We start from the raw sequence: 144,179 nt of genomic DNA, 5'->3' as shown, positions 1-144,179 counted from the left end.
TGCTAAAAAATAAAATAAAAATCCACTGGACAGGCTGTGGAGCAGCACAGGTAACGCACGACAACAGTGCTAAAAAATAAAATAAAAATCCACTAGACAGGCTGTGGAGCAGCACAGGTAACGCACGACAACAGTGCTAAAAAATAAAATAAAAATCCACTGGACAGGCTGTGGAGCAGCACAGGTAACACACGACAACAGTGCTAAAAAATAAAATAAAAATCCACTGAACAGGCTGTGGAGCAGCACAGGTAACACACGACAACAGTGCTAAAAAATAAAATAAAAATCCACTGGACAGGCTGTGGAACAGCACAGGTAACGCACGACAACAGTGGTAAAAAATAAAATAAAAATCCACTGGACAGGCTGTGGAACAGCACAGGTAACGCACGACAACAGTGCTAAAAAATAAAATAAAAATCCACTGGACAGGCTGTGGAGCAGCACAGGTAACGCACGACAACAGTGGTAAAAAATAAAATAAAAATCCACTGGACAGGCTGTGGAACAGCACAGGTAACACATGACAACAGTGCTAAAAAATAAAATAAAAATCCACTAGGCAGGCTGTGGAGCAGCACAGGTAACACACGACAACAGTGCTAAAAAATAAAATAGAAATCCACTAGGCAGGCTGTGGAGCAGCACAGGTAACACACGACAACAGTGGTAAAAAATAAAATAAAAATCCACTGGACAGGCTGTGGAACAGCACAGGTAACACACGACAACAGTGCTAAAAAATAAAATAAAAATCCACTAGGCAGGCTGTGGAGCAGCACAGGTAACACACGACAACAGTGCTAAAAAATAAAATAAAAATCCACTGGACAGGCTGTGGAGCAGCACAGGTAACGCACGACAACAGTGCTAAAATAAAATAAAAATCCACTAGGCAGGCTGTGGAGCAGCACAGGTAACACACGACAACAGTGGTAAAAAATAAAATAAAAATCCACTGGACAGGCTGTGGAACAGCACAGGTAACGCACGACAACAGTGCTAAAAAATAAAATAAAAATCCACTAGGCAGGCTGTGGAGCAGCACAGGTAACACACGACAACAGTGCTAAAAAATAAAATAAAAATCCACTGGACAGGCTGTGGAGCAGCACAGGTAACGCACGACAACAGTGCTAAAATAAAATAAAAATCCACTGGACAGGCTGTGGAGCAGCACAGGTAACACACGACAACAGTGCTAAAATAAAATAAAAATCCACTAGGCAGGCTGTGGAGCAGCACGACAACAGTGCTAAAAAATAAAATAAAAATAAAAACGAAAGCGTTAGCAAGCTAGTTAGCTTGCCAACGCTGATGAAGGTTAGCTGATAAAAGTGCTCCGTCGCGATGCTTCGACCGTTAGAGGTCTTCTTTAGGCGTTGGAGCACGGTGAAAAAGTAAAAAAAAAGTAAAAAAGTCTTGAAAAAGACTGTTAATTCAAAGAACTCAAACAGCTCAGTTCAAACAGCTAACAGATACAGCAGAACACCGCTGTGCTCCGGAACAGGAAGTCAAGACCTGATCAGATGTGTCAGATTAGTGACAATCAATGTCCAATGTCACTGGCTGTGTCTGGTGTGTGATTAGTGGAAGAAGGGTGCCATCTAGTGCCCGCACCGACAATGGTGACGGTAAGGCCACTAGAGGGAGCCCAACCTCCTTTGCCCATCTGCTATCCAGCAGATTCCCCTCCAACCCCGTGTCCACCAGTGCTGGGGTGTGAAGGGTTAGATCCCCACTCAGGATCGTGACTGGGATGCGTGCAGATTTTCGGGGTCTCCCCGCGTGGGTATTGTGACCCACCCTTAGCCCAGTCTCTAAGGACGAGTGCTGCTGTATTGACCGTTTGGGGCATTTTTTCTGTTTGTGCTCGGTTGAGCTGCAGAGAAAACACTCCCCACGGACCAGCCTCCTTTGTCTCTGATCTGATCGCCGTTTGGCCCTGCTCGTCTCTCTAACAACGTCAGCAGGGGGAGCTGTTGTCACGTGGAGTGCCCTGGCTGTGGAGCGTGGGGAAGACGGCTCCCTTTCGGACCCAGGAGGAAGAGGGACGGCTTGTGCCTGACCACGCCCTTCGTCTCGCTCCCGTCGGTGTTCTGTTAATCGGTTGTCTAACCGTATAACCAGGTCGATAAGCCCGTCTAAATCCCGCGGCTCGTCCTTCGCCACCAGGTGCTCCTTAAGGACCAGAGACAGTCCGTTTACGAAGGCGGCACGGAGCGCAACAGTATTCCAGCCGGCTCGCGCTGCCGTGATGCGGAAGTCGACTGCATACTTCGCTGTGCTCTGACACCCCTGTCTTATCGACAGCAGCATGCTTGAAGCGGTCTCGCCTCTATGAGGGTGGTCGAACACCTGTCAAAACTCCCTCACAAACCCAGCATATGTCGTTAGGAGCCGTGAATTCTGCTCCCAGAGCGCCGTAGCCCAGGCGCGTGCCTCTCCTCGAAGCAAATTTATAACGTAAGCCACCCGGCTAGCATCTGACGCGTACATGACGGGACGCTGTGAAAAGACGAGCGAGCACTGCATCAAGAAGTCCACGCACGTCTCGACACAGCCTCCGTACGGCTCCGGAGGGCTTATGTATGCTTCAGGGGAAGGTGGGGGGGTTCGTTGAACGACCAGTGGAATGTCTGTTTCTGGCATTTGGTCAGCAGGAGGAGGTGCTGCAGCAGCGCCCTGAGCATGCGTTTCCACCTGGACGGTGAGAGCCTCCATCCTTCGATTGAGAATAATGCTCTGCTCGGTAACTAAGTCCAACCGAGCAGTAAAAGCGGTTAAGATGTGCTGCAGCTCACCTAACACGCCTCCTGCTGGCGCCTGTGCACCTCGCTCTTCCATTGGCTGTTCAAACGATTGTTGACGCCCATCGGGATCCATGACGCTGGCAGGGAAATCCTGTTGTGAAAGTGTAGGAACATGGACCCACAACAGGGGGCGTAAATGAACGGGCAATGGATAAGCCAAAACAGTAACAATTTAATGTTATGACATGCACAACGGAATACAGACAAAACAGGTCAATTATATGTTGAGTGATGTGTGGGCAGGCTCAAGGATAGGAGACGTCCGTCCAGAAACAAGCCAGATCCCACACGGCTTCCACCACCAACGGATCTGAAGAACACCGGAGCCGCCAAGTCCTGGGTCCCCAGGTGGCCACCGTCACCAGCTGTCAGACCTGGTACTGCTGGCAGAGAGAACAGAAACAATGCAGGTGAGTGTGAGTTCGCACACTCAGTAATTCTTCAGTCTGTGTCCTTTAAGGAGGGAGAACCTCCACCTCCAATAACACACTCGTACAGCTCCTGGAAAACCACTTATCTGGTTGGGGTGTGAGGCGAAGCCGTCGCAGTCCACACCAAACGCCAATGCAGCAGATAAGGACATGTCGCAGGAAAACGGCTGTAAATGAGATCAGACTCGTTTGTTAAGGATGCATCAGAGAAGTTACCTTTAGGGTAGCTGATTTCACGGCGGGGAGGTGGAGTTGCAGTCCGGCCTTTATGGTGATGGTGTTGAGTAGTGGATGAGTGACAGCTGGTACAGATGATGAGTGACAGCTGTCACTCCCGGTCGCTTGAAGCCCGCACTCCAAGCAGGGCGCCATCTTGTGGTGGTGGGCCAGCAGTACCTCCTCTTCAGCGGCCCACACAACAAATTTCCCCTCACTTCCTTCAGAAATAGCATTAACCTGAAGTTCATCTCATTGGTAACATTTTGAAAAATCTGTGTATGCACAAATACATTCATGTAGTAACTGAACTGAGAAATCTCTGAAAACTACTTGATTAATTACAGTGCAGAGTGGTGAACTCTGAAGTTACATTTTATTTTGACTGTTTAAATCAAATCAAATCAAATTTATTTATATAGCGCCAAATCACAACAAACAGTTGCCCCAAGGCGCTTTATATTGTAAGGCAAAGCCATACAATAATTACGGAAAAACCCCAACGGTCAAAACGACCCCCTGTGAGCAAGCACTTGGCGACAGTGGGAAGGAAAAACTGCCTTTTAACAGGAAGAAACCTCCAGCAGAACCAGGCTCAGGGAGGGGCAGTCTTCTGCTGGGACTGGTTGGGGCTGAGGGAGAGAACCAGGAAAAAGACATGCTGTGGAGGGGAGCAGAGATCGATCACTAATGATTAAATGCAGAGTGGTGCATACAGAGCAAAAAGAGAAAGAAACACTCAGTGCATCATGGGAGCCCCCCAGCAGTCTAAGTCTATAGCAGCATAACTAAGGGATGGTTCAGGGTCACCTGATCCAGCCCTAACTATAAACTTTAGCAAAAAGGAAAGTTTTAAGCCTAATCTTAAAAGTAGAGAGGGTGTCTGTCTCCCTGATCTGAATTGGGAGCTGGTTCCACACGAGAGGAGCCTGAAAGCTGAAGGCTCTGCCTCCCATTCTACTCTTACAAACCCTAGGAACTACAAGTAAGCCTGCAGTCTGAGAGCGAAGCACTCTATTGGGGTGATATGGTACTATGAGGTCCCTAAGATAAGATGGGACCTGATTATTCAAAACCTTATAAGTAAGAAGAAGAATTTTAAATTCTATTCTAGAATTAACAGGAAGCCAATGAAGAGAGGCCAATATGGGTGAGATATGCTCTCTCCTTCTAGTCCCTGTCAGTACTCTAGCTGCAGCATTTTGAATTAACTGAAGGCTTTTCAGGGAACTTTTAGGACAACCTGATAATAATGAATTACAATAGTCCAGCCTAGAGGAAATAAATGCATGAATTAGTTTTTCAGCATCACTCTGAGACAAGACCTTTCTAATTTTAGAGCTATTGCGCAAATGCAAAAAGCAGTCCTACATATTTGTTTAATATGCGCATTGAATGACATATCCTGATCAAAAATGACTCCAAGATTTCTCACAGTATTACTAGAGGTCAGGGTAATGCCATCCAGAGTAAGGATCTGGTTAGACACCATGTTTCTAAGATTTGTGGGGCCAAGTACAATAACTTCAGTTTTATCTGAGTTTAAAAGCAGGAAATTAGAGGTCATCCATGTCTTTATGTCTGTAAGACAATCCTGCAGTTTAGCTAATTGGTGTGTGTCCTCTGGCTTCATGGATAGATAAAGCTGGGTATCATCTGCATAACAATGGAAATTTAAGCAATGCCGTCTAATAATACTGCCTAAGGGAAACGTATAAAGTGAATAAAATTGGTCCTAGCACAGAACCTTGTGGAACTCCATAATTAACCTTAGTCTGTGAAGAAGATTCCCCATTTACATGAACAAATTGTAATCTATTAGATAAATATGATTAAAACCACCGCAGTGCAGTGCCTTTAATACCTATGGCATGCTCTAATCTCTGTAATAAAATTTTATGGTCAACAGTATCAAAAGCAGCACTGAGGTCTAACAGAACAAGCACAGAGATGAGTCCACTGTCTGAGGCCGTAAGAAGATCATTTGTAACCTTCACTAATGCTGTTTCGGTACTATGATGAATTCTAAAACCTGACTGAAACTCTTCAAATAGACCATTCCTCTGCAGATGATCAGTTAGCTGTTTTACAACTACCCTTTCAAGAATTTTTGAGAGAAAAGGAAGGTTGGAGATTGGCCTATAATTAGCTAAGATAGCTGGGTCAAGTGATGGCTTTTTAAGTAATGGTTTAATTACTGCCACCTTAAAAGCCTGTGGTACATAGTAAACTAATAAAGATAGATTGATCATATTTAAGATCGAAGCATTAATTAATGGTAGGGCTTCCTTGAGCAGCCTGGTAGGAATGGGGTCTAATAGACATGTTGATGGTTTGGAGGAAGCAACTAATGAAAATAACTCAGAACAATCAGAGAGAAAGAGTCTAACCAAATACCGGCATCACTGAAAGCAGCCAAAGATAACGATACGTCTTTGGGATGGTTATGAGTCATTTTTTCTCTAATAGTTAAAATTTTATTAGCAAAGAAACTCATGAAGTCATTACTAGTTAAAGTTAAAGGAATACTCGGCTCAATAGAGCTCTGACTCTTTGTCAGCCTGGCTACAGTGCTGAAAAGAAACCTGGGGTTGTTCTTATTTTCTTCAATTAGTGATGAGTAGTAAGATGTCCTAGCTTTACGGAGGGCTTTTTTATAGAGCAACAGACTCTTTTTCCAGGCTAAGTGAAGATCTTCTAAATTAGAGAGACGCCATTTCCTCTCCAACTTACGGGTTATCTGCTTTAAGCTGCGAGTTTGTGAGTTATACCACGGAGTCAGGCACTTCTGATTTAAAGCTCTCTTTTTCAGAGGAGCTACAGCATCCAAAGTTGTCTTCAATGAGGATGTAAAACTATTGACGAGATACTCTATCTCACTTACAGAGTTTAGGTAGCTACTCTGCACTGTGTTGGTATATGGCATTAGAGAACATAAAGAAGAAATCATATCCTTAAACCTAGTTACAGCGCTTTCTGAAAGACTTCTAGTGTAATGAAACTTATTCCCCACTGCTGGGTAGTCCATCAGAGTAAATGTAAATGTTATTAAGAAATGATCAGACAGAAGGGAGTTTTCAGGGAATACTGTTAAGTCTTCAATTTCCATACCATAAGTCAGAACAAGATCTAAGATATGATTAAAGTGGTGGGTGGACTCATTTACATTTTGAGCAAAGCCAATAGAGTCTAATAATAGATTAAATGCAGTGTTGAGGCTGTCATTCTCAGCATCTGTGTGGATGTTAAAATCGCCCACTATAATTATCTTATCTGAGCTAAGCACTAAGTCAGACAAAAGGTCTGAAAATTCACAGAGAAACTCACAGTCACGACCAGGTGGACGATAGATAATAACAAATAAAACTGTTTTTTGGGACTTCCAATTTGGATGGACAAGACTAAGAGTCAAGCTTTCAAATGAATTAAAGCTCTGTCTGGGTTTTTGATTAATTAATAAGCTGGAATGGAAGATTGCTGCTAATCCTCCACCTCGGCCCGTGCTACGAGCATTCTGGCAGTTAGTGTGACTCGGGGGTGTTGACTCATTTAGAGTAATTGCATGGGTGACTACATTCTCGTTTAGAATGTAGTCACCCATGTAATCTAGGTTATTTAGCACTGACTGGTATCAATGAATCGTATTATAATTTTAGAAATCTATGTATGTAGATCATCCACTTTCACAGCCTAAAAGTAACTGGACAAATCAATTTTAAGTATTATAGCATAACCCCAAATCAGAAAAAGTTGGGAATATATGGAAAATGCATATTAACAAAAGAAATGCAAAAGACAGCAGTGATCCTTACATTTATTTTGACTTCTATTTCATTGCAGACAGTATGAGCCCAAGATATTTCATGTTTTTTTCTGGACAGTTTCATTTCATTTGTTAATATACATCCATTCCTGCAACAGACACACACACAAACGTTGGGACGGGGTGCTGATGGGATCATAATTTTTACACAGTTTTCTTTAGACAAGTCAGGGGGATCTGTAACAGGTAGGCAGTTCACATAAACTGAGTGACCATCCTGGAAGGAGACTAGTGAGGGAAGCCACCAAGATGCCCATGACAACTGTAAAATAATTATAGGCTTCTGTGGATGTGAATGGGGAAACTGGAAAAACTGCATTTGCCTGTTGCATCCCCAGTTACAGATTCATGTTGGAAAGGAGTAGAGAAGGATGGTAAAACAGGAAAACTGATCAAATCGATGTGTCTTCAACTGCAGCTGAAATTTAATGTTAGTAGTTAGTTGCCCACAGGAGGAGATAGATGCCACTGATGTCAAGACATGAAAACTCCTCACAATGCCTGAAGGTTTCCACCCAAACACCAGCACCCTGAGGATCTATGAGCAACAGAAAGAGGGAGTGTGAGGATTAGTGAGTTTCAGAACCACGATGCAGGATGAGATCAGAAGCATCCATGAATACTTCAGAAAGATGCTCCCTAGCTGGGACAGCGTACACCGAGAGACACAACTAAGTGCCGGAAATTGGGTACAGGAACATCTGCGCCACATTCGGATTAGAAGTCCCAATGGGAGATGGCATGAAAGGTGTTTGAGAAGGACACAGCTAAGGTTCGGTGGGACTTAAAAATCCATAGTGGTGGTTGACAAGAGGATGAAGACTGCAGTTGTAATTGATGTGGAAATCACAGCCAACAGCGACTTCATAAAGAAGGAGCACGAGAAAATCAAGAAGTACCAAAGGGCTAAAGGAACAACTGGAGCAGATGTGGAAGGTAGAGTCCAAAGTGGTCATAGTGGTAATGTGAGCATTAGCAGCTGTAATCCTCAAACTGGAAGAGCGCCTCCAGCAGATTCCAGACACAACATCAGAGGTCCCTGCCCAGAAGAGTGCAGTCGTAGGAACAACTAAGATACTGCACAGAACCCTCAAGGACCTGAGCTTGAGGATCAAATTGATCACCGTGGACAGCAACAAAACATTATCAGAGGGAATTCCTGTTTGTGCTGATGCCCCCAAATTCACCTAAGTGTCTCCCTGTCCAAGCCCCCCCACAGCAAGATGTCTTACATCATTTTCAGTGTTGGGAACTAGGCATACACATGTTCCTTAAACTTAAGTTTATAAAACTCTTTTGTCAAACTCTGTCTAATGAGCCATAATCAACTTTCAAGAATGACAACTTGTAAATTTTCTCCTCTTCAAACCTCACATCAAGTGTTCCTCCGGGACGTGAATCCATTAATAGTAATGTGTTGCACAAGGAGCACTCCAAAACACAAGTGAAAACAGTGGTATGGAGTCTTAAAATATTACCTCCAGGACGTACTGAATGTAAGCACCAGGGAGACAATAAATTATTTGGCTGTTTGTGCACAAAACATTTAAATTGTAGCCATTGGCTAAGTCTATCTGATTAGTACATTTTGGCTTCATTAAAATGTGATTAACCTAAAGTGTGCCTTTGGAGATGCTCAACACAACGTGATTCATACAAAAATGTTTTGCCCTTCATTTACAATTAACTGGTGTTAATTTGAAATGGAAACGTGCTTGTATTCAGTAAAAATAAATAAATAAAGAACATACACTTTGTGCAGGAGTTAATGGCTGTTTGTTTTGGGATTTTTCCTCCCAACACAAAGCATATGAATATTACTAGCGCATTTCCCATAGGGGTCCACTGGTTCTAGATTGGGTAGTGTTTATAAAATAGGTAGCTGATATTTTTCAAGGGTATTAATAAATTATGCAAAGTTTCTATAATGATTTTAACTAATACTGATGTACATGTGGTTTATTAGTTTTTTGTTTTTTGTTTAACCTCCGCCAAGGAGGTTATGTTTTCGGTTGAGTTTGTTTGTTTGTTTGTTTGTTTGTTTGTCTGTTTGTCAGCAGGATAACTCAAAAAGTTTTGAACGGATTTTGATGAAATTTTGTGGAGTGGTTGGAAATGACAAGAGGAACAAGTGATTAAATTTTAGTGGTGATCCGGATCACGATCCGGATCCAGGAATTTTTTTAAGCATTCTTCACCATTGCGGGATAGGTGGAATTAAGACATTCCAGTTTCTAACTCCACAAAAACAAGGCAGAAAGACTTGAAAAAAATGAGGGTATAACATAGTCAAATGTTCTATCAAACAACAAAGTTTGTTGATGATCGGATCCGGATTCCGGATCTGGTGATCCAGAATATGCAAAAATATAGGGAAAATAGAAAATGTGTCAGTGTGAGGTGACAAATGAAGCTAGAGATGCACAACTAACACTAAATTGTAGCTGAATCTGTACTGATTCAGTAAGGTGTCATCAGATTTGATGTAGCTTCAAATGTTATGAAGCCAGAAGAAACCGCCATTACCGAAAAATCATTTTTATACAATAACGTTTGAACTAAAAGTGAAAAAGACATAAAAGTGATTCCAAGTTCTAGTGGTATGTTTTCATGGTCAAGGATGTCAAATATAAAGGAGAGAAAAGTGTATGTATCATAGTTTTGGTTGTAACACTGAATTGTTGAATAGATCACTGTGCCAAGGAGGGAATCTCTTTAGGGTCAGTGACCCTATGGTCTTGTGTAGCACATGCAACACTTAAAAAATAGTTCTATTTCAGAATTTACTGTTATTTATTTAGAGAAGTGTTTCATAAATGTAAAAAAAATTCATGTATTTGCAGTTTAGTTGAATAATAAATTGAATTTTGTCTCTTATTTGTTTTTGTCTATAAGCACATGCAATAACAATATCAGTGCTCAGATGACAGTAGCTTCTGGGAAAGGTGCAAGTTGCAATAAACTGTGATGCCAAGCGCTAAGGATACATGCTATCCAGTCACAGCAGATTAAACTTTTTTTACTAGCAAACATCATTGTTAGACTTTTTTAGGTTCAATGATTCCACGGCGTGTAGATGTTATGGTGTCAGTGACCCCATGGCCTTGGCGGAGGTTTGCACTCTCTGAGTGCTTCTAGTTTTTAAATAAATTTGCAAAAATCTCAAGAAAAACTTTTTTCACATTGCCATTATGGGGTATTGTGTGTAGAATGTTGAGGGGAAAAAATGAAATTCATCCATACTGGAATAAAGCTGTACCATAAGAAAATGTGGGAAAAGTGAAGCGCTGTGAATACTTTCTTGATGCACTGTAATTAAAGAACTAAACTGGGGAGTTATTGAGTATGTTACAAATGCTTGAGAGCAAAATATAAGTTGTCTTCTCAGTTGCATATGTTTTATATTATTTTATATGGAGAATCGTAGTGTCATTTAAAAATGTCAGCTCTATATATAAAAATGCATTGTGTTTCAGAAGTGTGTGGGTCATGATGGAAAAGCTTCAAAATATATCCTGAAGCTTAAATTGTTCAAATACCAAGCAGGATCAATCCCAGCCTTTTAAAATAATTTGAATATCTGTGTTCTTATAGATTTTTATGAAACAAAAGGCTTAGCTGTAGCTTATGACTTCCTGTGCTGGAAGGACACCTTTTATGTGATGGTGGAGGATTCAGAGAACAAAGTTAGAGAGACGCTTTGAACATCCTTTTGAATATTTCAGACGGCAATGATGAGATTAAGAATGAGAACCAGTCTAGGTCCCATAGATCCCAGGTTGTAACCTCACACCAAATCAAAGTAACATGAGACTGACTTTCAACTTCACACAGAGCCAAATGGATGACCTCAGGGTCACATTTGAATCACTCCATTGTTATTGAACATGCGACAGAGATAGCACAGATGATGACTATTTGTAGACTAATCAATAACGAGCCTTCACTGATTTCTCCTTTATTTGCCATAGGACACAATGTTTGCTCACTGCAGATTAAAACGGTATGAAGGATGTGCAAGGATGTCTGGGATAAACTCAGGAGGGATTTGAAGATACACGTAAAAGGAAACGTGGTGCACTGTGAGGATAGGTGGATGTTTGTTTTGCAAAGCCAATAAGCAAACAGAAACCGGTCTGAAATGGTGTATTTTAGATTTATAGACGTCAAATGGTATATTCATTCATGACTTTTATGAGTGCAAGTTTCAGGCAGCTCTTCTGTGTTTTGTACCACTCAAGATGTCTTGAAATATGTCAGTGGTTAGAAAGTGGTTAAATCAGGACAACATTTGTAATACAGTAAAACTCATATCTAATGGATTTAGGTGGACCAGCAAATTTTGCTACTTATAATCGAAATCTGCTATATGTATAAAATGGACAAAATCCGCTATATGTATGTAACGGATTAGTTACAGACAGGAGGACGTTTGAGTCAGACGTGCTGCTGTGGTGCTCTGAACGCTTCCCCCCTCTTTTATTATGAAATAATGCTGAATTTATGTGGAAATGATTGTTGTACAAAAGCTTCAGATATCTGGGTTGAGATATCTTTGAGGGTCATTTTAGGGCATTGTGCGAGATGGTTGCTATGGGCAACTATTTTGCCGCAGATGGAACAATGATAAGGTTTTTCTCCTGTGTGTATCCTCGGGTGGGTAATAAGACGCGAATGCTGGTGAAGCGACATCCCGCAGAAGTGACACCTGTGCTGCCTTTCACCCATGTGGTTCCTACGACCAAACACTTTGCCACATTTTAACCTTTATTTAACCAGGTTAGTCCCATTGAGATTGAGACCTCTTTCGCAAGGGAGACCTGGACAATTATAAAGTTTCCAATTCTCCTACCCTGCATGTCTTTAAATGTGGCAGGAAACCGGAGCACCCGGAGGAGAACATGCAAACTCCACACAGAAAGGCCGCAGGTGGGAATTGAACCCATGACCTTCTTGCTGTGAGGTAACAGTGCTAACCACTAAGCCACCGTGCTGCCCAAAGTTTAGGACATTTAAAGGCCTTCTCCCCATTGTGACAGTCATTCATGTGTCGGATCAGGTCTGTGTCCCTGTCGAACTGCACGTAGCAGAAACTGCATTTTTTTTTTTTTCCTGAAGGTCCTCGCCATCTGTGTTCTGACTAGAACAGGAGGAGCTTGCGTCATCTCTTGCATCACATTCTTCTTCAAGATCTCCATTCAGGGTCACAGTTAAAGAGCTGAATGCTGGAAAGTGCTGCTGGTGAGTCTGACCAGTTGAGTCTGACTGTATCAGACCAGGTGTTACATCCTCAGCAGAGTCAGCTTCAGGGTCTGGGATGAAACACGCGCTGACTCCCACTTGTTCTTCTTTGATCTTTAAAGGCTCATAAGTCCCATTTTCTTGCTGTGTGTTCAAAACAGGAATCTGGACTTTCTGTTGTGAAGGAAACACATGGTGAGAGACTGTCCCGGCGCCTGTAAGACAAAGAACAGAAACATGAAAGACCTCTTTAATTAGAGCACAACTCATCAAGTACGCATGTCAGTGACAAACAACCCACTACATCTGGATCTATGAACTGCAGTCTGACCGATAAGGATTTTTTTTTTTTTTTTTGGACGATACTGACGCTCATATTACAAAGTAAAAAATTTATGATACAGATTTAAATATACGAGGTCTATTGGAAAAGTATCCGACCTTTTTATTTTTTTAAAAAACCATATGGATTTGAATCACGTGTGATTGCGTCAGACAAGCTTGAACCCTCGTGCACATGCGTGAGTTTTTTCATGCCTGTCGGTTGCGTCATTCGCCTGTGAGCAGGCTTTGAGTGAGGTGTGGTCCACCCCTCTCATCTATTTTTTATTGCGAATAAATGTCTGAACGATTTGGAACTTTGCTGCATCAATTTTTTTCCAGAAACTGTAAGAGACCTCCAGGTGGACACCGTTTGAAAAATTAATATGGCTTCTCAGGGATGATTTTATGGGGATTAAACAGATTACAGTGTTACTGCCGCTTTAAGTACTGCCCACAACTGCTGAGAGCACGGCGCGCTCCCAGTCCCCATCAACAGGCTGACACCCCACTGGAACAACCAGATCATTTCCAACGTGAAAGCTTTGTTGATCCGGGACCTCGTCTGACTTTCACAAAAAGGCAGAAGATGTGGACATCAGCACTTTTTCGGCACATTCCACCATTACAGGAGTTTTTTCTTGGAAAAAGAAGCAGAGGGACGCGCCACAGAGCCGTTCATTATGCGGCACAAAACCACCTCCGTGTTGGTCTCACAGGACGGCTTTCAGGTGGATTTCAGACGGATTCCGGTTGCTTTCCAGTCGTGTGAATATCTGATTGTGATTGTGCATGAGCTGGACATACCCAAACATGTCCTGGAAGGCTTCATCATGTCAAAAAAGTCTCTTCATCAAAAGTGCTGATGTCCACAACTTCTGCCTTTTTGTGAAAGTCAGACAAGGTCCCGGATCAACAAAGCTTTCATGTTGGAAATGATCTGATTGTTCCAGCGGGGTGTCAGCCTGTCGATGGGGGCTGGGAGCACGCCGCGCTCTCAGGAGTTGTGGGCAGTCCTTAAAGCGGCAGTAACACTCCGTAATCTGTTTAATCCCCATAAAATCGTTCCTGAAAGCCATATTAATTTTTCGAAAGGTGTCCACCTGGAGGTCTCTCACAGTTTCTGGAAAAAAATTGATGCAGCAAAGCCCCAAATCATTCAGACATTTATTCGCAATAAAAAATAGATGAGAGGGGTGGACCACACCTCACTCAAAACCTGCTCACAGGCGAATGACGCAACCGACAGGCATGAAAAAACTCACGCATGCGCACGAGGGTTCAAGCTTGTCTGACGCAATCACACGTGATTCAAATCCATATGGTTTTTTTTTTTTTAAATAATAAGGTCGGATACTTTTCTAATAGACCTCATAACAATGGCTTTCCTGACATTTCCTTACCAAACCCTGATGACATAGAAATGTAATTGAGGGTTGATATTTTCCCGTTTAAGAAAGAACTTTATTATAAATAAAACCAGCAACCAGTGGATGTCAGGCTGCATTCACTTGGATATGCAGTCGCTGTGTTGCATCAGTTCGTATTTGTATAAAATTGATTTCTCATCTGTTTTGGCCACATCTAGCTGGTGGTATAGCAACCACTTGCCTCTTGTTGCTTTATAACGCCCACTCTCATTGCAACTGTATGGCAGCTGGTCACTTTGCCTCTGTCTCTTGTAGCTATTTGACCAAGGGGTGATGGGAGTCCCAACTTGACAGCATTGTAAATAATGCCAGAGTGCTCTGCTGGACAAACTATGTAATGACATCATTTTCAACAGCCAAAATGCTTTATTTGATAAAGTAAAAGTTTTCATATTGGCAATCGTAACGCAGATACAGTATGTTAATCAGCTTGGGACTCCGGTCGCATCTCCTCCACTCTCCCTTATCTCTGTTCTCTGCTTTAACCTTCGAGTCCCTACTTCACCAGACTGTGAATTCCTCAAATTATATTGGATTCTGGATCTATTGGACTACTATTGGATTAACCATGGAATTGATCAGCTGGCCTCTGAACGCTACTGACACCATTTTTTCTACAAGAAGGTCAGGACCGGGGGATCCTACCTGCCCAGATGGAACATATCCTGCGGGCTATGTTCTTGACTCCTGGAGTTCCTAGCGTGTGGCATGCTTGGCACCTTTCTCCGTTGAGGACATCGAGGATTTATTCATTTTTGGTCTTATGGCAGCAGGGCTGGTACATTTTGGCTTATGTGCTGCCCTGATCTACTGGAAAATTGGCAAGACGGCGGCATCGAGAACCACGGCGACTCGCTTGTCCGTCATGATTAACGAGGTTGGCAAGGCAGTGCATTCTCAGACTGCGATGACTCTTGAACTCAAACGCAAATTGGATGACATCTTGGAGCAGATGCGTGCCTTGCAGTTAAAGTTGAATATAAACAATGTCAAATATGTATGTGCTGTCTTTAATTCTGATGTGTGCCAATATTACGGTAAACAAGTAATAATTGTGGACTAATTGCTGTCTGAGGTAACTGGAGTGTAAACATAATTTCTCCACTGTGAGATCAATAAAGTATATCTCTCTCTTCACAAAAGGCTTGCAACGGCCAGTATTATTGGCCAACCAATATGTTGGCTGAGCTTGAGCATAAACACATCAGATTCATTCCTGGATAGTCATGTGATATGCATGTTGATGAATAGAATAATAGTTTGCAAACCTGAGTGATGTGGGATTTTTTTTTTTTTAACTCCAACACCCAAATTTGACAGCCATTTCTGGAAGCTCTTCCATTGTTCAAACTAGAAGCACTCAGAGAGTGCAAACCTCCGCCAAGGTCATGGGCTCACTGACGCCATAACATCTACACACCGTGGAATCATTGAATGTAAAAAAGTCTAACAATGATGTTTGCTAGTAAAAAAAAAAAAAGTTTCATCTGCTGTGACTGGATAGCATGTATCCTTAGCGCTTGGCATCACAGTTTATTGCAACTTGCACCTTTCCCAGAAGCTACTGTCATCTGAGCACTGATATTGATATTGCATGTGCTTATAGACAAAAACAAATAAGAGACAAAATTCATTTTATTATTCAACTAAACTGCAAATATATGATTTTTTTAACATTTATGAAACACTTCTCTATATAAATAACAGTAAATTCTGAAATAGAACTATTTTTTAAGTGTTGCATGTGCTACACAAGGCCATAGGGTCACTGACCCTAAAGAGATTCCCTCCTTGGCACAGTGATCTATTCAACAATTCAGTGTTACAACCAAAACTATGATACATACACTTTTCTTTCCTTTATATTTGACATCCTTGACCATGAAAACATACCACTAGAACTTGGAATCACTTTTATGTCTTTATTAGTTCAAAAGTTATTGTATAAAAACAATTTTTCGGTAATGGCGGTTTTCTTCTGGATCTAGCTCCATAACATTTTAAGCTACATCAAATCTGATGACACCTTACTGAATCAGTACAGATTCAGCTACAATTTGGTGTTAGTTGTGCATCTCTAGCTTCATTTGTCACCTCACACTGACACATTTTCTATTTTCCCTATATTTTTGCATATTCTGGATCACCAGATCCAGAATCCGGATCCAATCATCACCAAACTTTGTTGTTTGATAGAACATTTGACTATGTTACACCCTCATTTTTTTCAAGCGTTTCTGCCTTGTTTTTGTGGAATTATAAACTAGAATGTCAAAATTCCCCCTATCCCACAATGATGAAGAATCCTTAAAAAAATTCCTGGATCCGGATCATGATCCGGATCACCACTAAAATTTAATCACTTGTTCCTTTTGTCATTTCCAACCACTCCACAAAATTTCATCAAAATCCATTCAAAACGTTTTGAGTTATCCTGCTGACAAACAGACAGACAGACAAACAAACAAACAAACTTGACCGAAAACATAACCTCCTTGGTGGAGGTAAAAAAAACATAAGTAAGGCAGGACTAAGGAAAGTTAATCTGTTTAATCTTGGATTTCTTGTTAAACAAGGCAAAATGCAGACAGACACTGATGTAGAGTCTCACTGCCCCTCTCTCTGTCATTTTTTTTAATCCACTGGTGAGATAAGATTTTCAGTCCTAATGTGGAATCACATAACGGCCAGGAGAAGCACACAGCAATCGTAAAGCCCCAGAGTTCTTCAACTTACTCCAGCAAAACACATGGAGACAAAAAATAATATCTTGGCGCCTATAAGATATTAAATTTGGCGATGCTGATTAACCAAACATTTATTACTTCCCTTAGTAACATACACAATTGGTCATTTCGCTGACGCCAAGGGGCAGACGAGTCAGTGCCCAAGACGAGAAATGATACATTCTGTGCTTCTGTCGGTGGAAATACAGTGTTGAATGAGAGTCAGTTGGTGGAAATGTTGTTTTAACAATTCAAATTACATGTAGGCACATACTATTAAGTAAAACTGAAAATGGTAATACTTTTTAAAAATATATATTTATAATTTTTCCCCTCCACACCTGGGAGGGCTACGCCACAGCACCCCCTATGGGTCAGGTGCCACTGGTCTGGGCACTGTAATGGTTAGGTTAACACATGAGATTCATTTTTTATTTTGGGTGAGAGTATTTTAACCACAGGCTGTAGTCCCGGCTCCACGTTCACACTGTGAATCACTCCTGGACTGCTGTTGGAGGTGAGATTCATGTTTATTAATTATGTCACAGCCTGGCACAACAGTTCCATGTCATATCTCCTACAGAGTTAGAAGGTGATCATTTATTACAGCGTGAGATGCGTTCAGCTCGGATCCTGACAAGTGTAATGACGCGTTACTGCGCACCATGGAGAGGTGCAGCTGCCGTGTTATATACAGTTATGATCACATTATTTACATTGCCCATGAGACGGAATGGACAAATATCTGTACTGTAAGGTCTAATGTGGATATATATAACAGCCTGTTTAGATCACAGTAGCGCACGGTGCTTTCAGTTTGATAGCCGCTGTTCATATTCACTGTACATGATAATTCATAATTATCTATCAAAATTATATAATTATAATTATCTATTATAATTAATTCATAATTAACTTCACTGAATTTTCCTTGTGTCCAGCTGCCTCATGGAATAGTGTAGTGTACTCTGTTTGCACACAGTAGATTATCCGGGTAGTGTTCAATTGTTACTAAATACCTACTGTGTATTCAGAGACCCTACGGATTATAACGTACTAGTATGCCAGTATGAGTATTCAGGTGTAGTGTATGTTAAAAATATACTACTTGCATTTTTGTCAAACTCTTCTTATTTCAAACTTGCAAGGTCTGTCTCCTGTGGCTGCATTTACACAGGAGACTAAAGCTCCAGAAGCAGAACGGGACCCTCAGGCCTGTGATGTAAAACTCTATGGTTCATATTAAATCTCAGACTTGATCTTTCTTTCCACATTAGGACTGAAAATCTTATCTCACCAGTGGATTAAAAAAATGACTGAGAGAGGGGTAGTGAGATTCTACATCGTCTGTCTGCATTTTGCCTTGTTTAACAAGAAATCCAAGGTTAAACAGATTAACTTTCCTTAGTCCTGTCTTATGTTTTTTTTATTATTAACATTATTATTATTTTAGACTACCATGCTTGTTTTGTGACCAATTAGGATTTGATTTCCTCAGGCCTGATTTGCTGCAGAGGAGATGTAGTGAGATCAGGCCACATGTGGTTTGCAAAGACGAGCTCATCAGATGTGCAGCATAAGACATCATTACTCTTGATCTAAGTTTTTTAAGGAAACGGAAAACAGCAGCTCATTGAAGATGCTTCAGATATTTATTACTTTTTTTTCCGAGAACAGTGAATTACATTAAAAAAAAAAGCTCTTCATTAAGAGGAAGTAATTATCTCATCACTGCTTGATTGCAGTGCATCATGTTTTTTTCTGTTGCTGTCTGAGGCTTCATTAACAACTCGTTATCTGGCTTTGGGTATGCCCCCACATGTAAAAAGCATTAAATATAATTTGATATGTCGTCTGCCATAAATGATGATTACTTGCAAGTCATAGTAAACCCATCCTCTAAAGTTTTATACCAAGTCCCTCCATTTTCAAAGACCACAAGTAATTGGCCAAACTAAATTTAACAATTATTGTGAACTAGTACGTTGCCTGTGGGGACCCACAGGCTCTAGACTGACCCAAAATACATAAGCATACCAAACGGCAAATGTCAGCTGTCCCCAGTTTCTCCATGATCGAAGTTACACACATGCACAGATGTACATAGATGCCACTTGGGTTTCAATATACTTGTATAGATGATTTACCACCTCCTGCTGAAATGGTGTGTGAGTCTAGAATTTAATTGTCAACGTCCATTGTTCACTGTTGCTACCTAATATCTCTAATTTCTCCAAAAATATTACTCCTATCAACTTTCCATTTATGCGGTGTTCATCCTTGACCCAAAATACATAACCATACCAAACAGCAAATGTCAGCTCTCCCCAGTTTCTTTGTGATTGAAGCCATACACATACATGCACGCATACACACACACATACATGTACACAGATGCCTCTAGTCTTTTAATGTATAGACATAATGTAACCCCACGGGCCAGTCACTGTGTCTATAAATTGTTGTGCTGCAATGCATCCTTTGAGTTCAGGGTTTCGGGGTTTTAAATGCAGTTATTGTGGTTCATGTTAGTTTTGTACCTTTGCTAGTATTATTGATTTATTGTGTTTTTGTAGTTCAGTTGGTTTAGTCAGTTTAGTTAAGCGTCATGTTGCCATTACCATGAGTGGCATGCATTGTGCATTTGATGTCCTCCACCATTGTTTCTGTGTTGGTTGGTATCAAAATAAAAGCACTTGCTGGAGGCAGAGTGCAGAAAAGACAAAAAGCTCTGACACGGTTGTCATTCTTCCATGCAGATCACCACAATCAATTAGCACTCTTACAGCCAGTTTTCTATGGACAAGTCAAGGGAGGGACACATGAATATTTTCAAGTAACTGAACATGTGTTGAATTTCATTTACATAAATTATTATCTCTGCCACAGAGGTGATGTTTTATATGATCCTTATTTAACTGTTAGTAGGACTATGCAAAAAAATCTGAAAGTAATTTTCTTGAAACATGATGAAATGGTGAGGTATGGGCCAAGGAAGAAGCCATTAACTTTTGGAGTAGATCTGATTTAGGATGAGGACAGAGGAATTTTTTTTTCATCTTTAAGATTGTAAGATAGGGCATATTTCAACATTTTCATGAATTTCTCAAGAAGTACTTTATCTTCCTGGAGTTAGCAGTTCTACCATGAAGACAGGCAACAAGAATGAGTTAAAGATTTTAATCCACAGTAATAACATAAAGAATGTACAAACAGTCTTTGGCAGAGGTCCCATCATGACCAAGTGTAGCGGTATATAGATCTTGGATCTTACCGCTGAAGAAGGGAGGACCAGAGTCTTGCCACCACCTGTCCTGGGTGTCAGATAGGTGGTATTGGGGAGGAGGTAATGTCCATGTCAGCGATTGCAAACAACAGAGAGGTGAGTTAGAAGTGACTTTTTATATAATGTACATGTTTGCTATTGGTCATGAATTGATGACAGAAAGAGGAACCATAAGTTTCCTACCAGACATTACAGCTGTTATTGATTAGGTGAATCTGAATGCAAGTTTTGAAATCTGTCTCTTCTTGGTAAAACTTGTGCTATGCTACATATCTCAAAACTGAGTGAGTGTACAAGAAAGAGAGAAGTGAGGAAAGCCACCAAGACACACTATGGCTGTGATTGCAGAAATTGTGCAAATTGCAACATTTGTCTTTTGCATCATCACTTATACCACGATCCGTAACCAGATAAGCAACAGAAAATGAATGAATGGATCACCAGGCTTCAAGGTGGAGTGGAACAGAGAGAGGTGTACTTGAAAATAAAACATGAAATTTCAGCTACATTTTGCCAGATGGCACATAGGAGGCTCAAGCCTAGATTTGATCTGAATTCACAGATTCTGTTCTACTCCACCAAGAAGCTGTGACGTGATGATGTGCACAGATCGTTATGTGCTCATTTACTTATGAATGTAAAATCTCTTTGATATTTGCTGTTCAAGGAAGACCTCTATGCTCCTTATGACTTTCCACACCTACAAAACACTACTGCATGGTTTAATGTCCTGGAATATTTATTTAGCTCAACAGAGTCCCAGCTAATTATATATTCATTACGGGATTCATCTGTGATTAGAAGATTCTCACTGACTGTTAGGTGTGGATTTTATTGGAAACACCATTTGCCTGGAATGATGCTCTTTTTAGTCTTTTGAAAACACGTTAGCAACAATTATTACTCATCTGTCGGGCATATTGATTGCCCCTTTAATTAGAAATTCAATACACTCTTGAAGACACTACTACCTGTTATACATTTACAGATATGGTATACAGTACACAGTAAATTAAAGCCACTCAGAGCGATTTTTATGAATGCAGTTACAGTTGTCAGTGGCAGCAAGACAAATCAGAATATACTATGACAGCCATCAGAGGAAAAATAAAACCCTTGCATCAGCCCAGGACTGTTTTGCCTGATTTCTTTCTTGCCTGTCTTCTTTCTTGTCTTCTTTTGCTGTATTCTTTTTAGAATTATAAACTGGAGAAACATTCAGTAATACTGCCTGAAGGCATGAAGACAGTAATCACGCAACAATCTTACATTTGACAGCAATGACCGTGACATTCATCCAAATGATGGATCTCTGGATGACCCTGTCAGAGCAATTCTGAAATCCACCTGAGTATGTGCCACATTTGGTCCAAATCGGGTTGAACCTCAACCTTTGGCCAAATTAAATCTTTACGGACAGTTTTAAGTTGGACCTTCATTGAAATACCACATTTAGCAGAAATCAGCAAAAGGACCATAGAGGAGTTGGCCAACAAACAGGCAACCATGGCCTTGGCCTCACTGATTGACGTTTGGAAGATTTTATTTTGTTGGGCAATTCTGGAGCCCACCTCAATTTATCTGCCATGGTTGATTGACATGTCACCAATTCACTCCTTGTCACCAAACCCATTTGTAAATGGTAAATGGACTGCATTTATATAGCCCTTTTGAATCTGCATCAGACGCTCAAAGTGCTTTACAATTATGCCTCACATTCACCCCGATGTCAGGGTGCTGCCATACAAGGCGCTCACTACACACCGGGAGCAATAGGGGATTAAAGGCCTTGCCCAAGGGCCCTTAGTGATTTCCAGTCAGGCGGGGATTTGAACCCATGATCTTCTGGACTCAAGCCCAACACCTTAACCACTAGACCATCACCTCCCCTGATGTTCATGGTTGGGATTTCAAGGTGCAGTCAGGGACAGGCAGATGTCCAGTTTGGTGTCCTCAGAGTTGCATCTCCGCTTTTTGCAGATGATGCCATTCTGTTGGCTTCATTGAGCCGTGACCTCCAAGATGCACTGAGCAGGTTTGAGGTAGAGTGTGAAGTGGCTGGGATGAGAATCAACACCTCCAAATCTGAGACCTCAGTCCTCTGTTGGAAAATGGTGGATTGTCCCTTCTGGATCAGGGGAGAGTTACTGCCCCAAGTGGAGGAGTTTAAGTATCTCAGGGCCTTGCTCACCAGTGGTGGTAAGTTGGAGTGTGAGATCAAAAGACAGACTGGGGCGACGTCTGAAATCTTACAGACGCTGTATCAGACCATTGCAGTGAAAAAGGAGATGAGCTGCAAGGTAATGCTCTCAATTTACCAGTCAATTTATGTTCCTGTCCTCACCAGTGGTCATGAGCTTTTGGCAGAGACTGAAAGAATAAGATTGTGGGTGCAAGTGGCAGAAATGAGATTCCTCAGGTATCTGGGCTTACACTCCTGGGCAGGGTGAGATGCTTGACTTTCAGGGAGGGACTCTGAGTAGAACCGCTGCTTCTTCACACCGAAAGCAGTTGAGGTGGTTCGGGCATGTAGTGAGGATGCCCCCTAGTTGTCTCGCTAGGGAGGACTTCCAGGCACATTAGCCTGGAGGAGAACCTGTGGAAGACCTAAGGCACACTGGAGAGATTATATATCCCAGCTGGCCTGGGAATGTCTTGGCATCCCCCCAGGAAGACATAAAGGGCTTGGCCAAAGATAAGGAAGTGTGGGATGTGCTACTTGCTCTGCTGCCACCGTGACCCAGACCTAAATAAGCAGCTGTAAATGAATGAAGGAACTGAACTGAATTGAAGCAAAGTGCAGTTCTGGGGTTGATTGTCATCCACCTAACATGTTTGGTGGAAATCTGAGGAGTAGGGAAGCAGACAAATGTTGCTTCTAGTATGATTTCTTTACCAACGTTTTAAAGCAGGTGGCTGTTGTTTCTCACACAAGCTTTCATAAAAGCATGGCTCCCTGCAGCCATCAGCCTTTGTGTGCAACAACTACACCAGGGACTGTTGCTTCAGAATTGATTTATACTTCCAGAGCTGATGGTACCATACACAAACGTGAGATGGAGCTCAACCTACCAGTTGCAAATCCACTGTGTTTTGATCAGAAGGAGCCAATGAATGATGATGACATAAGCAGATACTTCAGCCTCATTTGAAAATAAAAATAAAAATGTTCCATATTCACAGCGATCCACGTTCCCTTTTCCTCTTTGTTTTCTTTGTGATGGTCTCTCCTTCTCTGTGTAGTAGGACATAAGGACGCACGCTGGAAATGGACATGGTAAGCATGTCAAATGGGTTATTTTTATCCCAAAAGAAGCAAGAGGGAGGGAGCAAAGTCCATTTAACAAAACCTCGCCTGAAGTGAGGCTTTCAAGGGACAGATAATGTGCCTCTGCTCCCTGCAGGCGAGATTTAAGCTTTTAGCTTTGTTGTGTCAAAACTGAACTTGGACTGAAGGTTGGCTGTTAAGTCATCACAGTCAAGTTTGATCATCATCATCATCAATTTTATTTATATAGCGCCAAATCACAACAAACAGTTGCCCCAAGGCGCTTTATATTGTAAGGCAAGGCCATACAATAATTACGTAAAAACCCCAACGGTCAAAACGACCCCCTGTGAGCAAGCACTTGGCGACAGTGGGAAGGAAAAACTCCCTTTTAACAGGAAGAAACCTCCAGCAGAACCAGGCTCAGGGAGGGGCAGTCTTCTGCTGGGACTGGTTGGGGCTGAGGGAGAGAACCAAGAAAAAGACATGCTGTGGAGGGGAGCAGAGATCAATCACTAATGATTAAATGCAGAGTGGTGCATACAGAGCAAAAAGAGAAAGAAACACTCAGTGCATCATGGGAACCCCCCAGCAGTCTAAGTCTATAGCAGCATAACTAAGGGATGGTTCAGGGTCACCTGATCCAGCCCTAACTATAAGCTTTAGCAAAAAGGAAAGTTTTAAGCCTAATGTTAAAAGTAGAGAGGGTGTCTGTCTCCCTGATCTGAATTGGGAGCTGGTTCCACAGGAGAGGAGCCTGAAAGCTGAAGGCTCTGCCTCCCATTCTACTCTTACAAACCCTAAGAACTACAAGTAAGCCTGCAGTCAAAGAGCAAAGCGCTCTATTGGGGTGATATGGTACTATGAGGTCCCTAAGATAAGATGGGACCTGATTATTCAAAACCTTATAAGTAAGAAGAAGAATTTTAAATTCTATTCTAGAATTAACAGGAAGCCAATGAAGAGAGGCCAATATGCTCTCTCCTTCTAGTCCCTGTCAGTACTCTAGCTGCAGCATTTTGAATTAACTGAAGGCTTTTCAGGGAACTTTTAGGACAACCTGATAATAATGAATTACAATAGTCCTAGTCTAGAGGAAATAAATGCATGAATTAGTTTTTCAGCATCACTCTGAGACAAGACCTTTCTAATTTTAGAGATATTGCGTAAATGCAAAAAAGCAGTCCTACATATTTTTTTAATATGCGCTTTGAATGACATATCCTGATTATTTTTTCAGGAACTGTTACAGACAGAAACCATTTGAAAAATTTATCTGGCTTTCGGTGAAAATTTTACAGGCTTCACAGAGAATAAGGAGTGTTACTACAGCTTTAAGGACGGCCCATAATGGCGCACGGCGTGCCGCGCTCTGAGCCGCCTATCTCAGCTTTCAGTGCTTACCAGTCGAGTGAGTATAAGAGAAATTGTGGAGAGCTGGGCATGTCCCAACTTGTCTTTTAACACTCCGAAACGGAGGTGTTCCTTTGTCTCGCTTCATCAGCGAATCGGTCGTGATGTGCGAAGCCTCCGCGCGGCTTTCCATGACAAAATCTGTTGTTAAAAGTGAAATCTGCCGGAAAATGGCTGATGTCCAGCTCTTGTGATAACCAGAGAAATTGCACACGGCGGTCCCGGCTCCACACAGCGATCCGTTTAGAAATTATGTGGTGGTTTCTGCCTCTCGATGGCGGCTCGGAGCGTGGCGCGCCGTGCGCCATTATGGGCCATCCTTAAAGTTGTAGTAACACTCCTTATTCTCTGTGAAGCCTGTAAAATTTTCACCGAAAGCCAGTTAAATTTTTCGAATGGTTTCCAGCTGCCTGTCTGTAACAGTTTCTGAAAAAATTCTGATGGAAAAAAAGCCCAAATCATTCCGCCATTTCCTCGCAATGAAACAACGACGAGAGGGGTGGACCAGTGCTCACTCAAAGTCTGCCCACAGGCGAATGATGCAACTGACAGCCGTGTAAAAACTCACGCATGCGCACGAAGGTTCAAGCTTGGCTGACATAAAAAACATATGAATTAGATACTTTTCTCACAGACCTCGTACATGGTCAAGTCAGTGATTAACCAATATTTATTCTGTCAAACTGGACTGGTGGCACTGTGCTCGTAAAGCACCTTCCACCACATCAAACAAGTCCACCTGATTTGGAATCCCTTTGATTTGGCCCATTGTGTTGCATTTTTCTTTCTGTTCCAAAGCTGGCCTTTATTGATCACTGCATTTCCATACCTGACCACAATTTGAAGCCTCGGTCACACGGCACTAACGAAGGACAATGAAGCCCAAACAAAACAAGAAATCTGGACTTACGTTGTCTTTCCGTGGCATTGTTTAACTGTTGTCCACCTTCGTTCCTGCAGCTGGCGCTTCATCAGGATTTTCAAAATGTTGAAAAACGTGAGTGAATCCCAATGACAACATCAGTTCATCAGTTCCTTATCATTTGCATAGTTTCCGTAAAGTCAGCGTTCCTTTTGACTGTCGTCCAGCTTTGTGCAACCTCCCAAGTCTGACGTAATGCATAAATGTTGACGATATCTGAACGGATCAGTAACAAAAGCGTCGAGGAGCTGCAAGTGACATCCTTGTATTGCTGATGACACGTGTGGGATGAAAAGCAACGTTGTCATACAGAAACAATAGCGGTAAGAACATTTTATCAACTACTTTAACATTTTGCGCGTGTTCCAGCCATTTGTGACTGGCCTGTGTGTGCACACGTTGTTGTGAAGACAAACAACATCTGACCTGTTGTCTTGACAACCAAGTCCCGCATCTGCAAGTACTGTGGACATGACGACAAGGCTGGCTGCACTCGGTCTAATGCCCGCTGTCGGTCACGTCATCGTGAAGGTTTCATTTTGATTTCGGTTAAAGTGTTTTTCTGTCGGTAGATTTGGTTTTGTTTCATTTCTTTTCACGCTCTTGATTCACAGGCTTTTCGGTGATGTGAAAGGTGCAGGATCATCCGTACATCTTTCTTCGACAATTTGTAACATTTTGACTTTTTTTTTCTTCATTCAGCTATTACCATGTGACCAGGCCCTTACATGTAGAAATTGTGGGATGCTGTGGAGTTTCTGTGATGGTCAATACTGCCATCTAGTGGGCTTAGAAGAAACATAAAATTCTTCTTGAGCCATGTTTTGCCATCACTATGTGTCATTGAAAAAGGTTAGGCAAGGTCTCTGATGTGTACGTTAAGTGTTGTAAACATACTATGCAATACTGATTTGTTACTGTGTTGCCATTTTTGCCAACTTTTCAAGATTAAGTGAAATTTTCGTCTTTCATTAAAACGTGGACAATACAGCTATTTTCAGCTTAGTTTTCCAAAGCACAAGGTGCCAGGAAGGTGTCTTTCATTTGAAATATGTTGTGCAAAAATAAGTAATTTACTATTGGAATTTAGTTTTAGATTTTAATTTTGTACAAAATATAATGAACTTTAATGTAACATTAAAATGTATATTTAGCCTATAGCCCTACATACAGATCATTTTAGCCATTCATAGGAAAAAAATTGCACACCCCTGGTATACAAAAAGGCAACCTTTCCATATGTTTATCAGGCTGACTGATGCACAAACACACACTGAGTTTGCCAGTAATGCAAAAATAAATATTTAAAAATATGTATCTATAATTCAGCAGTTTTTTGTAGCTCTTGTGACCGAACTTCACCTCCCCAAAGATCACTGACAACCACAACTCAGAAGAATTTAAATTTCCAGGCCTCAACCTCAAGTTTAAATTAGCTTACTTGTCAGAAAGCTGTAAACTTTTCAAAGTATTTTAATGTGTTCATTAAAGATTAAGTTCTGTGACTCCTCTCACCTGTTGAAGTTAAACTCTTGGTTTGAAGAATCACAAGATTTATGATTTAACTTTAAAGTTAGGGTAAAACTCACACAGACACACATTCATCTTTCAGCTGCTCCTGTTAGGGGTCGCCACAGCAGATCAGTCGTTTCCATCTCACTCTGTCTGTATCTTCCTCTGTCCCACCAACCACCTGCAGGTCCTCCCTCACCACATCCATAAACTTCCTCTTTGGCCTCCCTCTTCTCCTTCTGCTTGGTGGCTCCATCCTCAGCATCCTTCTCCCTATATACCCTGGGTCCCTCCTCTGCACATGTCCAAACCTTCTCAATCTCACCTCTCTGACTTTGTCTCCAAACCGTCCCACCTGAGCTGTTCCTCTGATATGTTCATTCCTAATCCTGTCCATCATCATCGCTCCCAAAGAGAATCACATCTTCAGCTCCACCGCCTGTCTTTTTGTTTGTGCCACCGTCTCTAAGCCGTACAACATAGCCGTCTCGCTACTGTCTTGTAAACTTTCCCCTTCACTCTTGCTGATATTCTTCAGTCACAAATCACTCCTGCCACCTTTCTTCACCCACTCCACCCTGCCTACTCTCTCCTTCACCTCTCAACCACACTCTCCATTACTTTGGACAGTTGACCCCAAATATTTAAACTCATCTACTTTCACCATCTTGACTCCTTGTAACTGCACTTTTCCGCTGGGCTCCCTCTCATTCACACAAATGTCCTCAGTTTTGCTTCTACTGACTTTCATTCCTCTTCTCTCCAGAGCATACCACCACATTTCCAGACTTGACTCAACCTGCTATTTACTCTCACTACAGATCACAATGGCATCTGCAAACATCATAGTCCATGGGGACTCCTGTCTGATCTCATCTGTCAACCTGTGTTGGGAAAGTGTAGGTACACGGACCCACAACAGGGGGCGCAAATGAACGGTCAATGGAGTAGGTCAAATAACAACATTTTACTGTTGTGAATGTGCACAACCAATACAACAGATTACAACAATGGTCAAAAGTCAATTCACAAAGATGTCATGTGGGCAGGCTCGAAGATAGGGGACGTCTGTTCAAGGCAGAACCGGAACCACACGATTTCCTCCGCCACCAGACCCCGGGAATACTGGAGCCGCCAAGTCCCGAACTCCCAGGTGGCCACTGCCTCCGCGTGTTGGACCTGGTACTGCTGGCGAGGAACAACAAACAATTAAATGTGGGCGCATTTGCACCCAGCAATCCACACGGCAGGAAAACTACCTCCACCTCTCGTTGGATAAGGAGTCCACACTAACAATGCACTAGTCACAAGAAATACTGTCAAAACAGTCAGCTGAGGTACGTTACCTTCCAGGTAGAACGATATCTCGGCAAAGAGGTGGAGACGTCGTCCTGCTGATATACTCCTGCCGATCAGATGATTGGTAACAGCTGTTGCAGGTGATGCGTGACAGCTGTCACCCTGGCTGCTCCTGTGAGGCAGCTGCGCCCTCTGGTGCCTGGAGCCCGCACTCCAGACAGGGCGCCCTCTGGTGGTGGGCCAGCAGTACCTCCTCTTCTGGCAGCCCACACAACAACCTGTCCATCACCACTGCAAACAAGAAAGGACTCAAAGCTGATCCTTGGTGTAATCCCAATGACATCTACTGCTGTCTACTGGCAGTAGATGCCAGTGTTCTTGGCAGTGTGAGCAGCCACACATTCGCTAAAAGTGATGAAGGACTTAACAGAATTTTCAGTTTTCAAATTGACTTTTTTTTACAAATGAAAAAAAAATGACATCTTTACAAATATATATTTATTTGTAAAACCCACCACACGTTTCAGAAACTGTGTGCTATACCGACCAGCCAACCACTGACGTCAGGAAACGAATGTACCCATAATGCAATGCGACATGTGTGTCTAAATTCTAAAACCTTCAAAATTACAGGGTGGGCCAATAAAATGTGGCCACTTTTTGATCATACACAAATTTTTTGAAATGAGAATTTATTCAAAAATTTTATTTACAGACTTGTAACAGAAGCATCAATGTTATGTGTCGGACGCAGTCGGAGAACCGACCAACGTTTGACAGTAGGACCCAGCATAAAGGAAACAGAGCACGGTTCAAAGGATAACAGAATTTAATGACATAACAGTGAGTGCTTAACAAATAAGTGCGTGGTCTGGCGAGGTGGAAAAACGGTGCACTCCCAGCAGCACAAACGGTCTGGAGCCAGAACAGTTCGGACCCAAGGACCCCGCCGACACCCCCCAGGTGGCCGCGACCAACCGAGTCTGTGAAAGAAGAAACCATCATGTGAGTCCACCACTCCACACACAGAGAGACCACTCAAAGGTGTACATAATCAGCAAACACTTCCTGGCTTAATCACTAATCAGCTTCCCACCCTGCAGGCATGGAACACCCAGTTCAATTCTCCACTGCAGTGGACGCTGATTAAACGACTAACATAACAGCTCAATATAATAAGGTGTGAGGGACACCACATCTACTGACTGTACTCATGTTAGTCACAAAACCTAAAGTACCTCAGGAAGTGTGCTGACGAGCGTGAGACCTCACCCCCTCCTCTTTCACAGACCATGGCATCAAACCTGGTACGGTCTCTGCGTCCATGATGATGAGATGGTTCTCTAAACGTCGATCTCACCCGTCTGGTCACAAGGTCGAGTCTCTGGCAAATACACACTGTGTACTCCAGACTTAAATGCAACCATGCCCCAATCCATATAGATGCACCACAGCTGTGAGTCCTGACGAGCTGCACATGACCAGCCTCAGGTGATCAGGGTGAGGTCCTAATAACTCAGCCACACAGCCACTCAGTCCTGAACGCATGCCACCTGGAAGGAAAAACAGAAGACAGAAAACAGAAGACAGAAACAAAAGCCAGCCAGGCACCCCAGCCACACAACAATCAAATTAAATTTGATACCAAAGGTTTCCCACTTTGTCTCTTGTTTTCCACAGAGTTCAATAATTGATGACATGTTCAATCCACACTCCTCCTCTTTGGATTACAGCTGCAACACGCACATTGAAGTTTGTGATGACATTGCCACACATCTCAAGAGGGATGAAAAAGAAATTCGGAGACTCCCTCTTGAGATATGCATTTGTTTAAGCTATTATAAGCCATAAAGTTATGCATATTTTGTTCCGTGGTTGATTTGAGTGACAGCAGCTATACAGCCACTAACAGATTGGTTACCAGTGTTGCCAACTTGGCAACTTTCTTGCTAAACCTGGGGCTTTCCAAACCCTCTTGATGACTTATCTTCTCAAAAGGGACTAGCAACAAATCTAGCTACTTTTCGTGGCATCAGTGGAGATTTTTCTGGTGTTTGGTGACTCAAAAGTGAAAGCGCATATTGATCTAGTAGTCTCTGTTGTCATCGAGTGTCAGCGGGTCTCCCCACCTCCGTTGCTACTGCAAAGCCACAGAGCCCTATTGCAAAGCACTGAGCGGAGGGATATCTACAATTCTCCGCATTCAAACACGTATGCGCTTTGCGTCCGCAGCTGTTCCCGCATAGAATGGCAAACCTGACTTGGACTCAGCCTTTACCTTGTTTGCTGTGCTATGACTAATTAGTCTCCACACTTTGAGAAGCCCTGACCTTGAGATTTATTTAAGAAGTGACAGCCAATTCTAATGGCAAAATAAATAAACAAACCAAGAATCAGTTTATTTGTAGTTCTAAATATTATTAAGGAGTTTATACTCACTTTTTTGTCTCTCCCACCATGTTTTTTTTTTCAAAACTTTACTTCAACAAATATATTAACAATAAAGGAACAAAGGACAAGGCCACAATAACATTAACAGTATTATCATTATCGATAGAAAGAGATATTAGAAAAAATAAAATAAATTGTACAATAACTAAAGTAAAGGGATTCTTTAATATTAATTCTCTTTTTAAAAATTCCTTATAGAGTGTGACAGTTTTATGACATTTGGGAGAGTCTATAAGATTAATACTACTTATATATTGTTCAGATTCAGCCAGAAGTCTGTGTAAATTCCTTTTCAATACTCTGCATTTATGAATGTGGAATTTACCAAACCATATTAAATGGCTGATAATGTATTCAGTGGTCTTCCCCACAACGTTTTTTTTTTTTTTTTTTTGTCCCTACATGTTGGGAAAGTGTAGGTACACGGACTCACAACAGGGGGCGTAAATGAACGGACAATGGAATAAGCCAAAATATAACAATTTAATGTTGTGAATGTGCACAACAGAACAACAGACAATACAATTTAGATTAACAGTCAATAATTCACGGTGACGTGTGGGCAGGCTCGAGGATAGAAGACGCCCGTCCAGAGAAGAGCCGGATCCCACACGTCTTCCACTGCCACCGGATCTGAAGCACCCCGGAGCCACCAAGCACTGAGTCCCCAGGTGGCCACTGCCTCCGGCTGTCAGATCGGGTACTGCTGGCAGAAAAAACAGACAGGTGATGGTGGGTGTGTGCACACCCAGCAAACAGTCAGAAATGGGTGGGAAACACCTCCACCTCTTAATCACAGTTTACGTGCAGATCCTGTCGGTAAAGTTCGTCGCCTCCAACCGAGGAGCGGAGTACGCCAACTCCCCACACACGACTATTCCATACAAACAGGTACATCTGCAACAATACTATTACACACAGAAGCAAAAGACGTTACTAATGTGTTGATTCAGCCTGAGTTGTTTACCTGTTAGGTAGAACGATTTCTCGACAGTGAGGTGAAGATGCTGCCCGGCTTTTATGGAGATGTGGTTGTGGTGATGATGAGTGACAGCTGGTGCTGGTGATGAATGCCAGCTGCCACTCCCGGTTGCTCCGGCGCCCTCTCGTGCCTGAAGCCCGCACTTCAGGCAGGGCGCCCTCTGGTGGTGGGCCAGCAGTACCTCCTCTTCTGGCGGCCCACACAACACTACATCTGTTATGACATCATACAATGCAAATAATATGCAAATTAGATGATTACATCATCTTGCAAATTGTAGTGACTTTTAGGACAGCTAATAACTACTTTTCTTGCTGAGGAGATGGCAACACTGCTGCTAACTCTTTTCTAAGAATTTTAATACAAATATGGAATAATATGGTTTGCTGAGTAGTTAATTGTAATATGAGACCATATAAGAAATCTGTGTTCCAGTATTTCCAGTGAATTAAATGTTCACGTTCTTTAATTTGTATGTTAGCACTGCTAGCACTAGTTAGCATTTAATGATAGCTGGACAATATTAACTGCAGTCGTCGCGCCATGATTATTGAGGATAGTTGTTTGTCATAGTTTTTAATTCCCACACCAAAGCCACTCATTATAAAAGCCACTGTCCAGTCCACAAAAAAATATGCATTAAATAATCACCTAACTTAGTTTAAAGCTTGTTAGCTGGAACTAGCTTGAAAACATCAAGATAGGTGGTCATGCTCAGGCTTCATTCTTCCTGTCCCGGTCATGCTGGTCTTGCCTTCGTTCCACCCCTTATCTGTTTATGGGTTAACATCCAAAATCAACCCACTTGATCAAAAAAACTGCTCTTCAGAGAACCTGTGAGTGATATCACAGGGGGTTTGTCCGTTCAAATAGTCCAATCAAGCAGTCCACCATCCAATGCACCCCAAGGTATAATGGGATTATGAGTACGAGGGAACACACCGACTAATTCATTACATTTACCAATGTGCCACAAGTGAGTGTAAGTGGAGAAACAAAATCTTTTCACAGCTGCCTCAAGTTTTGTAGAAAGGTGAGGTTTATTTCTGTGGATGGAATCTATGTAGAGCAGTGAGCATTTTTACAGTATTTGAGCAGTAGACTTGTGACCAGAAGGTCATAAATTCAATTCCCTGACCTTTTGGATGATTGTGGGTGGGAACAGCACCCCATAGGTGAGTATGAGGCATCAATGTAAACTGCTCTCAGATGGAAACTCTATTTCAGGGAGTGGGTGGGGAGAAATATGCAATAAGCAGGACAATGTCTTAACTTGCAATTTATGCAAAGTTCTTACTTTTTCCCTTCAGGGCTCGGCTTTGAGGGGATTCTATTCATCCAACACATGTGCCTCATAATACATCCCAACTGATCTTCCTCTAAAAGATTGCTGGATTATTGTTAATGTGGATCGTTACAGAGACGTGTTTGTTTTTCTTCCTGTGAATAAAATGAAGTCCGTTGGATTCCCACTGTTTTGCGATTGATTATTGTTTAAGTGCTTTGTTTCCAATGACAGCTTGTGACTGCAGTGCTGCATGATAATGAGGCCACTTTGATAGATTCAGATCATTAAAAGCCCTTATTAGGAATAATTTAAGCACTTCTGTAATTAGGATGAGGGCCCCTTCAGTTCCAGCTAAGTGACCAGGCTGTAATTATGAGTTTTAATATCATAATTATGACTTTTTATCTCGTAATTATGACTTTTCTATTTCATAATTACGACTTTTTTTATGTCGTAATTATGTCTTTTTATCTTGTAATTATGACTTTTTATCTCGAAATTACGACTTTTTGTCTCATAATTATGACTTTTTAATCTCTTAATTATGACTAGCTCATAATTATGACTTTTTATCTCGTAATTGTGACATTTTATCTCGTAATTATGACTTTTTATCTCATAATTACGACTTTTTATCTCATAATTATGACTTTTTATCTCGTAATTATGGTTTAGTAATCTGGATTTTTTTTTTTTTGTGGAGGAAATGGGCTTCCATATATATATATATATATATGCATACATACAATGAAATTTGGCCTCTGCATTTAACCCATCCTAATTATAGTTAGACACAATCCAACCACGAGGAGCAGTGGACAGGCACAGTCCAGCACCCGGGGACCAACTCCAGATGTAGACACTGCTTTGGTCAGGGGCAGAGAAAGGAGCAGGCCCTAAGTACGCATGTTTTTGTACAAGTTTTGGCTTCTGTCTTTACTGCCAAAATGTGTGCTATTGTGCCAAGTATTCCTTATTTCATTCATATGTCTTGCTGGGTGCATTTTCTTTGATTTGAGTGTGATTACCCTGTATGTGTTGAGTTCCTACAGGCACGTGGTGCCAGTCTAATAGCTCCCTTGCTGCTACTGGAAGGATAATTTCAAGTAGCATGGATTTTAATTGACTAAGTGAAATTTTTACAGTCACATGGTTTTATTAGCTTGTGATTAAAATTTCAACAGCTTTTCTTAAACCGTATTGACAGTGATTTTTAATCAGCTAGTATTATAGAAAAAATGTTTACTTACAATATTAATATGACATATATTATACTGTATTTTTCTGAATATAAAATGACCCTTATAAGATGAATATTCACACCCCACCCCCCCCACCCCACCCCCCATCCCAAACATATTTTTGGCCTGACTTTTATTTAAATAAAGAAAATGCTATAAAAAGTGCAGTTCTCATTTCTTTTTTCAACCACATACTGACACATTGCCACAGACCACAATAAGCTTTTCTGATTGTCAGCAGTTTCAAGACTGTCATACTGGGCCTGCCATTTTGTAACATTGCACTTGCACACCATATTTCTTGACTACTTGAGAGTTGTTTGATGACTGTGCTACATTTGTCACCATGAACTTAAAGTTTACCTCATACCTAGACAGCAAATGGATCCGGGCCGGATGTAGTCCAAGATGTGGTACCAATCCTGAAAAGTGATCCGGACCAGACAATTTTTGCACCCCGGCCCAGATCCGATACGGCTTCTCTTTACAGTTCTGAAACAGATCTGGACCGGATCTGAACCGGATCCGCAAAAGACAAACCGTTTACACCCCATATCTGGCACGGATCTGGGACAGATGTGGTCCACATCACAGCACCGTGGCAGTAACACGTTTTACAGGGGTACGTTCTGTGGATCCAAGGAAACTGATTTGCATCTGTAACATACAGATCAGTGTCCGTGGACTTATAAACTTGCTTGTCACAAAGAAACAAACCGTTTTGCGATAAGCATTTAAAAAACATCAGTAATGATCACGATTACAGAGTACACACTAACACCCCCCCTCCTCCCCATGACTCGCGGAGTTTTCGCAGCCCTGAGTTTATAACCGCTAATGGATAGCTTCTGTCAAGTGCAGATAAAATTGCTTATCGTTATGCTAGCCCCATGTTCCTGCCACGGTGCCATGATGCAGACCACATCTGTCCCAGATCCATGCCAGATACAGGCTATAAATTGTTGATCTTTTGCAGATCCAGTTCAGATCTGGTCTGGATCTGTTCCAGAACTGTAAAGTGGAACTGTGCCAGATCTGGGCCAGGGTACAAAAATTGTCTGGATCGGATATAAGATGAGTCTACTTTATCTGTTGTAATTCAAATAAAAATCACACTATCTAATATTTGGAACATAACAGTAATATGTTTTTTTCTGCAAAATTGCTCATCTTTTCAAAAAGAAAGCAACAAACCATGCATTGCACAATTTTGTGAATTTTATTTATCTACAACGTAGTTGCCACGCTGCAGAGATCTTAGTGTTGTGGTTCTAGAAAAGTTGTGGTTCTATAAAAGTTTCCAGAGGACATTGCATCTCGATCTGAAGTTACTTCAGAACACAACCCAAAGGTGCTCAGAGAGCACTCAGTGGCACACCCACAAAGAAAAAAAAATGTCACATGGGCTTTTAAACAGTTAAGTTCACTTGAACTTTGTTCTAATTATAATGTGATTGTGTCACTGCCTGAATACTTGCAAGCCTGACCGGATGTGAAGTCATATTGTTCACATTTCTTCAGACCTTTGGTGACCTTGAAATGTCAAACTCAGGACATAACTGTTGAACTCAAACAGTTTGAAGCCAGTGTCGCGGAAGAGTTTTGTCTTCATCAAGGATGAAGCGATTCCATTTTGGACAGAATGAATTAAATGTCAAGAAATGTTAGGGTCACACATAATTATATATGTGGTATGTTTAATAAATTTGCATTAGTCCTTGTCAAAAATGTAAGGCGTAAATGATGTGCTCTCTGAGTGCTGCTTCTAGTTTGGAATTTGAAAACAAAATATAGAAGCATTATACATACTACACTACAGAGTGCTAATCTATGTATTATTTTTAGCTTCAAACTTTAATATTTGTCTTTAACATACTTGGTGATGTAAAGGTTTATAATATGAAGCAACTATATCATTGGACAGAAGTCATTTATTCCTGAAGATGAATTACAGTGTTTTAGAAACAAAATGAAAGTTAACTGTCTGGCATGAAAAGTCCAATTTGATATTAAGATGAGACACAAACCCTTGGCGAGTGACCGACCTTTCTTTTGACCTGGATTAAATATTTATGTCTTCTGATAATAGAAGACAGAGTGCAAATTTCTATATCACAGTGGAGTTGGGGGAGGGGGGGGTGTCAACCCTTTGAAAATGAAGATGAAGACAGGAATTTATTTGTCGTTTTTCTTCAACCTGGCCTTGAGACGGGTCATAAAATGTCCATTTATGATGGGGATTTTATGACTTGTTACCATTTATTTAATTAATCATTGCCTGCTTACATGATATTCAATGTAATCAAAAGTAGTCTGAGTTAAGTTAATCGATTTAGATTCTGGCAAATTTTTTTCCATCTGTCTCTTCCATCATTAGCAAGGTTAGAGGGCTATTCATGTACAGCAGCACTAAACGTTAACCTTCAGATCTAATTAAAAGTCCAGCACGGAGATGAGAGGAAGGAAGGTTTCCCTGTGGCAAAAACGTGGGAGCAGTTATTCAAATTTCCACACAAATTAGTCCAACGTAGCAAACACAGGCAGATTTGTTCTGCTGCAATCCTGCTTGTCGAGCCCTGGGTTCTCTGGACCTGAATGCGATACCAGAGCTTGATATGAATGTTAGAGGTGGGCAGATCGATCCTAATATCGATAATATAGATACCAATGCTGGTATTGATATTGAATGATCTTTGTGTAAAAAGATCGATACTCAAGCTTTTTTTCTCTCCCGCACGCACTGACTGCTGCGCACGCAGATTCATCAAAGTCTACTCTCTGTCTGTAAGAGCAGCACTGTGCTGTGTCACACAACACGGAGCAGTGCACCCTCCCCCCTCTGGTCTTTTGTTGTTTCACCATCATGTGGCTCAGCGGCGACAGCCAACAGCCATGCAGGTAGGCTCAGCCTGGCCCGCCCGCTCAGCGCTCTCCTCGAGTCAGCCCTCTACCTCAGGAGATTTTGTTTTAAGTTGTGTTGAGTGATATTTTTTAAACAAAAATGTTGATTGTGATAAATAAAGTATTTTGTTGTCATGTACAATGTTTGGCGAAATTCTATCCTAGGTCTCTTGGATCCTTTGGATCTATGAAGCTTAAATATGAAAAGGTATCGGTATCTATATCAGCAATACTGGGCCTTTATTTACTTGGTATCGGATCAATACCAAAATTCCCAGTGTCGCCCACCTCTAATGAACGTACATGTATGCAGTATACCGTAATGGCTATTAAACACATGAGCCAGTGGTCATCACACTCAGTGACAAGGCTGAAGCTGTTTCTTACAAAGGAAATGTAAAATTAAATTTGTAAATGATTCAAAGATGGGGATGATTTTTTAACTGATTTAAATACAACCCCTGGCAAAAATTATGGAATCACCGGCCTCGGAGGATGTTCATTCAGTTGTTTAATTTTGTAGAAAAAAAGCAGATCACAGACATGACACAAAACTAAAGTCATTTCAAATGGCAACTTTCTGGCTTTAAGAAACACTATAAGAAATCAAGAAAAAAAGATTGTGGCAGTCAGTAACGGTTACTTTTTTAGACCAAGCAGAGGAAAAAAATATGGAATCACTCAATTCTGAGGAAAAAATTATGGAATCACCCTGTAAATTTTCATCCCCCAAACTAACACCTGCATCAAATCAGATCTGCTCGTTGACATTGACCCTATGTCATGACATTGACCCTATGTGTCTTTTTGCAAGGAATGTTTTCGCAGTTTTTGCTCTATGGCAAGATGCATTATCATCTTGAAAAATTATTTCATCATCCCCAAACATCCTTTCAATTGTCCAAAATATCAACGTAAACTTGTGCATTTATTGATGATGTAATGACAGCCATCTCCCCAGTGCCTTTACCTGACATGCAGCCCCATATCATCAATGACTGTGGAAATTTACATGTTCTCTTCAGGCAGTCATCTTTATAAATCTCATTGGAACGGCACCAAACAAAAGTTCCAGCATCATCACCTTGCCCAATGCAGATTCGAGATTCATCACTGAATATGACTTTCATCCAGTCATCCACAGTCCACGACTGCTTTTCCTTAGCCCATTGTAACCTTGTTTTTTTTCTGTTTAGGTGTTAATGATGGCTTTTGTTTAGCTTTTCTGTATGTAAATCCCATTTCCTTTAGGCGGTTTCTTACAGTTCGGTCACAGACGTTGACTCCAGTTTCCTCCAGTTTCCTCCCATTCGTTCCTCATTTGTTTTGTTGTGCATTTTTCGATTTTTGAGACATATTGCTTTAAGTTTTCTGTCTTGACGCTTTGATGTCTTCCTTGGTCTACCAGTATGTTTGCCTTTAACAACCTTCCCATGTTGTTTGTATTTGGTCGAGTTTAGACACAGCTGACTGTGAATAACCAACATCTTTTGCAACATTGCATGATGATTTACTGTTTTAAGAGTTTGATAATCCTCTCCTTTGTTTCAATTGACATCTCTCGTGTTGGAGCTATGATTCATGTCAGTCCACTTGGTGCAACAGCTCTCCAAGGTGTGATCACTCCTTTTAGATGCAGACTAACGAGCAGATCTGATATGATGCAGGTGTTAGTTTTGGGGATGAAAATTTACAGGGTGATTCCATAATTTTTTCCTCAGAATTGAGTGATTCCATATTTTTTTCCTCTGCTTGGTCTAAAGAAGTAACCATTACTGACTGCCACAATCTTTTTTTCTTGATTTCTTATAGTGTTTCTTAAAGCCAGAAAGTTGCCATTTGAAATGACTTTAGTTTTGTGTCATGTCTGTGATCTGCTTTTTTTCTACAAAATTAAACAACTGAATGAACATCCTCCGAGGCTGGTGATTCCATAATTTTTGCCAGGGGTTGTAAGGTCCTTTTAACCTAGTTTTCAGCATATGTCATTTTGTTACTCATGGTGCATCATCATATTTTGAACTCTGCTTTTGCTCCTCCTCCACTGCAGATTAGTCTTACGTTTGTGTGGTGATGCCTGAGGTGAAGCATTTTTTTCACTGGTGTATGTGGGTATGTGTTTTTGTATAGTTGTGTGTGTGTATGTTTGGCCAATATAACTCAATAATGGCCAAAGAGATGTCCTTCAAACTTGGTGGGACTACTATTACTTTGATAGCTATTTAGAGGTGATTTGATTTTAGAGCAGTTTGTTCAAAGGTCAGGAAAAGTCAGGTCAAGGAAAACATGGTCCCTTGAACAGCTCTTTTTTGTATATATCTCAACAACCAAGAAGTCTAGATGGATGATCTGAAGCATATATTAATGAGTAAAATATTTGCCATATGATGAAGTCATAGATAGTCAAAAACACCATTGCAAACACATGTGGGAGGTGATGGTCTAGTGGTTAAGGTGTTGGACTTGAGACCAGAAGATCCTGGGTTCAAATCCCCACCTGACTGGAAAATCACTTTGGGCAAGGTCTTTAATCCCCTAGTATACATATATATATATATATATATATATATATATATACCCTCCACATCTGGGAGGACAGCACCCGAGCGCCTCCTATGGGCCAGCTGCCACTGAAGTCCAAGTAGATATACATGTGGTCTGCATTTATATAGCGCTTTTCCATCTGCATCAGACGCTCAAATTCACCCCGATGTTGTGCTGCCATACAAGGCGCTCACTACACTAGGGGATTAAAGACCTTGCCCAAAGTGATTTTCCAGTCAGGTGGGGATTTGAACCCAGGATCTTCTGGTCTCAAGTCCAACACCTTAACCACGAGGGTATATATATATACGGCCCGGTCCATGCTCACAGCCTGTGGTTGTTGGGACGCACCCTCCCCGATCTGAACCTGGGTGGTGTTCAGTTGTTGGACTTCTGTGCTAGTCACAGTTTGTCCATCATGAACACCATGTTCGAGCACAAGGGTGTCCATAAGTGCACGTGGCACCAGGACACCCTGAGCCGGAGGTCGATGATCAACTTTGTAGTCGTATTATCTGACCTTCGGCTACGTGTCTCGGACACTCGGGTGAAGAGAGGGGCAGAGCTGTCGACCGATCACCACCTGGTGGTGAGTTGGATCCGCTGGGAGGGGAGGAAGCCGGTCAGACCTGGCAGGCCCAAACGTATCGTGAGGGTCTGCTGGGAACGACTGGTGGAATCCTCTGTCAGCGAGGTCTTCAACTCCCACCTCCGGGAGAGCTTCTCCCAGATTCCGGGGAAGGTTGGAGACATGGACTCCGAGTGGACCATGTTCTCCACCTGTCGATGCGGCTGCTCGTAGCTGTGGTCGCAAGGTCTCAATCCCCAAACCCGGTGGTGGACACCGGAAGTAAGGGATGCCGTCAAGCTGAAGAAGGAGTCCTACTTATCTTTGTTGGTAGGTGGGACCCCGGAGGCAGCTGACAGGTACCGGCAGGCCAAGCATGCCACAGCCCGTGCGGTCGCAGAGGCAAAAACTCGGGTCTGGGAGGAGTTTGGGGAGGCCATGGAGGACTATCGGTTGGCCTCAAAGAGATTCTGGCAAACTGTCCAACGCCTCAGGAGACTGAAGCAGCTCTCCACCAGCACTGTTTATGGTGCGGGTGGGGAGCTGTTGACCCTGACAGGGGATGTTGTCCGCCGGTGGAAGGAATACTTCGAGGATCTCCTCAATCCCATCGTCATGTCTTCCGAAGAGGAAGCAGAGTCTGGGGACTCAGAGGCGGACTCATCCATTACCCAGACCGAAGTCACTGAGGTGGTTAGAAAGCTCCTTGGTGGCAAGGCTCCTGGGGTGAATGAAATCCATCCTGAGTACCTTAAGTCTCTGGATGTTGTGGGACTGTCCTGGCTGACACGCCTCTGCAACATCGCGTGGCGATCGGGGACAGTGCCTCTGGATTGGCAGACCGGGGTGGTGGTCCCTCTGTTTAAGAAGGGGGACAGGAGGGTGTGTTCCAACTATAGGGGGATCACACTCCTCAGCCTGCCCGGTAAGGTCTATTCCAGAGTACTGGAGAGGAGAATTCAACCGATGGTCAAACCTTGGATTCAGGAGGAGCAGTGTGGTTTTCGTCCTGGTCGCGGCACACTGGACCAGCTCTACACGCTCCATCGGGTGCTCGAGGGTTCATGGGAGTTTGCCCAACCAGTCCACATGTGTTTTGTGGATCTGGAGAAGGCTTTCGACCGTGTCCCTCGGGGCACCCTGTGGGGGGTGCTCCGGGAGTACGGAATCCGGGGTCCTTTGCTAAGGGCTATCCGGTCCCTGTACGACCACAGCAGGAGCGTGGTGCAGTAGTAAGTCAAACCTGTTTCCAGTGCACGTTGGCCTCCGCCAGGGCTGCCCTTTGTCACCGGTTCTGTTCATTATTTTTATGGACAGAATTTCTAGGTGCAGCCAGGGTGTAGAGGGGGTCTGGTTTGGGAACCACAGAATCTCGTCTCTGCTGTTTGCAGACGATGTGGTTCTGTTGGCTTCGTCAAATCAGGACCTTCAGCGTGCACTGGGGCGGTTTGCAGCTGAGTGTGAAGCATCCGGGATGAAAATCAGCACCTCCAAATCTGAGGCCATGGTTCTCGACCAGAAAATGGTGCTTTGACCTCTTCAGGTCGGTGGAGTATCCTTGCCTCAAGTGGAGGAGTTTAAGCATCTCGGGGTCTTGTTCACGAGTGAAGGACGGATGGAGCGTGAGATTGATAGACGGATCGTTGCAGCATCTGCAGTGACGAGGTCGCTGTATCGGACCGTCGTGGTGAAGATAGAGCTGAGTGGGGGCAAAGCTCTCGATTTACCGATCGATCTACATTTCGATCCTCACCTATGGTTATGAGATTTGGCTCATGACCGAAAGAACGAGATTGCGAGTACAAAGGGCCGAGATGAGTTTCCTCCGCAGGGTGGCTGGGCGCTCCCTTAGAGATACGGTGAGGAGCTCGGTCACTCAGCAGGAGCTCGGAGTCGAGCCGCTGCTCCTCCACGTCGAAAGGAGTCAGTTGAGGTGGCTCAGGCATCTTTTCCGGATACCCCCTGGACGCCTTGCTGGAGAGGTGTTCCGGGCACGCCCCATTGGGAGGAGGCCTCTGGGAAGACCCAGGACACGCTAGAGGGACTACATCTCTCGGCTGGCTTGGGAACGCCTTGGGGTTCCCCCGGAGGAGCTGGGGGAGGTGTGTGTGGATCGGGAGGTCTGGGCGGCTTTGCTTGAGCTGCTGCCCCCGCGACCTGACTCCGGATAAAGCGGAAGAAAATGGATGGATATATATATATATATATATATATATATATATATATATATATATATATATATATATATATATATATATATATATATATATATATATATATGTATATATATATATACGGGCAGCACGGTGGCTTAGTGGTTAGCACTGTTGCCTCACAGCGAGAAGGTTGTGGGTTCAATTCCCGTGGCCTTTCTGTGTGGAGTTTGCATGTTCTCCCTGTGTTTGCGTGGGTTTCCTTCTGGTGTTCCGGTTTCCTTCCACATCCAAAGACATGCAGGTTAGGTGGATTGGAATCTTTAAAATTGTCCGTAGGTGTGTGTGTGTTGGTGTGTCTGTGTTTATTTGTCTATTTGTGGCCCTGCGACAGACTAGCGTCCTGTCCTGGGTGTACCCCGCCTCGCGCTCTATGACTGCTGGGATAGGCTCCAGCCCCCCGCGACCCTTAATTGGACTAAGCGGTAGAAGATGGATGGATGGATATATATACTTATTATTATTATTATTATTATCAATGTCAGTTAGTTTTATTTAATAGTATGTGCCTACAAGTAATTTGAATTATTAAAACAATAGAATTTTTCACCCTTCCCTTACCAAAAAGTAGTATATGCAAGTATGTTTCAAGTATACTTCGAGTTTACTTTTTATATACTTATCAGTACTATTTTTTGGTAAGGGTTGGACCAATTGTGTATGGTTGCTAAGGAAAAATAATAAATATTTGGCCAATCAGCATCGCCAAATTTAATGGCTTGGGTCGCCCCTGAAAGTGCTGCTGTTTTTGGCAGAAACAAAAACCCCCACTGACGTTTGGGTTATTTATTTTTTTGTCTCCGTGTGTTTTGCTGGAGTAAGTTGAAGAACTTTGGGGCACAGTTTTTCAAACTGCCGCACACAGGCTGTGCTCACGTAGGTGGCTCCGGCTCGGGGTTTGGCAGCACAACGCCAACTAAAACCAGCTCCCAGCCTCGCTTCTTACAAATGGAGCCAAGTCTGTTTGAGTTTTGAGTTTGTTTGTTTTTTTTATGGAGGCGTGCGGTCGCACATTGTGCTCAGTTCTGCTAGAAAAAAAATGCGCAAACTGCTTTGCTGAATAGTTCAGAGCAGGATGACTGTTGTAACACTATATTTTTTACTGTTATGCCATTAATAGCGTAAATAGCTGCAGTGCTTCTTTGCAGTCTATAATGTGTGTTGATTTTCACAGTGTTTGATTCGATTGATCTATGGGAGATCCTGAGAATTTGTGGGCTCCTCAGTAAGTTGCTGGACAGCATAGCTGGCTTACACACAGGTACTATGAGTGCTACATGAAGTGGAGGCAGAATGCCAGTGAATTCTGGTATTCACACAGGGATTTGTTCTGGCTACCACTCTGTTCAATGTGTACATGGACTAGGTGTTGGGTCAGGTTGTGGAACCCCCGACATGGTTACATTTGGATTAAAGGGTCACTTACCTTGACTTTGTGGACAGTTTTGTGAGCTTTGTGGTATTAAAAGATACCAAGATAGTGGAATTTGAAAAGCTGAGTGAGGAGTTGGACTATCAGGATTTGCAATTGTGTTGGGTCAAGAGTGACTTCCTGGACCTGACCAACAGATGTTTATCTGCATGCAGTGAAAGAATTACTGAAAGATTCACTTATCTCAGCAGTGACCTTCATGTTATGGGGCCATCATTTTAGCAAAGGTATTTGCAAATGTGTATTTTGATCTGTGTGTGTGTAACCAGATCCACAAATGTGGAATCATATCCACAAAGGTGTATAAAAAAAAATCAGTACGTGTGTCACTGTGTGTCTGTGAAAATCGGGCCACTCGATTGGATGTGTTCTTACACGTGACTTTTGCTACACTTTGCCACAGAAGATCCACAAATGCGTGCAGCGATCTGTGTGGAGACTAACCACCAGGGGTGCAAGCATCAGTGATATCAGTCACTGCTACCATTTTAAGCCTGGCTGGGCCCTCAAAGATGTTCCCCCCAACCCCCATGTTCCGGACGCCAAGAATATGAATGGATCTTCTTGCGTCTTTTAAATTGAAGTAAACTGTCATGATCCGGCCCTTTAGGGCCAGTTGTTTTGGTTCTGGACTCTGGTTCACATCTGGGTTCTGAACGTTCTGTGTCTTCTCTCAAGTCATGTCAGGTTTTCTTGGTCCATTAAGTTGCTTTAGCCTTAGTTTTGTTCTGTTTATCACATTTATTGTATTATGCTTTAGTCACAGGTTTTGGTTATTATTTATTTTCTAGTGTTGATTAAATTGCGTTTGATATTGATTGCATTTTCTGTTTTTCATTTGATTGGTTTTATTGATTGAATTATTCTATTACCTCTGTTTTTTTGTCATCATTTATTTTCTAGTTAGTCATTAGCCTGTTTGCCACTTTATCATTAGTGTATGACTTATCTGTTTTGTTTTGATCATATGATATATCATCTGATGTTCTAGTTTAGTCTTTGCTTTATATTTTCTCATTGTGTGTGCACTCTGTCTGTTGTTGTATTTCCCTTTATACTTTAGCCACATGGTGAGTTCTGTTCTTAGTTAAGTCTCTGCCTTTGATTTTCTGAATCCTGTCACATGAGCACTTCAGTTTGTGGTTTTCGGTTCTTTTTATCTCTGCTGGTTGTGGACGGTGTCACTGGCACTTAGTTGTATTGTCTGTCACGCCCACCTGTCTTGTCTGGCCACACCCCCTCCAGAACCTTCCCCACATCTGCTTCACATCACACCCTGATTACTCGCCCTGTATTTAAGCCCTCACAGTCCCTCACTTCCCTGTCAGTTTGTCAAACTTGTTTCACATCCTCATATCTTTGTTCTCAGTAGTTTTCCTCGTGTTTTTTGACCTTGCCTGTTTTCTCTGATCTCCACCACGCTGTGAACCTGACCCATGCTTGTTTGTTCAACTATAAGCCTGCCTCTCAACTATCTGTACCGCCGCCCTGCTGACTGCTCTCTGTGTACCGCACCAAGCCTTTTTTTACCTGCTTAGCTCTACCTGCAAGTCTACATAGTGTGTCCTACTACAACCTGTGTCATGTCACACACAGCCATGACATAAACACAAGAATAAAATTGGTAATAATAAGAATACGTTAACACAAATCATATTACGTCCTACGGAAGAGCACTGTGTTCACTAATTATGAGAGCTAGAAGTCTGGAGCGGGGCGAGAAGTGGGCTAAGGTTAGCCAGTGATAGCACACTGTGATCGGACACAGTGTGGATTTTCCCCTAAGGTGTTCCTGGATGAGTGAAATTCCTCTAGGGAGGGGCACAGAGCCCCCAGACTGAAAAGCACCCGGCTGGGAGTTCTTCCGGAATCAATAACTTCAAAGCGAATCACCGTTTTAAATCAAATGACACCTCTTTCTAAACGTTATAATACAGACAACAAACTACAACCCCTGGCAATAATTATGGAATCACCGGCCCCGGAGGATGTTCATTCAGTTGTTTAATTTTGTAGAAAAAAAGCAGATCACAGACATGACACAAATGACATGACTCAAATGGCAACTTTCTGGCTTTAAGAAACACTATAAGAAATCAAGAAAAAAAAATTGTGGCAGTCAGTAACGGTTACTTTTTTAGACCAAGCAGAGGGAAAAAATATGGACTCACTCAATTCTGAAGAATAAATTATGGAATCACCCTGTAAATTTTCATCCCCAAAACTAACACCTGCATCAAAATCAGATCTGCTTGTTAGTCTGCATCTAAAAAGGAGTGATCACACCTTGGAGAGATGTTGCACCAAGTGGACTGACATGAATCATGGCTCCAACACGAGAGATGTCAATTGAAACAAAGGAGAGGATTATCAAACTCTTAAAATAGGGTAAATCATCACGCAATGTTGCAAAAGATGTTGGTTGTTCACAGTCAGCTGTGTCTAAACTCTGGACCAAATACAAACAACATGGGAAGGTTGTTAAAGGCAAACATACTGGTAGACCAAGGAAGACATCACAGCTTCAAGACAGAAAACCTAAGCAATATGTCTCAAAAATCGAAAATGCACAACAAAACAAATGAGGAACAAATGGGAGGAAACCGGAGTCAACGTCTGTGACCGAACTGTAAGAAACCACCTAAAGGAAATGGAATTTACATACAGAAAAGCTAAACAAAAGCCATCATTAACACCTAAACAGAAAAAACAAGGTTACAATGGGCTAAGGAAAAGCAATCGTGGACTGTGGATGACTGGATGAAAGTCATATTCAGTGATGAATATCGAATCTGCACTGGGCAAGGTGATGATACTGGAACTTTTGTTTGGTGCCGTTCCAATGAGATTTATAAAGATGACTGCCTGAAGAGAACATGTAAATTTCCACAGTCATTGATGATATGGGGCTGCATGTCAGTTAAAGGCAGTGTTGTGAAAAGTAACTTTGACAAGTTACTTTTTTAGTTACTTTTTTAGTTGCTTTATACAGTTGCTTTATGCAGTTACTTCATTAGCAGCATTATGCAATTACTTTATTAGAAGCTGCCGAAAACTTGCAACTAATAAGTAATGTAACTAATAAGGTAACGAGTAATGTATGTTATGTGACGGACGCAGGACGGAGAACCGACCAGCGTTTGAAGGACCCAGTATAAAATAAGCAGAGCACGGTACAAAGGATAACTGAATTTAATTACATAACAGTGATGTGATAAAAGATATAACAAATAAGTGCGCGGTCTGGCGTGGTGGAAAAGCGGTGCGCTCCCAGCAGCACTAACAGTCCAGAGCCAGAACCAGTTCGGACCCAAGGACCCCGCCGACACCCCCCAGGTGGCCGCGACAAACCGAGTCTGTGAAAGAAGAAATCATCATGTGAGTCCACACTCCACACACAGATACACCGCTCAAAGGTGTACAAACAGCAAACACTTCCTGGCTTAATTACTAATCAGCTTCCCACCCTGCAGGCATGGAACACCCTGTTCACATAACTCAACTGCAGTGGAAGCTGATTAAACGACTAACATAACAGCTCAATATAATAAGGTGTGAGGGACACCACATTTACTGACTGTATAAATGTTAGTCACAAAATCTAACGTACCTCAGGAAGTGTGCTGACGAGCGTGAGACCTCACCCCCTCCTCTTTCACAGACCATGCATCAAACCTGGACATTCTCTTCATCCACTGATGATGAGATGGCTCTCGAGACGACGATCTCACCCGTCTGGTCACAAGGTCGAGTCTCTGGCAAATACACACTGTGTACTCCAGACTTAAATGCCACCATGCTCCAATCCGTGTAGATGCACCACAGCTGCGAGTCCTGACGAGCTGCACATGATCAGCCTCAGGTGATCAGGGTGAGGTCCTGGTAACTCAGCCACACAGCCACTCAGTCCCAAATGCGCACCACCTGGAAGGAAAACCAAAAGACAGAAACAGAAGACAAACAAAAGCCAGCCAGGCACGCCAGCCACAACAGCACCCCACCCTCACGGGAAGCCTCCCGGCGACCACACAAACCTGGCCCAGGAGAAACACCCCCCTCCAGGGACCATGGCTGGAAACCGTATCTGCATTCACCTTCCAACAGAATCTTCATCTACCAGAACGGTTGATGTCTTCTCCTCTGGCTGCATCTTTGCCTTTGTTTCTGTCAGTCAATTAGCACAGGTGTGGCCAGGAGTTCTTGAACCTGTGCGGTCAGCCTTTGTCCAACCATGTTCACAGTCTGATTAGTCATAAAACAAAAAAGACAAACACAAACAACCAAACCATCCCCCCCCCTCCCCAGAGGACCGTCCCATCAAACCCCGGGAAGAGGAGAAAAGAAAAACAACCCAAACTTAAGCTTACAAATAAAAATGCTAACACCCCCCCCCCCCCAACGACATGTAGGGACCAACACCCCCCAGAGGACATCCCACCAGCTCCAGGAGTAATAACCACAGCCGAGGTCCCTCTGGGATCCAAAGTCACCCACGGGGACTCCCAGCGCCTCCCAGAGGACCGTTCCATCAACCCCAGGAGACACCTCCCCTCATGACCAACGGACCCAGCCCCGGCCGTCTATGGCTAGATGGACCCACAGCCCTTTCCCCCCCCAGAGGACACCACAGTCAGACCCTGAGGGCGGAAACCGGGGGGAAAAACAAAAGGAAAGAAAAAGAAAAAACATACAAACAAAACAACCCCAACCCCACCCCCTCGGAGCAGTGGAAACTGGAAGCACGTCCAGCGTCACCAACCATGACTATACCCCAGAAGTCAACCGGGAGGAGTGGAACAGCGGTTATGGCAGACGGCACAAAACGGCGCCACCCCTCTGACTTCCAAACCAGACACCAGCTGCGGGTATATCCCACTGCCCCAAACCTCAGCCACGCCGATGGCAGACGGCTCAAAGGCGCGCTGAAGCCGGAGGTGGAACAGGGAATCAATAAACAAAAAAAAAACACCCCGAACCCCCCCAGGTGCAGAGGTTACCTGGGAAACGCCCAGCATAACCAAACTGCACCACTCCAGCAACGCCGACACGTACGGCTCACACGGCTGGAGCCAGAGGAGAAGAGGGGGCAAAACAAAAACAAAAAAAAGAAAAAAGAAAAAACAACCCAATTATCCCCCCATCACCCCCCAGAGGACCGTCCCATCAAACCCTGGGAGGTGAAACCAAAAGAAACAAAAAGAAAGACTAACAGACTAACATAAAGTCATTTGGGTCCTTTTTATGCTCCAGACAGACTGCAGAGTCACGACCCCAGAACACTAAATAGTGTAAAAAAAAAAAAATCCCACACAAAAACCAACTCAAAAAACACCCACACAAAATGAACTAACACAAAACTAATAAGTGACTCATACCGTTAAGCTCAAACAAATGGAACACACCTGTTCCAACTTAAGAGCTTAACGGTAATGTGACTCAGTCACCAACAGAGGGAGCCAAAGTGCTGAAAATAAAAACCCCCTTTGGTAACAGAGAAAACAAACTCAAGCTGCTTTTCTGTGCGCAGCTGTGTGTAACACACAACCAAAAAGTGCTTCAACTAAATTACGCCGGAGCTGAACAACAGACGCAGTAGCTATCTTTACCCGGGGAAACGGGGCTACAACTGTAACACAGGAAGCACAGCGACCTGTGCCACAGAGCTCCGCCGTGCGCGTTCACCCATTACAGACACACTCTTGCAGCTCCCGTTTAAACCTCTTATCCGGTCGGAGCGTGACGCGAAGCCGTCGCCAGTCACACTCCACCAAGACCCACGGATAAGGCACAACACAGGAACACGGCTGCAAGAGAGCTCAAATCAGTATTCAGTAATGGGTTCTCAAACACGCACCATCCGGGCGGAGAGCACCCGCAACTGATCCGGATAACTTCTGAACGTCTGCTGCCGCTCTCCCGGCGCGGTACCGTCTCTGCTACCGCTGGGTCCATGATGTTTGGCCAGAGACTACTGTTATGTGACGGACACAGGACGGAGAACCGACCAGCGTTTGAAGGACCCAGTATAAAATAAGCAGAGCACGGTACAAAGGATAACTGAATTTAATTACATAACAGTGATGTGATAAAAGATATAACAAATAAGTGCGCGGTCTGGCGTGGTGGAAAAGCGGTGCGCTCCCAGCAGCACTAACGGTCCAGAGCCAGAACCAGTTCGGACCCAAGGACCCCGCCGACACCCCCCAGGTGGCCGCGACAAACCGAGTCTGTGAAAGAAGAAATCATCATGTGAGTCCACACTCCACACACAGAGAGACCGCTCAAAGGTGTACAAACAGCAAACACTTCCTGGCTTAATTACTAATCAACTTCCCACCCTGCAGGCATGGAACACCCTGTTCACATAACTCAACTGCAGTGGAAGCTGATTAAACGACTAACATAACAGCTCAATATAATAAGGTGTGAGGGACACCACATTTACTGACTGTATAAATGTTAGTCACAAAATCTAACGTACCTCAGGAAGTGTGCTGACGAGCGTGAGACCTCACCCCCTCCTCTTTCACAGACCATGCATCAAACCTGGACATTCTCTGCATCCACTGATGATGAGATGGCTCTCGAGACGACGATCTCACCCGTCTGGTCACAAGGTCGAGTCTCTGGCAAATACACACTGTGTACTCCAGACTTAAATGCCACCATGCTCCAATCCGTGTAGATGCACCACAGCTGCGAGTCCTGACGAGCTGCACATGATCAGCCTCAGGTGATCAGGGTGAGGTCCTGGTAACTCAGCCACACAGCCACTCAGTCCCAAATGCGCACCACCTGGAAGGAAAACCAAAGACAGAAACAGAAGACAAACAAAAGCCAGCCAGGCACGCCAGCCACAACAATGTAACTTGGTTACTTGTAAGATTGAGATCAGCAAAGTAACTCATCAGCAAAGTAACTAATAGATACTTTTCTGAGTACTAAATCTTAAAAATAACCAAATTAGATTATGAGTAACTTTATTAATTATATTCAGCAGCTGCCGACAAGGTGTCCGCAGCTGCTAATGAACTAACTGTATGAAGTAACTGTAAAATATAACTGTATAAATTAACTAATGAAGTAACTTTCCAAAGTTACTTTCCCCAACACTGGTTAAAGGCACTGGGGAGATGGCTGTCATTACATCATCAATAAATGCACAAGTTTACGTTGATATTTTGGACACTTTTCTTATCCCATCAATTGAAAGGATGTTTGGGGATGATGAAATCATTTTTCAAGATGATAATGCATCTTGCCATAGAGCAAAAACTCTGAAAACATTCCTTGCAAAAAGACACATAAAGTCAATGTCATGGCCTGCAAATAGTCTGGATCTTAATCCAATTGAAAATCTTTGGTGGAAGTTGAAGAAAATGGTCCATGACAAGGCTCCAACCTGCAAAGCTAATCTGGCAACAGCAATCAGAGAAAGTTGGAGCCAGATTGATGAAGAGTACTGTTTGTCACTCATTAAGTCCATGCCTCAGAGACTGCAAGCTGTTATAAAAGCCAGAGGTGGTGCAACAAAATATTAGTGATGTGTTGGAGTGTTCTTTTGTTTTTCATGATTCCATAATTTTTTCCTCAGAATTGAGTGATTCCATATTTTTTTTCCCTCTGCTTGGTCTAAAAAAGTAACCGTTACTGACTGCCACAATTTTTTTTCCTGATTTCTTATAGTGTTTCTTAAAGCCAGAAAGTTGCCATTTGAAATTACTTTAGTTTTGTGTCATGTCTGTGATCTGCTTTGTTTCTACAAAATTAAACAACTGAATGAACATCCTCCGAGGACGGTGATTCCATAATTTTTGCCAGGGGTTGTACAACACATCAAAACCGTTTTTCCCCGAAATGAGATGTCCTCCGTTCTTTGTGAATTACACTGATCTTGACGTGCAGCTGGCTGCAAAGGACAGTCAACATTTTCTTATTATTACCATGGAGAGATGGGGAGACACTGGTGAAGAGCTTATGGATCCATCATACAGCTGGACAGATTTTTGGTGATGCCAATACCTTTGCAGAAGAATGAAGGTCCATATCTGTTGTGGTCAAGGGTGCAATTTATAACTAGAAATTGGGAGGGACAAAGTGCGAGGCCCCCAGGGCCGAAGCCCATAGGCTGGGGGTCTGGGGGCCGCCTTAGGCCCCCAGAAGCCAACGGTTTCTAGATAAGCTCAGATGCATTCTGAGCATCCAGAACAGTAATTTTAATGTTTTGAGAAGACCATAAAGTGGACACCATTTGACTTATGCAATTTGAAACTGTGGATATAAGTACTTTATTCTGAGAATAGCCAGCATTGATGTTATTAACATCCAGGGTAAATAAGGTATCACCACATGTGTAGAACTCAAAAAGAATGATAGGTTGAGTTTTCATTAAAAAAAACAACTGCAATGTGGTAAAATGTATTCATAAATATGAAAGAACAGGCTCTTAATAATTATTAACTATCGCATACTGTATTTTTTTTTCTGAAGATTTGTTTTTGCATAAGTTTGAAAAAACAGCAGATCATAAGTGTAGGATAAATTACTTACGTATCATGAATTTAATTTTCGAAGTGGCACTAATGACAACACTCATACTGAGTAATAATAATAAGTAATAATAATTTTGCTTGCATAGACTGATTTTGGAGATCAAGCAATAATTGCAGATGGGCTTTCTGAGGTCCCAGATAGCTTTTCTGATTTCCTTTTCTAACTTTCAGAATTTAGTAAATTAGCATATGGACCATTGATACTTATGTGTATCAACTAGTCCCTAGAGGCAACTATTTTTGGTTTCAAATCTGGGCAAATGCAGTCCCAGAAAATTTCAAATGTGACAAACAAGAAACAGGTGTTGTAAACAAGTCAGTGCTGCTAAAAATACAAACTTGCAGAAACAAAGATACTTGTTGTGTGTTGGGGGGTGTGGCTGGATGTTTTGGTGTTCTTTTCTTTTCGACACATAACAATACTATTCTGACATGGTTTGCACATAAGACTGGCATATGGCATAGCATGTTTCAAGTACACACAAATATGACAGAAGGTGGGGGGGGGACATATCACATTCTGTTCCCCCATGGTTGAAAAGGTGGGGGGGACATGTCCCACCTATCCCCCACCAAATTGCGCCCATGGTTGTGGTCCTGTCTGACTGTATACCCTCTTATAATCATGTATGGTTGTGAGACCTGAATGCTAACCATTGGCCTAATGTGATGGCTGGATAGCTTTGGTAATAGGTCTCTTCAGAAGATCCTAAGGAACCACTGTAATGACTTGGTGTCAAACAAACATTGACTTAGGGAGACTCTGATGGGGCAAACTATTTACATAATGAGGAAACATAATCCAAGAAGTTCTGACTATGTGGCATGGTTTACTGAGCATGATCCAGGGTACAGTCAATGCTGAGGACCCCAGCAACGGGACAAGACCAAGGAAAAAAAAACATGTTGTCACCTGGCTGTATTAGGAGGACAGGAGGTGGGTTTGGACCAGTTGTCTACTTGGGTTGTTGCAAACCAGGACCAAGAGCAATAGTGTGGTCAAAGCTGTATACTCTCAGACTTGACTTGACCTGATCACTGACAAGCGAAAACACAAATGCTGGGGTGCCAAATTAATCAAAGTTGATTAATTTGGACTTGATTAAAACTGGACTTGTTGTAGATGATCTGACCTGACTCAGCCTACTTGGATATGATTGAGAATCTTCACAGACTTCCAAAAAAGAAGCATCACCACATTTTGCCAGGGTGTTACTTTGAAACACCACATCTTCAAAACCACTCTCATGATGTGCCTGAAAGCACGATGGAAGAAGAGCACTCAGAAAGTGAAGTTTGAACATTTACTGTCACCAACTAGTGGTACATTTCTGCTAAAAAAATAAAAATAAATAATTTCAGACAGGTTTGGAGATAAAGAAAGGTGGTAGGCGGAGTTGTGCATCGATTAACAGAATTTCTAGTTTTACAAGATCATTAAAAAAGGTTTGTAATTCAAGTGGAACTTTGTTGGCTCCGATCTTTGGAACAACTGCAGAAGACAACTTCAAATATTCTTCTCTCCTGTAGCTTCTCCTGAGAGGCCCTTTAGCATTAACCAAACTGCATAAAGAAGCTGCTCAGTAGGCAGGAGACAGTTTTCACTCAGTAATGATGCAGTAAAGCTGATAGAAGCCCACAAGCTTAGTGTATCTCCAGGGATATAGAGCTGCTAAAATGTAGGGTTACACTGACATCTGGTGTAGGATTTTTGTACTTTCTGAACAAACAAGAAATTTATCCCTTCTTACAGCTGAGGCGTCATCAGTTGACAGGAGGTTATAATTAGCCCACCTGTCTCTGTCTGTCTGTGTGTCTACATGGGAACTCAGAATCTACTGGACAGATTTACAGAAAGAAAGAGTTTAGTAAATTTTCATTAGAATTTGGTTTTGTGTCAACTATTTACTGTTTTCCTTTCTTTTTGTCTTTTCCACCCATTTCACAAACTGACCTTATGGCAACATCACCAAAAAAAAGGTGGGCCAATAAATCAACTGAAGCTTTTGTCTGTTGGCAGAAGTAATAAGGTTTGGCTGTTATTACTCCAGTGGCGGTATGTTCTCTTTAAAATACCTTCCAGTTGTTCTTACTTTGTAAATAGACCACACAGGTTGAAACAGCAACTCTGCCCAAAGCTGATCATGATCGAGATAATATGGTGTGACTGAATTATGCCTGGGAGGTACTTAGAGAGTCATGAGGTCTCCTAAGGTGATGACTAGATGTCTTTGGTACTAGATCTCATCGGAGGATCCTTGGGTACCGCTGGAATGATGTGTCAGAAGAATGGTTACTTTGGGGGACTCGTGGAGTATCACTTGCATTGTGAAGGAATATTGGCTACAATATTTTGGTCATGTAGTGAGTTTCTCTGGGCATGCTCTGGCACAAAGGTGCTTCAGTATTACAGATACCAGCAGCTGGAAAAGACCAAGGGAATGTCCATGTTTCACCTGGCTGCAGCAGATAGAAAACTGCTTTCAAGAGGTGGGGATGGACTGGGTGTTTGTCTGGCTGGTTACCATCCAGGATCCAGGCCCTTTCTGTAGTGTGGCGGATGCAGTGATGAGCAGCTCCAGTGCATACCCCCAAACCTGACCTGACATGGTTGTGAATCATTTTTCAGTTCACACCCAGTATGCCATCAAATTCAAAATTTCACGTAGACTTCGACACTGTTTTGAACAAATGTGATGCAGAGATGACTTTAAAACCAAGTTGAATGAAAGTAGCTGAGTATGACTTGGGTTTTGCAGAATGAAGAACTAAATTCTATAGTGGCTGAGGCACCACTGCTTTTGCACGGATTCGATAGTGTGAAGCAGATAAGAACTCTCCCTGGACTTGCCTAACCAAGACTGATACCCATTGATCGCTATATGGACAGGAACAATGCAGAGGAAGTGTCTTATAAGAGCCAGAGACAGGTAAATGGACTGCATTTACATAGTGCATGTATATAATGCTTTGATGGTCAAAACACTTTGGAGCAATGCTTTGCATTCACAGCCCAGTCTCACGTTTTTTTTGTTTTTTTTACGTGCTTCCGTCACGAAAAGATTCAAATTTTCGTGACTTTTTTTAACTCACTATTACTAACCCTACTCCTACCCCCAACCCTAACCATAACCACCCCTGAACCCCCCCAGCTTCACTTTTAATTTCGTGCAGCTGTCACGGAATGTATTAGAATGAATTTGTGCTCCCGTTCCGAAAATGTGGCACTTTCATGACAATATCACAAACCAATAGATTAATGCATATTTCGTGCTGCTGAATCACGATATGCCGTGAGATATGGTAGCGCATTCACACACACACACTCCATTGTCAGGGAGTCTGTGCACTCAAATGCACAACAGAAGCAACTTAAGGATAAAGGACTTTACTATAGACTGTATATATGTAGCGGCTGCACTCTGTATTGTGTTGTTATGACTCTGCCCATGTTACGACGCAAACTCATGATCCTCGGCATGGGAGTCGGACTCTCTAACCAGAAGGCTAAAACCCAGGGCTCTGGCCTTGTGACCAGAGAATCCTTTTGATCTGTTGGGAGTGAGGTTTACTAATTACATATACACAACGACACTTGCTGGTCTCCTTTACATATATACTGGACAAAGGCTGCGTGATATTACCCGTAGGTTTTCTATAACACTCCAGAAAAAGCCTATATGAGTCCATAGATGGGCATCATCGTGTTAAAATCATCGGCATTGTTGAGTTTGGCTACGTCGTGATGAACAGGTGGCACGTGAGTGTCTCCATTGTGCGATGTAAGAAGCCCAAGCACTCGTCTTTGAGTCTGAACCAGGTAAGCTAACAGGCTATTCTCAGCTTGAGTGTTTATTGGATCATATTTTTGGGGACTGCGCGGTGTTCCTCATAAAGATTTGCTTTGATATGGGCATAAATGGACCTAACATTTCAGGCTGCCGGTAGCTGTTCAATGTGCTAACATCATTAGCACACATGATTAAATAAGGTAAGAGTTATTGCAGCAGGGACATCTGAGATGATCCATTAGGACATTTCACCACACAACAAACCATATTATTCCAGGTGTTTGTAATAGTAAGTAAGTCCCTTCAGCTGGTCCCTTGTTTGCACTCGGTGTCGCCACAGTAAATCCAAGGTGGATCTGCATGTTGAATTGGCACAAGTTTTACGGCGGATGCCCTTCCTGATGCAAGTCCACATTACAGGGGTGGGATTTGAACCCAGAACCTTCTGAACTGAAACCAAGCGCATTAACCACTTGGCCACCACCCCTCTTGTAATAAAATGCTCAAAATATAACAGCTAGCGGCCACCGCTATTCACCCTATTGAGATATCCCATAATCCCTTGCACGCCAGAGAGTCGCTGCAGTCTAAACAACACAGAGAAACCATAACAGCAATTGCAAATGAACATTATACTACCAAAATGTCAATTTTTATGCCTTTCATAACATTTATAAGAGACTGCATGCATGACACCCTGAAAACTTGCTAAAACAAATATTCCAAATATTCCGTGTCTGCTACATTTAACCTGCGTGGAACTTCATAAACGCAAACCGAATTTTGGAAATTTTATATATATTACTCTGGAACAAAGAGTGTTGTAAAGGACAATAAGCAGAGCGTTAAAGAGCAAACTTCACTTTTCACCAGAACAGGAAGCAATGGTGGCTCACAGCAATTGGGCAGCACAGTCTCGTTTTAGGGCAGGCGGTAAAGGGGTAAAATATGACACATATGATGCAATTTCTCAACTTCTGGGGATAGAAACACATCACTTTTTCTGAGTTTTTGGGCGAATTACACGCAAACAAAGTGAACATACAAAGAAAAAGTGACGATGTGGTGGAAAAGTGGACACGTGTTGCGGCTTATTTATGACCTGGACCTCAAACGTTTCGAGGCGGTTTGCAGGTGAGAGAACGTAGCTACTCTGGTTAGCTGTGTAGGCTAACAATTACTCACATTTGCCTCGTCTTCCCTTCTCCACTGGGAACTGAAAAAAATGCCCTTTTCATGACTGCTTTGGTGATTTCCAGAAGTGTAAAACTCCGGCTTCAGAAAGTAAAAGTCCAGCCACATATTTGTTCCATCTTCCTAATAAACCAGCTGTGAAGTTATGCTGTGTATATATTGCACAACGGGAGCAGTTGTCCCCATAAGTGGTCAAATCCCGCAATATCACGCAGTGTTCAAACCAGACTGCACTGCCCTATTCCCATTGAAAATAACAGAGAAACAACCTGAGCTTCTCGCATGTTTACATAAAGCAAACACAATAACGTGTAAAAGCCTAGATAATATATTCACAAGAGTTTTAAGTACAATATACAAAGAGTTTTACCTTGCGATGTTAATGCTGTTGTCCGTGTGCAGCCGTTAAATTATGTCGTTATCAGACCGTCTCAATGCAGTTCTCAATGTTATTGACATCTCGCAGAGCGGGGAACTCTGACGTTTTGCGAGATTTTACGGGATTTGAAACCTCAATAGGGCAAATTGGACAATGAGTCAAGAGGCGAAGATGCTCGACTCAGCTGCTGTTACTCAAGGCAGACCCTAACTATACATAACTTTATGGCATAACACATCTTAAAGACCAAAACCCTTTTTTTGGATCAGGCTGTAAACATGTTTATTTCTGCTCTAGATTTCGACATTTTAACATGAACTCTCTTTTGGAGGCAGCCTCAAGTAGCCAGTCAAGGAACTACAACTTTTTCAGCATCCGGGTGGACTTCTTCTTAACCAATTGAAGCTTACTGTTTGGACTTTACCCACCGATGATCCTTTGGTCACAAGCCCCCCACTTTAACCACTTGCCCATCTCCTCCCCAGGTAGAGTGACCAAAAATTGAACCCAAGTCTACATAATGGCAGCCCAGTTCTTGATGAACCCCCTTGATGAACTTGCTCTCCACCGTGCAAGGAACACATGATGATAAGGTTTGGCCTCTTCAAAACCAACCAAATCATACAGCTGCACAAAACAGCCTGCTGGAAATAGACATAAATATCTCTTTATTTTAAAAACAACATATTGGTTTTCTTTATGAATGTGTGGCAATACATATAAACTGACATAAAAGAGCAAAATTACGTGTACAGTTTGTAGTGATATGCCACAATAGACCTTTTGGACCGAGATCTTTGATGGACAGGTGCAAACACCCTCTGGGACCACAGTGAAGACAGACTGTATTAGAGTCATCTGAGAACTGACAGTAAATGATACAACCCCTGGCAAAAATTATGGAATCACCGGCCTCAGAGGATGTTCATTCAGTTGTTTAATTTTGTAGAAAAAAAGCAGATCACAGACATGACACAAAACTAAAGTCATTTCAAATGGCAACTTTCTGGCTTTAAGAAACACTATAAAAAATCAAGAAAAAAAGATTGTGGCAGTCAGTAACGGTTACTTTTTTAGACCAAGCAGAGGAAAAAAATATGGAATCACTCAATTCTGAGGAAAAAATTATGGAATCACCCTGTAAATTTTCATCCCCCAAATTAACACCTGCATCAAATCAGATCTGCTCATTGACATTGACCCTATGTGTCTTTTTGCAAGGAATGTTTTTGCAGTTTTTGCTCTATGGCAAGATGCATTATCATCTTGAAAAATGATTTCATCATCCCCAAACATCCTTTCAATTGTCCAAAATATCAATATAAACTTGTGCATTTATTGATGATGTAATGACAGCCATCTCCCCAGTGCCTTTACCTGACATGAAATTTACATGTTCTCTTCAGGCAGTCATCTTTATAAATCTCATTGGAAAGGCACCAAACAAAAGTTCCAGCATCATCACCTTGCCCAATGCAGATTCGAGATTCATCACTGAATATGACTTTCATCCAGTCATCCACAGTCCACAATTGCTTTTCCTTAGCCCATTGTAACCTTGTTTTTTCTGTTTAGGTGTTAATGATGCCTTTCGTTTGGCTTTTCTGTATGTAAATCCCATTTCCTTTAGGCGGTTTCTTACAGTTCGGTCACAGACGTTGACTCCAGTTTCCTCCCATTCGTTCCTCATTTGTTTCATTGTACATTTTTCGATTTTTAAGACATATTGCTTTAAGTTTTCTGTCTTGACGCTTTGATGTCTTCCTTGGTCTACCAGTATGTTTGCCTTTAACAACCTTCCCATGTTGTTTGTATGTGGTCATCAGTTTAGACACAGCTGACTGTGAACAACCAACATCTTTTGCAACATTGCGTGATGATTTACTCTCTTTTAAGAGTTTGATAATCCTCTCCTTTGTTTCAATTGACATCTCTCATGTTGGAGCCATGATTCATGTCAGTCCACTTGGTGCAACAGCTCTCCAAGGTGTGATCACTCCTTTTTAGATGCAGACTAACGAGCAGATCTGATATGATGCAGGTGTTAGTTTTGGGGATGAAAATTTACAGGGTGATTCCATAATTGTTTCCTCAGAATTGAGTGATTCCATATTTTTTTCCTCTGCTTGGTCTAAAAAGTAACCGTTACTGACTGCCAGAATCTTTTTTTCTTGATTTCTTATTGTGTTTCTTAAAGCCAGAAAGTTGCCATTTGAAGTAACTTTAGTTTTGTGTCATGTCTGTGATCTGCTGTTTTTCTACAAAATTAAACAACTGAATGAACATCCTCCGAGGCCGGTGATTCCATAATTTTTGCCAGGGGTTGTAATAGCCAAAGTCTGATTATCCTAGAGGTTGGAAGAATTTCTTATCCGCCTGACATAGCAGCGTGCCACAGCAGGGTGTGAATCAAAATTGAAATGAACTCATGCCATTTGTGCTCATCACTGTCACAGCTCTGCTGCTGCCTCTTCTTTATTCACATGGCATGACATCTTATTTGGTTCACACTCGAGATCACACTGTTGCAAAAACTTTCAATAACTAACTGCTTCTTACCTCTGCAGCTGACTTTCCTGAGCCTTGATTATGTGTGTGACACCGTGCTGAAGGTTACACGGCACTGATGAGATGGGAAAGTGGTGGGATTGTAATTGGGGGTGTTGTGCTGAGCAGGATTGATTAAAGGTGTGAACAGATGGGATGTGAAATTTTCTAGCTCAAAGAAAAAAATATACCCAGGTAATGAGCTGGCTTTAATTATATTGTTTTATGTTGTGCACTGTAATGTGTTTTTTGCACAAGTGCCATTTGTCCTTTAAAAAAAAAAAGGACATTTGCACATACATGTGCAAATGAAGAGTTCAGATGCAAAACCCAGTAAGTCCTTTTTTTCAAATGGAGAAAAATGCAGTTGAAAATGGAGATTTAAAGGAAACCCTATGCAAAAATGCACAGACTTTTATCAGTAACATGAAAACAGTTTGTTCAAATTCTTTCATATTTTGCACACTGATGATCTCCTTGACAAGCCAAGTACATGTTGGCCTCAACTAAAAATTTATGGTTTTAGAGATACTGGGTTTTGCATCTGACCTCTTCAAATGTCCTTAAATATACCCTTAAAGGAAATGATATGTGCAAATGTCCTTTCAATACCCTGACCTGGAGTAAAAGGGTATTGAAAATAGGTGGAAGTACATGCATTTGCACATAAATGTATAATGTAACAAATTTGAAAACATTTGTCATTGCATCAGTTACATCAGGAGCGGCACATCACAATGTCATTTGCAAAATGCATGTACTTCCACCTATTTTCAATACTCCCTTACTCCAGTTAACAGTTACAGGTTGGCTGGAGCCTATCAAAGCACTCATAGGGTGTGAGGCAGGGTACACCCTTGACAGGGCACCAGTCTATTGCAGGGCCACATATAGACAGACAAACACATTCACATTCGCACACACACATACAGTCAATTTAAAGTTATCTAACATGTTTTTACATGTAGTGCAGCAGATAACAGAATATTTAGTTATTTTTTAAATTGTGAAACAAGTACCAAATTTAGTACAAATACTCCTTATACATCACTCTTTTGAAAAGAAAAAAAAAAACAAACAACTGGCCACTTGATTTTTCAATAGGCAGCCAGGTAGGGGTCAATTAAAGAATTAAACAGGCTTCAAAATAAAAGATGCACGCTATACCACATTATTCATCTAATCATAAAGATTCCAAAAAGGTATGGTTTGGACTATTTGGAACTGAATTTTATGGAGTTATGGGGTAAAAACAGCAAGAATAGAGACAAAGGTAAATTTCAGTTTGTACAGGGGTCAAAGGTTAAGACTATGTTGTATGCTTGGTCTCCAAAATAAAGGCCAAATAATGTCAGCATCCATTGGATTCTATGACATGTGACATACCCGTAATATGATAACTAAGCATGACACATGGACCAAACTATTCCTTTTTAAAACCCTATTAACTAATTTGCATCACAAATGTGTGTGTGTGTGTGTGTGTGTGTGTGTGTGTGTGTGTGTGTGTGTGTGTGTGTGTGTGTGTGTGTGTGTGTGTGTGTGTGTGTGTGTGTGTGTGTGTGTGTGTGTGTGGACAAGATAACTCAAAAATGGCTGGACGGATTTTCTTCAAACTTGGTGGGACTATTACTTTGATAGCTATCTAGAGATGATTTGATTTTAGAGTAGGGAAAGATTTTATACTGACGGAAAGATGAATGCAGCAATGTACAAAGACATCCTGGATGAAAACCTGCAACAGAGCACTCTTGACCTCAGACTGGGGTGATGATTCATCGTCCAGCAGGACAATGTACCTAAGCACACAGCCAAAAATATCAAATGACTGGCTTCTTGACAACTCTGTGAATGTCCTTGAGTGCCCCAGCCATCTCTGGAGAGATCTGAAATGGCTGCACTGACATGTCCCATTCAACCTGATGGAGCTTGAGAAAGGAATGGGCAAAACTGCCCAAAGATGGATGCACCAAGCTTGTGACATTATATTCAAGAAGACCTGAGGCTGTAACTGCTGCCAAAGGTGCATCAACAAAATATTGAGGAAAGGGTGTAAATACTAATGTACGAGGTCTATTAGAAAAGTATCCGACCTTATTATTTTTTTCAAAAACCATATGGATTTGAATCACGTGTGATTACATCAGACATGCTTGAACCCTCGTGGGCATGCGAGAGTTTTTTCACGCCTGTCGGTTACGTCATTCGCCTGTGGGCAGTCTTTGAGTGAGGAGTCGTCCACCCGCTCGTCGATTTTTTTCATTGTTTAGGAATGGCTCAGAGACTGTTGCTTTGTTTGATAAAAATTTTTTCAAAACCGTAAGGCACAACTGAGTGGACACCATTCAATAAATTCAGCTGGTTTTCGGTAAAAATTTTAACGGCTGATGAGAGATTTTGGTCTGGTAGTGTCGCTTTAAGGACGGTCCACGGCGCCTGACGGCGATCTGCGCTTCGAGGCGGCAGCGTCTCGCCGTTTCAAGTTGAAAACTTCCACATTTCAGGCTCTGTTGACGCAGTAAGTCGTCAGAGAACAGAGAACTTTCAGAAGAAGTCGGCATGAGGAGTTTATTCGGACATTCCATTGTTAACGGTCATTTTGTAATGAAAGAACGTGCGGGCAGAGTCGCATGTCGGGCTGGACCTGACCACGGGGGGTCGCGGCAGGAAAAACACCTCCGTTGGAAATCTTAACGGGCAAGTTGGAACATGCCCAAGCTGTTAAACAATTTCTCAGTTACTCACTTGTTGAAAGCCATTAAAAGCCGCCTGAATTCTACAAATGGTTTTCAACACGGAGGTGTTTTTCCTGTCGCGGCGCACACAGATTTGCCGAGTCGTCACGGAAACGACTCGGCGAATTTGCGCGTACGTCTTTCATTAAAAAAATGTCCTTAAACAGTGGAATGTCCGCATAAATTCCTCATGCCGGCCTCTTCTGAATCTTCTCTGTTCTCTCACGATGTCCTGGGTGAATTAAGCCTTAAATTAGGATGTTTTCAGCTCGAAACAGGCCGACGACAGCGCCTGGAAGCGCTGCAGGACGTCCCGCTCCGTGGGAAGTCCGTACACCGACAGAAACACCCCATAATCTCTCATCAGCCGTTAAACTTTTCACAGAAAACCAGCTTAATTTCTCGAATAGTGTCCACTCGGATATTCCTCACAGGTCCAGAAAAAATTTTGATAAAGCAACGCGCGCCGTCTCGAGCAGCGTGTGAAACAAAGGAATTCAGCCGAGAGGGCGGGACCACATCTCACTCAAGGCCTGCCCACAGGGAAATGACGTCACCGACACGCGTGAAAAAACTCACGCATGCGCACGAGGGTTCAAGCATGATTGGTGTAATCGCATGTCATTCAAATCCATATAGTTAAAAAAAAAATAAAAGGGTTGGTTTATTATCTAAGAGACCTCGTACATGTGATTTCTTAGTTTTTTATTTTTAATAAATATGCAAAAATTACCAAAAAAAATCATGTTATCATTATGGGGTGTTGTGGGTAGAATTTTGAGGGGAAAATGAATATACTCAATTTTGGAATCAGGCTGTAACATAACAACATGTGGAAAAAGTGAAGCACTGAAGTTCAGTGATTAATAACTTAAAAATTAACACAACCCTAATAACAATTGTTTGGACTATTTATTAATATCTGAGCCATGTAGAACTCATTAAGACAATTAAACAAAAATAAATTACAAGCACTCGGAGAGTGCAAACCTCCGCCAAGGCCATGGGGTCACTAACATCTACACGCCGTGGAATCATTGAACCTAAAAAAGTCTAACAATGATGTTTGCTAGTAAAAAAAAGTTTCATCTGCTGTGACTGGATAGCATGTATCCTTAGCGCTTGGCATCACAGTTTATTGCAACTTGCACCTTTCCCAGAAGCTACTGTCATCTGAGCACTGATATTGTTATTGCATGTGCTTATAGACAAAAACAAATAAGAGACAAAATTCAATTTATTATTCAACTAAACTGCAAATATATTAATTTTTTAACATTTATGAAACACTTCTCTAAATAAATAACAGTAAATTCTGAAATAGAACTATTTTAAAGTGTTGCATGTGCTACACAAGGCCATAGGGTCACTGACCCTAAAGAGATTCCCTCCTTGGCACAGTGATCTATTCAACAATTCAGTGTTACAACCAAAACTATGATACATACACTTTTCTTTCCTTTATATTTGACATCCTTGACCATGAAAACATACCAATAGAACTTGGAATCACTTTTATGTCTTTATTAGTTCAAAAGTTATTGTATAAAAACGATTTTTCGGTAATGGCGGTTTTCTTCTGGATCTAGCTCCATAACATTTGAAACTACATCAAATCTGATGACACCTTACTGAATCAGTACAGATTGAGCTACAATTTGGTGTTAGTTGTGCATCTCTAGCTTCATTTGTCACCTCACACTGACACATTTTCTATTTTCCCTATATTTTTGCATATTCTGGATCACCAGATCCGGAATCCAGATCCGATCATCACCAAACTTTGTTGTTTGATAGAACATTTAACTATGTTACACTAAAACTATTTCTCATAAAATTTTGTTAGAACAATTGGAAATTCTATCTGGTGCATTGCAGATATACATATAAATAATGTATTTGTTCTAAATTTGAATTTGGTATTTCTTATTTTTTATTTTATTTTGTTTTGTTTTATTTTATTTATATTGATATTTTATTTGCACAGAAGGCAGCACTTTTGTGTCCTTAAAAGGACATATCCAGGAACGTCAACGCTGGCACGCGGGCATCTTCAGGATCTTCCTTTTATTTTTGACGGGGGTGTGAGGCTGCAATATAAATTTCATAATCACAACAAAACAAAATTTCGGACAGTTCTTTTCCAATAGTATTTATAACTATCAATTATACTTTATTCAACATTTAGAAATCTGGTGACACTGATCATGCAGAATTTTACAGCGTGTCCATTTATTATTTGCGACCCCGCGTGTCTCTGAGTTGGTTTGTTCTGAAAGGATACGGACGATCAGGAAGTGGAGGGCGGTGGTTGGGTGAAAAAGTACCGTCGGTTGAGCAGCTGTGAAGTTTGGTTTCAGGTACGTTTTTACTTAGTGTTTTTTTTTCCCCCCTCCCTGTTACAAATTGTTACACATTTCCACTGCGGTAGGGATTGTTGCTCCAATTAAAAAGTCTGTGTCCATTTGGTACACTAGCGCCAGCGCGTCATATCCAAGTGAAAACAGCTATCTCTTAGCTGTGCTGCTAACGTCGTTAGCTGTTGATGTTGATTGGCGGCTAAAATGTCGTTATTTTTCTTACGTAACATAATTCTCTCTCTTAGGATGTTTTCATCTGCCGTGTAGCGTTTTAATCTGACATAGAAGTTTTTAACACAGTCTTTGTTGATATTGCAAATGCTGGGCCGAAACTTTGAGGCAGTCCGTTTGAGCTGCTGTTACTGTTGTAAAACAAGATCAAACCTAAAAAATTGACATTCAATTTTTGTGGCACTTGTTAGCTTTGTTTGTACAGGCAGTCATAACTATGCATTTCCCCCGTCTTTCTCAGAACATTTTAAACTGTCGCTAATAATCACTTGTCTGGACAAAGACAACCCCTATGATGATTTACATCATAGATAGATATGATGATCTGTGATGTTGGGTAGTTTTTAATTGGCTGTTTTGATTATGGTATCATAACAATGGCCAATGTTGTTTTTGGGTTTGTTGAGTGTGTGGGGGGGTGTTTTTTTTAAATGTGGAATTATTGTAAGTCTTAAGGTTTTTAAATGTATTTATTTAAACAGGATTTTTCTGCCATTTGGGAAACAAATTCCAACAAGGAAATTCCAATAAGTCCTCTGGCCTGTTGTCTCTCCAGTTCCCATTTGTAGGTGCAATGGTCAACTGTTGCAAGGTTGTACAGTGGATGCTTACCAACCAAAGAAACGGGTGTTCCATTCACAATCCTGTGTTGATCAAAAACTTAAGTTTGCTACCTTGCTGGTGTGTTTTTGACTGTAGGTCACTTTAGATAAGAGTCTGCCAAAATGTGTAAGTGTTATGATGGCAAAATAGCCATTATGTTTGACTACATGTGCTACCTGAGATAACTGAACATATGTAATGCATCCATATCAAGATCTGTTACATCATTTTCTTTTAAGCATGCATAATGGACACACTTGTATTCTAAATAATGCTCAGATTGTCACACCCTGACACTTGAAGGTGTGCAATAATTTTAAAGTCACCACTTGCCCAGTCCTCTTCTTTTGCCCTTTTTTTTTTTGTCTGCTTTAATGTGTTAATTTGAAATTGTCATAGTGAGGAAAACCGGAGCAAATCTCACGAGAAGGCCACACAGTCACACTTTAACATTCATGCTTAATAAATCACTTTACAAATAATATCCCTGATTAATCAGCTTAATTTTGCAACTACACACAGCTCAAAATGCTGTTTTCTGGTATTCCATAATGTGAGTAAAGTTTTTGTTAAACAAGATTTATAGCTAACCTTAGCATGTAAATGATGGCTCCTGAAGTATGTAGATGGTGAGCAGGTCAGACCAGAAAGCTGCGTATTGTCTCATTATGTAGCTCTATGAGGGGGCACCACACCTTTTGAGTGATGGAGTCTTTTGATTTGCAGCATGGTCCACTTTATATTTGGTTGTCATGTGCCCCATTCTCCTCTTACATTTGGCATAAAACCTGTGGCAAATTAATATTCGGCTCCACTGTAGAGGCTATGGGCCAAAAGGGAGAAGCTCAAGGAAATGGCTCAAAATCCAACCATATAATGTTGCGAAGAAAATTAAATTCACAACCTGCACTGTTTTCTATTGAAAATTGTGTGTATAGAATGTCGATTGTTGTAAACACTGTTTGCACTTACCAAAGCTCTCAATGCAGCATGTGTCTAAGTTTTTCTTCATTTGCTCAGGTATAATATCTGCAAAATGGCAAGCAAAAAAACCAAGGTAAAAACTGCAAGGAAGCGCCCACAGCGCGCCACCTCCAATGTCTTCGCCATGTTTGACCAGTCACAGATCCAGGAGTTCAAGGAGGCCTTCAATATGATTGACCAGAACCGTGATGGCTTTGTTGACAAAGATGACCTTCATGACATGCTCGCCTCACTAGGTAAGGGCGGGCTTCTCTAGCTGGACTCTGTTTTTGTGAGGTGTTGAGGGTAGTTTGACATTGATTTATTGCAGTGTCTCTTTATTGAGGGCTGAAATATTCATCAGTGTGTACATGAAACAGCCCCCCCTCCCCCCAGCCTCATTGTGACACTAGTTCTTGTGCAGCTGCTGCTTATCATTAGTGCTACAATTAAAATATTAAAGGAAAGTTTTTAGCCTGAATCACCTCCATAAATGAGCAGTTCACACTAGGACATTATTCACTGACATGACAACAGTAGCTTTGTTTTGACAGTGGATATTTACTGGATTATAAATTGCACAAGAGTACAATTTGTAATGTCCAGAAAAATGCATATTTAAGGGGGCGAGTCGCATTTATTTTTGAAACATACTTCATAATAATTCAAGAAAACGTAGCAGTGGGGGAGGACTGTTCACACATTGAAAGAACAAGCTAAATAAATTAGCTGTTTACAGTTTCCACTGTGCTGGAAACTTAACTTTTTGTCATTACACCAACTCTTTTACATAAGTTGCAGGACCTCCCAAACAAGTAAAAAAAAAAAAGTGTTGGGGGAAAACAGTACTTCATCCCCTTAGAAATGGTTACTCTCCTATGTCTAATTGGGCACCGCAGTCTGGTTTGAGGGCAGGTGCTAAAGGGGTAAAATATGACAGATATGATGTATTTTCTCTACTTCTGGGGGACCAGCCACTACACTTTCAATGGGTTTTTGGGCAAATTACATGCAAACAAAGTGAAAAAGTGACGATACAGTGGGGAAAGTGGACATGTGTTGCGGTTTATGATCTGGAGCACAAAGGTGTTGAGGTGCTTTTCCCGGGCGATTAAACAGAGCTAGTCTGGTTAGCTGTGTAGGCTAACACTTACGACACAATGTCTCCCATCTAGCTCGCCTTTTTTCTCCACTGGGAACCGAAAAAAATATATATTACCGCGGCTGTGTCGGTGACTGCAGCTGAAAACAAAACGGTACTCCATTTATCCACGTGAAGTTATGCTGTGTGTGTATATTGTGCAGTGGAGCCAAGGTCCCCCTAAGTGGTCAAATCCAATGATATCACAGAGTTCAAACAAGACTGCAGTGCCCTATTGGCAGAACAAAAGTGTGACAATCTCTCTGTAGCCCAGTGTCATTATACACATAGGGTACCCCCTTTATCTATTTTAAAATAAACTACATTGATGTGCATTGTTTGTACAGGAAAAAATCCTACTGACAGTTACCTGGAGACCATGATGAATGAAGCTCCTGGGCCCATTAACTTCACTATGTTCCTCACAATGTTTGGAGAGAAGCTGAATGGCACAGATCCAGAAGATGTGATCAGAAATGCTTTTGCTTGCTTTGATGAAGAGGGCACAGGTATGATGCTGTGATCCCAAATTGGCACTGTAAAATGTCAGCTTACTTTTTCTTAACGGCTGTGAAGATGCCTTTCTGCTTCTTATTGGAATGTTTTCATACCTCAAAGACGGGAAAGGTAGCGATAAAAGCTTCTGCTAAAGGAATGACACCTTAAAGTATTTTTACACTGTAAAAGTGTAAAATGGCACTAAAGTGTTCTGAGTGAGTTGGAGGGAAAAATTTTAGTTTTTGATGTCTGACTTGTTCGATTTTTTAACTTTTGCTTCTGCCTTCAGGTTTCATCCATGAAGATGTGCTCAGAGAGCTGCTCACAACAATGGGTGACCGGTTCACAGATGAGCAAGTGGACGAGCTTTTCAGGGAGGCCCCCATTGACAAGAAGAGCAACTTCAACTACATGGAGTTCACGCGCATCCTAAAACACGGTGCAAGGGATAAGGATGATTAATTGGCTGTACCAGCCGGTACTGTTCCTCTTCTCTCTCATCAGTGCTGTGCATCTCAACCCTGAGTTAACCAAAGCAATAACTACCCACCATACTTGTTGTGAACTTCCAGAATTGCCAAACTTGCAGTAAAGTAAAAAAAAAAAATAAATAAAAATTTTAAGAAGTTGTCAAAATGTTTTTGTTCCTGAAACAGTGTTGGGTAGTGGTACTGTAAAAGTTCCACAGGGTTACTCTTTCTCATCTGGTTTGCTGGAGTTTATACATTTTTATAACTTTTGTTTTTAAAACTCTATCAAGTTGTACTTTGCTAACTACCCTTGCATAAAGGGCAATTGAAATAAGTATTGGGTTGCTCTCTTTATTTTCCTGAAGTCTTAACATATCCACAGTTTACTTCACCCCTCCTCTGCCACCCAACAGGTCGTAACAAGTCCTCGTGCTCTTTGAAGATTCCTTCAGCGTGTGTGAGCGAGCACTTGGCTCAACTTGCTTCTCTGTTACAACACTGAAAGTGCAGATTTACAAGTTAAGAAGGCAGATGCTAAATTCCAGAATGTTGGGAACTTTTCCTGTCCTAAAATTGTCATACATCAGATTGTGGGAAGTCTATGGAGACTTTATTCCATATCCTTGATGTCGGTTTCCTCCACGAGTTCAATCTGACAGGACGAGTTGTAAAGTTAACACTAACCTGGCATGTTCTCTCTAAACAAGTCACTCCACTTAGTACATCTTATGAAACTACTTCCAGTAGAAACTTCAGTACCAAGACCAGCAACTGCATAAGTTTCCGAGTTCGAACAAACCTTAACGCTTGTGGCCCACAAAGTATTAATGCTTGAAGGTCTACCAGATAAATAGCTTCTAAAGCACAAGACAGTGACTTGCAATGCTGTTCTACATTGAGTGAAGGTAAAACTGTCAAGTTTTGATATTATTTGACAAGTCTAGTCCAAAAATTCATACAGGCCTTTAACTTTAATTAAAACTCTGGAAGACTTTCTGTGATACTGATATGCTTGAAAAGGCCACGAGGGCTAATTGGGTTTCTCTTGGAGCTAGTTAGACAAAAGTGTTGTGGCTAGCTGAAAAGGGACAAATCCAGAGTTCACTTGATACAACTAAATGTTCAACACAAGCGAGTCCTGAACAAGACTGAGCTCTTGAAGCCCACAACAAAGACTGGTACCGCTTTAGAACTGGGTGTACTGAGACGGACTCAAACCCAGATCTACAGAATGTTATCTTGTCTTTATGCCATTGAGCTGCTAATATGAATGTGGGAAAAAAAAGTTTTCTGTACTGTTAAAAGCAATGAAATTCAAAAGTACATATATAGTATATCAGCAAAGTTCAGTGCTTCACTTTCTACATTTTGTTACAGCCTTATTTCAAAATTGGGTAAATTATTTTATCTTCCTCAGTTCTAATCACAACACCCCATAATTTTAATTTGTGCAAATTTATTGCACCGTTAGCAATTACAGCCTCAAGTCTTCTTGAATATGATGCCACAAGCTTGGTGCACCCATCTTTGGGCAGTTTTGCTTATTCCTCTTTGCAGCACCTCTCAGGCTCCATCACAGATGAGTGTCAGTGCACAGTCATTTTCAGATCTCTCCAGACATGTTCAATCAGATTCAGGTCTGGGCTCTGGCTGGGCCACTCAAGGACAGAGTTGTCCTGAAGCCACTCCTTTGATATCTTGGCTGTGTATTTAGGGTCATTGTCCTGCTGAAGGATGAACTTTCACCCCAGTCTGAGCTCAAGAGCGCTCTGGAGCAGGTTTTCATCCAGGATGTTTCTGTACTGACGAGTCTCCCAGTTCTTGCTGCTGAAAAACATCCCTACAACATAATGCTGCCACCACCATGCTTCACTGTAGGGATGGTGCCTGGTTTCCTCCAAACATGACACCTGGCATTCATGCAAGAGTTCAATCTTTGTCTCGTCAGACTAAAGAATTTTGTTTCTCAGGGTCTGAGAGTCCTTCAGGTGCCTTTTACTAAGGACTGGCTTCCGTCTGGTCACTCTACAACCCCTGGCAAAAATTATGGAATCACCGGCCTCTGAGGATGTTCATTCAGTTGTTTAATTTTGTAGAAAAAAAGCAGATCACAGAGATCACAGACATGACACAAAACTAAAGTCATTTCAAATGGTAACTTTCTGGCTTTAAGAAACACTATAAGAAATCAAGAAAAAAAGATTGGCAGTCAGTAACGGTTACTTTTTTAGACCAAGCAGAGGAAAAAAATATGGAATCACTCAATTCTGAGGAAAGAATTATGGAATCACCCTGTAAATTTTCATCCACCAAATTAACACCTGCATCAAATCAGATCTGCTCATTGACATTGACCCTTTCTGTCTTTGCAAGGAATGCTTTTCACAGTTTTTGCTGTATGGCAAGATGCATTATCATCTTGAAAAATGATTTCATCATCCCCAAACATCCTTTCAATTGTCCAAAATATCAACATAAACTTGTGCATTTATTGATGATGTAATGACAACCATCTCCCCAGCGCCTTTACCTGACATGCAGCCCCATATCATCAGTGACTGGAAATTTACATGTTCTCTTCAGGCAGTCATCTTTATAAATCTCATTGGAAAGGCACCAAACAAAAGTTCCAGCATCATCACCTTGCCCAATGCAGATTCGAGATTCATCACTGAATATGACTTTCATCCAGTCATCCACAGTCCACAATTGCTTTTCCTTAGCCCATTGTAACCTTGTTTTTTTCTGTTTAGGTGTTAATGATGCCTTTCGTTTAGCTTTTCTGTATGTAAATCCCATTTCCTTTAGGCGGTTTCTTACAGTTCGGTCACAGACGTTGACTCCAGTTTCCTCCCATTCCTCATTTGTTTTGTTGTGCATTTTCGATTTTTGAGACATATTGCTGTAAGTTTTCTGTCTTGACGCTTTGATGTCTTCCTTGGTCTACCAGTATGTTTGCCTTTAACAACCTTCCCATGGTGTTTGTATTTGGTCCAGAGTTTAGACACAGCTGACTGTGAACAACCAACGTCTTTTGCAACATTGCGTGATGATTTACCCTCTTTTAAGAGTTTGATAATCCTCTCCTTTGTTTCAATTGACATCTCTCGTGTTGGAGCCATGATTCATGTCAGTCCACTTGGTGCAACATCTCTCCAAGGTGTAATCACTCCTTTTTAGATGCAGACTAACGAGCAGATCTGATTTGATGCAGGTGTTAGTTTTGGGGATGAAAATTTACAGGGTGATTCCATAATTTTTTCCTCAGAATTGAGTGAGTCCATATTTTTTTCCCTCTGCTTTGTCTAAAAAAGTAACCGTTACTTTTTCCTCTTACAGTGTTTCTTAAAGCCAGAAAGTTGCCATTTGAAATGACTTTAGTTTTGTGTCATGTCTGTGATCTGCTTTTTTTTCTACAAAATTAAACAACTAAATGAACATCCTCCGAGGCCGGTGATTCCATAATTTTTGCCAGGGGTTGTACTAGCACCATGGCCACACCTAGTCATTCCATTCAATCAAATCCCAGTCCAGTGTTGACTGTTTCAAGAGTGAAGACCGTGACCGGCTCACATGCACCCCAGCTCTTTGGAGCAATCGCTCTCGCTCAATCCGTTCCTCACATTCTGTATTCTCTTTCCGCAAACATCTTAAAACCTATCTGTTTGGGCTCACCTTCCCTCCATAGTGTAACTGTCACTCGGCTGTGTTGACAATGGGAATTCATTAATTCATTATTGGTTTATTTGACAGGGACAGTGCATATTAATGAACGTACAATTGTTTATAGGCAGTATATACACACACACACATATATATATATATATATATATATATATATATATGTGTGTGTAAATATGCCAGTTTTAGCATAATACTAATTTCCATCCATAGTCTCCAGACATAAAATATAAAACACAGAGCATTTAACAAGCATAAAAACATTGATAATTTTACAATATAATACACTGTCATATTTTGATATAACCCAGAGCCATATAAAGGAGGAGTTATCTGTTCCGGTCAAGATGGAGGTTAAAATGCTGTTGTCTCAATATAAAAATGCAGGAAAGTACTGAGGTAGAATTCAGTTGTAGGTGTGTACAGGTACAGTCAGTTTTATTATAAGATGCTGAATTAAAGTGCTTTGTCGCGATAGTAAAGTGCGCGATACAGCTGCCGTATCTCTTTAAAGTGCTGGTGTGCATAAGCTTACCTATGTGTTGTTGTGTGCGTGTATATGAAAGTATATTGCTTTCGCATGTCTTTAACTCATAATGATTACAGGTTTGGTTATCTTTCAGTCATGTTTTAAGCTGTCTTGAATAAAGCAAATGTGGGGCTGAACCTGATTGTCGTTGGCCGAGTAATCCATGTGCTACTGCCCCTAATAGAGAGTACATTTTGAGCAAAGACAGTTTTTCAAAATTTGATCTCGCAATCACACCTAGCGGAGGATCTGGTGTTAATTTCATTGTTACTTTTCCTGTTAATATAGTTCCTCAGAGGGGGTGGGGCCAAATTGTGTAGAGACCTGTACACAGCACAACACATTTTAAATAGCATGAAATTCTCAAAACTTAAAAGCTTATATTTTTCTAAGATTGGACGGTGATGAGAAATCTGTTTTTTTTTTTTTGGTCCAATATTTTTATGGCTTTTTTGTACAATTGTTCTACTGGTTTCAGTACAGTTGTTCCTGCAAAGGACCATGTTGTAATGCAATACTCTATATGTGACATGAAGTGTAAGTAAGATTTGGCCGCATCTATTGTAATAAACTGTCTTATCTGTTTAAAATTAGATCGATTGAACTTTACAGTGTGATTTACCTTTTTGATATGTTTTTTGAATGTAAGATTTGGGTCTAATATCACTCAGAGATATTTGAATTGGTTCACAAGCACAGTTCTTCCCCTTCCAAGAAAACATGGGATCTGGCTAGCTTAATTGGTCTTTTGGTGAACATCATACATACAGTTTTTTGGTGTTCAGCAGAAGACAATTTTTATGTAGTCATTTGTGTATTTTACATAGTGCATTTGTGAGGTCTACAGATATTTTGTCACACTTTCCCTGGGTAAAGATCACTGCGTCATCTGCATACATTTGCATATTTAGTTCAGAGCACACATTGGGGAGATCATTTCTATACAGAAAGAATAATAGAGGGGCTAATATTGAGCCTTGTGGAAGACCAACATAACTAGGGAGATACGAGGATGTGGCACCATCCACAACAACACGCTGCTTTCTGTTCGAAAGATAGGATTGAAACCATTGAATAGTACCCTCTGAAAAATTAAAATATGAATTGTAAAAATTGAGATATTGAATTAAGGATTTTGCATATTAATACATGGACTGGTTGAGCACCCTTGAACTTCAATCAATCACTCAATTTTATTTATATAGCGCCAAATCACAACAAACAGTTGCCCCAAGGCGCTTTATATTGTAAGGCAAGGCCATACAATAATTACGTAAAAACCCCAACGGTCAAAACGACCCCCTGTGAGCAAGCACTTGGCAACAGTGGGAAGGAAAAACGCCATTTTAACAGGAAGAAACCTCCAGCAGAACCAGGCTCAGGGAGGGGCAGTCTTCTGCTGGGACTGGTTGGGGCTGAGGGAGAGAACCAGGAAAAAGACATGCTGTGGAGGGGAGCAGAGATCAATCACTAATGATTAAATGCAGAGTGGTGCATACAGAGCAAAAAGAGAAAGAAACACTCAGTGCATCATGGGAACCCCCCAGCAGTCTAAGTCTATAGCAGCATAACTAAGGGATGGTTCAGGGTCACCTGATCCAGCCCTAACTATAAGCTTTAGCAAAAAGGAAAGTTTTAAGCCTAATCTTAAAAGTAGAGAGGGTGTCTGTCTCCCTGATCTGAATTGGGAGCTGGTTCCACAGGAGAGGGCCTGAAAGGAAGCCAGTGAAGAGAGGCCAATATGGGTGAGATATGCTCTCTCCTTCTAGTCCCCGTTAGTACTCTAGCTGCAGCATTTTGAATTAACTGAAGGCTTTTCAGGGAACTTTTTGGACAACCTGATAATAATGAATTACAATAGTCCAGCCTAGAGGAAATAAATGCATGAATTAGTTTTTCAGCATCACTCTGAGACAAGACCTTTCTAATTTTAGAGATATTGCGTAAATGCAAAAAAGCAGTCCTACATATTTGTTTAATATGCGCTTTGAATGACATATCTTGATCAAAAATGACTCCAAGATTTCTCACAGTATTACTAGAGGTCAGGGTAATGCCATCCAGAGTAAGGATCTGGTTAGACACCATGTTTCTAAGATTTGTGGGGCCAAGTACAATAACTTCAGTTTTATCTGAGTTTAAAAGGAGGAAATTAGAGGTCATCCATGTCTTTATGTCTGTAAGACAATCCTGCAGTTTAGCTAATTGGTGTGTGTCCTCTGGCTTCATGGATAGATAAAGCTGGGTATCATCTGCGTAACAATGAAATTTAAACAATGCCGTCTAATAATACTGCCTAAGGGAAGCATGTATAAAGTGAATAAAATTGGTCTTAGCACAGAACCTTGTGGAACTCCATAATTAACCTTAGTCTGTGAAGAAGATTCCCCATTTACATGAACAAATTGTAATCTATTAGATAAATATGATTCAAACCACTGCAGTGCAGTGCCTTTAATACCTATGGCATGCTCTAATCTCTGTAATAAAATTTTATGGTCAACAGTATCAAAAGCAGCACTGAGGTCTAACAGAACAAGCACAGAGATGAGTCCACTCTCTGAGGCCATAAGAAGATCATTTGTAACCTTCACTAATGCTGTTTCTGTACTATGATGAATTCTAAAACCTGACTGAAACTCTTCAAATAGACCATTCCTCTGCAGATGATCAGTTAGCTGTTTTACAACTACCCTTTCAAGAATTTTTGAGAGAAAAGGAAGGTTGAAGATTGGCCTATAATTAGCTAAGATAGCTGGGTCAAGTGATGGCTTTTTAAGTAATGGTTTAATTACTGCCAACTTAAAAGCCTGTGGTACATAGCCAACAAACAAAGATAGATTGATCATATTTAAGATTGAAGCATTAAATAATGGTAGGGCTTCCTTGAGCAGCCTGGTAGGAATGGGGTCTAATAGACATGTTGATGGTTTGGATGAAGTAACTAATGAAAATAACTCAGACAGAACAATCTGAGAGAAAGAGTCTAACCAAATACCGGCATCACTGAAAGCAGCCAAAGATAACGATACGTCTTTGGGATGGTTATGAATAATTTTTTTCTCTAATAGTTAAAATTTTATTAGCAAAGAAAGTCATGAAGTCATTACTAGTTAAAGTTAAAGGAATACTCGGCTCAATAGAGCTCTGACTCTTTGTCAGCCTGGCTACAGTGCTGAAAAGAAACCTGGGGTTGTTCTTATTTTCTTCAATTAGTGATGAGTAGTAAGATGTCCTAGCTTTACGGAGGGCTTTTTTTTATAGAGCAACAGACTCTTTTTCCAGGCTAAGTGAAGATCTTCTAAATTAGTGAGATGCCATTTCCTCTCCAACTTACGGGTTATCTGCTTTAAGCTGCGAGTTTGTGAGTTATACCACGGAGTCAGGCACTTCTGATTTAAAGCTCTCTTTTTCAGAGGAGCTACAGCATCCAAAGTTGTCTTCAATGAGGATGTAAAACTATTGACGAGATACTCTATCTCACTTACAGAGTTTAGGTAGCTACTCTGCACTGTGTTGGTATATGGCATTAGAGAACATAAAGAAGGAATCATATCCTTAAACCTAGTTACAGCGCTTTCTGAAAGACTTCTAGTGTAATGAAACTTGCTCCCCACTGCTGGGTAGTCCATCAGAGTAAATGTAAATGTTATTAAGAAATGATCAGACAGAAGGGAGTTTTCAGGGAATACTGTTAAGTCTTCAATTTCCATACCATAAGTCAGAACAAGATCTAAGATATGATTAAAGTGGTGGGTGGACTCATTTACATTTTGAGCAAAGCCAATTGAGTCTAATAATAGATTAAATGCAGTGTTGAGGCTGTCATTCTCAGCATCTGTGTGGATGTTAAAATCGCCCACTATAATTATCTTATCTGAGCTAAGCACTAAGTCAGACAAAAGGTCTGAAAATTCACAGAGAAACTCACAGTAACGACCAGGTGGACGATAGATAATACAAATAAAACTGTTTTTTGGGACTTCCAATTTGGATGGACAAGACTAAGAGTCAAGCTTTCAAATGAATTAAAGCTCTGTCTGGGTTTTTGATTAATTAATAAGCTGGAATGGAAGATTGCTGCTAATCCTCCGCCTCGGCCCGTGCTACGAGCATTCTGGCAGTTAGTGTGACTCAGGGGTGTTGACTCATTTAAACTAACATATTCATCCTGCTGTAACCAGGTTTCTGTAAGGCAGAATAAATCAATATGTTGATCAATTATTATATCATTTACTAACAGGGACTTAGAAGAGAGAGACCTAATGTTTAATAGACCACATTTAACTGTTTTAGTCTGTGGTGCAGTTGAAGGTGCTATATTATTTTTTCTTTTTTTTACTGTGCTGAGGGGACTGGCACTATAGAAGTTATTGTATAGTATTTTTATGAATGGTTTTCTTTGTTTTTTAGGCAAAGAAGGAGGATGAAAGAATTGGTACTGGTGTTAATGCTGACTCAGATGCTGGGGTGGATGAAGCCATGGGCGACGATGTGGATGCCGATGCCATGGGCGACGATGTGGATGCTGATGCCATGGGCGACGATGTGGATGCTGATGCCATGGACCATTGTGTAGTGAATGATGACGCCATGGACGGCAGTGCCATGAGTGATGATGCCACAATTAGTCATGGGTCAGATGAGAAGTGATTCATTTTATACTGAGAACTTATGTCTCCCCCTCTGTAAGGTGCGGGGGAGACATGAAATAAGTGCCCAATTTTCCTTGCACAACAACTTTTCTCCTGGATGCCATGATCATCAACTCGACTGGACTGACGCTATGTTTGTTTTGATCCACGTTTGTGATCCACCCACCATTGTGGGAACAAATCAAAAGCTGTGTTCACCACGGGGACACGTTCGGCACTATTCAGGATTATTTGAGTTTTGTTTTTTTTTTACCGATGACGAACAATGCGTAAAAAAAAATCTGACCAATGCAACTACATCGGTCCAAACCGGTCTGGATCCGGGATTGATGTTGCTGCTTTAAAGGGTGGGCGGTGGAGACATCTTCAGTTTTTGTTTAACGTTGACCCTTCTAGTTCATTTTATACTGAGAACTTATCCATGGCTTAATGCTATTGTAACTGTAATAATACTGGATGATGTCACCTGGCTTAGTACCTGAGAGATTGGAGGGTATTTTACCTGTTTCTATGACTGTATTATTTTGTGTTTATTTATTTATGTAAGGTAAATTATTCTATTGAAGTTTTATTGCAGTGAAGTCACTGATTGAGAAAAGAAATTTCGTTTTCTAGTGTATACAATTGCACAGTGAAAATAACAACAAAATCTTTGAACCTTAGTCATGGGTCACACATCACAGATGAGAACTGATCCCTGGCTTAATGCTATTGTAATTGTAATAATACTGGAGGGCAGATGATTTATAGCAGGGGCGGTGGCCAAGTGGTTAATGCACTTGGTTTCAGTTCGGAAGGTTCTGGGTTCAAATCCCACCCCTGCCACATTTCTCCATGTAATGTGGAGTTGCGTCAGGAAGGGCATCCGGCGTAAAACCTGTGCCAAATCAACATGCAGATCCACCTTGGATTTGCTGTGGCGACCCCGAGTGCGAACAAGGGAGCAGCTGAAGGGATTTACTTTTTACTGGAGGGCAGATGAGAACTAATCAAGTTACTGAGAACTTGTCCATGGCTTAATGCATTGCTATTGTAATAATACTTCTAAAGTAATAAACTTGCAATTTACAGACTCATGCAGTGTTCAGTGTTCCTTCGTGTTGGGGGACATTGCAACAACGTTGCAGCAATGTTGTGTCACAACCTCCTGAGAACGTTCTAGGTTGGTTGGTTGGCAACGTTCTTGGCAACATCCCAGGAACATTCTGGAGAGTCTACAAATGAACGTTCCTACAACGTTGTGATGCAACGTTACTGCCACTTTGATGTAACATTCAGGCAACGTTCCATTGTTAGCTGGGCAACCAACCAAACAGACGTGACCAAAAACATAACCTCCTTGGCGGAGGTAATAAAGCATAATCCAGAGACAGGGCACTTTAAAACTGTCACGCACGTCATTGCAAAACATGGAGTTACAGAGCTGCAGCTGCATAATCAGGCTTTAAATTAATTAAATACATCATCATAAATTGTAACTTTATGTCAATTTGATATCTTTTATATTTCTTTTGATAGCACCTGTACCTGGATGTCTTGATGTATTTGGTTAAATTATTTAAAAAATGTTGAAAACATTCAAATGTCCATTCAGTAGTTCAGCGCAGTTGGAACCAAAATGGCGCCATATTACCCCTAGAGTGCCTTGATTGGAGACTGGCGTCAACTGAGAACATATGGCGCCGTTTTGGGTGCGTATTTGTGCATCCAAATGCACAGCAACTCGGCATTTCCCAAAGAATAAATAAATAAAATAGCTTAATTTACATGCAGACAGATTAACAGCCAACGTTATTTTTGCGCCAAGATGGCACCGTGAGTCACGTGATCGATTATTTCGTTAGCGCCCCACACACACACACGAATCTAGATTCGCTCTCGTTGGTTGTCTATTTATCGGCTAAATCGTGCTGAAAAAATGCAGTCAACTGACCGTTTTAAAAACCAGGAAAGCGTGCCCCTTTATACAATGCTTATACTACAAATTTTCAAAAAGATTTAAATTTCTTTGTTCCGTTCCATTAAGGTCTGTAAAACTAGGTTTTCCGAGGTGACTTCAACGCTTCACGACTGCGAGCGGAAGTACGTCATCATGGCCTCAGACTGCTTGTCACCGTTGTATCTTCACCTCATGTGTCGCCTGGTAAGATTATCTGCCTGTCTCTCGTCACTTGTTTTGTTTTTCTGAACCGACGTCCTCACTTTAAGACACTGTAACGATTAGAACAGCAGTGCGCATTGAAGAGGCAGAAACGAAACGTTTTTCAGCTTTTAACTTATTGAAGCAATAGCTTCAGGAAGCTTCAGAATTCACTGTTTTGAAACTCTCGAACCACCCGACAACAGTGGTGATCGCTAGGTGTCACACCTGGCGATCATCAAAATATAAGTAAGTGCTAACATGAAGTGCAAATTAAAAAAAAAATAGAAAGACCCTATAATATTCTCGCACAGACACCATGACTGTAAGAAGCTGTTCAGCTCTAACTCGTTGAATATGAACCTCTGGTGTTAAAACCAAATCGCAAAGTGAACTAAATCTTAATTTTTTTGAAGTCACTCCACTTCCTTGGTGTTGGGAATGTTGTAATTTCGGCACACTGTTCAGCATTGTCGTTTTCCTCTCCAGTTCCTGTGATTACGTACCTGTTTGTTGTATAGACCCACTGAAGTAGAGTTCAGTGTATATAATAGGTATAATACACGTAGACTATATCGGAGTTCCGAGTGCGCGTGTCTGTAATCCACTTCCGGTCGCCGCTATCGTTACAAACAAACCCACGTATGCGCACGTCAGGCACTGCTTTCTGTTGCATCAGGCTTTGTTTTCATCAGCAATTCATGCTTATTTCTTTCTCAACACTTGGACTTTGGTGATCCACAGCTCCCAGACCAGCAGCAGATGTTCAACTGGTAGTAGAGGCAAGATGGGCAGGATATGTGCAGTGAAAGTGTAAACTGTGGGAATAGCACATAATCTATTGAGAGATGGAAGGAGAGAGTGTGGTACACAACTGCAGGTTTGCATCTGGGGATTGTGATTGCCCAAGGCCATTTCAGCTGTTCCCAACTGAGCCAGCCAGGAGAGCAGAATGGACAAAGTTAGTGAACAGATAGCAGCTGGGCTCTGGCTATGTAAAGAACTGAACACCCAAAAAGAATTCTCGTGTCTGCAGTGTACACTTCACTGATGGGATGCCCAAAGAACTGCACCCAAACACAACACTTCAACTTGGCAATGAGCTAAAGCAGGTGTGTGATAATAAAGCTTATTTCTTCATGATTTTTCTACCTGTTTTAGTGCTTGTTGATCCCTCCTCTACTACAGTGACATTAAGCTTTTTCATGCACCTGAAGAAGTTTTTCACTTGCACACTTTTTCATTTCCTACCAGAAAAGCTTCTGAATATCGTTTTGTTGTCAAATTGGTGTAATATGTGATGCAGATTTGAATGAGAAGAGTGGGGAAGTTTCTAGGTATGACAGTCTAACTCGGGTGAATATCTGTCATTTTGGGCAACTGGGCGTGAACGTCAGGCCTCTGAAAATGCATGCCATCCTCCAAAAGCATGTTATTGTATTATTATTTGCCTGATCATAAAGATTCCAAAAAGGTATAGTTTGGACTATCTGTGACTGAATTCTATGGAGTTACGGGATAAAAACAGCAAGAATGGTGACAAAGGTCAGTTTCATTTTGTACAGGGGTCAAAAGTTAAAGTTGCTCCAATTTTTAGTAAAAAAGTGATGCAAATTATTGGTTGAGCTAATAGGATTAATAAATGTAATAGTGTTGACAGTGTTGAATGCTTGGTCTCCAAAGTAAAGGTCAAACAAGGTCTACGTCTATTGGATTCTATGACATGTGACATGTGTTACCCCGTAACGTGATAAGTAAGGATGATACATGGTCCATACTATTCCTTTTTAAAACTGTGTTAACTCAACTAGTAATTTGCATCACTTTTTACCAAAATTGGAGCAGCTTTAACTTTTCACCCCTGTACAAACCGACACTGACCTTTGTCACCATTCTTGCTGTTTTTATCCCGTAACTCCATAGAATTCAGTTGTAGACCGTACAAACTAAACCTTTTTGGAATCTTTATGATCAGGCAAGTAATGTGGCATAGGTTTCAATATGATTGGAGCATCTTTTCATTTTGGCTCCTGTGTAATTCTTCAGCTGACCCCTACTTGAACGCCAACTGAAAATTCAAGTGGCCAATTGATTTTTTTCAAAAGAGGATTGTCTGAGGAGTATTTCTGCCAAATTTGATGCTTTTATCACCATTTGCAGGATTCCATTCTAAATATTCTCTTATCTGCTGCACTATATCAGAATGATAGGGATTTCTGGAATTTTAAAAAATCAAAGAAAGTGGATATTCGCAGCCATATTAATGACATTTGTACTTAGTGCTGCCTGGTTAGGCTTATGGTCAGAATTAGTGGTTGTAGTTAACGTAGTTTAGGAATCTACATATCAATAGCAAATGCATGTACAAGTACGGAGCTTCAGGATCACATGACCTATAATTGATCCCTGAGAGAGACGCGACATATCAATAGAAATTCATTGTCGGAATACAGCTACGTACAGATAGCCAGTGACAAAATAAAAAGGTTGGCTATATCTGCCTTGAGAAATGGGAGGTTGGTGAGAGGACATCCCAGTCAATCATAGATCTCCTATCAAAATTGGAGCATTGTTAACGTTTGACCTTTGTACAAACTGAAATTGACCTTTGTCACCATTCTTGTTGTTTTTACCCTATAACTTCATAACATTCAGTCAAAGATAGTCCAAACTATACCTTTTTGGAATCTTTATGGTCAGACAAATAATGTGGTGTAGTTTTCAATTTGATTGGGGCATATTTAGATTTTGACCCCTGTGTAATTCTTCAGTTAATCCCTGCCTGGTTGCCTTTTTGAAAATGCAAGTAGCCAGTCATTTTATTCAAAAGAGTAATGTCTAAGGTGTATTTGTTCCGAATTTGATCCTTGTATCACCATTTGAAGGATTGTTTCAGTTATCTGCTGCACTACAATATGAATAAGTGTTTACAGATTCTTAACCTGTTTTAGTTCTGTTTGTGCTCATGTCAGGGATGGTCCCATTAATCGATTTTTTTGTCATTGTTTTCCCCCTCTAAAACCAGTGAACCAGCTAAGATGTCATGTGTCCCTGATCAAGAGTCATGTCTTTGAAGTTTATCCAGAGACTTCTACTGCCCAGACAGTTCGGGATACGTCATGCTTCCATTGTATCCACCTCCTCCGTCAGGCTTCTGGGTGATGGCAGCAAAGATTGGCGCTCATGTTTGGCTTGCCTGTGTACCTCAGCTGGCTGCTGCATCAGAAGACTGAGCTGTCGGAAACTCCAGAACCAGTTTGGGAGAATGGGCCTGACCACTCTTGTCAGAGAGCCATTCTCTGTTACTGCCAGTTCTGTAGGTCTCCACAGAGATTCCATCCCAAGGTTTCGTCTGACCCACATGTATCAACCTATAGATGTCGAGGAGCAGACTTTCCAGCAGCGTCTAGGAAGCTGCTACTCCTCCCAGCAAGTCATCAAAGTACTGTCTTCACTGGAGGTCATGTCTGACTCCATGGCAGCAGCAGTACTTCACCGCGTGGCCGACCTGGAGCAGGAGGCCGCCTCTCTAAAGGACCCTACAGTTCTGGAGCATGACACCCTCAGGGCGCTGTGCTTCCAGCTGGAGCAGGACTCTGGGCAACTGACGGATGCAGCACTTGTGTCAATTCTGCTGGCCTGTACACGCCTCTGTACGGATTCTGGCACCAAATTGATGATGCGGCTGAGGTCAGAGAGTCAGGAGAGGCTGGACGGGGGTCAGATGACTGTAGGGCATCTGTGTGTGTTGGGTCAGGCCTTGCTGGCCGTTAAGGGTCCTGGTTGTGTGATGTTCGGGCAGGTGATGGAGCAAATTCAGAAGCAGGAACCCGCCCAGTGGACCATAGCAGACCTCACTGCTCTTTATAGACTTGTGCAAAGTGGTGTGGGTGAAGAGAGACGATACTGGGACCTTCTGAATGCCATGCACGCCCATGCCATGTCTGTTACCAACCAAATGGATGCTCCTGCTGTCAGCGGGTTGCTTGATGCTCTTGTGACCTTGAATCAGAATCAAGCAATACCTCTGATCATCAGTTTGTGTAAGCAGGCCGTACGACACGTGCCTTACTTCACTCATGAGGAGTTCACAAATGTACTGGGGGCATTAATGCACTTTGGTCACAGTGATCAGTACTTTGTCAAGGCATTAGAGATGTACTTCCCCAAAGTGGTCTTCACCTCTCACCCAGAGACCATTACCAAGGTGATGCAGTTCTTTGGCTGGAGGAATGTCCTGTCCCGTCCAGTGTTTGACACGGTTGCCGAGTGCTTCGTATATCGGGCAGATGACTACAGCTTGAGCCAGGTTGCTGGGCAGATCATAGCTTTTGGGAAGTTGGGCTACCTTCCACCGAACTCCAAGGCGGTCTTCAGGAAACTTGAAACCATCCTACAAACCCACTTTTCACACTTAAAACCTCGAACCCTGATCAGCCTGCTACACTCCTGCATCCTTGTGGAGAGGTTTCCTGTTAATTTTGTCCCCAGTGTTTTCAGCAGTTACTTCCTGCAGCAGCTTGAAGGTAAACCACCTCAACCTGCTCCTGCAGTGTGGACAGGGTGCACAAAGGCTTTCTGTCCACTACTGCAGTGAGTACTAGTACTCAGTGAGACCAAAAGTCTCAGTCTCCCTATGAAATTTAACATTTGTTTCAAAAATTTTCCCAAGTGATTTTTTTAACAGACCAAGTAATTTTCAACACAGTATTTCGAAACATCCTAGTTTTATTTTGGATGCTTACGTTATTTTATTTTGTACACAAACAAAATTCTTTCACAGAAACTATTTTGAAGAAAATTAATGGCGGTGCACTAATAAATTTTTCCTCGTCTGTATCTTGGATGGAAATTTGGATTTCGTCAGATCCTGGTGTCATTTAACTGATCTCCTCAATCTGATCTACCACGATCTCAGTGATTTTTGACCAATAGATTGATGACATCATTATGTGATAAATCCAAATTATCATCCAAATTAACTCTTTCCTTCCTGCCCTTAAACGGCTGTGAAAAAAAATGGCATTTTGGTGGTTGAACCCACTCACTCATCTTCAACTGCTTACTCCAATTAAGGGTCACGGGGTGGGGTGGGGCGTGAGGAGGGGTACACCCTGGACAGGATGCTAGTCTGTCACAGGGCCACATATAGACAAACTAACACATTCACACTCACATGCACACCTACGGACAATTATAAAGTTTCCAATCCACCTAACCTGCATGTCTTTGGATGTGGGAGGAAGCCCACACAAACACGGGGAGAACATGCAAACGCCACACAGAAAGGCCACAGGTGGGAATCGATCCTGTGACCTTCCTGCTGTAAGGCAACAGTGCTAACCAGTAAACCACCCTGCTGACCTGGTCAAACCCAGTTTAAGCTATAATTTCCCCATATTGTAAATAATTCATGATACTTATTTCTGCATTAAAATGGTGTCATCACAGGATACTTTCCAAACCATATTCGTTTTATTTCAACAGAGGCAACAAAAAAACCTATTCTTTGAACATCTGTAATTTGAAAACTATGTAACCCAGGAAAGTTTAGAAATTAGGTACAGGTGGGGGGAAACAATGTATAGCAGCTTATAACCGTTTAGTATTTTCTGTTACCTTTCCACATATGACCCGTCAAAGAAAATAGGGGCTCATAATCTGCAAAATATGTGAAAATAAAGCAAATCTGAGGCCACGAACTGGGAGCCATTTGCTGATTTTATATGCAATGAAGCTAGAATAAAAATGATGTTGATGCATTAAAGACAGGTTTAATTAGATTCAAAATTAAGCAGACATCAGCATTTAATCTTTATTTCCAACAGTGACAGCCTCCTGTCACAAAGATAATAGAAAACTATAGATTTATGGATCATATTATGATATTTCTCATAATATGGTGTGGGCAAATGTGTTATTGACAAAAAAGAGGGAAAATCCGCACACTGGTATAAAGATCCCAAAATCTTTTGACTAAAAAAAAGCAATGTTTCAAAACGTTTCTGTGCAAATATTTGCTTTGACTGCTGTTAATCCTTTAACTGTGATGACGCAAAACCACTGAAACGTGCCGCCTTACATGTAACATTTTTGGCCTCTGATACCCTGAATAACAGAGCTAAAGAGCTGAAATTGTAATATATTAAAGCATAAAGATGGAGGTTCCCAAAGAAGGTTTAGCATGCTAAGATCAGATGGTGACCAAGGTGTACATAAATAATATACAAATAATGAATGTTTATGAGTGCAATAGTAAGAATATTTCATGAGGTGAAAGATGAAGTGTTCCATTCAATGAGGCTGTAACATTTCATTGCACGAATGAAAAACATTGTCTTATATAACACCTAAAGGTGTTAACATGTATAGGTGTTATAAAATAGGAGTTTTCGTGTACAACTAATTTTCAGCCCAGAACGTTATGTAAACCTGCCGTATATACACAAACTGTCACAGTATCATGTGCATATTGTTAAGTATTACATTGTGTGTGTGTGTGATCCAGAAGAAGAAACAGCGATTGATTCAGTCATTTTGGCTCAACTGACCCAACTCTACCTGACGATGAAGTTAGAATGTCCTTTCTATAAGGTATAGTAACGGTCTGGTAAACAGGACAACACCCCAATGGTACTTCCTGAGACGATGTTCTGTTCCTAGTCATGTTTTTTTTCTGTCTTATCTGTTCAGGGTCGCAGGCTTCTTCCCAGATATCAGGTGAAGTCCTTCCTCACCTCTGGAGTCTCTCTTGAGACACCAGTGGACATGCACCTTTACCACTCTGTGACAAATGGATTGGTGAATTTGCTTGGGACTCGTTCATACTTTGCATCAAACGTGTTGACGCATTACTGCTACACACTAGGTACTACACGTCTGCTCCACGCCCGCTTCTTCCCCGTGGTTCACCGGTTTAAGGATTGATGTGTTTTGTTTGTAGATGTGGAGATAAAACTTGATGAAGGTCTATATGTGCTGCCTGCCCATGAAAATGATGAGGTCCACAAGAGGTAAGTCTTCTCAACTTATCTAGTAATATGTTGTCATATGGTAACTACATTGAAGAAGTTTTAGATCAGGTTAGATCCTTTTGGTGAGATGGGCTGTGTCACTGATATGTTGGCAGGATAGCTCTTTGTATTGATGGGCAGAAGAGGTTCACTACAGGTACGAGGCAGCTACTCGGGGCAGAGGCCACAAAACAGCGACACCTGAGGCTTCTGGGATATGAAGTTGTTCAGGTGAGAGCAACCCTGCATCTGCAGTCCTCCCACACAATCATTACTGTAGTACGAACTACAAGCAAGCAAGCAGGGACACAATTCTGATGCCTGTATGATAAAGCGGAAGAAAATGGATGGATGGATTTTTTAAAACAATTCCTTATGTATTTTCTTCCAAGGCCGTGACCTCTTTGTTGGACAACGCTACCAGTTTTAGAAATGTCCCCTGTGTTCTTGGGAATTTCCCAGGAAATTCTTCGGTTCCCAGGCTCCAGCTTCCTCACGGGATTGTACAGTGTAGTCTGTTTGCACACTGCGGCGGTTGTAGATCATCCAGCTACCTTTACATTACTGCTAAATGCCTACTGAGTATCCACATATGGTCCGTACTGCGAGTTTTTTTTTTTTTTTTGCATACTATATACCGAGCTAGCATGAGTAGTCACAGAGTTCCTCCCTCTCACTTTGACCAGAGGATTTGGAATCACTTTATCAACTGTGAGGAAACACCTGTGTTGGAGTTAAACACGTCAACATTATTTGCCAATTGGTTGAGAGCTACTACATCATAAGTACCTCGTTTTTCACAAGCATGGAAGACTTGAATGAATTTATTCGGCACACACAGATCCAAAAACAAACTTACAAAGAATGAAAAGAAAATAATCCAACAACGCACCATGCGCCCAAAAGGGTGTAGGCAGAAGCAAAAGGCAAAAAATAAAAATTATACATATGTATATGTAAAATTATACATCTACCCATGATAACTAATACAAAGTATAAAGGAATAGTCCCTCTCACTGTGACCACAGACATGTTTATTCATTCAGTATCACCTTTGAGGGAAAAATATTTAAGGTGTTGATAATTCCTGAGTATTTCGTACAGTTTGGTCCACCATTTTGCTGCCAATGGCATTGATAAGCATAAAGCAACAGGGCAGACCAATGCACACGCTGGTGGTCGCCGTCAAAAAGCATGTTCACCACTAGTCTGCTGTGACCAGCTCCTGTGGTGGAGGTCTCACAGACTGGGTGAGTCCACATTCAATATACCTTTGTGTTTTGTTTTGGCCCTTGGTGGTTCTATAATGGCCTCCTAGTTGCCAATTGTGTTGACCATATTTCTGTAAAATCACTAAGTGGCCAAGAGCTTAATCTGTATTAGAAATTTGTGTGGCTCAGGTGGTTGACAATGTTGCCTATGAAACAAAAGGTTGGTGGTTCAATCCCAGGGTGCTGTCTGTTCAAGTTGTTTCCTCCAGTCAGGTGGAGGAAACATATAAATGCATCACAGAAATGGGAGAGGATGACATTTGGGATTATTTAAGACCTGTTGATTTATTTCTTGACCCATCCGCTCTTTCTTTCTTCCTAACTTTGCCTTCATCTTTCCTTTTAGATTCCCTACTATGAGTTTGAAACATTGCAGAACGATAAGAGTGTCATGGATTATCTACACAAGAAAATCTTCCCTCACTCCTTCAGACTGAGCTGGTGATGATAAAAATCTAAGACGTCTTAACCACAACGATTATTTGTTGTATTTTGGAGAGAATACACTTCATATGTTTTAACAATAAAGTAGCTTTTCTATGAAATCTCAATCACAGTAATTCCTTTGAAAAAATATTTTATTCTGATCTTGGAAAAGAATGCTGTAGAAACTATACAAATTAAGAGAATCCCAATTCCAACATTCACCCTCGATAAATATGCAGACTAATCTGTTATAAAGACTACAGGTTCAGACAGAAGCTGCTTTGGTTTTCAAAGCTGCTGTTTTAAGGCTTGGAGCGGCAGGGAGATAAATAGAAAAGCGGCTATTGTTGCACATAAAAGTGACATATTCCGGCTGCTCGTTTATGTAGCAGGAATCTGTGGAAGCCCAAACTCATCCACCAGAACGCCATCCTGAAACACAACAAGACAGCCATGTAAACAGACAGCCCCTTTCAAAACAGGAAGAAAAACGTTTTAAAATAATGTGGGTACCCTGCTGGTCGTCTTGCCACCAGGCAGGTCCTGTGGGATGGAAGGAGCTGTGGAGGCCTCATCCAGGTAGGAGGCATCGTCATCCATCAGGAGGTCGTCTCCCAAAGCATCCAGCTCTGTGAAGGCACAGACAGTTAAAGCTGCGCCTCCTAGTGGTCATCTGTGACAAACTGGTTATTACCACTGCCGATGAAGTTGCAGGAGGTTATCGCCTGTTTGTTTGAGAACAGCCTGGAGCCAATAATGTTTCATATATCACTGAACTTTTTACTTAAGAGTCATATCCTGATAGGCAAGAAGTAATTAAAATTTCAAGGTCAAACGGCAAAGTCAGGAAAAAACATGGAAAACGGGGGGAAAAAAATTGTCATCTTTAACATTGAGCGAATTTTCAAAGATTCATAACTCACAGTGGTCAAGTTAAGCCCTGGAAACAAATTACACAATGTATGCGTTCATGATCAGTAAACACTAGATGTGTGCAAATTTTTCATTATAGCTAATTAATAAAATATTAAATAATTTCTAAATGCTAAGCAGTCTGCACATTTTCAAACAGCAGCTTTTCACTCTTGAAGATGAAGCGTGAAGGAGACGTCTTCATAACTTTGTACTTCAGCCCACAGACCAAAACACAGATTTAGGTGCTTTTGTTGTTATGCAAAAAAAAAAAAAAAAAAACCTGTTTCACACATTTAACCAGTAAATTTAAACCAGTTCTCTGCTGTTGAAAAAAAAAAATTTTACAACCCCTGGCAAAAATTATGGAATCACCGGCCTTGGAGGATGTTCATTCAGTTTAATTTTGTAGAAAAAAAGCAGATCAGACATGACTCAAAACTAAAGTAATTTCAAATGGCAACTTTCTGGCTTTAAGAAACACTATAAGAAATCAGGAAAACAAAATTGTGGCAGTCAGTAATGGTTACTTTTTTAGACCAAGCAGAGGGAAAAAAATATGGACTCACTCAATTTTGAGGAATAAATTATGGAATCACCCTGTAAATTTTCATCCCTAAAACTAACACCTGCATCAAATCAGATCTGCTCGTTAGTCTGCATCTAAAAAGGAGTGATCACACCTTGGAGAGCTGTTGCACCAAGTGGACTGACATAAATCATGGCTCCAACACAAGAGATGTCAACTGAAACAAAGGAGGATTATCAAACTCTTAAGAGGGTAAATCATCACTCAATGTTGCAAAAGAAAACAACAAAACAAATGAGGAACAAATGGGAGGAAACAAGTCAGCGTCTGTGATCGAACTGTAAGAAACCGCCTAAAGGAAATGGGATTTACATACAGAAAAGCTAAACAAAAGCCATCATTAACACCTATACAGAAAAAAAACAAGGTTACAATGGGCTAAGGAAAAGCAATCGTGGACTGTGGATGACTGGATGAATGTCATATTCAGAGATGAATCTCGAATCTGCATTGGGCAAGGTGATGATGCTGGAACTTTTGTTTGGTGCCGTTCCAATGAGATTTATAAAGATGACTGCCTGAAGCGAACATGTAAATTTCTACAGTCATAGATGATATGGGGCTGCATGTCAGGTAAAGGCACTGGGGAGATGGCTGTCATTACATAATCAATAAATGCACAAGTTTACATTTATTTTGGACACTTTTCTTATCCCATCAATTGAAAGGATGTTTGGGATGTTTTCAAGATGATAATGCATCTTGCCGTAGAGCAAAAACTGTGAAAACGTTCCTTGCAAAAAGACACATAGGGTCAATGTCATGGCCTGCAAATAGTCCAGATCTTAATCCAATTGAAAATCTTTGGTGGAAGTTGAAGAAAATGGTCCATGACAAGGCTCCAACCTGCAAAGCTGATCTGGCAACAGCAATCAGAGAAAGTTGGAGCCAGATTGATGAAGAGTACTGTTTGTCACTCATTAAGTCCATGCCTCAGAGACTGCAAGCTGTTATAAAAGCCAGAGGTGGTGTAACAAAATACTAGTGATGTGCTGGAGTGTTCTTTTGTTTTTCATGATTCCATATTTTTTTCCTCAGAATTGAGTGATTCCATATTTTTTTTTCCCTCTGTTTGGTCTAAAAAAGTAACCATTACTGACTCCCACAATTTTTTTTCCCTGATTTCTTATAGTGATTCTTAAAGCCAGAAAGTTGACCATATGAAATGACTTTAGTGTCATGTCGGTAATCTGCTTTTTTTCTACAAAATTAAACAACTGAATGAACATCCTCTGAGGCTGGTGATTCCATAATTTTTGCCAGGGGTTGTACAAGCTGTTCAACAGCATAATTATCTAACAAAAGGAGAATTTTAATCAGCAAAATTAAGTTTTTTTTTTTAATTTAGTAAATTACCTTAAAGCAGAACTTGATTACTACTAGTCATTTACTTAATTGTTTCAGATTTAATGCTGAATTCACATGAACTCAAAGCCCACAAAACTTCATGTTGTGTGTTAGTGACCCACATCTGATCTGACTATTAAATCTTTTCTGGAATGGTCACACCTGAGTGAAAGAATGGAGAAGCAGAAGGGACTGACTGACTTTACACTCCTCAAAAGATTAGCTTGTTGTGGCTTTTCTCACGGTAGCCACAAAAACTATACAAATAAAAGGCATACAAATAACATGAAAGGCTGCATTCACATGATCAGCTAAAGTGACCCAAATCAAGCCACCTCCACAGCCGGTCTACATTTATTTTTGTGAGTGGCCTTCACCAGATTTGACAGTTGTGTTCAAAATAGTGTGTTTAGAAAGTAAATAAAGCTCAAAATCCTTTTAACAGCTTTTATTTCCATCCACAGAAATGCATTGGGAACACTGCACATTCTATTCCAAATCAAAACATCAAGAAAAATGTTAAGGGTCCAAGCACCAGCGTTTGCAATATTGTGAGATTGGCCCAAACAAACTCATCTCTGGATTTTTGATGTACAAAAGCCAGATTGGTGTCAAAATGTAACTGGACCGGAAACCTGAAAATTTCTGTTTGTAATTTTCATGTCTGAGTTTGACCATGATGCTCTTATGCGTTTTCTTCTGAATGGGATCACCAAACAGCATGAGTCGGCCAGGTATCTGCATGGCCTGCGTGAATTGCAGTGCCAAATTTGATGGACCTGTGTCAGCAGATGGTGCTGTAAATCATGTTTTAATTTGAAAGCTACAAATTGTTAAAATTTCATGTAGATTTTCCAGAAAATCCTACAAGGTGCTATTTATGCCAAAGAGGAAATGCCCTTGAAATGGGTGTTTTAACAAGACAATAACCCCAACCACACCAGCAAGTGAGCAGCATCTTGGTTCCAGACCAACAAGACTAATGTTATGGAGTGGTCAGACCAATCCCAGGACCTTAATCCAACAGAAAACTTGTGGGGTGACATTAAAAATGCTGTTTCAGAGGCAAAACCAAGATGCAGAGGAATTGTGGCATGTAGTCCAATCATCCTGTGCTGGAATACCTGTTGACAGGTGCCAGACGTTTGTCGACTCCATGCAACACAGATGTGAAGCAGTTCTCAGAAATAGTGGTTATACAACTAAATATTAGTTCAGTAATTCACAGGAAAGAAATCTTCAAGCATTTTTCACTTTATACAGTAAAAGTTTGGAGTCTGTAAATAAAATACTATTTTTTGAACAGCCTAATATTACTTTTCTTCACTTTCTGCAAAGTAATAATAAATTTGATATTTCTTCATGTTTTGCTTTGGAACAGAATGTGCAGTGTTCCCAAAACATTTGTGTGTATGGAAATAAAAGCTATCATAAGACTTTCACACTGCTATTATTTTGAACACAACTGTATCAGCAAAGGTAAGATTCAAATCAGAAAAAAACTCAGCTCTACAATCAAATATAAAAATTGGAACAATGCTGATATTTAAGGGGGGGGGGGGGGGGGGGGCAAACAAAAAAGGGCATGTTTCCACTGAAATATGATACATCACATGCAGACCAAAACAGGTCACTTCAACTGCTAATGTTAATGTAGCCTAATTACATCACGTTATCTGATACCGTAGTTCACACAATGAAGCTGTAGTGACGGCCTAAAGTTTTATGATTGCAGCCTATAAAGGCCTCGTCGGGTACTGTTACGTCAGATGTGTTACTTATTAAAAGCTACACACACACACACACACTCACGATGTATAACGCTGTAGAAATATCCTGGCACACAAGTATTTCACTGACCTGCTTCCAAATCATCCTCATCAATCTCGGGTGTGCCGTAACTTCTGCTCATCACCTCCTGGATTTCATTGGCGTCTTCCATCATGTCTTCCAGCTGATCCTGAAGGTCCTGAATGTTTAGAAAATAAGTACAAATGAGTTGGAAAGGTGCAAAGACTAACAAGTAACAGTAAGATGTGACTTTTCTGATGCAACGTGCCCCTTGACATGAAAACGAGCACAGATGTTATTGATGTGCAAATGAGTATCATATATGGAAGAGATTTGTGACGCCTTGTCATCTGCTGATATCAGGAAAAAATGCACAACATTCAGGTATTTTGTCATGCTGTACAATGATTAGCTGGTGCAGAAAAGGAGAAAACAAATACCTCAATCTTGTTTATTTTCACATCCTTATAAGCTTTCTTCATGTCTTTCAGGCCGGTCTTCATGGCATCAACCTGAGATAAAACACAAAGAATAAAAGGCATTTCTTGACTTACTTTATGGACCCACTTAGATCATTTCATGCCTCTTACTGTGGTTTTGGTGTCTTTGAGATTCTGGATTGTGTAGTTAGTTTGCTCCATGTTAAATGACTGCTGCATGAGGTTATCTCTCTGGGCCTCATACCTGGAGGACACACGGATTAAAAAGGATTATCTGAAGTCATTTAAAAAAAAAAACACTATGTGGCCAAGCACATGAAATGGACTTACATCCTCTTCTGCTTCAGGACTCTCATAGCCTTCTGCTTGACCATGTTCTATGAATTTTCAAGAGAAGATTAAGATCAACCCAACACAAACTGCACACATGTAAACAGGAGGTTTATTGTAGCTCTCATCATTCAAACCCATTTCACAGCACTAAATATCAAAGCTCACTTTCGAGGGCCCTTCTCTCATCTTCTTCATCTGATCCTTGTACTTAGAGAGCTCAGCATCCAACCTGGCAATCTTCTTATCAATCGACTCAGCCCGAGAATCAACCTGAAAGTGGGTAAGAGGAAGGAGAACAGGACATCAAGTTTATGGGGTTGTCATTTGGTGAAACACAAAATTCATTTTGTGATACACAACGAAAGAAAACTTGGGCCTTGTCCACATGGATGTGGCACTTTCCCAATGCACTCTTTTTCTTTGTTTTCAAATAGTGTTCTGTAAACACAGCACCGTTTCAAGATTTATCTGTGTCCACACAAAAACACAAACGACCAAAACACTGTAATACATATGCTAAGCCTGTACGTAGCGCTGTAACACTTACCCAGAAAGTGGGGAAGAAGAAGACGTGTATAAAAACCAATCATTGTAGCAGCAGAAGCTAAAGCTACACTACTAAGCTGTGTTATTATTATGCTTTTTTCTTTTTTGTCTTGGTGGATCATTAATGGGATTTATTTTCATCACAAGCAGAATGCTGCAGAGTTGACTGATGCCTGTGGTGAACGCTGGCCTGAATAAATGGAGCGCTGTGATACTAATATTTTTTTTTCTTCTTGTTGGTGGGACAAAGCACCGGCGTCCTCTCTTGGGCTACTTTTCTTCAGCCACGACAAGGAACTAAAGTATTTTCAGACATTATTTTCTAAAATCAGGGTGCGTTAAGGCCCGGTCACACGGCACTTAACGCAGGGTAACAAAGCCCAAATGAAACAAGAAATCTGGTCTTTCTTTGACTTTTGTTGGCATTGTTTAACTTTCACACAGCTTCATTCCTGCAGCTGGCACTTCGTCAGGATTTTTAAACTGTTGAAAAATTTTAATGAATGCCACCAAAAACCTCAATTCGTCTGTATTTCGTTTTGCTGTCGTTCTTGATGTTTTTTTATTATTTGCTTAGTTTTTGTAACGTTAGCATTTAGTTTGACTTCGTTCAACCAGCTGAATATTTTCATACACTGCAGAAGCCGGTTTGTGAGCCCTCCTGCTGCCACTGCGTTCATGTACCATTGGAAACTACATGGCAAACTCAGCCTGTTTGCATGGATTTTAAGGTAAGATTAAGACTATATTTACTCCAAGTATGAATGGTTTTAATATTTGAAACAGTCTGAACTGTTAAGACGACTGCAGCTTTCAGTTGTTGAGCCAATCAATGAACAGCATTAACGGATGTATTTAGACTTATAACTTAAAAGAAATGTATGTCAACAATAGCATAACTTACCTACCTACAACTTATGGTCCGTTTATGCAGGACGTATGAGTCATATGCTGAAAGGCGTCGAAAATGTTGTGCATGTCCAAAATTTTTTGACGTACTCGCCATATTATGACGTATATGCTCTTAACGCATACAAAATGTACCCATAGCTGATTAGACATATGCCAGGGCTGTTAGTAAGTCTTTTGGATATCTTGTGTTATCGTCAGCATTTACTTGGGCAGGGGTAGTGACCAAGTGGTCAGTGTGGAAGGTTTGCGGTTTAAACCCCACCACTCCCACATCAACCTTCTCCATCAACCCCAAGGGAAAACAAGAAAGCAGATGAAGGCATTTACCACCCTCAGCATTTATTTTATTGTTTTTATTAACAATTTATATCGATCTATTTTTATGTTGAACCCAAATAAATCTAAACTGCCCAGCCGTCACTTAGTGTTGATGTAGCAGCAGGTCACAGATTACAAAACAGCAGAGAATCTCTACAAAGCTATTCTGAATGTAAAAAGGCATCCTGTACTTTATTTCATAGTCAGCTGAGAATAAATGACGGACCACACTAACCTGCAGAACTGGTTCATGTCAGCTCTTAACTATGACTATGGTCGTTTCTGCTCAGTCTCATGAAATCACGTGACGCTGAGTCACTACTCCCGATTCAATATATTGTTCATGTGACAGACTATATCAAAATGATCCTGTCACTGATTATCATGAATTATGAAGCTTTCAGGCTTTGCTGTCAACTTACAAAACAACAACAGTTTAACTAGTTCCTGATGGCAAACTTTAGCTAGCGCTGTCTTTGTTTACGCTGTTAAAAACATGTTTTAAAACGCTATTTCACAGCATACGTACTTTTCCTATGCAGTCCGTGAGGTTTGGTGGCGGGCCTTTGGGTTTTCCGGTGCCAAATAAGCGATTCATTTTGCTAAATTTATTACTTTAACATGAAAAAGAAAAACTACGTTCGTTCGCTCCTGATACAACAGTCCAAAACACCCGGAAGACAGCTCGAGATGACGACTTCTTCTTCTTCTGCGTCTTCGTCTTCTTCTTCTTCTATGGCGTTTAACAGCAGCCGTCATCCTTGTTTGTTGCATTGCTGCCACCTTCTGCATCACTCCATTATAGCAGTACTAAGTCCTCTCGATCAGTCCAGTGCCTTTCAAGTATTTAAAAAACCAACACTTCCTCTCTTACTCGACCCTATCTCTAAAATACTTTGTACAGAAACTTCTCTCAAGCCTGTTCTTCTAAATTCTGTGAGAAACTCTTGCCTTTCTCTGGAATATTTCTTAAAATATGAGAACATGCTGCACTGTCTCTGGCTGTTGACATTCTTATCATAGTCCATCCTGATGCTTTCCTAGGACAAAAAGAGTACTGTTCAAGAAAGTATGACCAATTAGTCTAGCAATAGTGACTTCATCATTTCTTTTCCACACCTTATTTTTTTCTACTATTAAATTATTTGTGGAATCTGTCACTCTACTAGCTATTGAAAATAAATGTCTATCTTAGTATTATGCTCCCAACATTTTTGCCATTGTAAGTTCATTTCCCTCCAGACAATACACTTGCCCTCTGCTTTGGAAAGATTGATACTGATGTCTATGTTTTCTTTTGTCAAAGCTTTCTTTGGCCAACCTATCCACCTTCCCACCTGTTGGGATACCTATATGCACTGGAACCCACATCAATGTCATCTCAACCCCTTTCCTTTCCACATCCCTAATTGCCAAAAGAATGTGGTAAATGAGGTATTGCCTACTCCTGGATGAACCTGTCGCAATACTATTGATAGCTGATATGAGTCACTGCACACAACACTTTAAGATGATCTACCTGTGCTGTCCACTGGACTGCCATTAGAATAGCAAATAGTTCTATTATGAATACATGCTCTTAGGTACAGCAGTCATTGCAGCCACATGTATACTCTGCCGCAGTTCACTTTCAAATTTCTCCATATCGTCTTCCTCTTGCACTAAGCTGACGAACGTGTCACTCACTTCCATAAATCTTCCTAAATTTGCTTTATCGGAAGACCCATTAACACTGTGTCACAGTGCAGAAGGTGCAGAAGGTTTTGGTCTGCACACACAGGTCCTCACAAAAACTGATGTAAGATGTCACAGAGTCACTTTTACATTGTGAATCTCAACTTCTTTTGTCATAAATTCACATCTCCAGTGTGCAGCACTGTGGCCTCCGCCACAGGTGCAACATGTTGGACTCACTCCCTCCCCACGTTCTCCATAGAACATGATTATTTAGGGTCTGCTCCTTTCTCTTCCCCTGACCAAGGCAGCAGCTACATCTGGAGTTGGCCACCGGGTGCTGTACTGTGGCTGCCCACTGCTCCTAGTGGTTAGATTGTGTCTAACTGTAATTAGAATGGGTTAAATGCAGAGGACAAGTTTTGCTGTATGTATGTATATACGAGGTCTATTAGAAAACTAACCGGCAATTTTATATATAAAAAAAAAAAAAAACCTATATGGATTTGAATCACGTGCAATTACACCAGACATGTTTGAACCCTCGTGCGCATGCGTGAGTTTTTTCACGCGTCGGTGACGTCATTCGCCTGTGGGCAGGCTTTGAGTGAGCACTGGTCCTGCTCTCTCGGCTGAAATCCTTTGTCTGAGACGCTGCTGGAGACGGCGCGCGTTGCTTTATCAAAAATTTTTCAGGACCTGTGAGGGATATCCGAGTGGACACTATTCGAGAAATTCAGCTGGTTCTCGGTGAAAAGTTTAACGGCTGATGAGAGACTGTGGAGTTTCTTTCGCTTTAAGGACAGCTCACAAAGCAGATCGGCGTGGCGCGGTCGGAGGTGGCGTCCGTCTGGCTGTTTCAAGCTGAAAACTTCCACATTTCAGGCTCTGTTCACCCAGGACATCGTCAGAGAACAGAGAAGTTTCAGAAGAAGTCGGCATGAGGAGTTTATGCGGACATTCCACTGTTAAAGGAGATTTTGTAATGAAAGAACGTGCGGACGAATTCGCCGAGTCGGTTCCGTGATGACGACGCAAATCCGTCTGCGCCGCGACAGGAAAAACACCTCCGTGTTGAAAACCATTTGTAAAATTCAGGCGGCTTTTGATGGCTTTCAACAAGTGAGTATCTGAGAAATTGTTTAACAGCTGGGCATGTTCCAACTTGTCCGTTAAGGTTTCCAATGGAGGTGTTTTTCCTGTCGCAACCCCCCGCGGTCGGGTCCGGCCCGACATGCGAATCTGCCGCACGTTCTTTCATTACAAAATGTCCTTTAACAGTGGAATGTCCGCATAAACTCCTCATGCCGACCTCTTCTGAAACTTCTCTGTTCTCTGACGATGACCTGGGTGAACAGAGCCTGAAATGTGGAAGTTTTCAGCTTGAAACAGCCAGACGACGCTGCCTCGGAGCGCAGATTGCCGTCAGGCGCCTTGGGCCGTCCTTAAAGCGACACTTACAGACCAAAATCTCTCATCAGCCGTTAAAATTTTTACCGAAAACCAGCTGAATTTATCGAATGGTGTCCACTCAGTTGTGCCTTACAGTTTTTGAAAAAATTTTGATCAAACAAAGCAGCAGTCTCTGAGCCATTCCATAAACAATGAAAAAAACGATGAGAGGGTGGGCGACTCCTCACTCAAAGACTGCCCACAGGCGAATGACGTAACCGACAGGCGTGAAAAACTCTCGCATGCCCACGAGGGTTCAAGCATGTCTGATGTAATCACACGTGATTCAAATCCATATGGTTTTTGAAAAAAATAATAAGGTCGGATACTTTTCTAACAGACCTCGTATGTGCAATAACAATAAAGGCTCTATTCCATTCTATTCTGTAGTCATGGCCTCCACCACACTTGGCACATCATTTCTCACCCTTACACACTTTTGCCACATGGCCAAACTTTTGGCACTTAAAGCACCTCGTTGGTTTTCATGCATACTCCTTGTTTTGCTCTGATAAACAAGAATCAGTTCATTAGCTACAATACAGATGGTTGGAGTAAATCTTCTGTACATGTAATTTTCTGTCTATAATAAGCAGTGTTGTGGAAAGTAACTTTGACAGGTTACTTTTTTAGTTACTTTTTTAGTTGCTTTATACAGGTGCTTTATGCAGTTACTTCATTAGCAGCTTTATGCAATTACTTTATTAGAATCTGCAGAAAACTTGCAACTAATAAGTAATGTAACTAATAAGGTAACGAGTAATCTAACTTGGTTACTCGTAAAATTGAGCAATCAGAAAAGTAACTAATCAGGAAAGTAACTAATAGTTACTTTTCTGAGTACTAAATCTTACAAATAACCAAATTAGATTATGAGTAACTTTATTAATTACATTCAGCAGCTGCCGACAAGGTGTCCGCAGCTGCTAATGAAGTAAATGTAAGAAGTAACTGTAAAATATAACTGTATAGACTAACTAATGAAGTAACTTTCCAAAGTTACTTTCCCCAACACTGATAATAAGACCATCAGTCATTTCCTGATTGAATCCGATCGCCACACAACAGTAATTCTATATTCTGGCCACTGGAGGTCGCTGTTGTATCTTTCAGAAAAGCAATACAACTAAAGGGCCTCCTGTTAAATATATCTGTGCAGAAAATAACACTTTATGCAACATTTCACACAAGGAATGTATCACAAAGTGCTGTACATAATAGTAAATGTGATTTAAAACAATTCCAAAGTATTTTTGGCGGATTTCTAAACAGAGAAAACTTCAAAAACACTTTCGTTTTAGGACATACAGTAAGGGAAGCCGGGGCACAGTGGATCAGAAATGTTGTTTTGTGGCAGCATAAACACATTATGCATAGGTTTACATCATTCTACTGTGGATTTACTACAGCAAGTTATTGTTTATAAGGCTGTGTTATTTATGTCTCCCCAAGTGTAATTTACAGGTGTTTAAAATCGATTATAAAATTTTTTGATTCACTGTGCCTCGGCCACTAATTCACGGGGCACAGCAAATCAACTTAGAATATAATGAAAAAACACATGAATATAAATATTTCTTCAAAATGATTAAATATATGCTGATGCATATACAAACTATCAAGCAAACCAGCTATGTAATGTGTGAGTGTCTTATATAGTGATATAAGTCCTTTAGAAAACTGAATTGTCATAATTTCTGTTCAAACATGAAAACAGTTGTTTATATACACAAATTATCGAAATAATTCATAGCAAAATAAATGTATAAGCTTCAACAAGTAATATTTGTCATCCACTTACTTGATACTGGGGCTCACTGTGCCCTGGGTGCATGTGACACACGAGTCATGTTATCAAATAGCAGATAGTCTGGAGAAGACATAACACATGCTCATCAGTTGGACGGGGTAGTCTTCTAACTACAACCCCAATTCCAATGAAGTTAGGACATTGTGTAAAATGTAAATAAAAACAGAATACAATGATTTGCAAGTCCGCTTCAACCTATATTCAAATGAATACACCACAAAGACAAAATATTTAATGTTCAAATATATCTAATGTTTCAAAAAAGCTGGGACAGTGGTATGTTTACCACTGTGTTACATCACCTTTCCTTCTAACAACACTCAATAAGTGTTTGGGAACTGAGGACACTAATTGTTGAAGCTTTGTAGGTGGAATTCTTTCCCATTCTTCCTTGATGTACGACTTCAGTTGTTCAACAGTCCGGGGTCTCCATTGTTGTATTTGCGCTCCAAAATGCGCCACACATTTTCAATGGGTGACAGGTTTGGACTGCAGGCAGGCCAGTCTAGTACCCGCACTCTTTTAAAGTGGATATGACACCTAAATAATTAGGTAAAACTGATATAAATATCACAAATATACATACAGTATAGTAAGTTGAAAGTGGTTTTAATCATTATCACTGAGAAATAAAGTTTGTACAGCTTCTCAAAAGTGTGTTTCTTGGAAAGCACGCTGGCAGCATTCCATCAGCGGTCACGTGATGCCGTGACATCACAGCGTGTAGAGTCCTGTCTTTGTCTGTTCGATTGACAACAGGAACAGATAGACCTCAGCATGGACAGTGACGAGATCAAGAAGTTTTCTGACTCCTCTTCAAGTGTGGAATATTTCTGACTTGGATCCTGAGGATGGTGCAGCAGTGATTAGACCCTACAGATTGGAGCCGTATCTTTCGGATGAACATTCAAACCAGGAGCATTCTGACAGTGAAAATAATGCTGACGGTGCTTATGGCGGAGCCGAAGCAGAGGCAAGACACGTGCCAATTCCGATGGATTTTGAAAGGCTGCAGAATACGGAATGGTAAGGGAGGCTTTGATTTTTGTTGCTGCTGTTTATAACACTATAATTATAGCATTTTCGATTCTAGCGTCTGTTTACTGCCTTTGTTACTTTTACGGACCCGCAATAGTGTAGCTACTACTTGCGGACCACTGTCATTACCTTTGGGTTTTTGTCATTTTCGAGTGCCTGGCATTGCACTCATCCGTGTTTAGTTAGGTTTTTTCATGAAAGAATAGGAAATAAACAGCGAAAGTTTCGAAAAAGGTCGCCGAAAACAAACAGTGAACATGCCGTCGTCGTGTTTACTACGTATTGCACTGATATTTTCCTTGACCACTGATATTTTCCTTGACCACTGATATTTTCCTTGACCACTGATATTTTCCTTGACCATTTCAAGATTATTGTAAACATATTATTTGGGGTTGACATTTTAGGTGTTCCTGTGAGCGGTGCGAGAACATGAAGACAGTAGAGGAAAGTGTCTACTGTCGGGAGCAAATGCGGGTGTGCGAGCGGAGCGAGCGGCACCCTGATATTTCATGCATCGCACAACACTGCGGCTTTCGATCAATCTACATGGACTTGAAAAGGTGAAAACCTTTCGCCCTTGTGTTTGTGCAATATGTTGCGACACACTGGTCAGGCATATCGACAAACAAGTCCCTGAGAGCTGTGTTTAATCAAAGTTTCTGCCGCTAAAATAAGTGTAAACAACGGCCGCCAAGTGCGCAAGCCGATATAGTAACCACAGGCAGTGACATATTTCAGGTTTGGTGCTTAGCGGGAAGCTGGTCACGGGGCATCCATATTTTTCAGTGGCGGGACGTTCAAATGTTGTATATAACGGGAGAACCGCGTCCATTTTCCCAAAACGCTTAGGTTGACCAAATTATATAACCTTTGTTACATGTAATAAGACTATGTTGTCTTTAAGTGTCATATCCACTTTAATACGAAGCCACGCTGTTGTAACACGTGCAGAATGTGGCTTGACATTGTCTTGCAGAAATTAGCAGGGATGCCCCAGAAAAAGACATTGCTTGGATGGCAGCATGTGTTGCTCCAAAACCTGGATGTACCTTTCAGCATTGATGGTGCCATCACAGATGTGTAAGTTGCCCATGCCATGGGCACTAACCCCCCCATACCATCACAGATGCTGGCTTTTGAACTTTGTGCTGGTAACAATTTGGATGGTCCTTTTCCTCTTTTGTCTGGAGAAAATGACGTCCATGATTTCCAAAAACAATTTGAAATGTGGACTCATCAGACCACAGCACACTTTTTCACTTTGCATCTGTCCATTTCAAATGAGCTCGGGTCCAAAGAAGGTGGCAGCATTTCTGGATGTTGTTGATGTATGACTTTCGCTTTGCATCTGAGAGTTTTAACTTGCACTCATAGATGTAGCGACAAACTGTGTTAACTGACAATAGCTTTCTGAAGTGTTCCTGAGCCCACGCGGTAAAATCCTTTACACGATGTTGGTTTTTAATGCAGTGCTGCCTGAGAGATCGAAGGTCACAGGCATTCAATGTTGGTCTTCGGCCTTGCCGCTTATGTGTAGAAAGTTCTCCAGATTCTCTGAATCTTCTGATTATATTATGAACTGTAGATGATAGAATCCCGAAATTCCTTGCAAATGAATGTCGAGAAACATTGTTCCTAAACTGTTGGACAATTTTTTCACACAGTTGTTCACAAAGTGGTGATCCTCGCCCCATCTTTGGGATGAGGATGGGTCACAAGTATGGGGCTCTGTTTTCTTTTATTTTTTTTACATTCAGTTAGCTCATTTTCTGTACAGCTCACAGTGGACTGCTATTTTAACATTTACAATTAGTCAAACATTACTTCATGTGGCTAATCTTTAATGTGTTTAACATAAACTGTCTTTGTTTGATATGTTAGCATGAACCAGTCCAGGAAACAGTACTTGGTAAAACTGAGAAGTCGGATAGGCCAACATTCTGAACAGCGCCACCTAAAGGTGTGTAGACTCTTTCCTAGCCCCAACAAGTAATAAACCTATGCACCCACATGTATCTTTATACCTATGTGTATATATATATATATATATATATATATATATATATATATATATGCGTCCACAGCCATCTATATGCTGTGCTGTTGTTGCTTGCACAGTTCACATATTAATAAATAATGGATACTAATTTGACCATGTACTCCAGCCACATTACATGATTTGCAGATGCACAGGAAGCAACATAAACAAGCAAGTGTAACTGTGGCTTCAGAGAAATATAACAGAGCCAGAACTTTAAATATCCTTTCCCGTTCTTGTGTGCAGTAGTGATGGACTGGTTGATGGATGAGAACTGGCAGAAATTTGGTTGGACTGTGGTCTTTGTGAATGGTTTATGATGTCCTGTGAGAACAAGGAGCAATTTGAGGTGAACCTGGAGAGGTGCTGGTACGCACTGGAGAGAAAGGGAATGAAAGGCAGTAAGAGCAAGACAGAGTACCACAGCAAAATTGTGCATATGCAAGGGGTAAACTTGGGGTCAACTCTTCAAAGTAATTGTGAGTGTGGTAGAGAGGAGGAGAAGAAGAGAGTGCAGGTAGGGTGAAGTATGTGTAGAAGAGTGGCAGATATGAGTTGTGGGTTAAAGATATCAGTAAGAATGAAAGGTAAAGTTTACAAGACAGTAGACAGACCAGTTATGTTATACATATTGGAGGCTCTGGCACTGATAAAACCACAGGAGTTGGAGCTGTTGGTGGCAGAGCTGAAGATGCCAGTTTTCCTCAAGGCAGACACGGATGGAAAGGACTAGGAATGAGCATATCACAGGGACAGCATGGGTCATATGTTTTGGAGACAAAGTCAGAGGGGTGTTATTTAGACAGTCTGGACATGCACAGAGGAGGGATGTGGGGTATACAGGGATGCAGGCCCTGAAGTGAGCAAGGAAGATTGTGGCCGATCCCTACCACCCAGGTCACAAACGTCCTCCCCTCTGGCAGGCGGCTGAAGTCCATCAGGACCAAAACCTCAAGACACAAAAACAGCTTCTTTCCATCTGTAGCTAGACTTTAAGGCCCCTTGATACTTGCCCAAATTTGATCTGCATGCTTGCAGGCAATCTGCCATGCAGGAGCGTAAACTCGTAAATGTTGAAAACCGTTGTAAACTGTGCACGGCTTCGTACGAGTGTGCAAAGAAAATTTAGAAATGTTCAAAATATCTGCCACACATTAATTATGTGAACTTCAGCTGCAGCTGAACTGGTTCACTTTTTGGCCAAAAGAGTGAGACGCCGGCGGAGGGGAAAACGAACTGGATCTCTCGTGCGCCTCAGACGAAGGGGCACGCGCACGCCCCTACCTGGGATATTTCTCTCCAATGTCCGCTCACTCCACCACAAGCTGGATGAGCTGGCACTGCTGATGAAGAAGAATAGAGATTTCTCCTCATCTTGTGTACTGTGCTTCACGGAGACGTGGTTAAATGCACAGACACGGGACTGCGCGCTCCAACTAGAGGCATTCCAACTCCTCCACGCAGACAGAGACCGAGCACTCTCCGGTGGAAAAACAAGAGGTGGAGGACTCTGCTTCTATATCAACAACACCTGGTGCTCCGATGTGACTGTGATCTCCCAACACTGCTGTCCCTCTCTGGAATATCTCCTCATAAACTGCAGACCGTTCTACTCTCCACGTGAGTTTAACTCTTTCATACTTTACTCTGTGTATATTCCACCGAGCGCGGACATGCACGAGGCCGAGCGCGCGCTCGCGGATCAGATTATGAGCGTGGAGAGAGACTTTCCGGACTCTCTTGTTATAATTCTCGGTGATTTTAACAAAGGGAATCTCAGTCAGGAATTACCAAAATACAAACAGTTTGTTAAATGCCCGACCAGAGAAGGGCGCACGTTCGATCATTGTTACACGACAGTGAGTGGTGCGTACCGAGCGGTGGCCCGTGCAGCTTTGGGACTCTCAGATCACGTGATGGTCCACTTGATCCCCGCATACAGACAGAGACTAAAACTCTCTAAACCTGTTGTGAGGACATCTAAAGTGTGGAGCAATGAAGCTGTGGAGGAGCTGCTTGGGCACTACGGATTGGGATATGTTTGAGGCTTCAACAGACAGTCTTGTTGACTACACAGACACTGTGACGTCATATATTCATTTCTGTGAAGACAGCATCATCCCACAGCGTACCAGGGTGAGATATAACAATGACAAGCCCTGGTTCACACCTAAACTCCGGCAGCTCCGTCAGCAGAAAGAGGTGGCTTTCAGAGAAGGAGACAGAGACATAGGGATGGGTATCGAGAACCGGTTCCTTTCGGGTATCGTTAAGAAATGATTCGATCCACCGACATCAATAAGCTTTGTGCTTAACTATTCTGTTATCGGTCCTTCAGAGTGGCCGTTGTTTTGGCGGGTGTTTGTCAGGAAAATGATAATTTCTCTACATTGATTACAGACCCTGCAGCGGGTCCTTAATCGACTTTTCTGCAGCGCGGCTTTGCTTTGAACCTTGAACCAATCGAAGCGTGGTTCGGAGATTGAAGCAATGCTTCGGTCGATTGCTTCGTTTCTTTCTTTCTTTCGCTTAATTTTCCCCCGCTAAAACCCTAAAGAGCATACGTCTGTGAGTATTATTTACCTTTTCTATGTTAAACCGACCTGTTATGGTCTTCTGAAACAGTTGATAGATGTATTTTATAACTTAAAAACGGGAGCGATGCTAACGCGTTAGCATGTCTATGGCATTTTCAATGTTAAAAGTTAGCATTTAGCAATTGCAGTCGTCATCACGTTCGGGTGCATTTGTTTTCAAATTGTAATATTCCTTACATTTATTTTTGCTTATAATCTAATGATTATTATATACAATTTTAGAGAAAGAGACAAAAAAGAACCTGAATAGAAACACAACAGAAAATATATAATAGCAATTAACAGTGAACATAAATAAATAAATACATACAGAAATAAGTGTTTCCTGTGAACACCTAGTGACTCTCACACTTCCATTTCATACCTGTCTTATTTAAGTTTAATGACAGTTTGTTTCGGTCAAACCATATTTTCAATTTGTTAATTTCTTCAGTGATTTCCTCCAGAACTATCTGCCAAACTAGAAAACTGCTGCATCCTAGTAAGAGCAGAATACTAGTGGAATGAATTTGAATAAGGAAAGTTGTATATTTTTTTTTTCTCACCTAAATGGATGCTGCACTCACTCCAGTTTATTGTCTGGAATAGTCCCAGATTGCATTTCAGAGCTTCTAGAATTCAAACATTTTCGTGCACGTGGTGTTGGGGGGTAATTTTGGGTTTCAGCTTTTTTTGTTTTTCACCACTTTCATCCCTGAATATGAGTTGTGATTCACTTTTGTGCGGATTAAAGTTACTAACTGGGACTCCTGTCTCGTTGCGAGAAAGAAACGAGAATCATCCTCCGTTCTGTTCACACAGCTCCAAACGTTGCTCGGCTCTCTGACAAGTCAAGATAGAACGATAGAATTCAGTCTGAATTAATAACTTCAAAGCGAAACACAGTTTTGTTTATTTTTATTTATGTCCAGAGATCAAGGATACAGTGACTAATCTCATATTTATTTAGTTTAAGACTCAAGGAAATACATAGAAAACTTGTAAAGCCTACTTTTAGTACAAAATTCACGAGGTATCGATAAGGGAATCGATAAGGAATCGGATCGATAAGCAGAATCGATAATGGCATCGATATCGATAAAACCTTATCAATACCCATCCCTACAGAGACAGCTATAGAGGTGCAAAGTACAGATTTAGCAAGGAGGTGGCAAAGGCTAAATCCATGTACAGTTCACGTCTGCAGCAAAGGTTCTCTGCCAACGACTCGGCCTCTGTGTGGAGGGGGTTGAAAGAGATCACCAACTACAAGCCCAAAGCACCTCGTTCTATTGACGACCTGAAGCTGGCCAACGACCTGAACGTCTTCTATTCACGCTTTGAAGACAAGGACTCACACCTCCCCACCCCCCACACAACTGGATATTCAAACACCCTGGACCTCCCCCCTCTTACCGCTGCCCTCCCCCCGTTGCCCTCTCCGTCCAAGAGGAGGACGTGAGAAGACATTTCAAAAGGCTGAATCCATGTAAGGCCCCGGGCCCAGACTGTGTCTCTCCTGCCACCCTGAGACACTGTGCTGATGAGCTGGCCCCAGTCTTCACGGGGATCTTCAACACCTCCCTGGAGTCATGCCATGTTCCAGTCTGCTTCAAGTCCTCCATTATAGTTCCAGTCCCCAAGAAACCACGCATCACTGGATTTAATGACTACAGGCCTGTGGCTCTCACGTCTGTAGTTATGAAGACCTTCGAACGCCTGGTTTTATCCCATCTGAAGTCCATCACCGACCCCCTCCTGGACCCCCTGCAGTTTGCCTACAGAGCCAACAGGTCTGTAGACGATGCCATAAACCTGGCCCTGCACTCCATCCTGCAGCACCTGGACTCCCCAGGAACCTACGCTAGGATCCTGTTTGTGGACTTCAGCTCTGCATTCAACACCATCCTTCCGGCTTTGCTCCAGGTCAAGCTTTCTCTGCTCCACGTGCCCGATGCCACCTGCAGGTGGATCACAGACTTCCTGACGGACCGGAGTCAGCATGTGAGGCTGGGAAAGAATGTCTCGAACACTCGGGCTCTCAGCACAGGATCTCCACAGGGCTGTGTCCTTTCCCCTCTGCTCTTCTCCCTGTACACTAACTGCTGCACCTCCAGCCACAACTCCGTAAAGCTCATCAAGTTTGCGGACGACACCACCCTCATCGGACTCATTTCAGATGGGGATGAGTCTGCCTACAGGAGGGAGGTGGACCGGCTGGTGACCTGGTGTAGCAGCAACAACTTGGAGCTCAACGTCCAGAAAACAGTGGAGATGATCGTGGACTTCAGGAAAGCCACAGCCCCCCCGCCCTCCCTCGCCCTCACCAACAGCCCCATCACCACTGTGGACTGTCACCGCTTCCTCGGCACCACCATCACCCAGGACCTCAAGTGGGAGTCAACCATCAGCTCCCTCATCAAGAAGGCCCAGCAGAGGATGTACTTACTGCGGCAGCTGAAGAAGGCCAAGCTGCCTGTCCAGCTGATGGTGCAGTTCTACACGGCCATCATCGAGTCCATCCTGTGCTCCTCCATCACGGTGTGGTACGCCGGGGCCACAGCCAGGGACAGACACAGACTGCAGCGCATTGTGGCCTCTGCTGAGAAGGTGATCGGCTGTAGCCTTCCATCTCTCCACGACCTGCACGTCTCCAGGACTCTGGGCCGAGCAGGTCGGATCACAGCCGACCCTTCTCACCCTGCACACAGTCAATTCAAACCACTCCCCTCGGGCAGGAGGCTACGGTCCATCCGGACCAGAACCAACGGCCATAAGAACAGTTTCTTCCCCTCTGCCGTTAGACTCATGAACTCCTCATAACTCAGTCACCTTAACAGACTCATGAACTCCTCATAACTCAGTCACCTTAACCTTAACTCTGTCACTTTATCATTTTATCATGGGTCACTTTAGACAATGTACTTTTTAATTGCACTCCTCCCACTGCACTGTTTTTTTTCTGTTTCTCTTTCTTTCTGTTTTCTGTTGCACACAGCCTTTCATATTTCATATGTCATTTTTTTTATCTTATAATTTGTCTTATTTTGGCACATATTGTATATTTTATCTTAGCATTTTATATTGCTCTCTGTTTAATGTTGCACCATTATATCAAAGCAAATTCCTAGTCTGTGAATCCTGTTCATTGGCAATGGCAATAAACTTCTTCTGATTCTGATTCACGTGAACATTGCGCAAACAATTAAAAACCACAGAGTGTGAGGGTGAGTGATTGCGTCAGCGCAGCGCATCACAACGCTGCTTATCTGATTGATTATAACAAGATGTTAATTCTATCATAAACATACTTTTACAGCTGTTCATGAGAAGGAATGAACATGCAACTGTTTTACCAAGCCATTACAATATAAATATTACAAATAATGACCTTTTAGACTGTTCCAAATGCGTTCTCCAGCTCATGAAGTGCAGGAGAGAGAGAGAGAGAGAAAGCAGCAGCTGGAACTGTCCTTGGCGATTCCAGAGGAAATAGTTATTTTATATACGCAGCGTCCAGTGGCACAAAGCACGGCATCCAGGTGGGAACACAGAGGGTGGCATTGTCTAGACAAATTGCATGGGAGTGCGGAGCCAAAATGCGTGCAAGTGTCAAGGCACCTTTACCCTGCCTCCCCTCCTCACTACCACAAAATACAGATTGGTCAACCCTGCATTGAAATGCACTGTACATCTGTACTTCAATCACCTGTTTTTGCACAGTTCCACATATATTTAACTAGCTAGGGTACCCGGCGCTGCCCAGGTTAACCTGTTTTAGACATAAGCCAAATGCCAATCATTTAAATCAAAACAATTGCTCAACATTTGTTTTTGTAATGCTGATGTCTTATAGTTATAATAGTTAATGAGCTAAAGTTTATCCAGTAGAACTATAAGAGGTGTACTCCCCAAACTAAGTGGAAATACTTGGTTAAAAGACAAACACATTTGAAGTCCTTCATGCAGACTTTGTTTTACAATCAAATTTATAACAAAATTACACACAAAAGGTAGGTAACAGTAAATGTGAATATCAATGAATCAAAATTGAGGTAGTGATGTATTTCACTGTTTTTACATTGCAATTTTACAAACATAAAATTAATATATTCAGACAGGAAGGCAAACTGGGTTGTACAGGACAGTCAGGTGCTTAACAGCTGAGAACATAAAGTAGCTGAAGAAAGGGATTAATTAAACAGAAATGGCCAACACATATACAGGGCAGGAAATTTGAATCTGCCTGGTCATACCCACAGCCTCAGCCTAAACATGTTGTTTTGCTGAGTGTGCTGTGGCTGTGCTGTGCTGAGTGTGCTGTACAAAGGGATTAAATAAACAGATGGCCAACACATATACAGGTCTGGAAATTTGAATCTTGGCTGGTCATACCCACAGCCCCAGCCTAAACATGTTGTTGTTTTGCTGAGTGTGCTGTGGCTGTGCTGTGCTGAGTGTGCTGTACAAAGGGATTAAATAAACAGAGATGGCCAACACATATACAGGTCTGGAAATTTGAATCTTGGCTGGTCATACCCACAGCCTCAGCCTAAGCATGATGTTGTTTTGCTGAGTGTGCTGTGGCTGTGCTGTGCTGAGTGTGCTGTGCTTGAGTGTGCTGTGCTGTGTGCTGGACCAGAGACCTAGCTGTGCTGGTCAGCAGGCCAGCAGCAAAACTTTATACCTATAGCTGTGTGGGCTAGGCTCAGCTCAAAGCTATATAGCTGTGGGTGCTAGGGTCAGCTCAGTAGCAGTGGCAGCATGAAAAGCACATGGTACAACACTATATTGTCTTACATAAATGGCTATTTTGGGGAAAATTTTCAGTTCAACTTTAAAAAAAAATGGTACCAGTTTGTTCCCCATGTTGGGTTTGACTGGGAACTGCAGACGCCTGAACTCAATTGGCATGTCTGTTAAGTGGAATCCTTGGTATAAATACATCTTGGCCTTGCCTGTCATTACTGTGGCCTCCAGGACTCTTGGCATCAACTTCTTAATTGTGAGTCACGTTCCAATGCAGAGCTTGGGTGGGTCAAGATTCCGCAGGAGCATGACTGGTACCAGTTTGTTCCCCATGTCATGAGGATTCAGAATATATATAGTTTTTAGGGCTACATGTTATAGTTTTGGTGGGATGGAATTAGAATTGACCACTTTATACTTTTTGTACTCAGGCTTTCTTTGTGACATCAGGATTGGGAGGGGAGTGGAATTACAATTCTGACCGCTTTATACTTTTTGAACTCAGGCTTTCTTGATGACCTCCTCAGGATTGGGGGGAGGGTTGAATTAGAATTCTGACTGCTTTATAATTTTTGTACTCAGGCTTGACCTGGTTGCCCAGTAAACATAAAAGATAAATAGATAAAGAGAATAGATTAAAGCATTAAATTATTCATTACATTCAACTTTTAAAAAAATGGTACCAGTTTGTTCCCCATGTCATGAGGATTCAGAATATATATAGTTTTTAGGGCTACATATTATAGTTTGGGAGTTTATCCCAGACAGACAGACAGAATTAGCCCTTTATGTATATAGATTAACAATGAATATAGTATTGCCAATGTGAGTCTTTTACTTCTTACAGAAGTGCTTTTTCTTTTCTTGTTCTTATTGTTTATGCACCAATAGCACCAGATAAAATTTCTTGTATGTGCAAACTTATTTGGCAATAAATGTGAATCTGATTTTGATTATATAGTGAGAACGATGGTGAAGGAGGACATAGAAGTGGTTGATGTGACAGAAACAGATTTATAGGACAGTGTCGATGGAGACAGATACTTTGGCAGTGTTATATGTCATAGATTAATGAAATACTGTAAATAAACACTATATCAATGAAATAATGCTGCATTTTCAAAGCTTTAATTGTTTTGTGATATATATATACATGAAACAAAATATTGTATACATAATAGCAGAGTACAATTTTCAGAATATACTGTAGCATATAAACGTACACAGTTCTTATCTATGGTTTAGGTTTATGTGATAGAGAACAGTACTAGTTTAATATATATAAGAAGTTTAAAAAAAAAGCAGAGCTATAGTAGTACATTTACTATAAAGAGACAATTTATACTGGACACAATCCAGATTCAAAGCTGACAGTAAGTGACTAAATGAGAAATTCAAATTAATCTCCAAGATTTTACCTTTAAATTTTGTCACAGCTATACGTTGATTTGCCCATAGACCAGAGGTGGGCATGGCAGGCCAAGAAAGACTAGATCCCATGCTTCCACCGCCTGTGTAAGCGTGGGCTCTTGTACATGCCTCACTCTGCTTTGGACTATAGATGGTGTGGAGATGACATCATGGATTACGTGATATGTGGTAATGCAGCCATACTGGACGGCAACTTCTGCATTGCATGAACAGCATATGATTGTGTACATAACTGCACGAGCCATCAAAAGAAGGGTTCTGGGGTACCTGTTTTTTTTATATATAATTTTCCCGCTGATAAAGAGTGTGTGAAAAGTCACAGTTTTAAAGTTCTCTGTCGCATCTTTATGCAATTTTTCTGGATTATGCTTTTTCTGGATTAATTTGTCCCTCAATGAGCTCGTTTCTTGAACTGCTGGTTATTTGAGTGACTTTGTAGTGACATTTGAGCGACTTTGACTCCATGTTGTGAAGTTGGTCATATTTGTGGACTTTTTTGCCAAATGTATTTGATCCATGATGGAAATATAATCAGTGTGCGCACTGGAAAAAAAATATTAAAATATGACGAGAGAGGAAGGAGTGAACCTGGAAAAGTGACAAATCAGCCTTTGCACAGTCCAATGTAGCAGGTGTACGTCACACTGCGGGTCCATTGTCACAGTTTGAAAAAAATAAACGGTTGGGCTTTTAATCACGGAAATACGGTACCCCCTTTCCTCAAATCAGTGAATGTCAGTGCTGAACTTTAATTTCATACCTCTGTTACCGGGCATATCCAGACTGCTCTGTCCGGTACATGCAAGGAGTTTTAATCAAAATGCATTGCAATCAGACAGGTCATTTTGTCCGATGTGAGTGAAAATCCATTATACAAAGTCCGGTGTTTATTATATGGAAAACCATACAGAAGCATTGGGAATTTTGGCCAATGAATCTGAGTATCCATTTTATACAAAGACAGTTTACTCAGGCTTTTATTACCAAGATGTCATCAGTAACCCGACTGATGACCACATTCTGTACCCATCCAGCTGCAAAGAAGCTGTAAGCATCCAAATTTTATATGCCTTCAGGGCTTCTCCTGTGTAGGGTGATGGAGTGTAAAGTCAATGAAAATGTCCGAATATCGCACATCTGTCTTCCTCTCAAAAATCAATAAAACCGCTGACCTTCACAAGAGAAATATTGTAGGGATCCACACTGATTCTCTGTATTTTCTCTAACTACCTCTTCTGATGTTCAGGATCGAGCGCTTTAGCTATATTGGATAAATTAGCTTGACCGTCCACTGATGATCCAGCATCGGCCATGCTGTGCATGGAGCTTGCCATCCAGCATGGCTGCAGACACAAAACCTATCTATTATCACTCCGGCAAAAGATACACTAATGTTCACCTCAGCACAATGTATGGGCAAGTGCACACCAATGCACTTTGTACTTATGTTGGAATAATTAAAACAGAAGTGCACTGCAGAAAACATGGCATGCAACAGCTCTTCTCATCTTGTGCAGATGTATTTTCTTTTTAATTGCACTTTGGGTTTATAAACTGTGCACACACAATACTCTTCAACAAGGTAAAAACATATTAAAAGCAGAGTTTCTTTGGTGGTAACATAAACTCCATAACTTTTTGCTTGTTTGTTTGTTATTTTAGATTTTGAATTAAAAACTGTATTTAGATGTAGCCAGAAGTTGTTACTATGTGCTTTTTGTTCTGTGGCGTGTCTCATTTATCATAGACCAAAATCAGGTGGCTTTTCTATTTTAACATGCAGCATATCCTGGCAGGTGTAGCTGCTCTCGGTGCTGTCCCTGTCCGATTTGGAACAGAGTAGCTGGAACAAAGCTGCATGGCAAATGCACTGAAATAAAACTAACATTTCTGGGGGGAAAAAATTACTTGAGTAAAAGTAGAAATATATGAGGTACCCATGTTCCTACCTCTGCTATTGACATTGATAAAATACATTTTTGACATTTGTAAATTGAATTACAATCATCCACATCCAGATGCACCTTAGAGTTGAATTTTTTTCCCCACCCATAATGATTACACACAGTATTTTTTGGTTTCTGGCACTGACTTCTGTCAACTATACCAATTTGATTTGATTTGATTTGTTTATTTAGCACAAAATAAAACACACAAAATAATGTATATACATAAAACAACCAATGAGAGAGGGAGAGAGAAAAAAAATACAATATAAATAAAGTACAAGGGAGTGGTGGAAGCCAAAAGGCTTGTAAAGAGTCCACTCCCAAACAAAGCAAACAGAATACAAAAGAATTACACCATTTTTGCCAGGTTAAAACAAATCATTATAAATACTCCTGCAGGATCTTCACTTTTTGACTACTTTTATACGTATATAAGGTAATAGATGGATTCACAAGATGTACATTATTATTCCAAGATTTAACGCCATGATATCTGATGTGATGCTGATAGCGAGTCGCTCTAAGCAAAGGTAGATGCAAATGTGCAGCCTGCCTGGTCAGATAATTATGAATTTGATGCTTGTGTACAAAATAATATTTAATGCAGAAATGCATTAAATATTATTAAAAAAGAAAGACTCACAAGACCAAGGTCTTGTATGTCTTCTTTTTCAACTGTCCAAATTCAAGACAGTTCCACAGTTGTCAAGAAGTTACAAGTCTGATCTGGAGTCTCGAGGGCAACAGCATCGGCACTACCTGGGACGTTCTTCCTCTCTGAGATCTTGTCCTCATTTAGTTTGGCTGAAAAACAGAAGTTTTTCACGTAGCGTTTGAAGTTCTCATCCAGAAAGATATAGATGATGGGGTTGAGGCAACTGTTGGTGTATGTAAGCACCATACAGAAGACCATGATAGTAACGAAGGTGGAGCTGTAGGATGCAACTGGGAACATTCTGCCTAGGATGGTAATGTAGTTGGGTGTCCAACAGATCGCAAACACACAGACCACGACCATCACCAGCTGAGTGACTTGACGCATTTTGCTGTCTTCTTCGTTTAAGCCAGGCAGAATTTGTATGCTATTCAATCTCAGGACTATCAGGCAGTAGCACACACTCATGATAAGCATGGGAATCGCAAAGCCAACGACAAGTTGAAAAATGTCCATCACTGTGCTCATGTATGAGGATAAGTGTAAGACACACACAGTCTCATCTGGAGGACAAAAAGAGAGAAGAACATTGAATTAATTGATAAAGTGCACTTGTGCTTTAGGATGAATAAAATTGTACTCTCTCTTTCTGCCATCAGTTTATTTAGTAGTTATTCAAGTTTCTCGTCATTCGTTTCCATTTATACATAGAGTCTGTGTCTGATCAACCTTCTCTATCCACCCCAGTCTAGAACATAGTCTCAAAAATCTTTCTAGCATCCATCTTCACTTACACTTTCTTCCATTATCATCACTCTTTTATTTACATACTACATATCTAAAACAAATCAACCTACTTCCCAGCATTTCCAAAGAAACCATTCCTGCTTTTGTTCTATCACTCTTTCCATTAACCTCCAAATTGCAAAGACTGAAGAAGCAATACAAGTGTATCCATAAAGTTTTTATGCTCACATGTTGCATAAAACATAAAAGTTTTTATGGCAGAAGAAGCGATACAAGTGTATACATAAAGTTTTTATGCTCACATGTTGCATAAAACATAAAAGTTTTTATGTTCACATGATGTGGTTTTTCAAACGATTAAAAAAAAAATCATTATTTCAAAAAAGTGGAATGGAAACACTTTTTTCCACTATTACAGGTTGCATGTTGTAAAGCATCACATGATATTCTAATGTGTGGATGACGTAAGAGATGAAGAGCTTGTTGAACATTATAAGAGATAACAACAGGGCAATAATGGATTTTTAAAATAAGACAAAATGCAATATGATAATATTTAACAGTATTTGTCCTTCTATTGCCTTGACTTTGAATTGCAGTTGTTGCAAAGACCACACTAGAATAACAATTCTCCCAACTCTGGAAATGCTGTTATTTTGCAACTATTTTTTAATTGACATTCTGAAAATATTGTTAAACTTTCATGCACATCTGAAATGGAAGCCCAGCTACTGATTTTATCATTTCTAATTTTGTCTAGTTTTATAACTCCACACATCCATCATAACTTTTTCCTTTCATCATATCCAACATCTTCTCCGGCACTCCCTTCACTGCTTATGTCTGTCTTTTACACAGACTTTGGTCTTACTACTGTCTTATAACTCTGGTCTTTAATTCTAGGCCTTACTTCTTTGGTCATGTAATATCAATCAATCAATCAATCAATTTTTTTATATAGCGCCAAATCACAACAAACAGTTGCCCCAAGGCGCTTTATATTGTAAGGCAAGGCCATACAATAATTATGTAAAACCCCAACGGTCAAAACGACCCCCTGTGAGCAAGCACTTGGCTACAGTGGGAAGGAAAAACTCCCTTTTAACAGGAAGAAACCTCCAGCAGAACCAGGCTCAGGGAGGGGCAGTCTTCTGCTGGGACTGGTTGGGGCTGAGGGAGAGAACCAGGAAAAAGACATGCTGTGGAGGGGAGCAGAGATCGATCACTAATGATTAAATGCAGAGTGGTGCATACAGAGCAAAAAGAGAAAGAAACAGTGCATCATGGGAACCCCCCAGCAGTCTACGTCTATAGCAGCATAACTAAGGGATGGTTCAGGGTCACCTGATCCAGCCCTAACTATAAGCTTTAGCAAAAAGGAAAGTTTTAAGCCTAATCTTAAAAGTAGAGAGGGTGTCTGTCTCCCTGGTCTGAATTGGGAGCTGGTTCCACAGGAGAGGAGCCTGAAAGCTGAAGGCTCTGCCTCCCATTCTACTCTTACAAACCCTAGGAACTACAAGTAAGCCTGCAGTCTGAGAGCGAAGCGCTCTGTTGGGGTGATATGGTACTACGAGGTCCCTAAGATAAGATGGGACCTGATTATTCAAAACCTTATAAGTAAGAAGAAGAATTTTAAATTCTATTCTAGAATTAACAGGAAGCCAATGAAGAGAGGCCAATATGGGTGAGATATGCTCTCTCCTTCTAGTCCCCGTCAGTACTCTAGCTGCAGCATTTTGAATTAACTGAAGGCTTTTTAGGGAACTTTTAGGACAACCTGATAATAATGAATTACAATAGTCCAGCCTAGAGGAAATAAATGCATGAATTAGTTTTTCAGCATCACTCTGAGACAAGACCTTTCTGATTTTAGAGATATTGCGTAAATGCAAAAAAGCAGTCCTACATATTTGTTTAATATGCGCCTTGAATGACATATCCTGATCAAAAATGACTCCAAGATTTCTCACAGTATTACTAGAGGTCAGGGTAATGCCATCCACAGTAAGGATCTGGTTAGACACCATGTTTCTAAGATTTGTGGGGCCAAGTACAATAACTTCAGTTTTATCTGAGTTTAAAAGCAGGAAATTAGAGGTCATCCATGTCTTTATGTCTGTAAGACAATCCTGCAGTTTAGCTAATTGGTGTGTGTCCTCTGGCTTCATGGATAGATAAAGCTGGGTATCATCTGCGTAACAATGAAAATTTAAGCAATGCCGTCTAATAATACTGCCTAAGGGAAGCATGTATAAAGTGAATAAAATTGGTCCTAGCACAGAACCTTGTGGAACTCCATAATTAACTTTAGTCTGTGAAGAAGATTCCCCATTTACATGAACAAATTGTAATCTATTAGACAAATATGATTCAAACCAGCGCAGCGCAGTGCCTTTAATACCTATGGCATGCTCTAATCTCTGTAATAAAATTTTATGGTCAACAGTATCAAAAGCAGCACTGAGGTCTAACAGAACAAGCACAGAGATGAGTCCACTGTCCGAGGCCATAAGAAGATCATTTGTAACCTTCACTAATGCTGTTTCTGTACTATGATGAATTCTAAAACCTGACTGAAACTCTTCAAATAGACCATTCCTCTGCAGATGATCAGTTAGCTGTTTTACAACTACCCTTTCAAGAATTTTTGAGAGAAAAGGAAGGTTGGAGATTGGCCTATAATTAGCTAAGATAGCTGGGTCAAGTGATGGCTTTTTAAGTAATGGTTTAATTACTGCCACCTTAAAAGCCTGTGGTACATAGCCAACTAACAAAGATAGATTGATCATATTTAAGATCGAAGCATTAAATAATGGTAGGGCTTCCTTGAGCAGCCTGTTAGGAATGGGGTCTAATAAACATGTTGATGGTTTGGATGAAGTAACTAATGAAAATAACTCAGACAGAACAATCGGAGAGAAAGAGTCTAACCAAATACAGGCATCACTGAAAGCAGCCAAAGATAACGATACGTCTTTGGGATGGTTATGAGTAATTTTTTCTCTAATAGTTAAAATTTTGTTAGCAAAGAAAGTCATGAAGTCATTACTAGTTAAAGTTAATGGAATACTCAGCTCAATAGAGCTCTGACTCTTTGTCAGCCTGGCTACAGTGCTGAAAAGAAACCTGGGGTTGTTCTTATTTTCTTCAATTAGTGATGAGTAGAAAGATGTCCTAGCTTTACGGAGGGCTTTTTTTATAGAGCAACAGACTCTTTTTCCAGGCTAAGTGAAGATCTTCTAAATTACTGAGACGCCATTTCCTCTCCAACTTACGGGTTATCTGCTTTAAGCTACGAGTTTGTGAGTTATACCACGGAGTCAGGCACTTCTGATTTAAAGCTCTCTTTTTTAGAGGAGCTACAGCATCCTAAGTTGTCTTCAATGAGGATGTAAAACTATTGACGAGATACTCTATCTCACTTACAGAGTTTAGGTAGCTACTCTGCACTGTGTTGGTATATGGCATTAGAGAACATAAAGAAGGAATCATATCCTTAAACCTAGTTACAGCGCTTTCTGAAAGACTTCTAGTGTAATGAAACTTATTCCCCACTGCTGGGTAGTCCATCAGAGTAAATGTAAATGTTATTAAGAAATGATCAGACAGAAGGGAGTTTTCAGGGAATAAGTCTTCTATTTCCATACCATAAGTCAGAACAAGATCTAAGATATGATTAAAGTGGTGGGTGGACTCATTTACTTTTTGAGCAAAGCCAATAGAGTCTAATAATAGATTAAATGCAGTGTTGAGGCTGTCATTCTCAGCATCTGTGTGGATGTTAAAATCGCCCACTATAATTATCTTATCTGAGCTAAGCACTAAGTCAGACAAAAGGTCTGAAAATTCACAGAGAAACTCACAGTAACGACCAGGTGGACGATAGATAATAACAAATAAAACTGGTTTTTGGGACTTCCAATTTGGATGGACAAGACTAAGAGTCAAGCTTTCAAATGAATTAAAGCTCTGTCTGGGTTTTTGATTAATTAATAAGCTGGAATGGAAGATTGTTGATAATCCTCCGCCCCGGCCCGTGCTACGAGCATTCTGACAGTTAGTGTGACTCGGGGGTGTTGACTCATTTAAACTAACATATTCATCCTGCTGTAACCAGGTTTCTGTAAGGCAGAATAAATCAATATGTTGATCAATTATTATATCATTTACCAACAGGGACTTAGAAGAGAGAGACCTAATGTTTAATAGACCACATTTAACTGTTTTAGTCTGTGGTGCAGTTGAAGGTGCTATATTATTTTTTCTTTTTGAATTTTTATGCTTAAATAGATTTTTGCTGGTTATTGGTAGTCTGGGAGCAGGCACCGTCTCTACAAGGATGGGGTAATAGTCCTCATATACTTCTCCAACTATTCCATTCAAGCAACACAATGTGGATCATTTCGGAATCCAGTGCTCCATCTTTGGCCACCACTGATCTGAGCTATTTAAACATATTCACTCTCTTCAGTAACTTTCTTCAAGATAACATCTGAATCCTGATGGTTATTAAACTTAAAACATGGTCTCCTTCCTATTCACTCCTATATTTTTTGTAGGGCAGGTAGTTGAGTGGCTAAGGACCTAGCCTACCAACATGTAGACCTGGGTTCAAATCCTGCTGATGCTACCTGTTTATGTCCCTGGACAAGACATTTAATCTTCATTGTCTCAGTCCACCCAGCTCTAAATGGGTACCAACCTCAGCCTGCGAAGTAACCTGCAATGGACTGACATCCTGCCCAAATGGAGTTGTAGACTCTCATCTGCTTGACACTACGAAATTTGGAGAATGCACTGGTACCAACGGACCTCTAGGCCTATATAGGGCTTACTACTTCTTCCCATGCCTTCCACATCCATTTTCAATTATTCTCTACCTCATTCCACATCATCTGCAAAAAGAATCACAAATTATAATGGGAAAAGTCACCCAAGAGGATGTCTGATGATGCTTCCAGCATTAAGCCCCTGTTCTTTCATACATGTCCTCAACAGTTCTTGCATACATCTCTGGTACTCCTTTGTTCTTCACGCACCTTCACACTTCTTGACATACCTTCTTATCAAAAGTCTTATCTAGATTAGCAAATACTACATATGCTGCTTTGATACAGAGCTAATCTGCCATCAAAAGTGAAGATTTCAACTCCAAAAACGTCTTAATTCCATGTTTTATCTGTATCTCAAGAATGACGTACTTAAATAAGATTATTGTTTAATTGATGCAGTACCCTAGTGCATCCCTGAAAAAGTTATTCCATGAAAAAAGGAAGTTGTCAGGTATTTCTTACCGCTGTATGTTGCAGTATCAGCAAATATAAAAATGGGTATGTCTAGAAGCAAGGACAACACCCAGATGAACACGATGACCACCATGGCTTTGACAGAAGCATGGGAATTCAGATCTGGGTGGCACACAGCCACGTAGAGATCCACGGTCATTATGGTGATGGTGAAGACACGGACAAGGGCGTTGCACATGTCGATACACAAGAAGATCTTGCATCCAATTGCACTGAAAGGCCAGTTATCCAACAAGAAGTATGCTATCCAGAAGGGCAATGTGGCGTTGATTAGGACATCAACAAGCACTAAGTTGAAAATGTAAATATTGGTGGATGTCTTCTTCTTTGTGTGCCTGTTCAACATGGGCAAGAACACAAAAACACACTGAATGATTACCAGAAATAACACCCAACAAAATTGATACTGTGGCCTAATTGTTATGTGCCGACGCGAGTTGAGGAGCGCAACCAGCGACTGACTGAACCCAGCACTAAAATAACCAGAAAGTGGTTCCAAAAACAAAACAAATTTATTTCCCTTTTGTGCAATAATTGTATACAACATAAATGTGCGTTTGTCTGGCGAGGTGAAGGACGGCGCGCTCTCCAGCGCCCAAATGGATTGAAGCCCGACGCTTCTGGACCCAGACTCACCGCCGAACACCCCCCAGGTGGACACGACAAACTGACTCTGTGAAGGATGGAAAAGGTGAGGTAAGTCAACAGCTACAACAAATATCCTTCAAAGGCCCACACTATCAGCAACACATTCAGGTTTGAATTTAAGCTTTATGTAAATGAGCAGCTTCTCACAACAGGTGGAGGATCATCATTCCGTACGCCACGGCAGTCAGAAGCGTGCTGCACAATTCTCATCAATGTTCAAATATACTGCGTAACAAAATACCAAATTACTGTTAACACTTATTCAGACAATCATCACCTCTGATGTGTGCTGACAGCATGTGTCCCTCACCCGTCCTCCTTCACAGGCACGATGTGTCAAACCCAGGCGCGGTCCTCAGCGTCTCACAACCGAACGTCACAAGGTCGAGTTCCCGGCAATTCTGCTTGAACCACTCATGGCTTAAATGCAGAACGCCATCTCATTATCTGCTTCAGCTGAAAGTCTTTAAGTTTACACGTGAGCATCATCCACAGGTGCAGCTAATAATGCTGATGCCAGCACCGTCTCCACAGACAAAAACCAGTTTGCATACCACCTGGAGAGCAAAGAAAAGAAAACAACACCAAAATGTCCAGCCAAACCCCCCAACACACAACAGTACCCCCCCATCAACGGGAAGCCTCCCAGCAACCGAACAGACCAGGCCCGAGAACAGCACCTCCCTCCGGGGTCCTCGTCAGGAAGCAGACGACGTAACGCTCCCAAGGTCCACCGCAGACAGCAGGACAGGGCACCATGGCTGGAAGGCCGGCTGGCATCAACAAAAAAACCCAAAAAGTCCCATATACAACCCAACATACAAGAAAAAACACAAAACCCACCCAAACCCTCCCCAGGGGACCGTCCCATCCAACCCCGGGAAGAAAAGAAAAACACCCAAATCCAACAACACAATACAACAACACAATACAAACATAAATTCACAAAGAAAAATAACAAACAACCCCCCCAGAACGACTTGCAGAGCCCAACACCCCCCAGAAGACCTTTATCGCCAGTTCCAGGAGTAACAGCCAAAGCCGGAATCCCACAGAGGTCCCCAGGTATTCATGGAGCAACAGCGCCCCCCAGAGGACCGTACCATCAACCCCAGGAGGCACCCTCCCCACAACCCAGGAACCCCAGACCCGACCACACTTGGCTAGTCGGCCCCACAAGCCAATTCCCCCCCAGAGGACCGTCCCATCAACCCTGGAGGTGGAACCTGGAAGGAAACATAAAAAACACAAAATACAACCCCCGGCGGACTTCATTAAACCACCCCGGGGGCAAATAAAACAACCGGCAAACCCTGTTACCCCCCCAGCACACCGAAAGACCCCAGATCACTCCCAGAGCCTATCGTCAGCTCAATTTTGGCGAACGGCACAAAACTACCAAGCTGGGGAAGGAAACAGGAAAAACTAACCCAGTCCCATCCCTTAAGCGCAGCGGAAAACTGGAAATACGTCCGGTGTCCCAAACCGACCATACCACCAGCCCATCGGGAGGGGTGGAACTACCAAAATGGCGAACGGCACAGATCGGTCCACCACTCCGACTGAGGTACATTCCCGCTGCACCACACCCCGGTAACACCAATGACGAATGGTCAAAGGCCCACCGGGGCTGGAGTGGAACCGGGCATCAACCAAATCCAAAAAAACGCCCTGACACCCCCCCCCCAGGTGCAGAGGTTTTCTGAGATACGCTCAGCGTAACCAACCTGCACCACCCCACAACCCAAAAGACAAATGGTCTTAGAGCATGTGAGGTTGGGGTTAGGGAAATAGGGAAATTAAAACAACAAAACAAAACGACCCAATCCTCAAACAAAAATTACCTAACTTCAAATAACGATTACCTGAGTCCAGCCGAGCTCCGAACCGCCAGTCGTTCACTCCACCAGAACCGCCTCTAAATCCCCAAACAATTTATAACCCCTTACATGAAAACAAAAACAGCCCAAATAGCTAAACAACCAAAGATCTGCCCCTTTTTTTTTTTGTTGTTGTTGTGTCCATTATTATGCCTGTCCCAGAACACCTGGAGATCCGTCATCACTATCTTTCTTGACGCTTATGTGACCGGGGCAATATGGCGGTTTCAGCTTGTCCGAGCTGCATGGGCTCATCCGCAAGAGGAGCCAGTGGTCCCGTCGGAGGAGTCTCAGTGGGGCGAAGAAGAGACAGCCCAGATCTGTGTCGGGGAAAGCCCCGAGACGAAAAAACCCGCTCTGATGTCCGTCCTCTCTCGCGTCCACGCTCCTTTATCCGATCATCTAGACGAATAACCAAAGATATTAGTTCATCTAAATCTCTTGGTTCGTCATGGACTGCTAGCTCGTCTTTTAATGGATCGTTCAAACCATCTACAAACACTCCTCTTAAAGCTGCGGCATTCCAACTGGACTGAGCAGAAAAAATTCGGAAATCCACGGAATAATCCACCGCACTCCGCCTCCCCTTGGGTGACGGAGTTATCTGCACCGGTATCGATAGTGCCGCAGCTGGAGCAGCAGGAAGCAGAACGGCTTGCGCTCCAAGCTCCGTAATGCGAGCATCTGTTTGTTTAATTTGATTTGCGAGAAGCTGTAATTGCTCCCATATCTTCTCCAAGTATTCTTGAACTTTTTCGGCAAACGGAACCGCTTCTGCCGCTGAGTCCATTTTGGAATGGCCGGGAACTACTGTTATGTGCCGACGCGAGTTGAGGAGCACGACCAGCGTCTGACTGAACCCAGCGCTAAAATAACCAGAAAGCGGTTCCAAAAACAAAACAAATTTATTTCCCTTTTGTGCAATAATTGTGTACAACATAAATGTGCGTTTGTCTGGCGAGGTGAAGGACGGCACGCTCTCCGGCGCCCAAATGGATCGAAGCCCGACGCTTCTGGACCCAGACTCACCGCCGAACACCCCCCAGGTGGACACGACAAACTGACTCTGTGAAGGATGGAAAAGGTGAGGTAAGTCAACAGCTACAACAAATATCCTTCAAAGGCACGCACTATCAGCAAAACATTCAGGTCTGAATTTAAGCTTTATGTAAATGAGCAGCTTCTCACAACAGGTGGAGGATCATCATTCCGTACGCCACGGCAGTGAGAAGCGAGCTGCACAATTCTCATCAATGTTCAAATATACTGCGTAACAAAATACCAAATTACTGTTAACACTTATTCAGACAATCATCACCTCTGATGTGTGCTGACAGCATGTGTCCCTCACCCGTCCTCCTTCACAGGCACGATGTGTCAAACCCAGGCGCGGTCCTCAGCGTCTCACAACCGAACGTCACAAGGTCGAGTTCCCGGCAATTCTGCTTGAACCACTCATGGCTTAAATGCAGAACGCCATCTCATTATCTGCTTCAGCTGAAAGTCTTTAAGTTTACACGTGAGCATCATCCACAGGTGCAGCTAATAATGCTGATGAGGGTGAAGGACTCTTCTGCCAGCACCGTCTCCACAGACAAAAACCAGTTTGCATACCACCTGGAGAGCAAAGAAAAGAAAACAACACCAAAATGTCCAGCCAATCCCCCAACACACAACACTAATAGTCCACATAACTGACCCTTATCTGTACCATTTAAACAATATGTAATTACGCCTTCGCATTTTGTTTGATGTTAAGACCAAATCCACACTTAAAAATTAAATTGAAATAGAAAAAAGTCCTTAATTGGAAACACATAAATGAATTCAAATTGGCAAAATTAAGATGCCAAATTGGAAAAAAATATTACTTTTGTTCATCTGGATCAACCTAATTCACTTGTTCCATTTGAAGAACTGTTTTTTTAAGTTGTTCCAACATTTCTCTTTTTTCATTGGGGGCTAGATAACCATCATCTTAAAATTTGGATATCTGTGTGAGATAAGGAGTTGGGCTACCAGTAGGCAGTGTTTGATTCCCATTCACTCTGCCTGTGTGTCCTCGGAGACAAAACCTGGCACTTAGTGAAGTAACCTGCATTAGACTAGCATTCCTTCCAGGGGGAGTTGTAGACTTTCATTCCTGTCATGCTACTGAATCCATGAATATCCACCAGTACCAATGTGCCCCAGGCCCCAGTGGGACTTCTAATACCCATAATATTGAAATATAGATAATTATAGGTTTTTCAGCTCTTCTGCCATATTTGTTGGATTTGCTTCATATTTGATATGATTTTAGTACCACTCTTTTTTTGAAAGATACCATACTGTTGTGCAATTTATGGCTATAAAATAGACACGTTTTATACATTACACGCTTGGTGTATATCTTGGTGGAATTAGTGCTCCAGATATGACAGGCTATATAAAAGCAATATCATATTTTATGTTTTACCACCATCTACTGGCAGTTTGGTGTGATTTCACCTGAAATATCAATAAGCCAGTTTCAAGTTTATCAGTACGCATGCACAGAGAGGTAGCTAACATTTCCGGTTCACAGGTCAATGCATTCAATCAAACTACAACAAGACACTGTTTTTAAAACAACATAGCAGCTTAAAAGAACCGAAATAATCAGAATCAGAATCAAATTTATTGCCAAGTAAGCTCTCACATAAAAGGAATTTGATCTGGTGTCACTGGTGCATAAACACCAACAATAAAAAGAAAAGGAAAAAAAAAATGCATCTGTAAGAAGTAACTGGTGCATAAATAACTAAAAATAAAAAGGAAAATACTTCTGTAAGAAGTGAAAGAGACAAATGGGCAAAACTACGTTCACTGTGAAATAATTCTAACAACGTGGAATGGGGTTATGCAGGCATGCAGATGTACAGTACCTTTCAGTGCAGGTTAAGTTACACGGTGGACAAAAACGGTATGTATACAGTTCAAAAGTCAGTATTTTTATTTTTTTATTTTTCATGCATTTGTGATCCATTAGTAACATTAATGGTTTATAAATATAATACGGCGATAAAATATGACTATTAATTCTGATTTACTGCTTTTGATAAAGATGATGACCGTGTTTTGGATTTTATTTTGTGTTTATTTATCTTTCATGCATTTGTTTTGTGTTTGTGAATGCAAAGCAAGTGAGCCGTTAGCGCCGTTAAGGTTTATAAATATAATATAGAGATAAACTGTGACTTCTAATATTGCAGTTTGCTGCTTTTGATAAATATGATGATTGTGTTTGGGATTTTATTTGTCTATTTATTTTTCGTACATTTGTTTTGTGTTTGTGAATGTGAGTGAGCCGTTAGCTCCGTTAAGGTTTATAAATATAATATAGAGATAAACTGTGACTTCTAGTATTGCAATTTATGGCTTTTGATAAAGATGATGACCGTGTTTGGGATTTAATTTTTTGTTTATTTATTTTTTGTGCGTTTGTTTTGTGTTTGTGAATGCGAGTGAGCCATTAGCTCCGTTAACGGCTTATAAATATAATAAAGAGATAAACTGTGACTTCTAATATTGCAATTTACTGCTTTTGATAAAGATGATGATTGTGTTTGGGATTTTATTTTGTGTTTATTTATTTTTTGTACATTTGTTTTGTGTTTGTGAATGCGAGTGAGCCGTTAGCTCCGTTAAGGTTTATAAATATAAACTGTGACTTCTAATATTGCAATTTGCTGCTTTTGATAAATATGATGATTGTGTTTGGGATTTTATTTTGTTTATTTATTTTTCGTACATTTGTTTTGTGTTTGTGAATGCGAGTGAGCCGTTAGCTCCGTTAAGGTTTATAAATATAATATAGAGATAAACTGTGACTTCTAGTACTGCAATTTACGGCTTTTGATGAAGTTGATGATTGTGTTTGGGATTTTATTTTGTGTTTATTTATTTTTCGTACATTTGTTTTGTGTTTGTGAATGCGAATGAGCCGTTAGCTCCAGTAACGGTTTATAAATATAATATAGAGATAAACTGTGACTTGTAATACTGCAATTTACTGCTTTTGATAAAGATGATGACCGTGTTTGGGGTTTTATTTTGTGTTTATTCATTTTTGTGTGTTTGTTTTGTGTTTGTGAATGCAATACGAGTGAGCCGTTAGCTCCGTTAAGGTTTATAAAATATAATATAGAGATCAACTGTGACTTCTAATACTGCTGTTTATTGCTTTTGATAAAGATGATGTTTGTTTTTTTTTTGTGTGTTTGTGATCCTGGGAATGTGCGGTTTGTATGGCTTATTGCTCGCCTTCAGCTCTTTCCAGCTCCTGTGAGAGGTACAGGAGTGCCACTGACATTCTGCATTCTGGGACAGCCACTATGAAGCTGTTGCAGTCCTAACTACTTATTTGAGACACTGGTTTGCCTCACACCAAGAAGGTCCACGGTTCAGATCCTACCATCCCCAATCTCCTTGTACACCTGGGTTTGCAACAGTATGGACATCCGGCACAAAAAAATGTGAAATCAACATGTGGATCCAAACCAGAGCTGCTGCTTAATGGGGTGTATGATCAGAACTGATTCTACTTATTTCAGTAGAAACATCATCATTTGACATCCCAAGAGTTATATCAGCCTCAAGGCACATAAAGAACCCTGTGTCCAATTAAAACTTCTGGAATTTCCTGCTTATTGGTAATTGCCCCCCCCCACCCCACCCCACCCCGCCAGTGATTCACATTTTTTCCAAGCTCCATGTTGTACCAGCACAATGCGAACTGTTCATAGAAGCAGCTAGAATATTGTCATGGATCCACCGCCAGCAGTTCATGCAGTCACCACTGACATTTAAATTCTCTTTGAACCCATCAAACCCCATTACACTTATTTTCCACTAGTACAGCTGTGCTTTTGAAGCAAAATATTTCATAGAAGACAGGAAAGGAATAGCGAAGCAAGAGAAAGACAAAAACAAAATGACAAAATATTCTGCAATTCTGTATAAAGCCCAAAATTTCCTCCCTCAGTATTCTCTAATCACTTTATATTAGTCATTAATAGCACCGTATAATATGACATACTGTATTGAGGTTTGGGGAAAAACATATGAAACAAACACTAATTCAGTATTTTTATTGCAAAAGTATGGAAGCGTATTGCATTCACTTTTTAAATTTATTTTTTGGTTTGTTTTTCGGAGTAATTATTTGTGTTTTTCTTAGTAATTTATTTTTTTGTCTGTTTTTCGGACTAATTTCTGTTTTTCTGTGTTTTTCAGAGTAATTTATTTTGATGTTTGGTTTTTCAGAGTAATTTTTTTTTCCTGATTTTCTGAATATTTTTTTCCTCTGTTTTTCGGACCAAATTTTTTTTTTCTCTCTCTCTGAGTTTAGAGAGCATTTGCAGACACATTCATTCATTGAGAGCTCGATTTGGTAACAAACATGACAGTGTTCAGTTTAATCAAGTTTTACTTTAATCTGGGTTTGATGGTATTATCATTAGTTTGTCGACTCTATGCAGGCACCTGAGGACTTTGCAGCTGTTTAGAAGGAAAGCCCATTCAGATCTGCTAGACGTAGCAGTTTTTCTATAGGATCAGCTGGACAGATACGGTATGCTCCATGGATACAGGATGATGCATTTGAAATGCATTCAGGCCTGCTACGTGGTGACTCAAGAAATAACAATAATAATAATAATAATAATAATAATAATAATAATAATAAAAAACCAGAAAAAGGTTAAAAAAACAAAAACTAAAAATAAATTACTCAGCAAGCCACCCCAAATGGAAAAGAGCCTGAATCCAGCTCTAAATAATAATTTGTTATATGTATTTTTCTATGTAAGCCTGAACCCATCATATCTCAGGAGGTAAGCAGGGTGGGGCCTGGTTAGTACTTGGATGGGAGACCTCTCTGGAACACCAGGGGCTGTGTGTGTTTCTTCAAGTAAAACTGCAGTCACATCAGGAAGGGCATCCAGCTAAAACCTGTGCCAAATACTGATGTGGAGCTAGCTGTAGCCGCAGTGGCAACCCCGAACAAAACGAGAGCAGCTGAAAGGATGACAACATCATTTGTATTTTTTATCTCAACTGTCATGTGCTTTGAATTCCCCGTCAACTAAAAGCTACCTGCAACCAATTTGCACTTCTATGAGTGTTTACAGCCAGCAGTGATGCAGTATTTTCATTCTATTAGCTCTATGGGCATTACTAATAAGCATGCGTAGTACCCGCATGTTTTTGGAAAACATACTTTACATCTACCACCGATCAAAACAGCTGTATTGTAGCAATGTACAATTACTAGTAGAAACATAGGGGTAAGTCCTATACAGTCCCAAGGACCATTTGTGGCAGTAAGTGTCCCCCCTGGATGGGACACCAATCCATGGCAGGTTATTTTGCCAGTGAAGGCTGTTACCCATTTACAACCGAATGGACTGGGACAAAACAGATGAAGAGGCTCATCAATTTACATCAATTATTAAGAAATACAAACACTATGTTACTCTATGGGAAATCCGTCTGGAACAGGCACCTCTCAAAAACAGATTAACCATACTAGAAGGACACTTGTGAGGGAAGCCACCAAGACCATCGGATAACTCTGAAGGAGTTGGAGGAGGCTTCTGTGGTCATGAATGGATAAACTGTGCATAGTAGAGCTTTTGTCTGTTGCATCACTGGTTATACAGCTTCAGGCCCAGTGGCACAGAGACTGATTTTCTTAAAAGGTTGAGTCAGCTAAAGTTTGCCAGAAGGCACATGGGAGACCTGAGTGTCTGTGTTTCTTGTTTGAAAATCCTTCTCTGTTCCACTCCACCGTGAAGCTGTATAACTGGTGATCATGCAACAGACAAAAGTTTCACCATGTATACTTTCCCCAGTCACGACTACAGATGCTTATAACTTCTTCAGAGCTGTAGGGAGGTTTTGGTGGCTTTGCTCACTTGTTTCCTTCTTGCCTGGTCAATCAGTTTTTGAAAACTGTCACCCCAAACAAAGTGATAGTCCATGGGCCAAGCAGGTTTTTGGTACCACACAAGGTGATGAAACATTTACAATCCATCAGTGTACCATGGCCCACACAAAAATGTATAATAACCACCCAAGGGTGGTAGTTATAGCCAGGTAGGGGTCAATGAAGAATTACACAGAGGTCAAAATGTAAAAAAAGCTTCAGTCATGTTAAAAGCTATACCACATTATTTGTCTGATTGTAACGATTCCAAAAAGGTATAGTTTGGACTATCTGTGACAGAATGTTCTGGAGTTATGGGGTTAAAACAGCACAACTGGTGACAAAGGTCAGTTTCAGTTTGTACAGGGGTCAAAAGTTAAAGTTGCTTCAATTTCAGTAAAAAGCTATGCAAATTATTGGTTGAGTTTAATAGGGTCCTAAAAAGGAATAGTTTGCACCATCTGCCATGCTTAGTTATCATGTTACAAGGTAACATATGTCACCTGTCATAGAATCCAATGGAGGTTGACCTTGTTTGACCTTTACTTTGGAGACCAAACTTTCAACACAGTCAAAACTACATCATTTATTTATCCTTTTATTTCAACCAATAACTTGCATATTTTTTGCTGAATTTAGAGCAACTTTAACTTTTGACCCCTGTACAAACTGAAACTGACTTTTGTCATCATTTTTGTTGTTTTTACCCCATAACTCCAGAACATTCAGTCGTAGATAGTCCAAACTATACCTTTTTGGAATTGTAATGATCAGACAAATAATGTGGTATAGTTTTTTAACATGATTGGAGCATTTTTACCTCTGTGTAATTCTTCATTGAACCCTACGTGGCTACAGCTAACACCCTGGGATGGTTATCATACATTTTTGTGTAGGCCATGGTACACTGAGGCTAGTTTCTAAGTGTCGTTTCGTCACCTTACGTGGTACTGATTAGGTCAAAACTGATGACAGACTCATAGACTATGACACTGAAAATTCTTTTCTCTGACATTTAACAATAAAGTCAAAAGTTGTCCAAAGTTTCTCCAGTCAAAGAAGCCAAAAACTCTTTCACCGTTGTCTTGGTGGCTCCCCTCTCTAATATATATCATAATAATTTACCTGATGATGACATGCATAACAAGGCAGTTCCCCAACAATCCGACCACAAACACCACCGAGTAGATCACGGCAATGATGTGAGGAATGGTCTTCTTCTCCAAGCTCCCATTGGTTTCATTTTTCCAGCCCAATAGCTCCCAAACTGAAGAATTTACAAAGCAGTCTTCCATTGTGGGCAGACAACCGTATTCTTCTTTGAAACTTTCCAGAGTATTGCTTTCCATTTTGTTCATTGGATTCAAAACAGGCTGAAACATAAAACAAATTATGTGACAGTCAGATAATAAAACAATGGACAAATCAGGCAACTTTACTTTAAAAAAAGCATCACATGAACTATTCGTTATTATTAGTCATTTAACAAGCGTGTTACTTACTGTTAATCACCTCAAATTAACGGAAAGGTTCTTTTAGGAAGTGTTTTCTGTCTGAATCTTCGTTTTGTTCTCTGTGTGGGAGGTCCAGCTCTTTAAAGTTTTGGGATCTTTGCTGGTCTTGGAGAGCAGCAGCACATCAGGCTCCACCCACAGTTGGAAACCTTCACTCAAAATCCTCCAAATATAGACAAGGGGGGGCTGCAGCCTGCAGTGTCCCGTGTCATAGCGTTCGTCTGGTGAACATAAGCCACGCCCCCCTCGATCGCTGACATTTCAAAACAACCTCTCCTTTTCTTAAACTGACTTGCAGTTTGAGTGTACAACAGCGAGTCTCCAGCGTCAAAAATTTTGCAGCCAATAAGTCAAACCGAGAGGAGAAGACACAGGGAGAGGGCTTTTTTGGTTTTACCGTCCATCTAGAAATGATGAAATTCACCATTTTAACTAACGGAACATGATGACAAAATACAAAATTTTAAGGTAGCAGGTTGTCATTATATTATATGTTTCTCTGTGTGGCTTTTAATTTTTTCTCTCTCTTTTCTTGTACATATGAGAGTGCTGGAAACAGGGGCACTGCCAGGGATTTTGGGCCCCATGAAAAGAAATCTTACTGGGCCACCCCCACCATATTATTTTGTCAGTATTACAATTGCATTAGGGGCCTCTCTGGGCCCCTGTCAAACATGGGCCCCTAGAATCCTTCTCCTTATTCTCCCCTTTTCGGCACCCCTTGCTGGAAAACACAACCATGTAGGTTTACTTTAAATTATCATCAGATTCAGATTCATCTTCAACTGCTCATCTGGGATCGGGTTGCAGGGGCAACAGCTCCAGCACTGGACCCCAGGCTTCCCTTTCCCAGGCCACACTGACCACCTCTGACAGACGGGATTCTGAGGCTTTCCCAGGACGAGGTGGAGAGATATAATCTCTCCACCTCGTCCTGCGTCTTCCCCGGCGTCTCCTTCCCAGATGGACATGCCTGGAACACCTCCCTAGGGAGGCGCCCAGGAGGCATCCTTACCAGATGCCCGAACCACCTCAGATGGTTCATTTCAATGCAAAGGAGCAGTGGCCCTACTCCGAGCTCCTCACGAACGACCGAGCTTCTCGCCCTATCACTAAGGGAAACACCAGCCACCCTCCTAAGGAAGCCCATTTCAACCGCTTGTACCATGATCTAGTTCTTTAAGTCATGACCCAACCCTCATGACCATAGGTGAGCGCAAAAGTGAAGCTTGACCAGTAGATTGAGAGCTTCGCCTTTTGGCTCAGCTCCCTTTTCATCACAACAGTACAGGTAAAATATCATCCATTAGTATTGGTGCAGACAGGCTGAGGAACTTCCTCCTCAAAGGATTGTTCATCCAAAAACCGAACACTCTTGTCAGAAAGGAGTGTATAAACTAAACAGAGTGTATAAACTAAACAGACAATCAGTCTTCTGGAACAAAACTATGCAGAAGAACAAAGTCCAATAACTGCCTCTACAGAGGGAGAGTGAAGACATTAACTACTCATTCCTCAAACAGAGGGAGAGTGCAAAAACACCAGTCTTCTCCAGGCAGTACACATGAGGAATTAAAGAGCAGAACAACTGTGTGTTTACAGGACAACTAGACAAAAGGAGAGAAGCGGGGACTTGGTAAGGAGCAGGAAGCCAAAGGAAAGCCAACCACCATGTGACTACTACAAATACATATAGGATAAAGCAAAGTGCAAATAGCAATGGACCCACACTGAGGGAAGACAGACAGTGACTCAAATAAACCCTGGTTCACATGATTACCTGTAGGTTTCCAAAACCTCAGAGACCACATACGTGGAGATAAAAAAAAAAAATCATAGATCTGACAGGTTCGGTCATACAGTTTGTGGTGTTCAGCCACACGGTGAAAACAACACACCACACATGAACAGATTTGTTTGTGGTTGGAGGACACCACACTCTGCCAGCACCCCTGACGTCCTTCCGACCAGATCAGAGCGCTCTTAACACACCATACACAGCAGGAATATCTGATAAGTTATCTTTAGCGTCATCACGATTGCCGGTGCGTCCTTACGATTGTCGGAAGGGGAAGATCGGGTCCGAAATCGGCATAATTATCTTGCCGTGTGAACCAGGCATAACCCAGTTGCTTAGTGACTGATTTGGGGCAGGTGCGGACTCCATGCAGGTGCTCAATTAAAGCCCAAGGATGTGTAATGAACCCAGAAGAACACCAGAGGGAGGCAGAGAGGAACAGACAAGTAAGGGACTCACCAGAACACCAGAGGGACATAAAGAGAAGCAGAGGACTCAGGGGCTGAGGCAGACAGAGTAGATGAGGGCAGAAGAAGAGTGACCACAGAAACAGACTAAGACAGACAGTGGAAGTGAGATATAATAAGCAGAGGCTGACAAAAAGGCAGACTAAACCACCTAAAACCAGATAACAGACGGGGCCCTGACGGTCCGCTATGATTTCATTATCACATTTGCAACTGTAACATAAAAATGTGGAGCATATTTGTAAAAGGCATGCAAATAAAAAAAATATTGTATTTCTAATCTCTAGCATATGATTTAAAATAATCTTTCTCTTGTGAAGATTGATTGTACTTAAGTGATGAGATCTGACAGCAGGGAAAAACTGATTTTACAGAAAAGCGGAGATACGAGGTCTGTTAGAAAAGTATCCGACCTTTTTATTTTTTTCAAAAACCATATGGATTTGAATCACGTGTGATTGCATCAGCCAAGCTTGAACCTTCGTGCGCATGCGTGAGTTTTTTCACGCCTGTCGGTTGCGTCATTCGCCTGTGAGCAGGCTTTGTGTGAGCAGTGGTCCACCCCCCTCATCGGATTTTTATTGCGAGTAAAATGTCTGAACGATGTGGAGCTTTGCTGCATCAAATTTTTCCAGAAACTGTGAGAGACCTCCAGTTGGACACCATTCGGAAAATTCAGATGGCTTTCAGGGACGATTTTATGGGGATTACACAGATTAAGGAGTGATCCAGCCGGTTTAAAGACCGCCCACAGTGTCTGAGAGCGCAGTGCACTCTGAGCGGCGATCGACAGGCTGAAACAACCAGATCATTTCCAACGTGAAGGCTTTGTTGATCCGGGACGTCGTCTGACTTACACAACAATGACAGAAGACGTGGACATCAGCACTTTTTCGGCACATTTCACTGTTACAGAAGTTTTTTTCATGGAAAGAGGAGCGGAGGGATGCGCCACCGTGCCGCTCATGGTGCGGCACAAAACCACCTCCGTGTTGGTCTCACAGGACGGCTTTCAGATGGCTTAAAGACGGCTTTCGGTGGCTTTTCAGTCATGTGACTATCCGAGAAATTGTGCATGAGCTGGACATGCCACAACATGTTATATATATTATTATATTATAAAGCGCCCAATCACAACAAAAGCCATCTCAAGGCACATCACATAGAACAATTCAACATAAAAAATTAAAATAATAATTAAAAAAAACTCAAATACAGTACATAATTAAAAACAGAAGTAAAAGAATAAAACAGATAAAAAAATAAAAAAAAACTACTCATAATAAAGAGAATTAAAATAGGCTTTAAGTCTTGACTTAAAAATGTCCACGGACTCTGACTGCCTCATGATTGCAGGAAGACCGTTCCACAGAGTGGGTGCAAGATTAAAAAAAAAGCTCTTTGACCCTTTGACATAGAAAACCTGTAAAGCCTACTTTTAGTACACAAAAAATTCACAAGAGGTATCAATAAGGGAATTGATAAGGAATCGGATCAGTAAGCGGAAGCGATAATTAGGGATGTCCTGATCAGGTTTTCTGGCCCCGATCCGATTCCGAGTCATCTGATTTTGAGTATCTGCCGATACCGAGTCCCGATCCGATACTTTATGAAACTGAATAAACAATGAACAAATGCTAAATATATAATATTTTCATTTTAATCACCTTATTTTATTATTCATCACTTAAACAGTGCACGTCTCCTTGAGGTAGCTTGAACAATCAAGTAATAATCTACCAGACTTAAAAAATGTACAAGTTTCCATGTTATTTTATTTGTCTAAAAATAAATGTCCAAGGTTCCTTATGTTAAACAAGAAATTATCTAATCTGAAATAACAGGTGATTTTAATTTACAGATGAAAGGTTTCTAAAGAACCATTTATTGATTTAGCTATTTAATTACAAGTGTTCTAAACTTTTTTAAACAGTAATCAGAAATTTTGAGGTAACAAACAACAACAACAAGAAACATTTCCAAGGATTTTTCTTCAGAAAACTGCTCTATAAATGAGCAGTCCTGTGACACGTTTGTTTTGTAGAGATCAGTGGTTTCTGCACCGATCTGTTTTAAAGAGATCAGTGGTTTCTGCACCGATCTGTTTTGTAGAGATCAGTGGTTTCTGCCACTAGTCTTCTGTGTTTTGGCCCGACGCGTCGTTCCTATTGGACAGCGCGAAGCTACGTCACAGCTCAGAGCGTCAAAAGTTGGATTGAGTTGAACTTATGTTTTTTCTTTTGTTCAATAAAACATAAATAATAATAAAATAAAAAAAAAGATTGTGATGAACTTTGACCGCGTCAGCCTGCCGACAAGCGGCAATGCGCGCTCCCGTCAGAAGTGTTGCTTTAGTTCGGCTTTTGACGTGACGCTTCTGACACCTCTAAAAAGCATCACGTCTCATTGAAAATAATGCTTTTTAGACCGATTCTTAATGCCTCTGAAGCTTCCGACGCGTGAAAAGCCCATTAATCTGCAATAATGAGCTTGAAATATCACTGATCAAAATAATGAGGATAAAATCTATATCGGATTCCTGATCAGGATGCAACGTCCGATTTCGATCAAGTCTAAAACCACATGATCGGGCCCAATCATGTGATCGGATCAGGACATCCCTATCGATAGATAAAATCTTATCGATACCCATCCCTTGGCTTAGCAAATAATCTGTGATGGATTGTGTCACTGATCTCTATATAACACTGGATCATTGGCCAATATTTTGGAAGCAAACCAGACACCATATTACCACTCCCATTTTCCGTTCCAGAATGCTCTTTTCTATTGATCTTTAATAAGGCACACGCAACTTTATTCTTTGTTGTTGTTGTCCATTCGGCTGCTCCCGTTTTGTGTTCAGGATCGCCACAGCGGATACAGCCAGATCCGCATTGATAGCTGGCACAAGTTTTACGCCAGATGCCCTTCCTGACGCAACTCCAGTTTTACCTGGAGAAACACACACAGCTGCTGGTGTTCCAATGAGGTCTCCCATCCAAGTACTAACCAGGTCCCGCACTACTTAGCTTCTGAGATCTGACGGAATCAGGCTGACACAGAGCAGATCAGCTGCGCAACTTTATTCTTTGTAATTTTGTTTAAAAAATGCCTTCATGTGCAGCTATAACCTGCGCACATCACCAGATCAAAGGCTGTGGATGAACATTTCACCTGTGAGTGTGATTGAAATGGGAAGCAATGAACAATAATTTGAAGAGTTCTATCCTTTATTCCAGCATATAGGCAAAGATAATAATAATAATAATAATAATAATAATAATAAGTGACTTATTAACTCAACATGTGTAGCCACATGTGTTTTGTGTTGAACGAACTATTTAAAGACATTTATTAGGTCTAATTGTGCATAGTTTTGGAGCTTTAGGTGTTGGTGCTATGAACTTTATTACTTATGTTAGACTGAAGCTCATAGTTGTAGAGCTGTGGTTAATTAATGTTGTCATTGCAGGGAAAACCAACTCTCCTGCAGCTAGTTAAGTGGTGTTTTATTCTTTTAGTACAACTATTTAAAAAAAAAATCCACTATTTCTGTCATATCCATCATGACTTTTGTTATCCATCCACTTTTGTTCATGATATGGTACCAATCACACACACACACAGATAGGGTGAGAAGCTCAGTCATCCGTGAGGAGCTTGGAGTAGAGCCGCTGCTCCTTCTCTTTGAAAGGAGCCAGCTGAGGTGGTTCGAGCATCAAGGAAAGGATGCCCACTGGGCGCCTCCCTAGGGAGGTGTTCCAGGCACATCCATCTGGGAGGAGACCTTGGGGACAACCCAGGTAGCAGCAGTGCGCTGTAGTATTGTGTGGTTCATTTTCGTCTTATATTGAATTTACTGGTTCGGGGTGTTACGGAAGCAAAAACTATGACTCACAGGGGTATGATGATGATCCTCCTGTTACATTTATGCTTTTTTGGCACTTTTGTTGTGGACTTGGAGAACCACGGTACAGCCATGAATGCCTCCTGTTTTTACGGAATAATGCTGTTGGCACCGTGGATCCTATAGTGACATTTCCCGCAGAGATCATCCGTCCTGAGCTTCCAGTGGAAAATTAAGATGGACGCCACGGGCCATTTGGCCTAAGGAAGAGGGGGAGACGTGGTGGCATGTGCCAAAGGCTAAAGAGACAAATTGTTGTCGGATACCTCTGCCTACGATTATTTTAGCCAACGTCCAGTCACTCCGAAATAAAATTGACGAACTCCAGGGAAACGTCAAGTTCGTGGAAGAGTACAAAAGTGCTTGTATTCTTGCCTTAACGGAGACATGGCTCAAAGAACAACACCTTCAATCCGATTTGGAATTAGACGGCTTTGGGGAGCCTTTCCGCCTGGATAGAGACCCCTCCGCGACAAGCAAATTGCTAGGGGGAGGAGTTTGTCTTTATGTCAATGAAAACTGGTGTAACACGGTGATTGTTAGGGAGACACTGTGTACACCTGACATTGAACTCCTCACGGTGTCTCTTCGACCTTTTTATTTACCTCGAGAATTTCCACAGTTATTTGTAACAGTTGTTTACATTCATCCAAGGGCTAATGCTGAGGTAGCTACCCAGGCTATAGCCAGGACCATGCTACAGCTGCAGGCTGTGTCCCCTGATGCGCCAATTCTTGTTATGGGCGATTTCAATCACTGTCAGCCAGGGAGATCGCTGTGTAATTTTTCACAATATGTGACTTGTCCGACTCATAATAGTAAACGACTGGACCTTTGTTTCGGTTCAGTGAGGGGAGGCGACAGATCTGTTTCTCGACCCCCGCTCGGCTTGTTGGATCACAATGTTGTGTATTTACTTCCGTCCTATAAACCGGTCCTGAAGAAACAGAAACTGGTGCGATGTCTGGTTCCAGTTTGGTCGGAGGAGGCAATTTTCAGTCTGCAGGACTGTTTTAGTTGCACAAATTGGGACTTATTTAAAGGTGTATGCAGTAATCTAGATGAACTCACAGAGACAGTCACTGCATACATACAGTAGTGTTCAGAATAATAATAGTGCTATGTGACTAATCCAACAAGACCAAGCATTCATGATATGCACACTCTTAAGGCTATGAAATTGGGCTATTAGTAAAAAAAAGTAGAAAAGGGGGTGTTCACAATAATAGTAGCATCTACTGTTGACGCTACAAACTCAAAACTATTATGTTCAAACTGCTTTTTTTTTGCAATCCTGTGAATCACTAAACTAATATTTAGTTGTATAACCACAGTTTTTCATGATTTCTTCACATCTGCGTGGCATTAATTTTGTTGGTTTGGAACCAAGATTTTGCTCGTTTACTAATGTGCTTGGGGTCATTGTCTTGTTGAAACACCCATTTCAAGGGCATGTCCTCTTCAGCATAAGGCAACATGACCTCTTCAAGTATTTTGACATATCCAAACTGATCCATGATACCTGGTATGCGATATATAGGCCCAACACCATAGTAGGAGAAACATGCCCATATCATGATGCTTGCACCACCATGCTTCACTGTCTTCACTGTGAACTGTGGCTTGAATTCAGAGTTTGGGGGTCATCTCACAAACTGTCTGCGGCCCTTGGACCCAAAAAGAGCAATTTTACTCTCATCAGTCCACAAAATATTCCTCCATTTCTCTTTAGGCCAGTTGATGTGTTCTTTGGCAAATTGGAACCTCTTCTGCACATGTCTTTTATCTAATAAAGGGACTTTGCAGGGATTCTTGCAAATAAATTAGCTTCACACAGGCGTCTTCTAACTGTCATAGCACTTACAGGTATCTCCAGACTGTCTTTGATCATCCTGGAGGTGATCAGTGGGTGAGCCTTTGCCATTCTGGTTGCCAGTCTTCTATCCATTTTGATGGTTGTTTTCCATTTTCTTCCACGCGTCTGTTTTTTTTTTTTTTTCTTTTTTTCCATTTTAAAGCATTGGAGATCATTGTATATGAACAGCCTATAATTTTTTGCACCTGCATATAACTTTTCCCCTCTCCAATCAACTTTTTAATCAAACTACGCTATTCTTCTGAACAATGTCTTGAACGTCCCATTTTCCTCAGGCTTTCAAAGAGAAAAGCATGTTCAATAGGTGAGGACTTGGTTATCCCCTGTAAACATATCTCCATCTATCCTAATAATAAACCCTGGGTGTCCAAATCTATTAAAAATATAATTAATCAGCGCAATATCTGTTATAACCAAGGTGGCACCACCTTAAAGTTAAGAGAGAACTTAAACTTGCTAAACGTAACTATAAAGAGAAAGTGGAGTCATTTCTCTGCATCAATAATTCCCGCCCAGCCTGGGATGGGGTAAAGGCAATGATGGGAATGCAGTCCAGGAAAGTCCCAATTTCCCTTGGGAATAAGTCTGACAATAATCTGTCCAATGAACTGAATGATTTTTTAATAATCGTTTTAACATTCCTGATTTTAATAAAGAACAGTCCCTCTTCAAGGTTGCAGCTCCTGGACAGAACTCTATCCATGTCAGTAAGGAAGTGGTCCAGAGGCTTTCTCGGGCCATAAAGGAGAGGAAAAGTCCGGGCCCCGATGGCATTGGTGGCCGCATTCTTAGGAACTGTGCTGATCAGCTGGCAGAGATCTTCTTATATTTTTGAATGTTCTCTTTCTCTTCACAAGGTCCCCAGTTTATGGAAAGACTCCTTAATTGTTCCTGTGCCAAAAATCAGTGTACCTAAGCAGCTAAACGATTATAGGCCTGTTGCACTTACTTCCTTAGTGATGAAGACATTTGAAAAAAATGTGAAAAAGGCTCTTTTAGACTTTGTCAAAGATGATTTGGATTCTCTTCAATTTGCATACAGGTGAGGTAGAGGAACTGATGATGCACTATGCACTTTACTGAATAGAGTAACTGCACATTTAGAGGGGGCTAAAACCTTTGTACATCTTTTATTCATTTTCAGCCACATATTCTAGCAGAGAGGTTAAAAATGAACACAACATTGACCCAGGAATTTTATGCTGGCTTATGGATTTTTTAACAACCAGATCTCAACGGGTTAGAGTCAATGACATTTTATCTGATGCTCTGATTTCTTCCACTGGTTCACCACAGGGTTGTGTCCTCTCACCTCTTTTATTTGTGTTGTGAAGGTGTAGGAACACGGACCCACAACAGGGGGCGTTAAATGAACAGACAATGGATAAGCCAAACAGTAACAATTTAATGTTGTGAAGTGCACAACGGAATACAGACAAATACAGTTTTGGTACCACAGACAATTAAATGTTGAGTGACGTGTGGGCAGGCTTGAGGATAGGAGACATCCGTCCTGAACCGAGCCGGATCCCACACGGCCTTCAATGCCAACGGATCTGAAGAACACCGGAGCCGCCAAGTCCTGGAGCCCCAGGTGGCCACCGTCTCCAGCTGTCAGACCTGGTACTGCTGGCAGAGAACAGAAACAGTTTTGATGAGTGTGAGTTCACACACTCAGTAATCCCACCGTCTGTGTTCTTTTGGGAGGGAGCACCTCCACCTCCAATCACACACTCGTGCAGCTCCTGTCTAACCACTTATCTGGTTGGGGTGTGAAGCAAAGCCGTCGCTGATCACACCAAACGCCAATCCCACAGATAAGGCAACACCACAGGAAAACGGCTGCAAAGAAGTTCAGACTATAAGTCAGTGTTTAGTTCAGCAGAGAAAATTACCTCCAAGGTAGCTGATTTCTCGGCGAGGAGGTGGAGTTGCAGTCCAACCTTTATGGTGAGGTTAATGAGTTGGCTTGAGTGACAGCTGGTGGTGATGGTGTGTGACAGCTGTCACTCCCAGTGGCTTCGACGCCCTCTCGTGCTTGAAGCCCGCACTTCAAGCAGGGCGCCATCTGGTGGTGGTGGGCCAGCAGTACCTCCTCTTCAGCGGCCCACACAACAATTTGTTCTATATACTAACAGGTGTCAAACTCAACATCATGGACGACTTATTGTTAAATTTGCTGATGATTCTGTCATTGTATCTCTTTTAAATTCAGATGATCAAGACCATGGCCCTGTGGTGTCAGATTTTATCAGCTGGTGTAAATCGTCCTTTTTTGATATCAACGTGAACAAAACTAAAGAGATGTTAATTGATTTTAGGAAAAAGCAGGATGACATTTCCCCTATTGACAGTGGATTAACCTTTGAGCACCAGATCGACCAGGTATGTAAGAAAGCTCACAAGCGCATGCATTTTTACCGTAAACTCAGGCATTTTAATGTGGACAGTACTTTTATGAAGATGTTTTATTCCTGTTTTATTGAATCTGTTCTTACTTTTTCTTTTATCTGCTGGTATGGGTTTTTAAATTTGAAAAACAAAAACCGTCTGGATTGTATTGTAAATGAGTACAACAAGATTGCTGGCGTTTCCTTAAACGACCCGCCATATAATCTGTATATAAAAACAGATTAATTAAGAAGGCAAGGTTGATCTTGGACAATTCCAGTCACCCCCTGTACCCTTAGTTCACAATGCTTCCATCTCGTGGTAGATTTATGTCTAAGAAATGTAAGACCAGTAGGTACAAGAACTCTTTTATTCCCACTATTAGAATGTTAAACACTATCACATGAGTGGTTTTTAACCAGGTTTTCTTATTATTGAGTTATTATGTTTACTGTGTGGTGAGTTTTCATGCCATATTTAAGATCATGTTATGTCGTATGTCCAGATGTGTTCTACTACTGGCTGCACAACAAATTGCCTCTGGGGGGCTAATAAAGTCCACTTGATACTTGATATGATTATTATTATTATTGTTGTTGTTGTTTTTTGTTTGTTTTGTGTGTTTGT

At 41.4% G+C, this 144,179-nt stretch overlaps 4 protein-coding genes across 7 annotated transcripts; 2 read left to right on the top strand and 2 right to left on the bottom strand.

Annotated features, from left to right (window-relative positions):
- Positions 1-65,770: 65,770 nt before the first annotated feature.
- On the top strand, positions 65,771-69,958 carry LOC117507698 (myosin regulatory light polypeptide 9-like). 2 transcript variants are annotated; one of them, XM_034167517.1, is made up of 4 exons: positions 65,771-65,884; positions 67,742-67,936; positions 69,168-69,329; positions 69,608-69,958. In XM_034167517.1, exons 2-4 carry the CDS (start codon positions 67,753-67,755, stop codon positions 69,778-69,780), a joined length of 519 nt encoding a protein of 172 aa, XP_034023408.1. In that variant the 5' UTR covers positions 65,771-65,884; positions 67,742-67,752; the 3' UTR covers positions 69,781-69,958. The 2 variants fall into 2 exon arrangements, with proteins under 2 accessions (XP_034023408.1, XP_034023414.1); XM_034167523.1 differs by having other exon boundaries at positions 65,780-65,882; positions 67,737-67,936.
- A 10,746-nt stretch (positions 69,959-80,704) lies between these two features.
- On the top strand, positions 80,705-89,628 carry fastkd3 (FAST kinase domains 3). Of its 3 annotated transcripts, none has more exons than XM_034167487.1 (7): positions 80,705-80,796; positions 83,819-85,319; positions 87,302-87,387; positions 87,487-87,661; positions 87,737-87,806; positions 87,923-88,037; positions 89,424-89,628. In XM_034167487.1, exons 2-7 carry the CDS (start codon positions 83,858-83,860, stop codon positions 89,520-89,522), a joined length of 2,007 nt encoding a protein of 668 aa, XP_034023378.1. In that variant the 5' UTR covers positions 80,705-80,796; positions 83,819-83,857; the 3' UTR covers positions 89,523-89,628. The 3 variants fall into 3 exon arrangements, with proteins under 3 accessions (XP_034023378.1, XP_034023392.1, XP_034023384.1); XM_034167501.1 differs by having other exon boundaries at positions 80,707-80,796; positions 87,305-87,387; XM_034167493.1 differs by lacking the exon at positions 80,705-80,796 and adding an exon at positions 81,613-81,905.
- A 9-nt stretch (positions 89,629-89,637) lies between these two features.
- Positions 89,638-97,394, bottom strand: chmp5b (charged multivesicular body protein 5b). The gene is made up of 8 exons (XM_034167505.1): positions 97,221-97,394; positions 95,081-95,185; positions 94,913-94,959; positions 94,733-94,826; positions 94,583-94,654; positions 94,212-94,320; positions 90,017-90,132; positions 89,638-89,935 (listed from the first exon to the last, which is right to left on the bottom strand). The coding sequence occupies exons 1-8, from the start codon at positions 97,287-97,289 to the stop codon at positions 89,885-89,887; spliced, it is 663 nt and encodes a 220-aa protein (XP_034023396.1). The 5' UTR covers positions 97,290-97,394; the 3' UTR covers positions 89,638-89,884.
- Positions 97,395-115,206: 17,812 nt separating this feature from the next.
- On the bottom strand, positions 115,207-133,201 carry LOC117507655 (delta-type opioid receptor-like). The gene is made up of 4 exons (XM_034167482.1): positions 133,099-133,201; positions 132,722-132,969; positions 122,108-122,454; positions 115,207-116,629 (listed from the first exon to the last, which is right to left on the bottom strand). Exons 2-4 carry the CDS (start codon positions 132,952-132,954, stop codon positions 116,097-116,099), a joined length of 1,113 nt encoding a protein of 370 aa, XP_034023373.1. The 5' UTR covers positions 132,955-132,969; positions 133,099-133,201; the 3' UTR covers positions 115,207-116,096.
- Between the last annotated feature and the right edge of the window lie 10,978 nt (positions 133,202-144,179).

This window comes from Thalassophryne amazonica, chromosome 1, assembly GCF_902500255.1.
Source record: "Thalassophryne amazonica chromosome 1, fThaAma1.1, whole genome shotgun sequence".
NCBI classification, from domain to species: Eukaryota; Metazoa; Chordata; class Actinopteri; order Batrachoidiformes; family Batrachoididae; genus Thalassophryne; species Thalassophryne amazonica.
The sequence above is the reverse complement of the archived record's forward strand: the minus strand, read 5'-3'. Positions and strand labels throughout refer to the sequence as shown.

Excerpts from the sequence above, each read along its gene's own strand:
- fastkd3 (XM_034167487.1), top strand. The coding sequence starts at position 83,858 with ATGTCTTTGAAGTTTATCCAGAGACTTCTACTGCCCAGACAGTTCGGG. Across the intron at positions 87,662-87,736 it reads GCATTACTGCTACACACTAG|ATGTGGAGATAAAACTTGAT; the intron begins GTACTACACGTC and ends TTTTGTTTGTAG. Across the intron at positions 88,038-89,423 it reads TGGGATATGAAGTTGTTCAG|ATTCCCTACTATGAGTTTGA; the intron begins GTGAGAGCAACC and ends CTTTCCTTTTAG.
- LOC117507655 (XM_034167482.1), bottom strand. The coding sequence starts at position 132,954 with ATGAACAAAATGGAAAGCAATACTCTGGAAAGTTTCAAAGAAGAATAC. Across the intron at positions 122,455-132,721 it reads GTTATGCATGTCATCATCAG|GCACACAAAGAAGAAGACAT; the intron begins GTAAATTATTAT and ends CATGTTGAACAG. Across the intron at positions 116,630-122,107 it reads TGATACTGCAACATACAGCG|ATGAGACTGTGTGTGTCTTA; the intron begins GTAAGAAATACC and ends TTTGTCCTCCAG.
- chmp5b (XM_034167505.1), bottom strand. The coding sequence starts at position 97,289 with ATGAATCGCTTATTTGGCACCGGAAAACCCAAAGGCCCGCCACCAAAC. Across the intron at positions 94,321-94,582 it reads TGAAAATAAACAAGATTGAG|GACCTTCAGGATCAGCTGGA; the intron begins GTATTTGTTTTC and ends CTAAACATTCAG. Across the intron at positions 90,133-94,211 it reads TGAGGATGATTTGGAAGCAG|AGCTGGATGCTTTGGGAGAC; the intron begins GTCAGTGAAATA and ends GTGCCTTCACAG.
- LOC117507698 (XM_034167517.1), top strand. The coding sequence starts at position 67,753 with ATGGCAAGCAAAAAAACCAAGGTAAAAACTGCAAGGAAGCGCCCACAG. Across the intron at positions 67,937-69,167 it reads TGACATGCTCGCCTCACTAG|GAAAAAATCCTACTGACAGT; the intron begins GTAAGGGCGGGC and ends TTGTTTGTACAG. Across the intron at positions 69,330-69,607 it reads CTTTGATGAAGAGGGCACAG|GTTTCATCCATGAAGATGTG; the intron begins GTATGATGCTGT and ends TTCTGCCTTCAG.